This window comes from Malus domestica, chromosome 05 (genome assembly GCF_042453785.1).
Source record: "Malus domestica chromosome 05, GDT2T_hap1".
In the NCBI taxonomy this organism is placed as follows: domain Eukaryota; kingdom Viridiplantae; phylum Streptophyta; class Magnoliopsida; order Rosales; family Rosaceae; genus Malus; species Malus domestica.
The window spans coordinates 42,152,326-42,292,854 of record NC_091665.1 but is presented as its reverse complement, the minus strand read 5'-3'; the positions used below and the strand labels follow the sequence as shown (position 1 = coordinate 42,292,854).

At 36.8% G+C, this 140,529-nt stretch overlaps 15 protein-coding genes, 1 long non-coding RNA gene and 1 other non-coding gene across 22 annotated transcripts in view; 11 read left to right on the top strand and 6 right to left on the bottom strand.

Annotated features, from left to right (window-relative positions):
• The window catches only part of LOC103416453 (uncharacterized protein YNL011C-like), a 9,223-nt gene extending 1,841 nt beyond the window's left edge, over positions 1-7,382 (bottom strand). For 2 of the 4 annotated variants that reach the window (XR_011581625.1, XM_070822792.1), the window contains exons 1-2: positions 6,788-6,925; positions 1-6 (exon numbers count right to left, since the gene is read on the bottom strand). The exon at positions 1-6 is cut by the window's left edge and continues 98 nt beyond it. The gene's annotated coding sequence lies outside the window, so the exon portion shown is untranslated. Of the gene's footprint in view, positions 7-6,787 lie in introns of all 4 variants that reach the window. The other 2 variants (XR_011581626.1, XM_070822791.1) reach the window with 2 other exon arrangements.
• A 14,584-nt stretch (positions 7,383-21,966) lies between these two features.
• On the top strand, positions 21,967-30,940 carry LOC139196567 (uncharacterized). The gene is made up of 7 exons (XR_011581624.1): positions 21,967-22,230; positions 22,406-22,542; positions 23,139-23,197; positions 24,047-28,766; positions 28,942-29,078; positions 29,695-29,753; positions 30,593-30,940. It is a non-coding gene; the product is annotated as an uncharacterized lncRNA (long non-coding RNA).
• Positions 30,941-33,805: 2,865 nt separating this feature from the next.
• LOC103434868 (transcription factor bHLH30-like) lies at positions 33,806-37,272 on the top strand. Its single transcript, XM_008373233.4, has 2 exons — positions 33,806-34,263; positions 36,510-37,272. Exons 1-2 carry the CDS (start codon positions 33,955-33,957, stop codon positions 36,999-37,001), a joined length of 801 nt encoding a protein of 266 aa, XP_008371455.2. The 5' UTR covers positions 33,806-33,954; the 3' UTR covers positions 37,002-37,272.
• Positions 37,273-41,403: 4,131 nt separating this feature from the next.
• LOC103434872 (ubiquitin-like modifier-activating enzyme atg7) lies at positions 41,404-45,410 on the top strand. Its single transcript, NM_001328932.1, has 14 exons — positions 41,404-41,539; positions 41,971-42,188; positions 42,337-42,528; positions 42,619-42,673; positions 42,795-42,895; positions 43,013-43,202; positions 43,314-43,419; positions 43,502-43,646; positions 43,732-43,890; positions 43,989-44,177; positions 44,391-44,591; positions 44,680-44,795; positions 44,948-45,107; positions 45,237-45,410. Exons 1-14 carry the CDS (start codon positions 41,404-41,406, stop codon positions 45,408-45,410), a joined length of 2,142 nt encoding a protein of 713 aa, NP_001315861.1.
• A 5,032-nt stretch (positions 45,411-50,442) lies between these two features.
• On the top strand, positions 50,443-53,888 carry LOC103434871 (U-box domain-containing protein 45-like). Its single transcript, XM_008373237.4, has 2 exons — positions 50,443-51,080; positions 52,627-53,888. Exons 1-2 carry the CDS (start codon positions 50,596-50,598, stop codon positions 53,474-53,476), a joined length of 1,335 nt encoding a protein of 444 aa, XP_008371459.1. The 5' UTR covers positions 50,443-50,595; the 3' UTR covers positions 53,477-53,888.
• Positions 53,889-62,964: 9,076 nt separating this feature from the next.
• Positions 62,965-63,085, bottom strand: LOC114825275 (5S ribosomal RNA). Its single transcript, XR_003773918.1, has one exon. It is a non-coding gene; the product is annotated as a 5S ribosomal RNA (ribosomal RNA).
• A 54-nt stretch (positions 63,086-63,139) lies between these two features.
• Positions 63,140-68,880, bottom strand: LOC103435102 (glycolipid transfer protein 1-like). Of its 2 annotated transcripts, XM_029103586.2 has the most exons (11): positions 68,455-68,880; positions 68,308-68,363; positions 66,496-66,626; positions 66,258-66,381; positions 65,661-65,792; positions 65,242-65,443; positions 64,980-65,035; positions 64,615-64,715; positions 64,349-64,499; positions 63,636-63,767; positions 63,140-63,456 (listed from the first exon to the last, which is right to left on the bottom strand). In XM_029103586.2, exons 1-11 carry the CDS (start codon positions 68,720-68,722, stop codon positions 63,343-63,345), a joined length of 1,467 nt encoding a protein of 488 aa, XP_028959419.2. In that variant the 5' UTR covers positions 68,723-68,880; the 3' UTR covers positions 63,140-63,342. The 2 variants fall into 2 exon arrangements, with proteins under 2 accessions (XP_028959419.2, XP_070677576.1); XM_070821475.1 differs by lacking the exon at positions 68,308-68,363 and having other exon boundaries at positions 68,455-68,578.
• An 8,065-nt stretch (positions 68,881-76,945) lies between these two features.
• On the top strand, positions 76,946-78,896 carry LOC103434870 (plant-specific TFIIB-related protein PTF2). The gene has a single exon (XM_029103157.2). It carries the CDS (start codon positions 77,071-77,073, stop codon positions 78,694-78,696), a length of 1,626 nt encoding a protein of 541 aa, XP_028958990.2. The 5' UTR covers positions 76,946-77,070; the 3' UTR covers positions 78,697-78,896.
• A 913-nt stretch (positions 78,897-79,809) lies between these two features.
• On the bottom strand, positions 79,810-80,217 carry LOC103435101 (uncharacterized protein At5g01610-like). The gene has a single exon (XM_008373493.1). It carries the CDS (start codon positions 80,215-80,217, stop codon positions 79,810-79,812), a length of 408 nt encoding a protein of 135 aa, XP_008371715.1.
• A 522-nt stretch (positions 80,218-80,739) lies between these two features.
• Positions 80,740-81,147, top strand: LOC103435100 (uncharacterized protein At5g01610-like). Its single transcript, XM_029103585.1, has one exon. The coding sequence runs from the start codon at positions 80,740-80,742 to the stop codon at positions 81,145-81,147; it is 408 nt and encodes a 135-aa protein (XP_028959418.1).
• A 2,118-nt stretch (positions 81,148-83,265) lies between these two features.
• On the top strand, positions 83,266-84,848 carry LOC103434869 (heavy metal-associated isoprenylated plant protein 28-like). The gene is made up of 3 exons (XM_008373234.4): positions 83,266-83,418; positions 83,870-83,945; positions 84,286-84,848. Exons 1-3 carry the CDS (start codon positions 83,293-83,295, stop codon positions 84,708-84,710), a joined length of 627 nt encoding a protein of 208 aa, XP_008371456.3. The 5' UTR covers positions 83,266-83,292; the 3' UTR covers positions 84,711-84,848.
• A 4,527-nt stretch (positions 84,849-89,375) lies between these two features.
• Positions 89,376-93,437, top strand: LOC103435105 (uncharacterized). The gene is made up of 11 exons (XM_070822790.1): positions 89,376-89,954; positions 90,103-90,244; positions 90,666-90,733; positions 90,997-91,067; positions 91,173-91,415; positions 91,709-91,872; positions 91,956-92,011; positions 92,117-92,169; positions 92,623-92,791; positions 92,869-92,966; positions 93,053-93,437. The coding sequence occupies exons 1-11, from the start codon at positions 89,630-89,632 to the stop codon at positions 93,158-93,160; spliced, it is 1,497 nt and encodes a 498-aa protein (XP_070678891.1). The 5' UTR covers positions 89,376-89,629; the 3' UTR covers positions 93,161-93,437.
• Positions 93,438-94,209: 772 nt separating this feature from the next.
• LOC103434881 (14-3-3-like protein D) lies at positions 94,210-97,406 on the top strand. Its single transcript, XM_008373248.4, has 7 exons — positions 94,210-94,602; positions 94,971-95,277; positions 95,363-95,450; positions 96,197-96,306; positions 96,419-96,567; positions 96,980-97,035; positions 97,161-97,406. The coding sequence occupies exons 1-7, from the start codon at positions 94,530-94,532 to the stop codon at positions 97,161-97,163; spliced, it is 786 nt and encodes a 261-aa protein (XP_008371470.1). The 5' UTR covers positions 94,210-94,529; the 3' UTR covers positions 97,164-97,406.
• Positions 97,407-98,108: 702 nt separating this feature from the next.
• Positions 98,109-99,105, top strand: LOC103434880 (olee1-like protein). The gene is made up of 2 exons (XM_008373247.4): positions 98,109-98,338; positions 98,496-99,105. Exons 1-2 carry the CDS (start codon positions 98,182-98,184, stop codon positions 98,855-98,857), a joined length of 519 nt encoding a protein of 172 aa, XP_008371469.1. The 5' UTR covers positions 98,109-98,181; the 3' UTR covers positions 98,858-99,105.
• Positions 99,106-101,175: 2,070 nt separating this feature from the next.
• LOC103434879 (dihydroorotate dehydrogenase (quinone), mitochondrial-like) lies at positions 101,176-106,183 on the top strand. The gene is made up of 12 exons (XM_008373245.4): positions 101,176-101,353; positions 101,475-101,612; positions 101,842-101,924; positions 102,774-103,097; positions 103,291-103,543; positions 104,184-104,264; positions 104,352-104,459; positions 104,541-104,570; positions 104,846-104,983; positions 105,483-105,520; positions 105,649-105,748; positions 105,839-106,183. The coding sequence occupies exons 2-12, from the start codon at positions 101,478-101,480 to the stop codon at positions 105,911-105,913; spliced, it is 1,365 nt and encodes a 454-aa protein (XP_008371467.1). The 5' UTR covers positions 101,176-101,353; positions 101,475-101,477; the 3' UTR covers positions 105,914-106,183.
• Positions 106,184-107,568: 1,385 nt separating this feature from the next.
• Positions 107,569-108,060, bottom strand: LOC103434878 (dof zinc finger protein DOF1.5-like). The gene has a single exon (XM_008373244.4). The coding sequence runs from the start codon at positions 108,058-108,060 to the stop codon at positions 107,569-107,571; it is 492 nt and encodes a 163-aa protein (XP_008371466.2).
• Positions 108,061-111,762: 3,702 nt separating this feature from the next.
• Positions 111,763-119,654, bottom strand: LOC103434876 (protein SCAR3). Of its 2 annotated transcripts, none has more exons than XM_070821473.1 (9): positions 119,192-119,654; positions 118,245-118,408; positions 117,473-117,596; positions 117,199-117,331; positions 116,674-116,741; positions 113,245-116,545; positions 113,032-113,130; positions 112,286-112,393; positions 111,763-112,184 (listed from the first exon to the last, which is right to left on the bottom strand). In XM_070821473.1, exons 1-9 carry the CDS (start codon positions 119,344-119,346, stop codon positions 112,134-112,136), a joined length of 4,203 nt encoding a protein of 1,400 aa, XP_070677574.1. In that variant the 5' UTR covers positions 119,347-119,654; the 3' UTR covers positions 111,763-112,133. The 2 variants fall into 2 exon arrangements, with proteins under 2 accessions (XP_070677574.1, XP_070677575.1); XM_070821474.1 differs by having other exon boundaries at positions 113,032-113,127; positions 119,192-119,613.
• Positions 119,655-140,529: the final 20,875 nt, after the last annotated feature.

The following is a 140,529-nucleotide window of genomic DNA, read 5'->3' as shown; positions in this document are numbered from 1 at the left end:
TCATACCTGTCAAATTCTCAACTCAGCAGACTGTTACTCAATACCCAACCACAGTACCACACACCAAGTAAATAAGGATAATTTAGGATAACAGAACAACAAATAACCTAGAAATGACCAACATACAAGAAGGTACAAAACCCATTTGCTAAAAAGATAGGTTTTTTTCTTTGTTTTTCGCCCTTAATAAATCCAACAACAACAACAACAAAGCCTTTTCCCACTAAGTGGGGTCGGCTATATGAATCCTAGAACGCCATTGCGCTCGGTTTTGTGTCATGTCCTCCGTTAGATCCAAGTACTCTAAGTCTTTTCTTAGAGTCTCTTCCAAAGTTGTCCTAGGTCTTCCTCTACCCCTTCGGCCCTGAACCTCTGTCCCGTAGTCACATCTTCGAACCGGAGCGTCAGTCGGCCTTCTTTGCACATGTTCAAAATCACCGGAGCCGATTTTCTCTCATATTTCCTACAATTTCGGCTACTCCTACTTTACCTCGGATATCCTCATTCCCAATCTTATCCTTTCTCGTGTGCCCACACATCCCACGAAGCATCCTCATCTCCGCTACACCCATTTTGTGTACGTGTTGATGCTTCACCACCCAACATTCTGTGCCATACAACATCGCTAGCCTTATTGCCGTCCTATAAAATTTTCCCTTGAGCTTCAGTGGCCTACGACGGTCACACAACACGCCGGATGCACTCTTTCCATCCAGCTCGTATTCTATGGTTGAGATCTCCATCTAATTCTCCGTTCTCTTGCAAGATAGATCCTAGGTAGCGAAAACGATCGCTTTTTGTGATCTTCGCTAGATTGCTCCGGTCATTAGTGTGGATAAGTATATAAATGGATAGAGATAGGAAAGCAAACACAAGATGTACGTGGTTCACCCAGATTGGCTACGTCCACGGAATAGAAGAGTTCTCATTAATTGTGAAGGGTTTACACAAGTACATAGGTTCAAGCTCTCATTTAGTGAGTACAAGTGAATGATTTAGTACAAATGACATTAGGAAATATTGTGGGAGAATGATCTCGTAGTCACGAAACTTCTAAGTATCGGAGTGTGGTGTCGTCTTGACTTGCCTTATCTGTCTCATAGGTAGATGTGGCATCTTCTCTGGAAGTACTCTTCCTCCATCCAGGGGTGGTATCTTTAACTGGTGGAGATGCACAAGGTAATGTATCAATTTCACTTGAAGCTTACTTGTAGTTTCAGGCTTGGTCAAGCGCGATACAAACCATGTAGTAGGAGTCCCCCAAGTCGCCGAGCTAGGGGGTCTGCTGAAAGAGGTGACAGACAAGGTAAGCAATCAGAGCTCCGACTGATTGTTCACCTTCTCCCCATCTTGCAGCAGCATGAAGGATAAAGAGAAGAAAAATGAGAAGAGATGATATGAGATACTTTTGCTTTTGAAGAAGTAACTTTCCACAGGCTTATTCTTGAACTGAGCTGGAGGGTTTTCTGGTTTCCTCCAGAGTATAAGGCCAACTGAAGAATTTGAGGGTCAAAACAAGTCCATCAAATCTAGAGTACGTTCCACCCTGCTGATATGGGAAATACTTTTGCTTTTGACAGAGTAATGAATGTATCGGCACGTGTGCTGTTACGCTTGTCTCCACATGCTTCCTTGTATCCTTCGCACTTGCCCTATCTGTTCCTCAAGCAGATGCGGAATCTTCCCTGGAAACATAAGATGTTGAAGATGAGTACTCGAGAGCAATGCCAGGTAAGTAATCAGGTAAGGGGTTCCAGGCAGTCAGTTCCTGGCTGGGAGCTTGATTCCAAGTGCTGACTGATTGCTCTCTTTCTCCTTGTCTTGCAGGTAAAAACAAGGCCAAAAGAAAAGACAGGGAAAAAGCATGATATGGGATACTCTTGCTTTTAACCCTGATGATATGAGATATTCTTGCTCTAGTATAGCTTGTTTGCAGAGGTATTATCGGGGGGAAAGAAAGCTGAATATTTCGAAAGGCTTCGTTGGGAGTGCCCTCTCAGATATGATGAAGGGTTGAGCATTTTTGCAGGTCTGCCTGTCCGTTGGGGATGGAGGTCGACATATATAGGAGTCTCCCTAACAACAAGTAGTAATGCTATTCCTTTACCCTGCTTGGTCATAGCACGGTAGTGGGAGCTGCCAGTTTCACATGTTTTAACTCTGTCAGAGCACTTTGAAAAAGTGGTCTGTGGTATCTGGCTCTCGAGATTCGGAGAACGATGCCTCTTCGATTTTTGAGAAAGCAATCATGCTGGGGGTATGACTCTCGAGATTCGGAGAGCAGTGTCTCTTCGATTTTTTTAGGAAGTAATCATGTTGGGAGTCTGGCTCTCGAGATTCGGAGGGCGGTGCCTCTTCGATTTTGGAGCAAGCAATCTTGTTGGGAGTGTTGTCTCGAATGTGAGTAAAGGTTGGGCATGTTTGCTAGTCTACCTTGCCACGAAGCACAAAGGTTGACACACAGGGACTTTCCAATTATCCAGCAATGGTACTGTTCCTTTACCCTCTCTTCGATTTTGAGAAAGTAGTCATGTTGGGAGTCTGGCTCTCGAGATTCGGAGGACGGTGCCTCTTCGATTTTGGAGCAAGCAATCTTATTGGGAGTGTTTTCTCGAATGTGAGTAAAGGTTGGGCATGTTTGCTAGTCTACCTTGCCACGAAGCACAGAGGTTGACACACAGGGACTTTCCAATTATCCAGCAGTGGTACTGTTCCTTTACAGTTGTGGGTAATAATATGGTAGCTAGACCTTCAAAATTTATGTGTCTAAAATTTTGTTAGTGCTGTTTCTTTGCTATTCTTTTACCTTTCTTGGTCAGAGCGATGTAGTGGGAGCTGCAAGCTTCACGTGCTCAACTTTGGCAGAGAACTTTGGCAAAGTTATTTGTGGTACCCATGAGCTATTGTTGCGTGTGGGAAGTGGGTGATTGAACAGTAAGATTCATGTGCTTTCTACTTCACCAGAAGTCTTCGACAGAATGCCCATAATTTCTGCAAAGCTGAGTGTGCGTGTGACAGGTGCTGACAAGGCTAGAAAAGTAGGTGCCTCTTCGATTTCTGAGATCGGCCCTCGTGGTCTCTGAGCAGCCCAGCTTTTGAGAAAGCGAGCGCCTCTTCGATTGATTCGGAGAACGATGCCTCATCGATTTTTGAGAAAGCAATCATGCTGGGGGTCTGGCTCTCGAGATTCGAGGAGCAGTGTCTCTTCGATTTTTGAGAAAGTAATCATGTTGGGAGTCTGGCTCTCGAGATTCGGAGGGCGGTGCCTCTTCGATTTTGGAGCAAGCAATCTTGTTGGGAGTGTTTTCTCGAATGTGAGTAAAGGTTGGGCATGTTTGCTAGTCTACCTTGCCACGAAGCACAGAGGTTGACACACAGGGACTTTCCAATTATCCAGCAATGGTACTGTTCCTTTACCCTCTCTTCGATTTTTAAGAAAGTAGTCATGTTGGGAGTCTGGCTCTCGAGATTCGGAGGACGGTGCCTCTTCGATTTTGGAGCAAGCAATCTTATTGGGAGTGTTTTCTCGAATGTGAGTAAAGGTTGGGCATGTTTGCTAGTCTACCTTGCCACGAAGCACAGAGGTTGACACACAGGGACTTTCCAATTATCCAGCAGTGGTACTGTTCCTTTACCCTTGTGGGTAATAATATGGTAGCTAGACCTTCAAAATTTATGGGTCTAAACTTTGTTAGTGCTGTTTCTTTGCTATTCTTTTACCCTTCTTGGTCAGAGCGATGTAGTGGGAGCTGCAAGCTTCACGTGCTCAACTTTGGCAGAGAACTTTGGCAAAGTTATCTGTGGTACCCATGAGCTATTGTTGCGTGTGGGAAGTGGGTGATTGAACAGTAAGATTCATGTGTTTTCTACTTCCCCAGAAGTCTTTGACAGAATGCCCATAATTTCCGCAAAACTGAGTGTGCGTGTGACAGGTGCTGACAAGGCTGGAAAAGGCTGGAAAAGTAGGTGCCTCTTCGATTTCTGAGATCGGCCCTCGTGGTCTCTGGGGAGCCCAGCTTTTGAGAAAGCGAGCGCCTCTTCGATTTTTGAGATCGGCCTTCGTGGTCTTTGAGCAGCCCAACTTTTGAGAAAGCAAACGCCTCTTCGATTTCTGAGATCAACCCTCGTGATCTCTAAGCAGCCCAGCTTTTGAGAAAGCAAACGCCTCTTCGATTTCTGAGCAGGCGCCTCTTCGATTTCTGAAGCTTCGTCGAGTGCAGATTTTTATAGGGGCTGGCATTAAGTTCCAAAGCACACTTGAATCTCCACCAGTAGAAGCTTCATTCTTGCACTTCTAAGATCTTGATTTGTCCGACCTCTTCTCTCTTCAACACCTTTGAAAATGTCTGGCCCCTCCGACCGTCGTTTTGACTTGAACCTTGTTGAAGAGGCAGCCCCGCCTTCTCCAGACAACATATGGCGCCCATCCTTCGTCTCCCCTACTGGTCCTCTTACCGTTGGGGATTCCGTGATAAAGAATGATATGACCGCTGCGGTGGTGGCCAGGAACCTTCTCACTCCCAAAGATAACAGACTACTTTCCAAACGGTCTGATGAGTTAGCTGTTAAGGATTCGCTGGCTCTCAGTGTTCAGTGTGCAGGTTCTGTGTCTAATATGGCCCAACGCCTATTTGCTCGAACCCGCCAAGTTGAATCATTGGCGGCTGAAGTGATGAGTCTCAAACAGGAGATTAGAGGGCTCAAGCATGAGAATAAACAGTTGCACCGGCTCGCACATGACTATGCTACAAACATGAAGAGGAAGCTTGACCAGATGAAGGAAACTGATGGTCAGGTTTTACTTGATCATCAGAGATTTGTGGGTTTGTTCCAAAGGCATTTATTGCCTTCGTCTTCTGGGGCTGTACCGCGTAATGAAGCTCCAAATGATCAACCTCTGATGCCTCCTCCTTCTAGGGTTCTGTCCAGTACTGAGGCTCCAAATGATCCCCCTCCGGTGCCTTCTCTTTCTGGGGCTCTACCGACTGCTGAGACTTCTCCTAAGCAACCTTTGTGAAGGCTCCCTCTTGTGTGCTTATTTTGACTCATGTATATGTACATATTTGTAGCTTATCGGGGATATCAATAAATAAGCTTTCCTTCATTTCAACGTATTGTGTTAAATACACCAAAGCCTTCTTCGCTAAGTTCTTTGAATTTTCTTTTGTTAAAGCTTGTATGTTGAAGCTTTCTGAGTGGAGCATGTAGGTTGGGGTAGTGTTCCCTTAATTTCCCGAGTGAGGAAAACTTCTCAGTTGGAGACTTGGAAAATCCAAGTCACTGAGTGGGATCGGCTATATGAATCTTAGAACGCCATTGTGCTCGATCCTGTGTCATGTCCTTCGTTAGATCTAAGTACTCTAAGTCTTTTCTTAGAGTCTCTTCCAAAGTTTTCCTAGGTCTTCCTCTACCCCTTCGGCCCTGAACCTATGTCCCATAGTCGCATCTTCTAATCGGAACGTCAGTAGGCCTTCTTTGCACATGTCCAAACCACCGTAACCGATTTTCTCTCATCTTTCCTTCAATTTCGGCTACTCCTACTTTACCCCGGATATCCTCATTCCTAATCTTATCCTTTCTCGTGTGCCCACACATCCAACGAAGCATCCTCATCTCCGCTACACCCATTTTGTGTACGTGTTGATGTTTCACCGCCCAACATTCTGTGCCATACAGCATCGCCGGCCTTATTGCCGTCCTATAAAATTTTCCCTTGAGCTTCAGTGGCATACGGCGGTCACACAACACGCCGGATGCACTCTTCCACTTCATCCATCCAGCTTGTATTCTATGGTTGAGATCTCCATCTAATTCTCCGTTCTTTTGCAAGATAGATCCTAGGTAACGAAAACGGTCGCTCTTTGGTATTTCTTGATCTCCGATCCTCACCCCTAACTCGTTTTGACCTCCATTTGCACTGAACTTGCACTCCATATATTCTGTCTTTGATCGGCTTAGGCGAAGACCTTTAGATTCCAACACTTCTCTCCAAAGGTTAAGCTTTGCATTTACCCCTTCCTGAGTTTCATCTATCAACACTATATCGTCTGCGAAAAGTATACATCAAGGAATATCATCTTGAATATGTCGTGTTAACTCATCCATTACCAACGCAAAAAGGTAAGGACTTAAGGATGAGCCTTGATGTAATCCTACAGTTATGGGAAAGCTTTCGGTTTGTCCTTCATGAGTTCTTACGGCAGTCTTTGCTCCTTCATACATATCCTTTATAGCTTGGATATATGCTACTCGTACTCCTTTCTTCTCTAAAATCCTCCAAAGAATGTCTCTTGGGACCCTATCATACGCTTTTTCCAAATCTATAAAGACCATGTGTAAATCCTTTTTCCCATCTCTATATCTTTCCATCAATCTTCGTAAGAGATAGATTGCCTCCATGGTTGAGCGCCCTGGCATGAACCCGAATTGGTTGTCCGAAACCCGTGTCTCTTGCCTCAATCTATGCTCAATGACTCTCTCCCAGAGCTTCATTGTATGACTCATTAGCTTAATACCCCTATAGTTCATGCAATTTTGTACGTCGCCCTTATTCTTGTAGATAGGCACCAAAGTGCTCATTCGCCACTCATTTGGCATCTTCTTCGTTTTCAAAATCCTATTGAAAAGGTCAGTGAGCCATGTTATACCTGTCTCTCCCAAAAGTTTCCACACTTCGATTGGTATATCGTCTGGGCCTATTGCTTTTTTATGCTTTTATAATGGAAAATGGTGCAGTAAAATGTCAACAAATAGCAGTAAAATCACTAGAACGGTAGAAAAACAATACCATTCGGATTTGGCCTGCCGCGAATCCAGCGCTAACCGGTGGCCAAGCAATCTATGGACGGCCACCGCTTCGGAAGTGCTCTTATCAGCCAATCTCAAGCATCTCGACCGTATATCTCCGACAGCGGGACCGCCTAATACATCACAACAACAAAACCTTTTCCCACTAAGTGGGGTCGGCTATATGAATCCTAGACCGCCTAATACATAACCACAACAAATAAGAAAAGCAATTCCCCAAATACAGAACAACCCAATCGAAAACGAAGACTGGAACTACCAAGAACGCGGAAAATCTCCGCCGTGCTTCCGCCGTCGTCGGAAACAGGAAGGACATGGGCGACGCGAGTGGTGAAACTCTTGAGTTCCTCGACGACGCAGTTGAAGGCGGTCCCGCCTGAGAAGACGAGCAATGAGGGCGTGGGAGGGGTAGGGCTGGGGATGGGGGGGGAGAGGAGGAGTAGCGAGGTGGTTAGGGCTTTGGGAGCGGAGGGTAGACATGGTGGAATGAGATCTGAGAGGGAATTGGGGGACAGTGAGAGTGAGACGAAGCAGAGAGGGACAGGGACCCAACCAACTGTTCGCCGTATTTCCCCGTCTTTCCGACCGCACATTTCTTTTCTATTTTTTCTTGAGTAAATTACATATTACCCTCAGATTTCGGTGCAATTACAGGCTTATACATTATTTTTAAAATATTTCAATCTCATACATTTAGTATTATTATTTTTTCAATGTCATACAATTATTAAAAATTCTATTAAGTTAACCGTTAAGTAATGACGTAGTAAATATAAGATCCACATTTGTGCTGACGTGGCTAAAAACTTAATAAAAAATTTTAAATAATTAATTAAAGAAAAGTAAAAAAAAAAAAGGTAAATTACATAGTAGCCCCTCAGGTTTGAGGTTTATTACAACCTCATACAACATCTTTAAAAGCCTAGTTCGCGGGAAAGTCGTCAGAAGGTCCGGGGGGGGGGGGGGGAAGGGAAGTGGGTCGCGGCGGAGCGGGGGGAAGCGAGGTGGGTCGTGGGTCGCGGGTCGCGGCAGGGCCGGGGGGTTTTCTCTCTCGGATCTCTCACTCTTTCACTCTCTATCTCTCTCTCGGACTCTCTCCCCGACAGTACACCCACGCACGCACCCATCTACACAACCACGCACGCACCGACGACACACCACCACCACTGAGCTTCAAAATCCCAGGCGGGAAATCCGACTTGAAGTCGTTGTGGCTGATGCCGAGGATCCTGAAGTTGTAGAGCTCGAAAATGGCGGGCTGGAGATGGCCGTGGAAGGTGTTGCCGATCAAATTGAGGTGGATTAGTGAAGAAAGGTGGCAGATTTGTGGTGAGATTTGGCTGGAGAGGTTGCAGCGGGAGAGGTTGAGGGAAACAGAGGGAAGGAGGAGGAAGAAAGAGAAGGTACATTCATGGTTTTGGGGGTGTGGGGAAGGTGATGGGTGAGAGTGAGAGTGAGAAGGAGAGTGTGTTGGGAAATTTAAGGGAATGGGGGTCTTGATGGCTGCTTATGGGTTTTCTAAAGGGATGGGGTTTCGGTGGCCGGGGGGGGGAAGTGGTGGGATCTGGGTTTTCTAAGGTTTTTTTTTTTTTTTTTTTTTGAAGATTTAGGTTTTTCTAAAAAAAAAAAATTTTAAAAATTTTTTGCCACATGGCAGCCACATCAGCACAAATGTGGCAGCCACGTCAGCATTTAACAGACTAATGGATGGAAAATCTAACGGAGGTGTTATTTTGAAATAAAATAGTACATGAGGTATGAAAGTGAAATGTTTTAAAGATGTTGTATGAGGTTGTAATAAATCTCAAACTTGAGGGGCTACTATGTAATTTACCCAAAAAAAAAACACCCAAAAATCTCCATCGTCTTCCTCACCTGAGCACCCCATTCCCCCATTAATTCTACACCTCCATCTAACCCAAAATTCCAAACTTCCCTTCGTCTTCCCCACCCGAGCCCACCCCCTTCTCTCATAAATTATGAACTCATTCTCAAACCCAATAAAAAAATCCAAAACCCTATCTTCCTCATCAAAACACCAACTTTCCCTAACCTCCTCATTTGTCTGATTTGCCAACGATTCGACCTTCGCATTTGACCACCCTTATCCACCCACCAAGCTCATGTTCGATCGTAACGACATCGAGCCTCCTCGAATCGGGACTTCCAGCATCGACACCAAGCCGAGCCTGATCTGCGCCACTAAATCGCGTCCTACTATCGCTACTACCTGAAATAGGACTGGCCTCATGCAATTCCTTCGTGATAGGCAAAGGGTGGCTGCATCGTGCGACTTGGGGCGGGAAAGATTTGGGGCTATGAGTTGGTGATGGCAGAAGGAAGATGAAGAAGGGGAAAATTTTGGGGGAAGGGGGTGGATCGGCCTGCGACCTAAGGTGGGAAAATTTTGGGGCAAAGGATTGGGTAATAGGAGAAGGAAGATGAAGGGGATTTATGGTTAGATACTGGTGCAAAAGTGATAGGGGAACGAGGTGGAGCCGTGGAGGGGGTGGAGGGGATGGAGGGGTGGCTCGGGTAAAGAAGATGAAGGGGGTTTCTATATTGTTTTTGTTTTTTTTTTAACTTTTCTTTAATTAATTATTTTAAATTTTTAAAATTTTTATTAAGTGTTTAGCCACGTGGCTCAAATGTGGCAGCCACGTCAACATAAATGGGGACCCCATATTTGCCATGTCATCACTTAACGTTTAACTTAACAGATTTTTTAACGGTTGTATAAAATTGAAAAAAAAATACTAAATATATGAGATTTAAATGTTATAAAGAGGTTGTATAAGGTTGTAATTGCACCAAAATCTAAGGGGTAAAATGTAATTTACCTTTTTTTCTTTTTTTTTTTGGAGGTAATCTCCCCATCAATCTTTTTTCTTTTTCATTTTAGTCCCAAAAATAAATAACATAAATAATTTTTTATTTCAAACAAAAAAGCTAATTACAAAATACACCCACGTGAATCATGATATTAAGGGCCACTTTTAAAAGAGACGCAACTTTTTAATTTGTTTTCACTTTACTACGTAGACATATTAAAACGTTACAATTCACGTAAATTTTGAAAGTGTTTATAAATAACTAAAAGTACTTTTGTTGAAATGTTTTTTAAAGCTCTAAGTAGATTCTGGAAAAGTATTTGAAATGTTTCATGTAAGAAACATATATCTGGTACTTCTTCCAAAGAGCACTTGAAGTACTTTTGTGATGTAGGAAAACACCCAGGGTCTCGAGGAGAGGAGGATAAAACCTAGGATTCACTCAACCAGGGGTAACGAAACTCGCTCGACATTGCTAATTGTGGATTTGCTCACACAACCAAGTTGATTTAAGGAGGAAACACTCACTTCAATTGCACAAAGCAAATATATATATATATATATATATATATATATATATATATATATTTTTTTTTTTTTTTTTTTTTTTTTTTTTTATTATATTTTTTTAAATTAATCAAGTCCCCCTTTCTCAAGGGTTTAGTACATCTTGAAATTTGATATCTTCCACTCTAGCATCGTGATCTCTTATATATGCAATGTGGTATTGACCTACTTCCTTCAAATATTCTTGAAATAAGAACCCTTCTCTGCCACCGAAATTTTTGTAAGACACCCATTTAGCATGTCGTGGGTTAAGCTTTTTCTGAGCATTAAGAAAATGAAGTGCCTCATGATCAGAGTTCAATACAAATGCTGCATTTTCTAACACCCTTGCAATAGGCAGCACCGAGGAACTTACACTGGAGCACGACGTTTCATTATCAACATACTCATTGTATATTGGAGGAGAATTCCAATCTACCAAGTTAATCTCTTCACCCATTTGGTTTTCAAAGATAGAAAATATCACCCAAGATCATCTAATGCAGTGGAAAACCTGCTCTGATGCCACTTGATGCAGGAAAGCACCCAGGGGTTCTAGAGGAGATGAGGATAGAATCTGAGATTTAATCAGCCAGGGATAATAAAGCTCGCTCGACTTTGTTAATCATGAATTCGCTCACATGACCAAGTCAAAGAGGAAACACTCATTTCAATTGCACAAAGCAAATATATATATTTTTAATTAATCAAGTCCCCCTTTCTCCAAGGGTTTAGTACATGATATTTTTAAGGAATACAACAAAATGAAACTTTAGTCTGAACTAGACTTCTACTCTCTCCCAAAAATATTTAAAATGTTCTTAAATGACTAATTATTTGTGTTGTTCTAAAACTCAATTAAATATATTTGATGGTTCCAATATGTATGAGAGTCTTGGTAGATTCCAATACATGCATGAGCCTCATTTTGAAATCCAAAATAAATTTCACTAAAAACGTTTTTAGTCATTTTAAAGGCACTTACAAACAAATCTTATAAGATTCATTTATAAAAGGCAATCAAACCATACCCTAGCCTAATATATGTTTTGCTGCCCAATTTTGATCCAATACAATGCTCAAATCTCAAAGTACGCTAACTCTAAAAATAAAAATTCGACGGGGTTAGAGATGTTGGGTTGGCTTATATCAGGGGAAAAGTTGTGAACTCATTATGGATTACACTTTGCCATCAATAATTAAAAAAGAACAATACTTTGCTACTTAAAGATGAGTAAGAACTCCTACTCAAAACTCTTAATGTTTTAATCATAGAGCTTTGTGCTTATGATAACAACTGTTCATATTATGAATTACACTGTAAAGATCATCTCTGCAAAAAAATAAATTAAAACTAAGGTTGTTTAGTCAATCTATTGTAGCAAATACATAGCCGTTTCTTAATGCTTTTACTAATACCGTTAATTTATTTTTGACAGTTTGATGACTAAACGACCTTAGTTTTAATTTATTTTTTTGCAGATGCGATCTTTGTAGGGTAATTTATAATATGAACTGTTATAATTATAAATACGAAGTTCTGTAAATTAACCACAAACAATTTTGAGTAAGAGTTCCTACTCATATTTGAGTAGCCAAATATTGTGTTGGAAAATATTAGTATTTTGATTTATTTGAATGTTTGGTTTTGGGCTTAGCCCGTTAGAATTAGATTTTGTTAGAGATTAGCGTTAGTTTATTATAAATAGGGTGCTTTATTATCCATTAGAGAATAAGTTATTTACAATGTAATCTCTTAGGTTTTTTGTAGCCGTTCCGGCATTCTCGTTTGTTTAATAATATTTCTATTATTCTTGTTAGTCTTGTTCGTTGCGCAGTCTGATATTCAACTTGTTATCAGAGCAGGTTTGATCCTTCGGGATTTAATCTGCTTCGGGTTGGTATCTGTTTGCTCATTTCCGTTGTCATTCATGTTCAGATTGTTAGTTGGTATTGATTGTTTGCAAGAAGAAAAAATTGTTCGTTCGTTTTTTGTCTCGTGACTCTGCTTCTGCACCTTTGAACGCCGCAGCCTGCAAGAGTATCCGCAAGTCTGTATTGTTGCAAAGGAAAAAATGGGGAGTTAAAAAAAAAAAAAAAGGAAGAAACAAGAAAAAATTGGTTGCTTGTTTGAGGCATATGCAGGCAAAGGAAAAAAAAATGGTTGGATTTTTTGTTTGTTTGTTCGAAAGTTGGCATCAGTATTGGTATTGGCATCGGCATCGGCATCGGCATCGGCATTGGCATTGGAATTTTGAGGCTTGCATCTACATCTGCTTGTTGGCAAACTCATGTCGTGTACCGCCATGAGTTTGACGGGGGGTGTTAGAAAATATTAGTATTTTGATTTATTTGAATGTTTGGTTTTATGGGCTTAGCCCGTTAGATTAGATTTTGTTAGAGATTAGGGTTAGTTTATTATAAATAGGGTGTTTTGTTATCCATTAGAGAACAAGTTATTCACAATGTAGTCTCTTAGGTTTTTTGTAGCCGTTCCGGCATTCTCGTTTGTTTAATAATATTTCTATTATTCTTGTTAGTCTTGTTCGTTGCTCGTTGCGCACTCTGATATTCAACTTATTGTTCATTAAAAATTTGAGTACAAATATTAAACTCAATCAGCATTCCGACCACACAAATGGAAGCATACTTTTTACAGCCTTTTGGTCACCTCAGTGTTTTCAACTCTACAACAAATAGGAAGCAGAATGGTAATCCTCTTAAACTTGCATATCAACTATCAAGAAACAAAAATGGTACTCTAATTTAAACTATCTCCCACTCGGACTCAGAAAATTCGTAATCCTGTGAATTAGATTTCTCAATGACTGCGGTGGTTGTGAAATTTTTTCCTTTCTGTTGATCAAATCCTGCATCAAGATTCCCAGACGGATCTGCCGGCTGCATATGGTGTTGCATATTCAATAATCTCATTTTCGAAGCAAACGCTTCATTTTTTTCTGAGAACCAAAAGAAGAATGAAATCAAATCATATCAGTTGCGTAAATGTGAGTAGAGAGCTTGAGTTCAAATTCTTATGATGTATTATCACTTCCGAGATTTATCAAAAGTTCCATCAAAGGGTTTATGTACCTTGTAAGACCTGCATTTTGCCTCTTCACAAGAAATGGATTGAATTCTGGTACCATCTACTTCAATGCAACTTTCGTCAAGCTTTATGTTCAATGATTGCGAAGTCTGTAAACCTGACTTAGCAATGTCATTATCCCACGCTTCTGAAATGGAGCCATGAGATCTTTATGAAGGAATAGTAACATATACTTCCTTAATACTACTGCTAAAACATAATTTGAAGTAATCAAAGAAACTGCCGATATGCATCAAAAGTCTGTAGGTCCTCTATTAAAGGGCCAGATAATGATATGCACGCACGCAAAAACCAGAAAACATTTAGACAATAGTAGAACATGTTAGAACGCAAGGCAACAGAATTGCAACATAGGAAAGAAGACCGATGAAATGATAAATTACCACTTTCAGGAAAAGGCATGGTAGATTGATCCTCAAAACTATTGCACACTGGCAAAGGCACGGCAGACTTTAATTCATCAAAACTATTGTGCAGTTCAATACCATTGGGAGGAGAAACTGTCGCATCCGTGGTCAAGCAGGCTGCACCATTGTCCGAGGCAACACAAAAATCAGTGGAAAAGAACGCATAAATGAAGAAACATACAAATATTGGGAATACTAGATGTGGCTAGACTTACAATTTGATATTGGAAGGGCATCAGCAGGACAAGATCTAATACCCGCAGGGTTTCTCTTACATGGTTCTACCAAGTTAACAAAATCGGAAAATTGTATGTCATCTGAAATATTAGAAGACAAGTCAGTGTGGTTACTACTTCTGTAATCTGTTTCCATAAGAGAATTGCACCCTCCTACATCATCCAGGGCTGGGACTAATACATTGTCTCCACCATCCAATTCAATTTCTTGACTTGCATGATAAATTCCATCGAGCTGAAATTTATTCACCTTGATATCATTAGTTTCTTCCAATGATAACCACATGGTATGGTCTTAACAAATTCCACAGAACCTAAGTGGACTCCGTCATCTGATGACCTTTTATCACGGTTTTCGTAAGTAGCGTTTTGTACAAGAGATGAGTCAGAAGCCGCCCCTTCCTCTATATCCACTGAAGATTGAGAGAGTGCATCTCCTACAAGTTCTGACGAGGAGAGAAGGTTTTCAACATTCTCATAAAATGTCTCCAACTGGCTCATAGCAGGTTCAATTACTTCCTGCAAAACAAAGGAATTTTCCATAAATTAAGTCAAGCAACCGTGAGAGTGGAGCTGATATGGCTGAGCTTGAAAATAACATGTCCACATTGACTTAACAATTCGGAAACTGTAGATGTTAACAGAAACTTGTGGCGTAAGGCAAAACAAGAACTAGATGATTGTACGTACATAACAAGAAACAATACCTGCCGCATTATTTCCTCCACTTCCCGGCACATATCTTCGAACTTCAGGTATATGTTCACAAACCATGATATGCCTTTACAACTAGTATCCAGGTAGACCACAATAATTTATAACTTTCCGATGCAATTGAAGGTGTAACTTCTCAAGCTCCTAAGTCCACGAAGAACTCCATATAGCTGGGGTCATATAGATATAGGATGGATGAGTACAAAATCAAATTTTCTTGATCAAGGGAACGCTAGGGCAACACATACTACCGAAAGTAAACCACACCAACACTTTACACAAGTAACACTAAAGTAACCTCAGATGCTACATCAATTTCAGACCAAACCCTACTATAAAAATATAAGTTTTCATTCCAAAGGCTGTTGGAATTTTTTAGATCGACGGACCGGAAGACCCTACTCTAACAACACTGATAGTGTTCCCAACTTTATCACCTACCCAATCTGTTAGGTGTGGGGTTTTATTACAAAAGACCTTGATATTAGTTAGAGTGGGGTAATCATATTTAAACCCATTATTTTCTTTTGCAACCACTGATGTGGGATTCCAACAAAGGCAACTGGGTTGCGTCCAAATTTACTGAAACAGCGAGAAACGCAACGCAAAATCAACTATGATTTTGTTGATGCTAGTTTGACAATGGTTAGATATATAGTAATGCCAAATTGTATCGCCTAAATTGCTAAACAGAGGGAACAGACAAGGAAAACATTAAGTAAACATAAATTATTATGCTGTATGGGAGCTTAGAAAATCCTACGGAAAAATCTTAATGGCTTTCAAATTATTGGATACCTTAAATTGAAAATTGCCTTCTTCAAATCATTAAAGCTACAGTTCAAATATATATACATATACATAGTACAATTATTCAATATATAGCATCTTTTTCCTGCGTTTTTTCCTTCTTCGAGTTCTCAACAACCAAACACACGATAAGCAGAACAGCATGAAATCCAATAATCGCAGGCAATAAAGACTGAGATAATAAACGCTTAAAAAGACTCTGTTCGTAATTTACTAAAAGCTACATGAAAGTAACCTGCTTTCATTGATCAACAAGCAAGAGGCCTCAAAAGTTCAAACCTTCGAAAAAACAAGCACAGTAAAAAAAACGAGGCAGATAAAAAAGTAAAAACCATGAATTTAATCACTTACAAGCCCTAAGGATGGACGAACCCAAAAGCTAAAACCACGAGAAACCGAATATTCCGTCCACGCCCAGTTGAAATTTAGGCTCAGCAAAGTGCAACAAGGAGGTCTGTTGCCTGCATAATAGAGTTAAAAACTAGGGGGGTGTATCCAATTAGGATTTTAAGAGAGTTTCAGGGAATTAATAATTCTAGGGGTATGGAAAAGACTTTATAAAAGTCTTGGTATATTCAATTGAGATTCTTAAAGACTTCTTAAAATTCCTTATAAATTTAGGTGTATTCAATCGTACCTTTTTGAAAGTCTCTACAAGTTTAGGTGTATTGAAAAAGGAATTGGATTTGAACGGATTTGTGATTTGGTGGATTTTGAAGGATTTCAAGGTGATATGTATAAATACCAAAGAGCTTGACAAATCTCACCTCAACCCTAGAAACTTTGAGAGATTTTGAGCGTGTTGCTCTCTCCTCCAGAGAGTGTCTTCTCCTCTCCAGAAACATCGGGCTCCAAGGTAAAAAATTTCTCACCTTGTACATGTTATCTTTTTTTCTCTCCTTCAAGCTTCATGATTTTTCTTGTTTTGATAGTGTTGTTCTAGGGTTAGGGTTTTTCTGGTTACTTTGGGGTTAAAGTTTTTCTTGTTAGAGTTAAGGTTTTTCTTGTTAGGGTTAAGATTTTTCTTGACGACGATTCGTTAATTTCATACCACGAAACTTTAGTTGAGCACATGATTATGCTTATGGCTTGTTGATATTGCAGTTGATGACTTATGTTTAGGGGCCCTGATGTATTGTTCCAGTATGATCTTTAGAGATATGAATTCACATGGATGTGTTTCTGTAAAGCATACTGTAGCTTTGCAATTTGGTTGCTATTGATTCGACTACGGCTGTATGCCATATTAATCTGGATACGGGACAACCTGACTCTTGCAACCTCATTCTTTATCTTTTCATCTTAAATAATAAAAAATTATTTCATGGCTCAAAAAAAAAAATTTAGTCGAAACATGGTAGGGTGAAGTTGTTTCCTTGATTTTTCAACCTTTGTATCGAAACCAGTGGACTTTCCCCTCCAAAAGATGTTGAGTTTCTGCTTTCTTTATTTTTTTAAAATGTTTCTTGCTCACTTATATGAATTAGCTGTGAATAAAGAATCCATGTGATCATATACATAGACTAATTAATCCTTTTTTATCTTATAGGGAGTTCATTTGGAGTTGCAAGGCATCGATTTCAGAGGTGAGGCATTTTAATTGTATGTTGTATTTTTAATTCCATTGATGTCCAATATTCTTCTAAACTATTGTCCTAATATTCAGAACTCATCTTGATATGTAAAGATCTTATTGGAACGATTTATGAGCTTATTTAGACTTGTAATCCCTATTATCATGTTATGCTTTTATTGTCATGTCTCATTGTTTTATGATAATGCATCATCTAGTAAGATTATAAATGGGAGATTCACAACAAGAAAAGGCAAAAGGAAACTATAATTAGTGGTCCGTGCAAGAGAACAACATGTTGTTACAACTACTTTGTTGAGGCCGTAAACAATGGATGGCGTGATGCTAATGGTATAATAAGCAAGTAGACCATAGAAGCCAAAATTGTTCTTGTGCTCAATGAAAAACTTGGGTGTAAAAAACCTGAAGATCATGTTATTAAGAACTGTAATACCCTGAAAATTTAAATATATGAATTATATATTCATAATTATGAATATGTGGGAAAAATCGAAAATAAATCGATTTATGGTTATGAAGAATTTAATCGAGAACTTTTAAAGTTTTGTTTCCAGAAATTATTAAAATTTACAGGTTTGTATTATTAAGATTTTATGTTATTTTTGGAGAAATTATATTAATTCATTTGAGTTTAGTTTTAAATTAAACTGGTTATGAAGTTTGAAGTTTGGGAATTAATTATTTAAAATCCGTAGACCTTTCGAAGTCACAATTTATATTTTTTTAATAGAGCTCGATCTCACAAACACGTAGGCGCACACCGTTCATGAAACGGAGTTATAACGAAAAAGTTATTAACATTTAAAATAGAGGACAAAATGGTCAATTTATTTTTTAGAAGGCTCCAGATTTCTTTGAGCCAAATATGGGGAAAGCCACGTGTGTGGCTAAGATTTAGGGAAGAAAAGAAGGGACGGTTGTGATGAGAAGGGGAGAAGAAAAATGAGGGAAAGGATGGGAAGAGATGGCCAATGAGAAAAAAAGAGAAAGGAGGGGAAATGAGAGAAAGAAAAGGAAAGGGAAACAAATCCCCTTGAGGAACTGACTCGACCCGGTTCTATCTCCCAACTCCGGCCACCATGGACGGCGAGGTTGGTGTCAAAATGATCCTTACCTTGAGGCCAATCGATACCTCTATCAATTCCACCCAAAAAATTAGAGAATTTGGCCTTAATTTTACAAAACCCACGTCGGCGGGTGCGATGGGTTTATCTTCGAATCACCAAAACCTAAAACAATTTCCTTCAACCACCACCACCAATAGACTCCCCTCAACCCCAGGGACAAAGGCCATGCATTGGTTGGGGCAGTGGAGTTGCTTTGGAGTCAAATCAAGAACACCCAAAAACAAGGGTTTACGGCGGTTCGTGGCAAATTTGAGGTGTTTCCCGGCCAAATTGGACTTGGTTGCAGGTATGAAAGTTGCTCCAATTATTGAGATATACTTTCCTGTAAAATTTGGTAATTTTTTAAAATAGTTTATATTTTCCGGCGATTCGAGGCGGCTAACCGCCACCGATGGCAATGCATGGCTAGTGAGCCGACGCCGTATTTTTTAAGAAAATTTTGATGTTCTGAAACGAAAATTATAAGCACTTGGTGTGATACACTTGTTTGAAGATAGATGGTGGTTGTTAGTTATTTGTAGAAATGTCGAAATTTAATGGAATTAGAATTAGCGAACTATGAATGGCTTAATCCCTGTTTAGGGTATGTAAGTAGTCTAATGAGGAGTTAGATGCAGCCATAAAACAAGTAAGGTTAAATAATCGAGAATAAATTTTTAGTTGGAAAATTGATCTAAGAGAAGAAAATGGAAATTCATGGAAAATGTAATTGTATGTTGATAAGAGAATAATGGTTATGAATCATATGTGGAATGAAGGAATTTATATATAGAATAGTGATTAATGTTAGTGATTAAATTGGTAATGTAATTGTATGTTTTGATATTTAAAAATATGGATAGTTTTATAAGAAAATGAATTATTGAAGTAAAGAAATGTGATTAATGGTAATAAATTAACCACGATTTAAAATTGGGCCGACCAACAGAATTATTCCCGAAAATTAATATTTTGGGGGCGAGGTGTTGCAAGAACTGTATGAAAACATTGAAGGATCGATTTCAATCAATTTGCCAGCTTTTTAGACACAATTCTGGATTTGGATGAGACCCTATCACAAATAAGTTCACAACTAGTGATGAAGTATGGGAAGGTTTCCTTAGGGTGAGTTTTTATTTTTTATTTTTTTTTAAGAATATATTATTTACACGTGATGATCTTTCATATTTATACATTTTGTATTTAACAATTTTATTATGTTTTTGTTTTTTTGCTAGTCTCACCCAAAGAGTCAAGGTGTTCACAAAGAGATATTTGCAAACTATGAAGATTTGATGATTGTTTTTGGTGATGGAACAGCGAAAGGAAATAACTCAATTGGATTGGGCGATGATATTGATGCCACAACATATAGAGTTGAAGAAATTAGGCCAGTCAGTGTTAGCTTGTGCAGGGTTAGTGTTAGCTTGTGCAGAGTTGCACAACTTTCTTCGCAAGGAGTGCCGTTCTGATGAATTTCCAATCGAACCAGAAGACGATGAATCTGAAGATGAAGAAAATGATGATGAACTAGGTAATCAAACTCAAGAGCAACAACGACAAATTGCTAATGCATGGAGAGCTGGCATAGCTACAAATATGTGGACCGATGCTATGAGTGATAGCATTCAAAGATGAGAAATAGATAATTAATTAATTTTACGGATTGGAGTATGCAATTTGCGTTTGAAAAAACTTTGATAGCTAGTTTATTTTGTAAGCCTTAACTTTCAAGATTTTGGATGCCAATGTTAATTTCACTTTGATAGCAACTTGACAACATTGCGATTTGGGTCCTAAGGCCAATTGTTGAGATTAATAGAATAAAACTGATTTTGGCTTGTAAAGGGAAGGAAATTGTTGATCAAATTCTCTGAAATTCTCTAACCCCATGTAAAGAATTCTCTTACAATTCATGTGAATTCTCTGAAAGTTATAATTAATTCACTCAAAATCTCTGGGAATTCTCTATTTTTTTTCTTCTCTCAAACTCTCTCAAATTCCATAGATTTAAATTCTCTGAAACTCTTTCAAAATCCTAATTGAATACAACCCCCCCTAAAAAAAACACATAAAAGTTGGTTGCAGAAGCATACACTCACTAGGTTTCGGACTTGTTTCTGAAAAAGGTTTCCTCTCCTATTATAAAACAGTTTATAAAGATTATTGTTGTAAAAAATTAATAAAATATGACATTATTTAGTAGTCAATCTATATAAAAATAAAAGATTTTAATTTAGACTTAAATCATGTTTATTTAAATATTTTGATCGAAATCCTTAGCATCATGTAAGAGTCACTCCTGCATTTATGAATTCAATATCTCACAAATTATGCAATTTAAACAAATTCAATAATAAAGTAATATGGTTCTTTACATAGTTCTCGCAAAGCAATAACGTACCCATGTAAGTATTAATATTTTTTAAAACAACTATTGAGATATTTTAAAACATAAAATACATGTAATTAGCATGGGTACGTTCAAAATAAAAAATATGGGTACCAATTAAATTAAAAAATAGAGAAAATTAGTGTACATAATTATGGATACAAGTCAAAGTCTTTTTAAAAAATATGGGCACACAAAGTTAAAATATATGGATATAAACTAAAACTCAAAAGAACATTGGTACAAATTTAAAAAAGGAACAAATTAAAATAGAAATATATGAAAAATACGAAAAAGGATATATTTGAAAATGATTAACAAATTTTTAATTTTAAAATTGGAATATGTTGGCATATAACTTATTTAATATTCAAATAATGACAGGGGACGAAGTAAAAGAACCTTAATCAAAATAAAAATAAAAAGATTTTAATTATTAAAAAATAAGAAAGGAGAACCTAATTTATCCTTTAAAATATAACACAATTAAATTAATAATTCACAAGATATGTACATGTGTATATATATACCCAACATATTAACAAAAGAACCACTATGTCAACGACTCAACGACTATGAAGTTTGGTGGGATGCTATTTTTGCATTAGCCAAAAACTCTACTTAAATGGGCACATTTGAAATAATTTTGTTAGCATATATCTGTTCTATTAATTTAGAAATAATAAATAGCTTTTTGACAAAAAAACATGCAAAGCATCTTTCTTGTATTCTAATTAATGATTGATTTTGTCAAAGAAAACAAATAAACTGAAAATATGGGCTCATTTGAAAGTGTTTTTGCACATCTTTAATAACAAATAATCAAAGAACACAAGCACAAAAATGCCAAACCCATAACAACCCAAATATAAAAAACAATAATATGATTCATCACTTGTATGCCAACCTCAAAACAAACAAGGAGAAAGCTCATTAATAAAAATAAAAAAAAGAGGAAGTTATCTCCACATAATTTATCATTTCTCAATATTTTAAATATTCATCCAAAATTAATTTAAATATTTCAAGTTGTATTTAATTTAGAAGTGTGACAGCCCGTCCCTAATTTTAAGAGTTTTTAAAGTTTTAATAAAGGATTTTACAAAAATGCCCTTTGAGGCACGCACATTATTCAAGGTTAATCGTTGTGTCGTGCCATCTAAGATTTGTTTTCTTAACATATCCTCGTAGTACTCGTCGCTACGGACATGTGGGCGCTGACGGTTCGTGATTTGGAGTTATATCGAAAAAGTTATTAACGTTTGAAATTTGGGATTTTAAGGAATTATAATTTTAGTAAAATCCAGAATTTCTTTTATAAAAATGGACGGCCCAGATTTAATGAAGAATGAAATGGATGGCTTGGATGTAAGAGAAAGAAAATAAAAATAAAAAGATGAAAGAAGGTTTTGTGTGTGTGTGTACGTGAAAGGAAGAAGAAGAAGATGGAGGATTGGGCAAAGGTGCCCAATTAGAACAGGAGAGAGGGAGGAGTTGGGCCAACCAGAAAGAAGAGAAAGTGGAGGACCAATCAGAGGGAGAAGAAAGGAGGAAAGGAGAGAGGGCGAGAAGCGGAGGAGAGAAGGAAGGAAACGGGTTTTCCCCCAACCCGTTTACCCGCGCACCCACCTCCATTTTTCCGACGATTTTCACCGGATTTGTCACGAATTGGATCAAGGTACCACTCCCAATCAACACCTAGGCCTTCCCTCTTCATGTTTCAACCCAAAAATCATGAAATTTGATGGTGATTTGGTGAAAACCGCACCCGTGGGTGCCGCGACTTTTTGTTCAAATTGTTCAAATCTTGAAATGTTTTCTTTCAATTACTAACACCATTAGCATTCCCCTAGGACCTGGAACAAAGCCCAAGCATTGGTTGGGATGGCGGAATTGATTTGAAGGTCGAATTGAAAACACCCAATTCTAGGGTTCTTCACGGTTTTGGTGAAATTGGAGCTCTTCCAGGCCAAATTGGCCTTGGCCACAGGTATAAAGTTTGCTCTACTCATTGAGATCTTCAATTCTGTATTTTTTGAGAATTTTTTGAAATAGTTGGATTTTCCGGCGAGCCGCGGCGGCCTGTGTGGCGGCGTGTGGCCAATGGCCCGCCAATGTCATTCTTAGCATGTGTTTAAGGTTCTAGGTTCAGTTTTGATAATTGATGGACGTAAATTGAATAATTGAACCTAAGTTCGTTATGATTCGTGGTTAGGTGAAAATGTGAATTGACGATCCGACTGTTGGATCGTCACCAAACTTTGATACGTTGTAATACGTAATATTTGAGGATTATAGGAACTTATGGATTGGGAATCCGATTTATGGATCTTTCGGAATTGGAGTTGTAAGTTCATAAAATAGAATGTTAACCGTCACTTGGTTTTGGAAATTGACGGAGATCCGACCGTTGGATGGTAATGAAATTTTAGGATGTTGTCCCAGAGGTATATTGTGGACCTCTAGAAGTTATGGATTTGAAATATGAGTTGCAGATCTTCCGGATCGAACTGCGTAGTGATGTGTTTTATATAAGTTATATTCTATCGATATGATTTCTGAGGTTAGATTTGATTATTGTTCTAGGCGCCGATCGTCATGACGCCTTGATGTGTTGTGCTAGGGAGTTGTTGGGCGAACTCCAGGTGAGTGGGCAGTACTTTCTATTTATACCTATATACTATGAATTTTCCCAGAAATTGAGTTTTAATGAAAGTATGTTTCTAAAATGCCATGCATGCATAATATGAATGATATGAATGATATGAGTTATATGAATTGATAATTGATGCATATATATATATATATATGTGTGAATTGGTGCTGTGGACGCACAGGTAAGTATCAGGTGAATTTTATATTATTCATGTGAATCATTGATGATGTATATTATGTTGATAGCTCATAACCTGCAATCATGGTGTTAGTGCTTATATTATTCACCTTGCACCGCACGCTCACCTTGGATCCAAGTAGGTGCATGTCGTACAGACCATGAGAGGGTTCCGACATGTCGTACAGACCATGAGAGGGTTCCGACTGATAGGTGACCTTAGATTATGTGCACAGATGATTGACGAGAGAAGCACTAGAGCGTATTATTACACCATTCATGTCGTATAGACTACTTCAGGTAGTTCCGACTTATATGCAGTGTAGTGCCGCACAGATCACAGAGGTGACTCCGGTTGGATTGGATGTTAAGCTATAGAATTAACCGTACAGGACCAACTGCAGGGTCTCCGGTTAATTCACCATTTCACCTGTTACATTGATGCATCATTCATTCTGTTTTTTGAAATTATAACATGGCATACTTTTTGGTTTTTGAGAAAAATTGATGATTTGAGATTTATGAAAAGTATTATGCTATTATGCTATTTTCTGGGAAAGTATACAGGTTTTACAGCGAGTGGTTAGAAATGTTTTAAATGAAAAGTTTTCGAAAAACTTTGTTTTACTGACCCACTCAATTTTGTTTTGCGCCCCTCCAGGTTCTAGATAGCTGAGCTTTGGTGGCCACGAGGAATCCAACGGTGTTCTGACAGAATTCACAAAAGTATGACTCACCCTCGGGTGTTTCATCTTAGTAATTGTATTTTTAAAGCTTTCGAACTGTGTAAATGGTTACGTCACTCTCAAGTGACGGCCAACATGCCCTTCTTCGGGATGAGGTGTGTCAGTTGGTATCAGAGCCTAGGTTTCAGTCCTGGACATCTTGAGAATTCCCTAGTGTCTTCTGTCAGAACTTTACCGCCTCGTGGATAGCCACTTTGTTTCGATGAGCTTAGCTTCCCCGATTTAACTTAGTTATGGGAACTACCAATGTGATTCAGTCTATTACCCAAAGGATTCCTTTTGAGACTGTGTATAAGTTGAATTTGAATCACCTTATGGAAATGAAAGACCGGAGGGAGTAGATCGATGGCTGAATCATTTGGAAAAGGCGTTTCAGATTCTGCAAGTTAAGGGAATCTTTCTTTTGAAAGGTAGGTCGAGATGACTACCTGGTTTCTGAGTATTGAAATTGCATCCGGGTGGAGATAGGAGTCTTATACGATGTCACCGGAGGGAACAGCTGAATGAGAATTGTTTAAAGAGTTGTTTAAGAAAAGGTTTATTCCTTCGGCATATATGGACGGTAAGAAACAAGAGCTTACAATTTGAGACGAGGAAAAGAATGAAAATCAAAAGAAAGATGACCAAGGTAAAGGTCATGTGTCTCAAGAACCTCACAAGACTTAGAGCTTTAAAAGAAGTGGAGTTAATTCTAGTTCTGCCAGCAGAGATTTTTAATATCATTGGTCAGATGCAGGGTGGTAGATTTACTGGAGATCTTAGATTACAGAGGCGAGGTGACTCTGGTAGAGGGAATGTACCTTTGTGCCGTAAGCGCAATAACATACACTTTGGAGAGTGTAGACGAGAAAGCAGATGATGCTTTACATGTGGACAAATGGGACATAGAGCTACAAGATACTCAGAATCTTTCGAGCTTGATCATGGGCACGTTAAACATTCTTGGTTACTTTGCTAGAGTTTTAATTGATTGTGATGCGGAAATTTGATGTTATTGTCGATGTTGCCCAAGAAAGTAGTGAATGAGCACGATCGAGGAGTGTATATGTATTTCTAATGAAGAGCAAAATGATAATATTGCACCCTTAAGAATTGTTGCTTACTTATCGAGACGACAGTGAGTTATCGTTATTGCGGGCTGCAGACCGTAATATCCATAACTTATTTGTTGGATTCGTTAAGCAAGTAAACAGGTAGGTCATTCTATGTCAGTTATGATTATTCAGGGTGTCCAGTGATGGTGGAAGAAGTAGTTATGCCAACGAATCTTGTCCCGTTAGACATTATGGATTTTGAGGTGATTTTAGGCACAGATTGGTTGCATTATAATCGTGCCAATATGGATTGCTACGGGAAATCAGTTACTTCCCATTGTCTTGGATTATCCGAGGTTACTTTTGTGAGTGAGCAAAGTGGAGTAAGGCGTACCGTTATTTCTGTTGTGACAGCAACGAGATTGTTATCAAAAAGTTGCCAAGGATACCTAGCTCATGTGGTGTTGCAGGATCGTACTCCTAGTATTGTGGATGGCGTACGAGTGGTAGACATTTTCCTAATGTATTTCCAGAATTATTTACATGGATTGCCATCAGACAGAGATGTGGTGTTCACTATTGAATTGTTTGCAAGTACAGACTTTATGATATAGATTGGTTCCTACAGAGTTAAAGGAATTGAAAATTCAGTCACAGGAATTGGTTGATAAAGGTTTCAGTCAACCTAGTACGTTACTTTGGAAAACCCCAGCTTTGTTTATAAGGAAGAAATACGAGACCTTAAGAATATGTATGGATATTAGGTAATTGAATCGGGTAACGAGTAAGAACCGTTATCCATTACCGCACACTGATGATTGTTTGATCAGCTTAGAGGTGCCTATGTGTTTTCAAGGAAAGAGTTAAGGTCTGGTATAATCTTAAGTGAAAGTAAAGCATGCTAGTCAGCTTGAGTTGGTGTTGCAATGTTTGAGGGAACATTGGTAGTATGCAAAGTTTGACAAATGTCAATTTTGAACGAATCAAGTGATATTTTTGGGACTTGTGATATCTGCACAAGGTATTCAAGTAGATCCTCAATGAGTGACAACTGGGGAGAATTGGGAACAACCTCGAACCGTCACTGAGGTACTGAGTTTTTTTTGTCTAGCAGGCTACTATAGACGTTTGTAAAGGATTTTTCAGTCATTGCTTTGCCATTGACGGGATCGACTAGAAAAGATGTTAGGTTTGAGTGGATGAAATTGTGAGCAAGGTTTCAGCAACTGAAGTATTATCTCACTCACACGCCTGTTTTAACGCTTCCAGATTATAACGGTAATTATGAGGTTTATAGTGATGCTACGTTGGATGTTCTTGAATGCGCGTTGATGCAGCATGGTAGGGTGATTACCTATGTTTCACGGTAATTGAAACTTCATGAGACAAATTACCCTAATTATGATTTGGAATTAACAGCTATCATCTTTGCTTTGAAGATTTGGAGACATTGTCTTTATAGGAAGAAAAGTGCAAGATTTTTACGAATCAAAAGAGTATCCAATATCTATTTATTCAGAGGTATCTTAATCTTAGGCAATGAAGGTGGATTGAGTTGCTTAGTGATTATGATTGCACGACCAGGATGATCGTGCAAATGTTGTGGCCAATGCTTTTAGTAGGAAGACCCCAGTGAGAATTAATGCTCGGTACGATTGCCATATTCATCTTCTTGTGGATTTGAGATCTACTGGAGTAAAGTTAGGAATGGAAGATCGAAAAGAAAACGTACTTGCTAATTTTCAAGTTAGGCCTATTTGGTAGGTCGTACTCGAGACTCAAGCGTTTGACGAAGAAATTCAAGAATTTAATTAAAGCAAGGAATAACGGGAAAAAGAAAGACCTCAGAGTTAGAGAATCAGATGGCAAGCTTATGCAAGAGAACAAGGTGTTTATACCTAATGTTATAGAATTAAAGGAAGCAATTTTGGAATTTGCGTACTGTTCAACTTATACAAGGCATCCTGAAAGTATTAAAATGTATCATATCATTCGAACATTTTACTATTGACCGAGTATGAAAAGAGAAATGGTGGAGTATGTAAGTAGGCGTATCATCCGTCAGCAGGTTAAAGCGGAAATGAGAAAATATTAATATAGATTATGTGTGCAAGTTTCCTCGTTCACGAGATGGTTATGATGAAATTGAGGTGATTACTGATTGGCTTACTAAATCAGCGCAGTATTCTTCAATGAAAGAGCAGTAACCTTTCCAGAAGTGCAACGGTTATTTATCTATCTTATGGAAAAGAGATTTGGGCTTACAGATCTGTTGAACTTCTTGGGTATGTTGGTCCTTTCAGTTTGTTCCCTAGAGAAGCTGTGTCTTGTGTTTTGAAATTGTTAGAATTGTGGACGGATGGTATTCAAGGCCCTGAATTAGTGGAGGAGACTACTCGGAATATTCAAGTAATTAAGTCTAACCTGAAAGTGGGCCAGGGTTGATAGAAAAGCTTTGCCGATAGACATGCCACTGATCGAGTGTATAATGTAGGTGATTGAGTATTTCTGAAGCTTTAACCTTGGAAAGGTGGGGTTCGGTTCGAGAAGAAAGGTAAGTTAAGTCCTAGGTACATCAGACCATATGTGACCATCGAGAGAGTCGGTGAAGTTGCTTACAGGCTTGAGTTGCCTCCAGTGTTGTCGAAAGTGCATAATGTGTTCCAGGTTTCCATGCTTCGATATTATGTTTCAAATCCTTCACATATGATTCCTCCTTAATCTTTGGAAGTTAATCCGGATTTGATTTATGATGAGGAACCAATGATTATCTTGGATTGGAAGGACAAGATCTAAGGAATAAAACAGTGAAGTTAGTGAAAGTTTTATGGAGGAATCATTCAGCAGAAGAAACTACTTAGGAGACAAAAGATCGAATGAGAGAGATGTGTTTCAGGTTGTCCTATGGATATTGATGGATTGTAAAGATTGTGTAAATTTCGAGGACGAAATTTTTTAAGGTGGGTAGATTGTGACAGCCCGTCCCTAATTTTAAGAGTTTTTAAAGTTTTAATAAAGGATTTTACAAAAATGCCCTTTGAGGCACGCACATTATTCAAGGTTAATTGTTGTGTCGTGCCATCTAAGATTTGTTTTCTTAACATATCCTCGTAGTACTCGTCGCTACGGACATGTGGGCGCTGACGGTTCGTGATTTGGAGTTATATCGAAAAAGTTATTAACGTTTGAAATTTGGGATTTTAAGGAATTATAATTTTAGTAAAATCCAGAATTTCTTTTATAAAAATGGACGGCCCAGATTTAATGAAGAATGAAATGGATGGCTTGGATGTAAGAGAAAGAAAATAAAAATAAAAAGATGAAAGAAGGTTTTGTGTGTGTGTGTACGTGAAAGGAAGAAGAAGAAGATGGAGGATTAGGCAAAGGTGCCCAATTAGAACAGGAGAGAGGGAGGAGTTGGGTCAACCAGACAGAAGAGAAAGTGGAGGACCAATCAGAGGGAGAAGAAAGGAGGAAAGGAGAGAGGGCGAGAAGCGGAGGAGAGAAGGAAGGAAACGGGTTTTCCCCCAACCCGTTTACCCGCGCACCCACCTCCATTTTTCCGACGATTTTCACCGGATTTGTCACGAATTGGATCAAGGTACCACTCCCAATCAACACCTAGGCCTTCCCTCTTCATGTTTCAACCCAAAAATCATGAAATTTGATGGTGATTTGGTGAAAACCGCACCCGTGGGTGCTGCGACTTTTTGTTCAAATTGTTCAAATCTTGAAATGTTTTCTTTCAATTACTAACACCATTAGCATTCCCCTAGGACCTGGAACAAAGCCCAAGCATTGGTTGGGACGGCGGTATTGATTTGAAGGTCAAATTGAAAACACCCAATTCTAGGGTTCTTCACGGTTTTGGTGAAATTGGAGCTCTTCCAGGCCAAATTGGCCTTGGCCACAGGTATAAAGTTTGCTCTACTCATTGAGATCTTAAATTCTGTATTTTTTGAGAATTTTTGGAAATAGTTGGATTTTCCGGCGAGCCGGGGCGGCCAACCGCCACCCGCGGCGGCCCGTGCGGCGGCGCGTGGCCAATGGCCCGCCAATGTCATTCTTAGCATGTGTTTAAGGTTCTAGGTTCAGTTTTGATAATTGATGGACGTAAATTGAATAATTGAACCTAAGCTCGTTACGATTCGTGGTTAGGTGAAAATATGAATTGACGATCCGACCGTTGGATCGTCACCAAACTTTGATACGTTGTAATACGTAATATTTGAGGATTATAGGAACTTATGGATTGGGAATCCGATTTACGGATCTTCCTGAATTGGAGTTGTAAGTTCATAAAATAGAATGTTAACCGTCACTTGATTTTGGAAATTGACGGAGATCCGACCGTTGGATGGTAATGAAATTTTAGGATGTTGTCCTAGAGGTATATTGTGGACCTCTGGAAGTTATGGATTTGAAATATGAGTTGCAGATCTTCCGGATTGAACTGCGTAGTGATGTGTTTTATATAAGTTATATTCTATCGATATGATTTCTGAGGTTAGATTTGATTATTGTTCTAGGCGCCGATCATCATGACGCCTTGATATGTTGTGCTAGGGAGTTGTTGGGCGAACTCCAGGTGAGTGGGCAGTACTTTCTATTTATACCTATATACTATGAATTTTCCCAGAAATTGAGTTTTAATGAAAGTATGTTTCTAAAATGCCATGCATGCATAATATGAATGATATGAGTTATATGAATTGATAATTGATGCATATATATATATGTGTGTGTGTGAATTGGTGTTGTGGACGCACAGGTAAGTATCAGGTGAGTTTTATATTATTCATGTGAATCATTGATAATGTATATTATGTTGATAGCTCATAACCTGCAATCATGGTGTTAGTGCTTATATTATTCACCTTGCACCGCACGCTCACCTTGGATCCAAATAGGTGCATGTCGTACAGACCATGAGAGGGTTCCGACATGTCATACAGACCATGAGAGGGTTCCGACTGATAGGTGACCTTAGATTATGTGCACAGATGATTGATGAGAGAAGCACTAGAGCGTATTATTACACCATTCATGTCGTACAGACTACTTCAGGTAGTTCCGACTTATATGCAGTGTAGTGCCGCACAGGTCACCGAGGTGACTCCGGTTGGATTGGATGTTGAGCTATAGAATTAACCGTACAGGACCAACTGCAGGGTCTCCGGTTAATTCACCATTTCACCTGTTACATTGATGCATCATTCATTCTGTTTTTGAAATTATAACATGGCATACTTTCTGGTTTTTGAGAAAAATTGATGATTTGAGATTTATGAAAAGTATTATGCTATTATGCTATTTTCTGGGAAAGTATACAGGTTTTACAGCGAGGGGTTAAAAATGTTTTAAATGAAAAGTTTTCGAAAAACTTTGTTTTACTGACCCACTCAATTTTGTTTTGCGCCCCTCCAGGTTCTAGATAGCTGAGCTTTGGTGGCCACGAGGAATCCAACGGTGTTCTGACAAAATTCACAAAAGTAGGACTCACCCTCGGGTGTTTCATCTTAGTAATTGTATTTTTAAAGCTTCCGAACTGTGTAAATGGTTACGTCACTCTCACGTGACGGCCAACATGCCCTCCTTCGAGACGGGGTGTGTCAAGAAGTATCTTGGATAAGTTGATCTGGGCCTTGAAAGTGATAGTGGCCAAAAACTGGTGGAATGCTCTCGAAACCGATTCGACGGCTGAAAATTAAGAAAGTGTATGTGAAGTAAAAAAGGATATGTAGATAGTACAACCTTATATGAAATAATTTATTTTGTGGCTTTTCCTTTTAATTTTTTTGTCTCTATAATTTTTTTTATGCCACATATTAAATAATTAATTACTAAAGATGACAAACACTTTTGTGTGACAAAATTCTGATGTGGAAAGTGAGGACCACTTTGGTGGGCAAAATGTGACAAAGCAAGACTTCGATATGCTCTTAAAGAATTAAGTCTTTCCAATAAATTATTGGCATTTTCTCAAGCAAAGTTTTCTTTTTTCTTTTCTGGCGGGAATCTCATGTATGTCGAAGGGAAGGTTGTAGAAGGCAAATCATTTCTATATATTATTTTCTTTAAATTTTCGACCGACCTTCAAAATTGTACTAATCCCAAACTAAATGCCAAATGAGTTCATCCAAGGGTGGAGCTAGGAATATATTAATGGTGGACTAAGTTATTTTTCTTGTAGTATGGAGTGAATTTAGGTGTTGGGATAGGCTAAATTTTCATTATGTGCAATATTAGACTTAATTTTCCGAAACATACTTATTCTAACACAAAAAGTATTCATCTTCTAAACCTTGAGCCCAAGGTTCCGTCATTGTACACCTACTTATTGGAAAAAGACCGATGATCAATGAGTTTACTAATTAGTTATACTATATTTTCCTCTCGCTTTAACACTCATACAAATACACTTTTCTTAGCGCGTAAATTGCATTAAGATTAAACCTTATTGAACTACTATAGTTGGAGTGAGAGTCATTAAGATTAAACCTTATTGAACCACTATAGTTGGAGTGAGAGTTTAATCTAATTAGGGTTGAGAATTACATGAGAGAGTATGACTATATACTTGAGATAAGGAAAAGATAAGTAATTTTCATTTCATTTTGTTGAATTGACCAACTTCGAATATTTTAAACTTTTCAAAAACAATAATGAGAAACAAAATTCAAATGCGATGTTGTATTTTATGTCTTAACAAAGCATAACCTATTTGACTAAAAAAATGAAACACAAGTAAATAGAACTTTTAGAATAATTAAAATTTGCATTTATTTTTTAATTTGCAAACTATTCATTCTTAATTATTTGTCTAAAATATGCATAATTTTTACGTGTGTTTTTCTTTGATGAAGATAAATAGCCCCACGTGTATCAAATCTCTAAACGGCTAGTTAGTGTGGTTGTCATGATATTTGCTAGGGTTGGATTCGGTTTGCCAATTTTGCTACCAGCCAGTCACATATACATTGTTATCGAAAATTAGTTATTGATGGCGAACTGACTTCTTACGGTTGCCAAAAATCAGTTTAGACGAAATTATTGGCTAGTTCGGTTGGTTAATGGCACAACACGCCGACTAGGAAGAACAACAAACCAGAAAATAAAAATAGAAGCTGTTACAATATTCTTTCAATTGATGGATAGGCCAACATAATAATAACTTAAAAGTTAAAATGGGAATCAAATCATAACTTAATAAGCCAACAACAATGTCATCAAACATAATCCAAATAGTTAATAGTTCACAAACTCAAAAGTCTAAATTATATAATTGTCTAAATCCAATGCAGTAACCAATGCAAAAGCAAAGTGAAAGTCAAAAGTTTGGTTCTGATTATAGGATCCCTTGATCGTGAATTAATTATTCGAAACACAATTTTTATGTATATATGTTGGTACCGTATACTATAGGTATACAAAATTCAATACCAAAGCCATATCATTAATAGTCGATACATTATAGTGCTAATTGATTATGAAAATATGACAAAACTCTCCCTTACCAATACGAGCCGAAGGGTATATGGTTGGGTTGGTACGTCAGTATATAGCAAAATTTCCCCAGCCCAAATGTTTGCCACATGAAAGAGGTATTTAGAATGCACTCTCGACCAGAATATAAGAAGTATTTGTCCTGGAAATTGCTACAATTTCACCCCAACCAGATTAAGCAAATTTGACAAATGTTCAAAGTATTATCAATTTCATTTAATTATTATTATCATCTTACACTGAATAAAAAAAAATGTCCCTTTTAAGATACACAGTGTATCAACACATAAAACAATAAAACATATATTGTTAGTAGTTTGAATACTAACTTTTAGTCTAACATAACTTAATTCTCAATGTTAGAAGAAGAGATGCTCCAATTTCAATCCTCTTTCTCACGTTGATAAAAAAAAATATTAGTAGTTTTTCTCACATGAAAACTATTAAAAAACGATTCAGATTTTGGACACTTCACTCCTACGTGTTCCACAAATATATTTATTCGAAAATTGTCTTAATTTACAGCATGTGATTTGCAGGTAGAACTTGGAAGTAGGTATACATTTTGTCATATACGTATATTACAACAAATCATATTTTTATACAAAATGACAACAAAATTATTTTATTAAACCAAATTTGGCATTTTTTCATACTATATGCTAAAACTATTGCTATCAGTGTGATAATATTTTCCTTATGGATTCGTTATTATATATAGGGGTGGGACTTTTGAGACCTTACCATCTCAAACTCCACAAACCATTTGTTCCCATCCTTTCATCTCCTTCCAAAAACACCTTCTTCCAAAGCTCTCCGTGAACCAGTAACCCTTTGACTCTCTGTCTGCCCTTTTCCTTCTCCATCTCCATAGAAAACCTAACAAAAAAGCTTTCATCTTTCACGTTTCTATATAAACCCCACTTCCCAATACTCTCTATATTTTCACTCTGTATCTTCGAAATCCTCGACTTTGATGACCATGCGGAGGAAAATGTGGATGTTTTCTCATTGATCGCCGCCTCCAACCCCCCAAAGCTTGTCTTTTGCGTGATGGAAGGTATGAAAAAACCTGCAAGAACTGCCACTGCCACCGCCACAGCCACCATTATCAACGCCTTGCTCATCAACAAAGCCTGTTCACAAAGTTTCCCTCTCTCCAAGCTCTCCTTCTGGTTCGCCCCAACAACTCGCCCTCCCGGTCTGCTCTTCTCCACCTTCGGTTCATAGATTTTTGCAAATACAAAGGGCGTAGAAAAATTAAACAAACAAACTAAACCCAGATGGACTTTTACGGTTTTAACTCCAAATCTTCATTTAATCCGAGCTTATTCGACCCTTTTAAGCATGGCGCAAGTGGGTTCGGCGGGGCTTTGCAGGGCGGTGCTGCGGCGGCTCTGCCTCACTCACTGGTTTTGGACAGTGAGAAAGGCGAGCTCGTTAAGGCTCCTGCGAGAGTGGGGAAAAAAGGGGTGTCTGAGGCTAAGGCTTTGGCGGCTTTGAAGAATCACAGTGAGGCCGAAAGGAGGAGGAGAGAGAGAATCAATGCACATCTGTCTACGCTTCGCGGTCTCGTGCCCTGCACTGAAAAGGTAAAGTAATTTTTATGGAGTTTGTTGATAGTTGTCCAACATCGGTGAGGTACAATGTTTGCTACGTGCTTATATGATTTTGGACTACTCTTTATATTCCAATTGGTTTTATGGTGGAACCTCAATTTCGTCAGAGTTTGCTGTCAAATTATATATTAGTTAGTCCTAATCAGTTTCATTTATGTTAGTTAATTTTAATTAGTAATACATGGATTTGTTGGATTGTGTTCATAGCTTGTTAATTTTTTTACTGGTTGTTAGTTAGTTGATATTTGTATCTTACTGAGTTTTCGATTCTTTATCCAATAGTTACACAACGTTTTCTTGTTGATTGGGAAGTGGTAATTTATGATCTGAAGTTTAGGTTCCTTTGAACTTTTAGGATGATAAATAGGTAGTAAACAAAAATAGAATTGAACATCTCAATTTATGATTACCTTCGAAAAGACTTGAGCAAAGATTTTGATTTTGTTTGCGCAAAATTGAAGAAACTGTTACGTTGAGTTTTCTTTACGTAGCTTGGCAGAAAGGGGTTTATCAGAATATGTAGCAAATTAAATGGAACAGGCTTACCGGGAAGAGCTGATAGTTTTTAGCTTTTTATAGTCTAATTTTATGCCAAACATCAAACATTTTTAAGCAAAATTTTCGAATGTTAAGAGTTTCCGTTGAAGATTTATCAAATACATTGATTCTGAACTTGAATAAAATTTTCTGTATACTAATATACTTTTATGTATCATGGATACAATGTATTTTTGGTTCATAAGAAGCAAAAGGCGATCGGTATGAAATAGTCCTTCTGATGTCATACATGATTATTATCAAGTTATGAGATCATGTAAAGAGAAGTTCATTTGCTCGTTCGTGCACATCATTCAAATTAACAAAGCTTTTTGTTACATTATTTGCGCCCTTGTAGAGTCAACTTTGTATGTAGAATTTACAAAGTCAACTCAAAGATACGTTATAAAATTTGAAAAGTAAAATCCATAACGTCTTCCATGCTAAGAACTTCAAGAACTATCTGTAAATTGGATCTGCAGTCGCTGTCTAGGTTACGTTTTGCATTTTAAATTAAATTAAGAATCTAAGCATAACTGCAGCCATGGTTACTATTTTCATATGCAATGAATCTTCCACCTGTTAGGTACAGCACACTATGCATTATGATGGAAGAAAAATTAGAAATTCTTGTTGTCGGCAGAGAACCTTTAGACTTTATATATTTTATAATCTACGAAGTCAAAGGCGTCTATAATAAAATTATAATTAAGTAGGCTGGATATTGTTTCATGCGAACCTCATCTTGCTTAATAATTTTCTAATCCTGTGGTTGTTTAACACTAAGTATATATATGGGATGCTTTGCTGTCAACTGTTACAGTCGATAGCAGACGATTCTATGTGTTTCGGGAAATATTGATGATTCTGATTGGATGATTGGGGTAGAGTGGCTGCTGTGTAGTAGATTGCATCACAAGGTCTGCATCTGGATTTATATTTTATGGCCTTAGATGTATCTTGCTCAACTGTTTAATTATGCAAATTAATTAATCTTAGTTATATCAAATTAGGGGCGCGCGGTAAGCAAGAAACAAATGTCTGGGGCGGTAACCACTAACTTTTTTTAATTTGAAGCTGAAGAGAGTATACGTATTAATTAAATAAATATTTTTAATTGCTTTTGTCGTCGACCACGCCTTCTTGGCTGAAACAGTCGGAAGACTAGCTCTGTAATTTCTGGACATAGTCTATGCTATGATAACTTATAAACATGGTTTTGCTGATGCTACTATAATTAGTAATTAATTATATATTGAGTCTACCTAAGCGAGCTTGGAAGTATGTGGAAAGTTGTATTCGAATCGCTAGCTAGGTGTCTGTTCATGTCTTTGTCAAGATTAAGTAGTTAAGTGGGTTTCTCCAGTTGACAAAGAAGGCGTCTTACTTGCATAAAATGACCGCCAATGGTTACGAATGGACCCTTATATTTGTATTGTACTATTATATATGCATGGATACATCTGCGTATCTAATTTCTTGTGTATGTATGTGTCCATGTATTTTGATCACTGCTTATATTTTCTTTCGGATAGTTATGCAGTTTATGCTGTTGACCAGTACTGCAACATAGCTCTAGTTGCTTGTATGAAAAGTAACAATAAATTTCGGTGTTTAAAAACATGAAAAAAGATTCGATGGCAACAAATTTGTCTTAACCTTGACCTAATTGTTCGTTACAGATGGACAAAGCCGCGTTACTTGCTGCAGTTATCAGCCAAGTGAAGGAACTGAAGAAGGATGCTCTAGAATCCAGTAAGGGGTTTCTCATCCCAGTTGATGACGATGAAGTGAAAGTTGAACCCTATGTCATTGGGGCAGGGGATGGAACCATATCTGTGAAGGCATCCGTCTGCTGTGAATACCGGTCTGAGCATCTCTCTGACCTAAGAGAAGCCCTCGACTCCCTCCACTTAAAAATGGTGAAGGCGGAAATAGCGACTTTGGGAAACCGAGTGAAAAATGTATTCGTTCTCACCAGCTTCAAAAAGGACAGCAACGATGCCAATACTGAAGCATACGAACTTCTTGCAAGTTCGGTTCACCAGGTCCTGAGTTCCGTCCTCGATAAGGCTTCGCCCTCACCAGAATACTCCCCGAGAACAACGCTGCCGAGCAAAAGGCAAAGGCTCTCTTACTTCGATAAAATCGATACCTCGAGCTCATCCTCGTGAGAGCAAGATTTGTGTGCGTTGCCACTTGCCGGCGATAATGAAGATGAAGATGTGCGCATATTGTAATTTCAAATATGGAGTTTGTTAAAAAAAAATTTAAAAAACAAAAATCTCTATTTATATTTTCAGACATGGATGCGTGGATATATCAATTATTTGTGATATCGAGGGAAGACAAAGCTGCTTGGATTGTAATTTAAATTGCAATGGCTAGTTTGATATTTTTATGTGTGTAAGGTACTTAAGTATTTGGTAAACTTTAGTTGTAAAAGTGTTTTTAGCCTTTTAATAATAAAATCAGTGTATGAATGTTTAGTAAAGTTTTATGTGAAAGTGTTATGATTGTGTCAAAATGACTAAAATGGGTAGGTTGATGAATGTGATATTATAATATTTATCTTAATATTTTTTTCATAATCTTGTAACTTCTCAATCTTCACTTAACAATCAAAGAGTTTTCCAAAAAACAAAAACAATCAAATAATCTAATAGAAGATAAACAAAAATTTGATTTATTGAAGAGAAGAAATGAAGAATATTATTGAGGAAAATCGTGATGTAAACAATTGAGATGGAAAAGATAAAAGTTTTGGGTTGCTTGAGTTACCAAACACAAATTAGACTCAACATATATATTTTTTTACCCTTGATTATTAATTAAGGGAGAAATTAGGTTCTCATTCTTATTTTTTCCTATTCCATTGATTAAAAGGAAAACTAATAAAAATGACTTGAAAACTTTGAGTTTTAATGATAAGGACAAAATAAAGGGTAAAGTTGATGAATGTGAAAGTGTTATGATTGTGTCAAAATGACTAAAATGGGTAGGTTGATGAATGTGATATTATAATATTTATCTTAATATTTTTTTCATAATCTTGTAACTTCTCAATCTTCACTTAACAATCAAAGAGTTTTCCAAAAAACAAAAACAATCAAATAATCTAATATAAGATAAACAAAAATTTGATTTATTGAAGAGAAGAAATGAAGAATATTATTGAGGAAAATCGTGATGTAAACAATTGAGATGGAAAAGATAAAAGTTTTGGGTTGCTTGAGTTACCAAACACAAATTAGACTCAACATATATATTTTTTTACCCTTGATTATTAATTAAGGGAGAAATTAGGTTCTCATTCTTATTTTTTCCTATTCCATTGATTAAAAGGAAAACTAATAAAAATGACTTGAAAACTTTGAGTTTTAATGATAAGGACAAAATAAAGGGTAAAGTTGATGAATGTGAAAGTGTTATGATTGTGTCAAAATGACTAAAATGGGTAGGTTGATGAATGTGATATTATAATATTTATCTTAATATTTTTTTCATAATCTTGTAACTTCTCAATCTTCACTTAACAATCAAAGAGTTTTCCAAAAAACAAAAACAATCAAATAATCTAATAGAAGATAAACAAAAATTTGATTTATTGAAGAGAAGAAATGAAGAATATTATTGAGGAAAATCGTGATGTAAACAATTGAGATGGAAAAGATAAAAGTTTTGGGTTGCTTGAGTTACCAAACACAAATTAGACTCAACATATATATTTTTTTACCCTTGATTATTAATTAAGGGAGAAATTAGGTTCTCATTCTTATTTTTTCCTATTCCATTGATTAAAAGGAAAAATAATAAAAATGACTTGAAAACTTTGAGTTTTAATGATAAGGACAAAATAAAGGGTAAAGTGAATAGTACCAGGATTGATTTTTTAATGTAAAAATGTGGTTTTTCGTTAAAGTGAACGGTACTGGAGCTTTTCGTTAAAGTTTCCTTGATTAAAACCTTATTCAATTTCAGCTTTTGATCAAGGTCCTTAGGTTTTAATGAATGTCATTATTTCAATAATAAATTATTTACATGTCAAGATAATTAAATTTTAGGGTAAAAGACTGTTTACTACCCTCATGTTTCGTGGTTTTCAACATTTAGTACATCAAGTTTTTTTCGTCTCAGATTCATACCTAAAGTATAAATTTTGGGACAGTCTCATACATCCGTTAGTCAAACTGTTAAGTCTCCCGTTAACTGTGACATGACGCCCATGTGGACACTGACTAGGTGCCACGTGTCATCCACGTTTTTTTTTCCCTTCTTCTTTCTTCTTCTTCTTCCGACTGCAACTTTTTTTTTTCTTCCTCCTTCTCCTTCTTCCTTCCTCCTTCTTCCTTCCCCTTCTTCCCCTTCTTCCTTCTTCTTCCTTCTCCTTCTCCTTCTTCTTCTTCTTCCTCCGAATCTAGGGAAGGTTTTTTTTTTCTTCTTCTTTCTTCTTCTTCCTCCTTCTTTCTCCTTCTTCTTCCTTCTTCGTCTTCTTCCTTCGACTGCAACTTTTTTTTTTCTTCCCCATTCTCCTTCTTCCTTCCCCTTCTTCCTTCTTCTTCTTCTTCTTCTTCCTTCGAATCTGAGGAAGATGAAGGTATTTTTTTTTTTTTGAGGAAGGTGAAGAAGAAGGAAGAAGGAAGAAGGGAAAGAAGGGGAATGAAGAAGGAGGAAGGAAGAAGGAGAAGAAGGAGGAAGGAAAAAAAATGTTGCAGTCGGAGGAAGAAGAATGAGGAAGAAGGAGGAAGAAGAAAAAAGAAGAAAAAAGAAAAGAAAAAAAACTGAATCTGGGAAGATTCGGAGGAAGAAGAAGAAGAGGAAGGAAGAAGGAGGAAGGAGAAGGAAGAAGGAGGAAGAAGAAAAAAAAAAACTTCCCCAGATTCGGAGGAAGAAGAAGAAGAAGGAGAAGGAGAAGGAAGAAGAAGGAAGGAGGGGAAGAAGAGGAAGGAAGAAGGAGGAAGGAAGAAGGAGAAGGAGGAAGAAAAAAAAAAGAAAAGTTGCAGTCGGAGGAAGAAGAAGAAAGAAGAAGGAAAAAAAGAAAAAAAAATGTGGATGACACATGAAGCCCAGTCAGTGTCCGCATGGCGCCACGTCACAGTTAACGGGAGATTTAACAGTTTGATTAACGGATGTATGAAACTGTCCCAAAATTTACACTTTAAGTATGAATCTGAGATGAAAAAAACTTGATGTACTAAATGTTGAAAACCACGAAACATGAGGGTAGTAAGCAGTCTTTTACCCTAAAATTTATTACTAAATATATTAATGTAGTAATATATTCATTTAGTGTTAGAAACGTTACATTTGTTATATTTATATTTATGTCTAAACTTTGTATTAAATATTTCTATTTTTAGTTTGTACCCATTTTTAATTTGCGACCCTTTTTTTAATTTGTACCAATTTTCTTTACAGTTTTAATTTGTACCCATGTATTAATTTTTTTGTTCCCATATTTTTAAATTTTTTATTAGTACTCATAATTTTTTCCCATTTTATTTGTACCCATAATTTATTTATAATGTACCCATGTATCTTTAAAAATGTACCACTTGTTATATGTGAAATTTCCCATTTTAATGTAAATCTATTTATTTATTTTAATCTAAAATCTATCCATTGTTGTTTATATAAAATGTACTCATTTTTTTAATATAAAACTTTCCCATTTTTTGTATAAAATGAAGGGGTGTGATATCCACTTTCTCATTTTTTGTATAAAATGAAGGGGTGTGATATCCACACACCCCATTTTACTTCTCACACACCCTTCTAATTTTCGACCGTTGGATCGGATGAATTGAAGAAGATCAACGGATAGAAATTAACAAGGGTGTGTGAGAAGTAATTTGGGATGTGTGAAGAAGATCAACGGATAGAAATTAAGAATGGTGTGTGAGAAGTAATTTGGGGTGTGTGGATAGCACACCCCAAAATGAACCCACATTTTTAAATTTATAATTACGTGCACCATTGTACTTTTGTTGTTAAAATTGAAGGAGAGGGGAAAAGGGTGAGAGAGAGAACGTGGAGAGAGGAGAGAGGGAGATATATTATTTTTTTTTTAAATTAGAGATGATAAAATTACATGTAGGTGGGGTTTAAAAAATAGTAAAATTTTGTCGTGTAAAATTACGTTTTTGTTCTTAACATTTTTATTGTGATAGAAGACAAAAAAATATTTTTATTCTCCTTTGATAAATGTAATTTTAGATAATTTTGCAAAACTAAAAGTAACAAAATAAAATACTTATTGCCTTGTCCGTCAGAGGGTCCACCATTTGCTGATTTGGCGATTTTTCATTGGCCAGTATGAGAAAAGGAGGGAAATCAAACCGTAGAGAAAACAATCGGCCTGTCACACTCCAGCCGCAACGAGGTATCTTCTTCTTCTTGTTATCTTCGAACTTGAACTCTTCACTCTGTCTGACAAACATTTTTTAATACTTTTACCCTTTTTTACGCTTCAATTTACGAAATCTTACCCCCCTAAACGGAACAAGTTAAAATATAAAGAACAATAAGAAGAAGAGGGCAAGCTTGCAAGTTGCAGCTAATCGCAGCAGAAAAATCATGGAGGGAGGCAGTGGTAAATCCATACTCCAATTCGCACCGTTTCAGAGCTCCGTCGACGAGGGTTTCTGGCACAGACTTTGTTCCTTGAAGCTCAACAAGTTCGGCGTCGACGACTCGCCTGTTCCCATCACCGGTTCGTTCTTTTTTTTCCTTTTTTTTTGGTTTAATTTCAGTAATTAATTGTGCAATTTCTGGGAAATAAAAAAGATAGAGAATTTCTGGTTTTTGGATTGTGGGTTTTGGAAATTCTTGTGCTTTTGTTGAAGAATTGTTTTAGTTGTGGATTATGAGGAAAAAAAGTTGAATTGTTGACTTTGTTTTGGATGTGGAATTGTTATTTTTCGTATTTTGCTGAGAAAATTTGGAGGAGGAAAAAGCAGCCAGAGTTGTAAATTGGGTTTCGAATTTTGATTAATTGGGACAACAAAGGTTTGATTTTTGTGAATTGTGATGAATGCTAGCGCTATACGATGTTGTTAAATTCTATGATTAGAATGTGAATTTATGTGTGATTTAAATACAGCGCTTTCGTGTAATCTGAGATATGGACTGACACTGTTGCAGGTTTCTACGCACCGTGCTCACATTCTCAAGTGTCTAATCATTTAACTCTAATGGCCGAGTCTTTGCCTTCGGATTCAAGTGAGGAATCATCGGTACAGGCAGTAAGTCGAGGCAATAGGAACAGATGCTCCGTTCCTGGAATCATTTACAACACCAATACGGTTGAAGGGTTTCATGCACTTGATAAACAGGGCTTGCTTAAGGCAGAAGCACAAAAGGTATTGAACGTATCTAGAATGTTTTACTTTTGTGAGTGACAGTAAAATATATTGTTTTCGGTTGAAATATCATGTAGGCGGATTGATAGGGTTGGATGACAATGAATTTAAATGTTGCTTAACACGTCTGCTTCTTGTTCGTAATCAGATTTGGGAGGATGTTCGTAGTGGAAAAGCATTGGAGGATAGTTCAGTGCTTTCGAGATTCCTCCTCATCTCTTTTGCAGACCTGAAAAAATGGAGCTTTCATTACTGGTTTGCATTCCCTGCTTTGGTGCTTGAACCTCCAGCAACCTTGGTTAATTTGAGGCCAGCTTCCCAATGTTTTAGCTCGGAGGAGGTATGTCGGTTGTGTTTTTTATTCGATGCACAGTAGAAAGGTATTTAGATGTTACTTTTATCAACTCTAACACCATTGTTATATCTTTAGGCAGAATCTGTTTCAGCAGCGTTTAACGAGTGGCGTAACTCATACCTAACAGCAGGTATATATATATATGTCTCATATGCTATTTTGTCGATTGTCTACTAAATCTTCTTCCTATGTGTACATATGCTCGGATGTAAAGCTTGAATGTTCCTTCTAACCTATTTTGTCTGATTCAGATGTGCCATTCTTCCTGGTTCATATTGATTCAAATTCACACGCTACTATTAAGCATCTAAAGGATTGGGAAACTTCCCAAAGTGCTGATGATGGTCACAAGGTCTGTTCGCATAACTTTTGATTTTGAACCATTTAGGTGTCAGAAAACGGGAATAATTTTTTAGATTGTAGTATTTCTGGTTCAACTTTCTCATAGTTACTTTGTGTGCCATTGCAGTTACTATTTGGTTTTTATGATCCATGTCATCTTCCAAACCATCCCGGTTGGCCTCTTCGCAACCTCCTTGCACTTGCTGGCTCGAGATGGGATCTAAAGTCTGTTCACTTTTTATGCTATAGAGAGAGTCGTGGTTTTGCAGATCTGGGATTGTCCCTTGTTGGGGAAGCCATGATTACAATTCCGCCAGGTAGTGCTGCAGAAATTGGGTAACAGTTGGGTTTTGCTTTAGTTTCTCTTCTACAATTTGAATATGCTTGCATCTGTAGGTACTCTAACTCGGATTTTTATATGTTTTTAGGATGGAGAAATCATGGTCATGTACTAAATGCAGTCGGGTGGGAACTTAACAAAGGGAGAAAAGTACCCAGGATAATAAGCCTTGCTAAATCTATGGATCCAACTAGGTATGTTGTCTCTATTGGCACTCTATAGTCGATAACATTACTAGTCCATTGTTATCTTAGTGTCTTTTGATAATTTTTACAGGTTGGCCATATCTGCTGCAGATTTGAACTTGAAACTAATGAGGTGGCGTGCTTTGCCTTCTCTGAACTTAAATAGCTTGTCTTCTCTCAAGTGTCTCCTCCTTGGAGCTGGTACACTTGGATGCCAGGTTGCTCGCATGCTTATGGTGAGTGCTCCAAACTCCAAAGTCCAAATAAATTCTGGTTCTTTCTAAGCATCTATTTGGTGACTGAAGGGTACATGTTTTACAGGCTTGGGGTGTCCGGAACATTACGTTGGTTGACAATGGCAGGGTCGCTATGTCTAATCCTCTGAGGCAATCCTTGTATACGTTAGATGACTGCCTAAATGGCGGTGAATATAAAGCAACAGCAGCAGTTAATAGTCTCAAGAGAATCTTTCCAGCTGTGGTAATTAATTTCATCTCTGTCCTCTAAAATACATGGTTTAAACCGATAATTTGTTGATTTTCTTATACTGCCTGTCCATCTCTTTGTTCTTTTACCAGGAAGCAGAGGGTGTCATCATGGCTATACCAATGCCTGGACATCCTGTTCCGAGTCAAGAAGAGCAGAGTGTGCTTGATGATTGTAGACGACTAGATGATTTAATTGATTCTCACAATGTAGTTTTCCTGCTGACTGATACAAGAGAAAGTCGGTGGTTACCATCTCTCCTTTGTGCAAATACTAACAAGGTGTGTTGACTTAGTCTTTTAACATCTTGCACTGCGGTGTGGTGTAATGTGGCTATTTGTCAGATATAATTGTAATTCTGAGTCACGAGTCACGTCTAAATTAAGATGATCTGGTTACCTGATTCAAAAATATTGGATATTTGAATTAGCTATCTTACCAAAATGACATTCATATTTTCTAATGATAAATCTTTATTATTTACTTGTTTGCAGATTACTATAACTGCAGCTTTAGGGTTTGATAGCTTCTTGGTTATGCGCCATGGAGCAGGTCCTTGTAGCTCTAGCCATGACTCAAAAACTGAAGCTGAAAATTCTTTATCTGCGGATATGAGCAACCTTGGCCTTACCAATGGAAACGGAGGGAAAAGATTGGGCTGTTACTTCTGCAATGATGTCGTTGCGCCTATTGATGTAAGTTTTTAGATTGCAATAGCTATGATATTGAGGTGTTCTTCCATGTATGTCGAGTACATAAATAAGCCTTTTGTTCCCTGCGCAGTCAACTTCAAACCGCACGTTGGACCAGCAATGCACTGTTACACGTCCAGGCCTTGCTCTGATTGCCTCAGCTCTTGCAGTTGAGCTCTTAGTGGGGATCCTGCATCACCCTCATGGGTAAATCCTTGGAAATTTTTGAAATTTGTCACTGTTTATTAGCTTTATAAGTTTTTCATATTTTGACTTGTCACGGTTAAGAGCTAAATAGAAGGTCCACATTGGGTTTTCCAACTGTTGACTTGAAATTTTGATGATAACTGCTTGTTCAGGATATTCGCGGAAGGTGAGGTGGTGAACTCCAGCAATAGTGGAAGCAGTGAGCAGCCTCTTGGTATTTTACCCCATCAAATTCGAGGTTCCCTCGCACAGTTTTCACAGATGACACTTGTGGGCCACTCCTCGGACAGTTGCACAGCTTGTTGCGGCACTGTAAGCTTTCCCGTGCTTGGTGTCTTTTTTGTGGTGGTCATGATATTTTGCTAGATGCCTTGTTACGCACTCCTTTCACCAATGTGCATGGCTAATTTCGAATTATTGACCGCAAATGACTGGTTTCAGGTGGTGTCTGAATATCGGAAAAGAGGAATGGAATTTATACTGCAAGCAATCAACCATCCTACATATCTGGAGGACCTAACTGGACTGACAGAGCTCATGAAATCAGCTAGTAAATTCGAGTTGGACTGGGACGATGGGACGGATGAAGACGATGATGATTTGGTTGAAGTTTGATGGAAGGGGTTCTAAATTATCTATGCTGCAATTCATTCTCAATTGTACATATATGCTCAGGAAAGTAATATTCAACCATGTCATATTCGTAGATGCCCTTTACCGTAGTGGCGGAAAACAATCATGCCTATGCACTCTGGTGCAGATTCAATCCCCTCCCTCCAAACAACTTACTATTTAACCCACTAACGCTAGCGTTTGTAAAACAAATCATGTAATATTCAATTTGTTTGTTCTTGACGTGATCAATTCTAAATTGTAAGCTGTACTGCTCTGTGAAAGAATATATTTGAAGTTCAACCCAAGTTGTTGTTTGTAACGATTTTTAACCTACCAAGTTGGGAGATTTTGTTCCCCGTAAACACGACATTGTTCGTGCTATCATAAAATAACAGCATCAAGTGTGTGTCTGAGCATTTTGAAACAAGTACGGTAAAAGTATTGCTTATTGAAACCGACGACTAGAGTACGTAGCGTGACCTGAAAATTTTGGTCACACCACAATGCGTGTTGCGTGTTTGAGCATGTAGCACAAGTTTAAACAGCCTAGGATTTGGCTCAGCTGGTCCTAGTCGTTGCAAGGACTTCTGAAAGTTTGAATGGTGCGGCAACAGTAAACCTGATCTGGCTTTTTCTTGTCCTTGAAGCGCGTTGTGCCGGCGCTGCCTCGGATCACAAACATTAAAAATGCAGACCACATTTGAAACAAGAACTTCAAAGGAGCTTCAAAAGGCAGAAAAAGGCAACAGTTTTTTCTCTCGAAAGAGTAGAGGATGAGGAGAAGTTTCAAAATCAAACTCAAAGTCTACCACTTCAAAGTCTACCTAGACTTTGCCATAAGGTTGAAACTTAGTGGGGTTTGCACTTTTCTTCTTAAAAGCCACTATCAGTTATTTCAATAGCGAATAGGTCGAGAAGAACTTGCTTAAACCTTGATGTAACTGTGGCGATATCTCAAGTAAATCACGTTGTGTTATGTGCAAAAGTTACATATAGCAACGCTTAATTGATTTACGATACTATCACATGGTACGACTAGGGTAAGTTTAACTACAATACGCACTTATTGTGCAGCTGATGTTGGTTATGCATATTGACGTTGTATGACTAATCTTCCACCCGATCTCGTAAGTTAGTGGACTCTCCATTTGGGTTGTTGGCGTGTGTGTATCACGTTTTGAGTTGCTGGCGTTCCACGGGGCAAAAACGAGACGAACTTCGTTGCAACGAGAGAGAATTACATCATCTGGAGACTTCAAACCGTATGGAGTGTCTGCATTTTTGTTATCCTTTCTTTTTTCTGGAACAAGGATATATTATTGTGGTGGTCTCCAAAAATATTGTCACGCATAAAAGCAAAACGCGCAATAGGTTGTGGTTAGCGTGGAATACTGCTATAGTAACATCTTAGTGTAGAGAATTTTTTTTTTTTTTTTGGATGAAAAGACATTGAAATTATGCCCCTTAACACCTTTCCATTAATGTTTTTGGAAGCAAAGCAATGTTAATCTCGACAAGTTAGGGCATGCATCCAACTCAAAACACGTATAAATTGACGAATACGAAAAGGATTTTAAATATTTAACAAACCCTCTTAAAAGGACTGCACTGAAATGATAGCTGAACAGGAGTGTTAACACATCAAAATGTTTACATGATATAATTAATACAAAGTTTGTTATTGTGAGTCGCTAAACTTTGGCTGTTAACGCATTGTGATTTATGCATGTTGGATGAAGGTAGATCTGTAGTGTATATACTTCAAAATTTGCTCACTGTCTCATAAGATGTAGCACAGGGCCGGCCATGAGAATTTGAAGGCCCTAGGCGAGCCTTCAAAGTAGGGCCCTAAAATTCTCTGATCTCCGGTTATTTGTATATTGATTTGTATAAAAAAGAATTCGCTAAATACATAAAAAATTCTATTTTCACATCAAATATCATTAAAAATTAATATCAAAAGAAGATAAATATACAAACATTATTTAAACATTACACGATTTACGTTTTTAGACACAAATGTATTAAATAATTGCAGTCAAGAGTCTAAGATTGAGAGTGAAGAACAATAAAACTAGATGATCAAAAGAGTAAATAACAATAAAACTTGATTGACGAGTATAATAAATTCAACGCCAATTGTTTTTCTTGTGTTTTTTTTTTCTTGTAAAATCAACATCACACTAATGAATTGAATATTAAAATAATCCATTGAATAAAAAGTTATTGAAAAGAAAAATATAAATTCAAAGTTTTGATTACCTTAAAGTACAATCTTCAAGACCATATGATAGTTGATTTAAACATTCAATAGAAATGGAGATAATGGGAAGTTGGTTTAAACATTCGATAGAAATGGAGAGAATGAGAAGTTGAAAGAAAAAGGATTGTAAAGAGACTTGAGTTTAATAATTTTATATGTATTTGGACAGATGGATTGGGAGTTGGACAGATGAATTGGCAGTAAATTTGAAAAACAAGAAAAATCTAGTGACTGAAAGGCAGCTTCGTGTTTTGAACTCAACGCCCCAAAAGAAAAATGAAGCCAACATTTCCACTGCACTAACAAATGAATTATGATATTTTTTACTTTTTTTTGTATTTATATGTTAACTACAAGATATAAATTTTTTTTTGAAAGCCCTTCCAAAATGGAGACCATAAGCGGATGCCTACTTGGACTATCCTTAGGACCGGCCCTGATGTAGCAGCAGCTATATAATTCATAAAGGAAGAACTTTGGATGGTGGTGGGTGGTACACATCAGAAAAGCACTAGTTTCTTGTCATATTTTTAGCTAAACACGAACACAAACACCTCATGATACAATAATCGAACTAAAAAACCGTATTGCGCTTGATGTGACTACTGTTTCACACGTTGGAAAATTCAAAGAATTTGTGGTGGAACTTCCACGCCATCATATATATCATATCTGATGTCTATCTGCGTGCTATTGGGGCCGCAATGCAACTCCACCAAAACGAGGATACTTTGAATGAAATGATCAAATGGTCAATACTGGTGATCGATGCGTGTGTCCAAGTGGTGCGCCAAACTCTTAGATATATGCAGATTGTCCCGAATAGTTCTTGACCAAAGGCTAGGGTTTTAAAGGAAAGAAAAACAAAATAGATTGTTTGGCAGAAGTTTTGGTGGCTGTAAAAGGCCACATATCAGAATAAGAGATAAGGAAGAAAATGTGCGCAGTTTTTATACCAAACTCTTTTCTTCTAATTCGGTAAAAGATGCGTTTTTACTTTCTCACATAACAATGCATGATTGATTTAAGATGCTGTCATAAGAGTATGTGTAGTTTTTAATGCCGAACTCTTTTCCTCTAATCCGGTAGAAAATGCATTTTTACTTTCTCATATAACAATGCATGATTGATGTACGGATACAATCACAAGAGTATCTCTTTCTGTAAAAATTGTCAAAGTGGAGACAACTACCATTAAAATATTTGGCGTGAGTCCGAGAAGAAATATCATTTAACCAATACTTGACTGCCATTATAGACGTGCAAATATCTTAAACAAAGAGTTCACCACCTTTGTTCCCGAATTTGGACGCCAATTGGTCTTTCTCTCAATTCATGGTGGTATGGGATAAAACCTAACTAATTATGGAGTTTAGATCATTTGCACTCTGCAGGAAAATGTAGAAAGCCAACGGTGCAAGATGGCCAAATATTTTGGACTAGACCAACCAAATCTGGACCTAATTATTCAAGCATAGAATCCAACTGGAAGAAAAAGGACACAATTTTGAGTAAATTTACATATCAGCATATCATAATTTAATTTTTCTTTTTAAAATAAGTGTCACAATTTTAAGTCCACTACTAAATTTTTATGTAAGCTTATCGTGTAGCGTACTCTTTCCTACTATTTTAGTATAAATATATCCTTAAATGTAGTAGTCTATAAGCATGTGGGTGAGCAGAATCCCAAGCCAAAATCAACTTCTTTTAACGTAACAAGCTATAGCTTAGCTAGCAAAAGATCAAACATCATTAATTTATGTAACATTGTTATCAAGATTAGATATGAAGATATATTTTTCTTGCTGCAACATACAAATGGGGAGATCAGATCCTTCAAGCAACAGATCCACCAAAACGAAACCATGCATGTGAGAAAATCTCAAACATTGAGATTAAAGAAAAAACAAATGCTAGATCTGATAGGATTAATAGTGCAGCAACCCATTAATTCTCTGCATGAATGGAGGACACCTGTATGAGATCAAAACTTTCTGACCTTGCAGGAAAATCAGTGCAGGTGCCCTCTTTCCCTGATTCCCACATGCCTCAAAGTGTAGCTCTAGCTCACATCTCAGAACAACGATAATTATTAATTAGGATTAGTCTAAAGTTTTAAAGTGCCAACGTGAGTTGAATCAATTTGTTATAATAGTGTATAGTGTATTTGTAATTTTGTATTCGACTTTAAATCTCTTTCTCAGTAAATTAGTGTAACTTAAACCATCATTTTTTCTAAAACTAAAATACGAAGTTATTGATAATAAAAGAAACTTTAGGTCAAAAATAGTCTAAGCCGTCTGAATTTGATCACCTCCAAGTAACTTCCCCACAGTGGAGTAGGTGATGTGTAGGGGACCCTCCTCCCCTCTACACAAGTAACACAACCCCCCATATAATAAACCCTAATCTAGAAAACAGGTTGGTCCACACATGCAAAAATAATTCATTAGATTAACAAAAAAAAGTTTATATATGCATGTATGTTGAATTATAATTTGTCTATAAATAGAAATAACGTATTCTAAATGAAGAGTCAAATTTTCATTAAACACTCATAACGCCGCCGTCCAAAATAACATTCTTGTAATTCGAGATATTAGTCAAGGGCCATACGGGAATACGATTGAAATATAATAATACCAATGTTGAAGATCATATATTATACACAAATATTTCATTTAAATATCTGTCACGGTTTGTGAGCCCCAATAGTCAGCTTATACTGTTTCCTGTGCATGTGCTTTGTGCTCCCTTCAGTTTCTTTCATCTTTCTAAAGTCGTCCTTCTTCGTCCCTCTGATCCCATAAAGCCACCAACACCTCTCTCTCTCGTAAAAGTCTGACTCCCATAGAAATTTGCATAAACAAACCAAAACCCCGCACAGTTTCTCAACCTCTCTCTCTCTCTCACGTAAACATGTCTGATTCTAATTCTACACCTGCTTCTTCTTCTTCTCCTTCTCCTCTATGGGTATATTCTTACATAAAGCTTAGGTTTTTCAACCGAGTCCAACGGTTCCTACGCTCCAAAAGCGCCCGCAAGCGCCCTACGCCGTCCGATCACTTCGACACATCATCAAGACCATCCGAAGTTGTAAGCAATAGTAATGAAGTAACGGTACGACAAGTCGTTATGGAGAAGGAGAGTGGTGGTGATCATGAGGATTCTGTGATGGGATTGCAAAGGGCAGTGAAGAAGCTTCACTTTGGAATTAGTTGGGAAGAGAAGGAGTTGGCGGCTATGGAGATTGGTACGTTGGCTAAAGAAGATGTCAAGGTGAGGAAGCTGGTGGGCGGGCTAGGTATTATACCGGTTTTGGTGTCCATGGCGGCGTCAGAGGTGGTTGCTCGCCGGCGAGTTGCAGTTTGCGCCTTGATTGAGCTTGCTAATGGAACTTACACGTAAGCTTCCATTTTCTTGTCTTATATTTTGTTTAGGAGCATTTAAATTTTCGTCCTTGGATAAGAGTTTATTTTTAATATTCTTCAAAAAAAGAAAAGAAAAAAAAGACAGTTTATTTTTAATAATCGAAGTTGAGTTTTATGAATTCATAACTTGAAAAATAATATTAATATATGTGTATTCATCGCATACGAATATAATGCCAATTTTTTTTGCTCATATCTATAAAAGTATAATATTAAGGGAGCGAAGCATCGAATATAGGACTTTAGGCATAGAGGGAATTATTTTAATTTTTTTTAACTATTAGTTTATCACTAAATAAAATTTTGTTTATTAAGTTCCAGTGGCCACATTTGACTTCAATATAAAGTTGAGTGATTGTCTTTAGGGCAATCAAGAATGAATTAATTATAGAAGGAAGAATGACTCCATTTTCCAAAAGTAGGATTAAGTATGTTAATTTTTCATTTGACTCTTGCCCAACTCAAGTGATACTGATCGTGACATAAAAAAGATATCTTGCTAAAAGGCAATGGCATTTTAATGGTAGGGTAGGGTTTAAGTCGTTTAGTGAGCAGACGCAAGAATATAGAACAACAAATTTGAATTGTTGCTATTTCTCAATCAACCCAATCGAGAAGAACTTATGTCATGAGTAAGTCATGATGTTATCGTAGTGTCATGTGCTAGTAATTATATAATATTGTATTATTAATACGAAATGCTACGATACATTGTGTTTGTCATTTACAAGTTTGAGATCCACCGTGTATAGTTCGTAGATATGTCATCTCAGTGACTGCAGTTATTGTCCAATCGACTTGCCCAATAACTTGGCACATTTTTGCATACTGCAACTTAATTAATTAGTTGTTAAAAGGAGTTTATGGGATTGATGCATTATTTGAAAAAATATGAAACATAATTAGACAACCTGCCACTGAATCAGAGGAGGCCGGCCGCAGGCTGCGGTGGCTGTCGACCATAAAATACATAGTGGTTGGAAGAGTTGGAAGAGTTGGAGGGGGACACAATAAAATGGAAGCTAACATGACCCTGTTTTTCAAACGAGATGACTTTGTTTAGGGTTTGTAGGATTTTATTGTTAGTTGTTCAGATTCCATTTGATTTTTGGACAATAAAAAGCCCCCATTTTGTTGACCTTCACAACACAAAACAGATCTAAACTTTGGAATCTCATGGACTTGAGATGAGATCACTCTTCTAAAATTCTTTATTTTTTTTATTTTTAATTATGTGGGTCATCTTTGTACAGGAGAAGTTATTCTGTACAGCCGGTCTCATGGGACTTTTCTCTCAAGCACCAAACAATAGAATATGTTCTTGTGCATAAGCACTTCTAATTTTCTCTGTATCAGTAACGAATGTTTAATTTAATTTATCAACTGGTCAAATTTCAAAACCATTATTTGACTTGAACTATATAGTTATTCTTCTTGTCATCATTAGGCAAGACATAATAAGTTTGAGATATTTTGAGCTTCTATGTTCTAATTCGCTGCACGTTCTTAATTTCTTCAGGAACAAGGCTCTCATGGTGGATGCAGGAATATTCTCAAAGCTACAAAACGACATCAACATTCTTGATGGGCCAACAAGGCACCAATTTGCAGAGTTGCTCTTGTTGCTGTCCTCACTTGCAAATACCCAATTCCCTCTGTCCTCATCAGAAATTGTCCCGTTTCTTGTTGGCATTATTGAGTCAAGCACTTCGACCATCGAAACCAAAGAGCCATGTTTGGGAGCTTTGTTCAACCTCTCCACAATGTTGGACAGTGCAGCCAGTTTGGTCTCTAACGGGGTGGTCGAGGATCTCCTGAAGCTATCCACGACCAAAGCGCTTTCTGAAAATGCACTTGCGACGCTTGGGAACTTGGTGGTTACCCTAATGGGGAAAAAGGCCATGGAAAATAGCGCGGCGGTGCCGGGGAGCTTGATAGAGATTTTGACATGGGATGAGAAGCCCAAATGCCAGGAGCTCTCTTGCTACATCCTAATGATTTTAGCTCACCAAAGCTCAGACCAAAGGGAAAAAATGGCCAAGTCAGGAATTGTGCCCATACTTCTAGAGGTGGCATTGCTGGGAAGCTCTCTAGCTCAAAAGAGGGCACTAAAACTATTGCAGTGGTTTAAGGATGAGAGGCAAGCAAAGATGGGCCCACACTCAGGGCCCCAGACAGCTAGGGTTCCAATCGGTTCACCTTTAAATCAAAGGGACGCACAACAAGGGAAGAAAATGATGAACAATTTGGTGAAACAAAGTTTGTACAAGAATATGGAAATGATCACAATGAGGGCTAGTGCTATTGGGGACTCATCCAAGCTCAAGGCTTTGATCATTAGCACAAGCTCTAAGAGCTTGCCTTACTAAACGGAGATATACACACTATTCTTAGCATACTTCCTCCTCGGTTGTTGCCGTCAGAGGCAGAATCTCGTATTTCTTCGAGAAATTTTCTCATTTACTCACTGCTCAGGAACAACTGGGAGATTCTCTCGAGGAGGAATAAGCGAAATCCTTGAAACAAAAACAAAAAAATATTGCATTTGTTGTGCACATAGCTTTTTACAATTGTAGATTTGAACAAATCTTATCCAGATGGGTAAATCCTAAACCCTAAACGCTAATCCGGGTAAAGATGAACCCTTGCATGGGATCCAAAGGAATGTAGTGACTAGTTTTTTATTCCTTTGTTTCAATGTGCTAAGCTGTGCCATTCTTTGTGTGAAAAAAAAAAATAATACAATTTTCTCATTTGAATAATAGAATATTTTTCATCCAATATATTATTTTCTTGAAATTTCCACTTTGTCATGAAGCCATTGGTTATAATATATAAGGAAAATTAATGAAAAATGATTGAAAACTTTGAGTTTTAACAATAAGGACAAAATAAAGGGTAAAGTGAATAGTGCCAGAATTGAATTTTTAGTGTAAAACTGTGGTTTTTCGTTAAAGTGAATAATACTGAGAGCTTTTAGTTAAAGTTCCCTAATATATATTGGTCTGAAATTTCCAATTTTTTTTGGGTTAAAAAAGGTTTAGGGGGAGGAGAAGCTACCCAACCCGAGGTCCGAGCATACCTAATTTTCTAACATATTAAAAAGAAATCAATCTCTTTTTTCAGTAAACTAGAAAAAAAATCCTAATAATCATAATTAAAGTGTAATGTCATCTAGTGTTTAAAATATCTACGAAATTTTCTAAAAATCAAGGATCGATATGAGGGGGTGAAATGAAAATTTCACCCTATATCGGCGAGATATAGAAAAATCAATGAATATAGATGATATTTACCGATCACTTACATAAATTTTACTGAAACCAATTGTAGATTGCAAACTTTTGATTTTTTTTTTTTTTTTTTTGAGAAAAATTTTCTCCAGTTCTAAATAAATCTGAAAGAGTTGACATAATTTCTATCAAAGTCAAGCATATCGATATTTCTACCTATATTAATATTTTAAACATTGATGTTATCAAGAATTTACATGTAAAAAGTCGTTTCAATGTTGGATCCAGTTCACCGATTTAATGGTTAAATTACCCATAGGCATACTGGACACCCATAAAGATTATTGGGCCAACTAGATAGCATTCAGTAAGAGGCCCATCATAATTAGGCCGCCAAACGTACTGGGTCAGAATTGGACGACATCATTTATAAAGTCGTACTATTTACCCTACAAATTAGGGATGACAACGATTCGATTTAGAGACGGAAATGCTATATCTATCCTCATAACCACAAAAATTAACCGTATTCATAACCGCAAATTAACCATCGAGAATTATCCATTACCATACCCACCGGATAACGAATTTTCAATCGGTTAATGGTTATATCCATCTTAGTCAAAAACAAAAAATTATATTCATCAAATTGGTGCACAATAATTTAGTAGATACTAATTTCGTCATTAAACAACTACATCTAATAATAAAAAACATAACAATGAATGAATTTTGTATAGTATAAAAATAAGAGTAATAAATAAAACATTGATGATGTGAACTGTTGATTTCTTCCGTAAGCATTATGTTTGTTACATAATAAATATAATATAAGCTTTGATGCATAAGGAATATAGTATAGGGAAATAACGAATATGGTAATAATGGTATAACTTCACTCTGATATATATATATTATTCGGTTTAGATTCGAAGACGGATTCGGATTGGGAACCCCTATAATCATATCCAAAACCATAACCGATTAAATTTCACGGTCTTTCCTCATATCCATTATATATCCAAATTTTTATACCCAAATCCAATTCATTCGGATAATTCTCCACCTTGTACTTGTTCTTGATTGTATCGATTTGGTTCTTGCACTGGTCGTCCGTCCGGTGGGTCTTCTTGGTATGGCAGTGGAAGGCGTTGAATATGTCAGCGACCTCCTGCCAGTCCTTATGGCGGAGGTTCCCGCGGTTGAACTCGAGGTAGTAGCGGCCCCTGTTATGAACTTAGGATTGTGATTATCTTAATCACAAAGTAACAGTCAAGTTAGTTGTGATTGAGGATTTTACTTGTTATTAGAAGTTGTTGTTGTTGTATTAGAAGTGCGAGCTGGCAGTAGTCACTATTTGTGTATAAGAGCGATGCTCTTTGGTTTGTAATCAAATCAGAATTTTACAAAAGAAGTACAAACAGCAAAAAAATATATTGTAGCTCAGCTCATTTTCTTCTTCCCTTTTTTTCCAGTTTCTTGCATTTTGGAAAATGTCTGGTTTTGTAGAAATCGCAGTTATGGTACTGCAATCGCCAGCTTCATCAATGACGGTTGGTGGAGTAGTGTAATAAGTTTGAAATTGTTAACGGGCTGGGTTTTGTCTCCGTTAGGGGCAATTTTGGGAACTTAATTTTGAGAGGTTTCGGGTTTGTACTTATGGTTGATTTTGAAGTGTCTTTAGTTAAATAAAACTATAAGTGGTTTTTGGTTAAAATAGTATTAGCCCAAGCTTTTTTTATTAAAGCTTCCAGAAAAATGCTAGAGGCTTCTGTAAATTCTCGATCAATCAATCAAGATATCCATTCTTGCTCCAAATAGAATTCCTAACATGATGCAAACCCACATTTCAACGTCCTCGCATGCCTTCAGCACAGAAAACGTCGTCATATCCGACACCCCAACCCCCTCGCCACCGGCTGGTGCGACGACAGCATCTCGTGCGATTACGACGATGACTCTACCTTTTCTCTGTGTCTTTATTTCTCGATGCCTCCATCAATTTGTTTGAATAACTTAAGATCACAGGGCTTCTTCTAACATATTTGCTAAATATTAAATAATTTAAATGTTGTTTGAACGGAAAAGTGTTCGTGGTGAGAACAAAATTTACAGACTTTTCATGTGCTAGTGTTCACTAGTGATAGTACTAGTGTTCAATTTTGAGAAATAGTATAGTGCCCATGTTCAGTTTTAGAAATAAAATAGTCAATGTTCAATTTAAGAAGTAGTGATAGTACCAGTGTTTGGTTTAAAAAATAATGATAGTATTCATGTTCAGCTCTAGAAATAGTATAGTACCAACGGTTAGTTTTAAAAAACAATACCTATGTTTAGTTCCAGTAGTGATAACACTCGTGCTTAGTTCTAAAAATAGTGGTAGCAACTTTTTAAACGCACAACAATCTCAAACTGACTCTTTATAAATAGCTTATATGAAATTTATATTAATCTTACTTTGATAAGTTTGATTATATAAATATTTCAATGAGCATTTTCAACACGAGTTTGATTTTGAATCTTCCTCAGTCTAAATCATTGTCAATTCAATTCTTTGCATTTGTAGCGTGTGACACCATGGCGCATGCATGAAAACGTTCTTATAAGTGTACATGGTTGAAATTTGAAAATCCAATCTATTTATAACTTGTAAAGTCTACTCCATGTAGTTTCCAACAATCAATTAATCAATCAAGGGTGCCTCGCAGCCTGCAGACCATGATGATTTGTAGCTACATATAATTTGATACTCAATGGCTTGAAAAATGAAGAAACTCATAGCCTCACAGCCCCACCCCCATCTAATTTTTGCGACCTCCTCTCTTCCTCCTCTCACTTTCAACTCTCAACTCTCAAAGGGTTTTACGTGTTATTAGAAGTGCCAGGTAGTAGTCACTCATTGTGTATAAGAGCGCTTGCTCTTTGGTTCGTAATCAGATCAGAATTTTACAAAAGAAATACAAACACCAAAAAACATATATTGGAGCTCAGTTCCTTTTCTCCTTGCTCTTTGGTTTCATCAATGACAGTTGGTGGAGTACTGTAATTAGTTTGAAATTGTTAACGGGCTGTGTTTTGTCTCCGTTAGGGGCAATTTTGGAAACTTAAATTTGAGAGGTTTTGGCTTCATAATCCAGCCCGTGTAGAATTTTAGGGCATGTACTTATGGTTAATTTTAAGGTATCTTTAGTTAAATAAAATTATAAGGTGGTTTTTGCTTAAAATAGTTTTAGCCCAAGCTCTTTTCTCTGTCCCTCTATTTCTCGGTGCCTCCATCAATTTGTTTGAACAACTTAAGATCACAGGGCTTCTTCTAACATATTTGCTAAATATTAAATAATTTAAATGTTGTTTGAACGGAAGAGTGTATGTGGTGAGAACAAAATTCACTTTTCATGTACTAGTCTTCGTTGGTGATAGTATTAGTGTTCAATTTTGAGAAATAGTGTAATATCCATGTTCAGTTTTAGAAATAAAATAGTCAGTATTCAATTTAAGAAGTAGTGATAGTACCAATTTTTAGTTTATGAAATAGTGATAGTATAGTACCAGTGGTTAGTTTTAAAAAACAGTACCCTTGTTTAGTTCCAGTAGTGATAGCACATGTGCTTAGTTCTAATAATAGTGGTAGCAACTTTTTTAGACGCACATTGACTCTTTATAAATAGCTTATATGATATTTATATTTCAATCTTACTTTGATAAGTTTGATTATAGAAACATTTCAATAAGCATTTTCAACATGAGTTTGATTTTGAATCTTCCTCCGTCTAAATCCTTGTCAATTCAATTCCTTGCATTTGTAGTGCGTGACACCATTGCGCATGCATGGAAACGTTCCTATAAGTGTACATGGTTGAAATTTGAAAATCCAACATATTCATCTTGTAAAGTCTACTCCTTGTAGTTTCAAACAATCAATGAATCAATCAAGGGCGCCTCGCAGCCCGCAGACCATGATGATCTGTAGCTACATATAATTTGATACTCGATTGAAAATTTGGATTGCGAAATCAATGTTTGCTGTCCAATTTTGATAACATGACTCGCTAGGCATGTATGACACTAGACCTCAGAGTAATTACTGGCATCAGTCCCACAGACTCCCACTGATAAAATTCATCCTCGTCTTCTCCGAAGAACCCAAAATGTCGTACTCAGTGCACAAGGCTCCCGCTTTACGCAGGGTCTGAGAGAGGTATATGTCGGCTAGCCTTACCCCCATTTTATGGAGAGGCTGCTCCTAAGTCTCAAACCCAAGTGCGACCTCTTCTCCGAAGAACCCAGAAGCAAAATATTTGGCTTCGTTAATCGTTTGTCTCCCCAAATCTCCAGTGGCCGGCCTCAAACAACAAATTAATCACCATACAACAACAACAACAACAACAACAAAGCCTTTTCCCACTAAGTGGGGTCGGCTATATGAATCCTAGAACGCCATTGCGCTTGGTTTTGTGTCATGTCCTCCGTTAGATCCAAGTACTCTAAGTCTTTTCTTAGGGTATTTTCCAAAATTTTCCTAGGTTTTCCTCTACCCCTTCGACCCTGAACCTCTGTCCCGTAGTCACATCTTCGAACCGGAGCGTCAGTAGGCCTTCTTTGCACATGTCCAAACCACCGTAACCGATTTTCTCTCATCTTTCCTTCAATTTCGGCTACTCCTACTTTACCTCGGATATCCTCATTCCCAATCTTATCCTTTCTCGTGTGCCCACACATCCCACGAAGCATCCTCATCTCCGCTACACCCATTTTGTGTACGTGTTGATGCTTTACTGCCCAACATTCTGTGCCATACAACATCGCTGGTCTTATTGCCGTCCTATAAAATTTTCCCTTGAGCTTCAGTGGCCTACGACGGTCACACAACACGCCGGATGCACTCTTACACTTCATCCATCCAGCTTGTATTCTATGGTTGAGATCTCCATCTAATTCTCCGTTCTCTTGCAAGATAGATCCTAGGTAGCAAAAACGATCGCTTTTTGTGATCTTCGCTAGATTGCTCCGGTCATTAGTGTGGATAAGTATATAAATGGATAGAGATAGGAAAGCAAACACAAGATGTACGTAGTTCACCCAGATTGGCTACGTCCACGGAATAGAGGAGTTCTCATTAATTGTGAAGGGTTTACACAAGTACATAGGTTCAAACTCTCCTTTAGTGAGTACAAGTGAATGATTTAGTACAAATGACATTAGGAAATATTGTGGGAGAATGATCTCGTAGTCACGAAACTTCTAAGTACCAGAGTGTGGTATCGTCTTGACTTGCCTTATCTGTCTCATAGGTAGATGTGACATCTTCTCTGAAAGTACTCTTCCTCCATCCAGGGGTGGTATCTTTAATTGGTGGAAATGCACAAGGTAATGTATCAATTTCACTTGAAGCTTACTTGTAGTTTCAGGCTTGGTCAAGTGCGATACAAATCATGTAGTAGGAGTCCACCAAGTCGCCGAGCTAGGGGATCTGCTGAAAGAGGTGACATACAAGGTAAGTAATCAGAGCTCCAAGCAATCAGTCCCAGATCAGAACTTTGATTTCGAGTTCCGGCTGATTGTTCATATTCTCCCTATCTTGCAGGCATCATGAAGGATAAAGAGAAGAAAAATGAGAAGATATGATATGGGATACTTTTGCTTTTGAAGAAGTAACTTTCCACAGGCTTATTCTTGAACTGGGCTGGAGGGTTTTCTGGTTTCCTCCAGAGTATAAAGCCGACTGAATAATTTGAGGGTCAAAACAAGTCCATCAAATCTAAAGTACGTTCGACCCTGCTGATATGGGATACTTTTGCTTTTGACAGAGTAGTGGATGTATCGGCTTGTGTGCTGTTACGCTTGTCTCCCCATGCTTCCTTGTATCCTTCTCACTTGCCCTATCTGTTTCTCAGGCGGATGCGGTATCTTCCCTGGAAGCATAAGATGTTGAAGATGAGTACTCGAGAGCAATGCCAGGTAAGTAATCAGGTAAGGGGTTCCAGGCAGTCAGTTCCTGACTGGAAGCTTGATTCCAAGTGCTAACTGATTGCTCTCTTTCTCCTTGTCTTACAGGTAAGAACAAGGCCAAAGGAAAAGACAGGGAAAAAGCATGATATGGGATACTCTTGCTTTTAACCCTGATGATATGGGATATTCTTGCTCTAGTATAGCTTGTTTGCAGAGGTATTATCGGGGGGAAAGAAAGCTGAATATTTCGAAAGGCTTCGTTGCGAGTGCCCTCTCAGATATGAGGAAGGGTTGAGCATTTTTGCAGGTTTGCCTGTCCGTTGGGGATGGAAGTCGACATATATAGGAGTCTCCCTAACAACAAGTAGTAATGTTATTCCTCTACCATGCTTGGTCATAGCACGGTAGTGGGAGCTGCTAGTTTCACATGTTTTAACTCTGTCAGAGCACTTTGAAAAAGTGGTCTGTGGTATCTGGAAAGCTGATGTTGCGTGTGAAGATTACAGACAAGCTTTATCCAAGGAGATCCGGCTTTTGAAGTTGGGAAAGTGGTGCCTCTTGGGTTTCGAACAAGCAATCCTGTCGAGGATCTGGCTCTCGAGATTCGGAGGACGATGCCTCTTCGATTTTTGAGAAAGCAATCTTGCTGGGGGTCTGGCTCTCGAGATTCGGAGAGCGGTGTCTCTTCGATTTTTGAGAAAGTAATCATGTTGGGAGTCTGGCTCTCAAGATTCGGAGGGCGGTGCCTCTTCAATTTTGGAGCAAGCAATCTTGTTGGGAGTTTTCTCGAATGTGAGTAAAGGTTGGGCATGTTTACTAGTCTACCTTGCCACGAAGCACATAGGTTGACACACAGGGACTTTCCAATTATCCAGCAGTGGTACTGTTCCTTTACTCTTGTGGGTAATAATATGGTAGCTAGACCTTCAAAATTTATGTGTCTAAACTTTGTTAGTGCTGTTTCTTTGCTATTTTTTTACCCTTCTTGGTCAGAGCGATGTAGTGGGAGCTGCAAGCTTCACGTGTCTCAACTTTGTCAGAGAACTTTGGCAAAGTTATCTGTAGTACCCATGAGCTAATGTTGCGTGTGGGAAGTGGGTGATTGAACAGTAAGATTCATGTGCTTTCTACTTCACCAGAAATCTTCGACAGGATGCCCATAATTTCCGCAAAGCTGAGTGTGCGTGTGACAGGTGCTGACAAGGCTGGAAAAGTAGGTGCCTCTTCGATTTCTGAGATCGGCCCCAGCTTTTGAGAAAGTAAGCGCCTCTTTGATTTCTGAGATCGGCCTTCGTGGTCTTTGAGCAGCCCAGCTTTTGAGAAAGCAAACGCTTCTTCGATTTCTGAGATCGACCCTCGTGGTCTCTGAGCAGCCCAGCTTTTGAGAAAGCAAACGCCTCTTCGATTTCTGAGCAGGCGCCTCTTCGATTTCTGAAGCTCCGTCGAGTGCAGATTTTTATAGAGGCTGGCATTAAGTTCCAAAGCACACTTGAATCTCCACCAGTAGAAGCTCCATTCTTGCACTTCTAAAATCTTGATTTGTCCGACCTCATCTCTCTTCAACACCTTTGAAAATGTCTGGCCCCTCCGACCGTCGTTTTGACTTGAACCTTGTTGAAGAGGCAGCCACGCCTTCTCCAGACAATATATGGCGCCCATCCTTCGTCTCCCCTACTGGTCCTCTTACCGTCGGGGATTCCGTGATGAAGAATGATATGACCGTTGCGGTGGTGGCCAAGAACCTTCTCACTCCCAAAGATAACAGACTACTTTCCAAACGGTCTGATGAGTTGGCTGTTAAGGATTCTCTGGCTCTCAGTGTTCAGTATGCAGGTTCTGTGTCTAATATGGCCCAACACCTATTTGCTCGAACCCGCCAAGTTGAATCATTGGCGGCTGAAGTGATGAGTCTCAAATAGGAGATTAGAGGGCTCAAGCATGAGAATAAACAGTTGCATTGGCTCGCACATGACTATGCTACAAACATGAAGAGGAAGCTTGACCAGATGAAGGAATCTGATGGTCAGTTTTTACTTGATCATCAGAGATTTGTGGGTTTGTTCCAAAGGCATTTATTGCCTTCGTCTTCTGGGGCTGTACCACGTAATGAAGCTCCAAATGATCAACCTCTGATGCCTCCTCCTTCTAGGGTTCTGTCCAGTACTGAGGCTCCGAATGATCCCCCTCCGGTGCCTTCTCTTTCTGGGGCTCTACCGACTGCTGAGACTTCTCCTAAGCAACCTTTGTGAAGGCTCCCTAATGTTTGTTTATTTTGACTCATGTATATGTACATATTTGTAACTTATCGGGGATATCAATAAATAAGATTTCCTTCATTTCAACGTATTGTGTTAAATACACCAAAGCCTTCTTCGCTAAGTTCTTTGAATTTTCTTTTGTTAAAGCTTGTATGTTGAAGCTTTGTGAGTGGAGCATGTAGGTTGAGGTAGTGTTCCCTTAATTTCCCGAGGGAGGAAAACTTCTCAATTGGAGACTTGGAAAATCCAAGTCACTGAGTGGGATCGGCTATATGAATCTTAGAACGCCATTGTGCTCGGTCCTGTGTCATTTCCTCCGTTAGATCCAAGTACTCTAAGTCTTTTCTTAGAGTCTCTTCTAAAGTTTTCCTAGGTCTTCCTCTACCCCTTCGGCCCTGAACCTCAAATAGGTGGGGGGGGATGCAACACAAAGACTTCCCAGGAGGTCACCCATCCTAGTACTACTCTCTCGCCCAAACTCACTTAACTTCGGAGTTTTGATGGGATCCGGTGCATGTGAGTTGGTATGATCGCCCAAACTCGCTTATCAAATTCAATTCCTTGCATTTGTAGCGCATGACACCATTGCGCATGCATGGAAACGTTCCTATAAGTGTACATTAATCACCATGGCCTAAAAAAATCCATATTTGAATATGTCAACGAAAGAATTATCAAAGAATAACAAGGTTGGGAGGGAGGGAGGTGTAAATTCGACATGAGTAGCAAATTAAGTCTATTCTGTTGTTTGGTTGGCCATATGAGGCCTGAAAAAAATGAAACAAAAACAGCAATTCAACAATCCGAAGATCCGCAATAACGGGAGGCAAATGGCAGGCAATGCAACTGAATCAAGAAACCTCCCCCCCCATCAATAAGTAGCTTAGATTTATCCGAGCCCGAACTAGCCTGTGTCAAAACAATGAACAGCCGCGTGTTACTTTGCATTGCAATGGAGTAGGTCAAGCATGACAGTCGGGAAGAAATCTCAAACTCGAGCATTAAAGCTTTTAACAAAACTCACAAGGATGTTTTAAGTTTAACAATAACAACCTCACTAAATTCTGCAACAGAAGAAAATTTCTTACCAAAAACTTGTCAATCTCTTTAATTAGAGGTGTAAAGATAGAGCAAAATTTCTTTATACCACCCATCACATCACCATTGCCTTCGATTGCCTCCATGAACTTTTCTCTGTCCGTAGAAAGCGCCGGGTAGACCTGTCATTATAGTGATTAATAGTTAGATTTCATCACCATAAAAAGTTCCTTTTTGCCATTTCTTTCAGCGAGGAAAAATGTGAGAATAGTAAAACAATCAAGTACTATAATCAAATCATAGAGAACAACCAATGATTAAACCAGTGGATAAGCTAAGCAGACTTTTGCTGCAAGTTTTGACAATTTTCCTCTATCATTCAAAACAGTAACCATATATTAAGGAGGACTTTTCTCTAACATGGGAAAAACACAAATGCTTTCAGATTTAATGAGTGTAATAGCTTCAAGCTTGATCAGATGAGTTCTGTACTTTCTACAGTGCTTAAATTCTTGAACAAGAGAGAAACTTGCATAGAAGAAGTGCTTTCAGTGGATGGAGACATTAAAAATGAGCTCAGCCCCAGTAGTTAAAAAACATATATGCAACTAGGCAGCAGAGGCAACTTGCAGAATATAATTGCCATAGTTGTATTTAACTCGATCGGGCATAGAAATTTGATTCCAGCATAGACATTCAAACGACCAGTTAAGTACGAACAATGTTTGAGCACCAAATATTTTAAGGGTATCAAAGACATTACTTTACTCAATGTATTATTTGGTTCAAACCATTCCTGTCGTTCAAACCATATTTTCAGGGTCTTGCCATAGGCATCTTTACAAGCCTCAATCGTAAACCACTCCGGATGCTCCAGCAAGTTCCGAAACAGTTCTACCACAAAATCCATGTTTCTGATAATGCATCAAGAAATAGTATCATGCATATATCACATTTCAACCAAGTGCAAAGGCATACAACAAAAACAAAACAAAAAAAAACATACGAGTTTATGATTATATTGAGTACCTTGTCAGAATATTAAGAGAAAATGTTTCAATCTCAAATTGCATGAAACCGTACAAGTAGTTGAACTTGGAAGGATCTGATGAGTATCTAGACTGCAATCTCTATGCAAAGCCAAAATTGGATAGAGTGAGAACACTAGCACGCATTCAAACTTAATAAACAAAACATACGACCTGAATTCACATGCATATTAACCATAAGATGTTCTGAGCGTACGGATGCAAAGAGTTTAGATTAGCATTGCCATGTCCAAGTTGAACAATGCAAAGCGTTCTAATTAAGGCAGAATTACAAAAGCAGAAAGTATGAGACTCAAAGCAGAAAATGAAAGGGAAACGGGAAAATACATGAAAATAACATCTTACCGCTACATGAAGACGGATGGTATAATTAACAGAATACACGGCATTTCCAAATTTAGCTGCATCAAGCCCAGAACCAAATCATAAAGCTCATATTGTACAAATAAATAACAAATGGTCATGTAGCTTTATGCTTAACAATCGTTATAAACGCCAAGTGTCAGGTGTGTGCCTTTTTGAAAGCTTAAAAATGGTTCAAAGCTTGGAATCAAACGAATTAAAGCCACTATTCACGGGATGAAATAAATGAGGGAAATGAATGAACCTATAACAGGCAAAATCTTATTGCACGATTCCAAGAAATGCTTCGTCAGAATCTCTTTTGATTTAGACTTCACGCTCTCCAATTCTTCCAAAGCAGGAGCAAACATAGTCTTCCCCATCTTTTCTTTTTTTGGGTATGTACTTGGTACCTTTGCTACAAGGCTAGCACCAGATAACTTCAAATCATCCATTCCAAGACTAGCCTGTCTCAAAAGTGTAAAGTTCATGAGCAAATATTTTAACATTTTACAATAACAAATGATTTAATAATTCATTGCCTCCTTTTTCTATTTTAAACTTCCCTTTTCTTCAGAGAACCTCGACACGGAAGGGAGGATTTATTGGCTCCTACCAGCTGAGAAAGGATTATTAAGAGTAAGGAGCCTAGTAAATTTTGCAACTGAAAAAAAAAAAACTTACCAAAAACTCGTGATTCTGTTTAAGTAGAGGAGTAAAGGAAGTGCAAAATTTCTCCATGTCTCCCATGACATCACCATTGCCTCCGATCACCTTCAACAACAAGTCTTTTTCAGGAGCAAACTTGCGTCCAAGCTATCATTCCAGTGAACAATTAAGTTAAATTTTCTAACCAATAAAATTTCACTTAATCAGTGTAGGAAAACAATAAATCATAGAGTACAGCCAATGATAAGTTGCTGGGAGTTTTCCGAAATTTCCTCTATTGAAGCAGTAAGACTATAATAAGAAGAAGGGCGTCTCTCGAACATGGGAAAACGCAAAAATGCTTTCGTGTTTAATAAATGTAATAGCTTCAAGCTTTCATATGAGTTCTGTACAATATACTGAAAAGAGAGAAAACTAGTTTGAGTATATGGAGAACATGGAAATACATTAAAGTGCTGCCAGGCCAAGTAATTAAAAAGCAACTAGGCAAAGCCGGCAACTTGCAGAATATAATTGTCACTAGTGAAGCATAGAAATAGGACATTCAAAGGGAAAGATTAGTACGAATAATCCTAGGTCACCAAATAAATGAAGGGGAATCAAAGTCAGTACAATTTTTTCATCATGCCATTTTATCAGGGTCTTCGCATAGGCGTTATAAACAGCCCGAATTGTAACCCAATCTGGAGGATGCTCCCGTAAGTTCCGAAACAGCTCTACCAAAAAATCCATGTATCTGAAAATAAATCAAGAGTAGTATGAAAAATGTGATGTATCACATTTTGACACAGTGCAAAGGTGATTCTAAAGCCAAAAGAAGATAATGCGAGTTTATGATTCTATCGTGTACCTTGTGAGCCAAACAAGAGAAACGGTACTCGAGCATTGTTCATCAGAATTATTTGTTTCGACATCAAAGTTCACCAAACTGTACAAGTGTTCGAACTTGGAAGGATTGGATTGATATATTCTTTCCATTTTCTACACACAGGAAAAAGTGCAGAGAGTGAGTATAATAATAACATGCATTTAAACTCAAGAAACTATATATATATATATATATATATATCATATATATGTAGATTACCCACAAGACAAAGACAAAGACAAAGCATGGAGAGTCAATTTGCATTGCCATGTCCATTCTCTATAATGACAAAAGCAGAAGGTAGCAAAAACTTGCAGCGAAAATTAGGGGTGGGCATGGTTTAGTTCGGTGCGATTTTGAGTGAAACTGCAATCGAAACCAAAACGTTTTGCAGTGCGGTATTGAAGCCAAAACCGAAATGAAACCAAACCGATTGGTTCGGTTCGGTGCGGTTTCAAACGATTTCAGTTTGGTTTTTGAGAAAAAATATACAATTTAAAATTTACACCTACGTACGTATAAGACGGTCTCATTTTCCACACAATACATTAATTAATAAACTTGTAGATTGTGTTCGAGCAATTGTCATTATCAAACAATTCCAAACACAGCAAGGGTGAAGGATCTAATCTTACCGAAAACTACGTGCTTATTTCATCCGATCACAAAGTAATTTTCAATGTATACATATTTTAATTCTTTAAATGTTTAGTATAACTCGCAAATATTTCTTGTTCCATGTCATACAAAAGGCTGAGTACATCATTCATTTACATGGTATTTCTTTTTCCATCTTTCAAAATCTGGAGATCAAAATAACAGTGACTATTACATGGATTTTTGTTTTTTTGTTTTTAATCTAGCGAAGATCACAAAAAGCGACCGTTTTCGCTACCTAGGATCTATCTTGCAAGAGAACGGAGAATTAGATGGAGATCTCAACCATAGAATACGAGCTGGATGGATGAAGTGTAAGAGTGCATCCGGCGTGTTGTGTGACCGTCGTAGGCCACTGAAGCTCAAGGGAAAATTTTATAGGACGGCAATAAGGCCAGCGATGTTGTATGGCACAGAATGTTGGACGGTGAAGCATCAACACTTACATAAAATGGGTGTAGCGGAGATGAGGATGCTTCGTGGGATGTGTGGGCACACGAGAAAGGATAAGATTGGGCATGAGGATATCTGAGGTAAAGTAGGAGTAGCCGAAATTGAAGGAAAGATGAGAGAAAATCGGTTCCGGTGATTTGGACATGTGCAAAGAAGGCCGACTGATGCTCCGGTTCGAAGATGTGACTACGGGACAGAGGTTCAGGGCCGAAGGGGTAGAGGAAGACCTAGGAAAACTTTGGAAGAGACACTAAGAAAAGACTTAGAGTACTTGGATCTAACGGAGGACATGACACAAAACCGAGCGCAATGGCGTTCTAGGATTCATATAGCCGACCCCACTTAGTGGGAAAAGGCTTTGTTGTTGTTGTTGTTGTATCTAATGTTGGAGAACGATGGTTTATTCGGAACGAAAGAAGCACCAAAGTTAAAAATTAGGAAACGGATAACATTCTAGTGTGGTTGAGTCCATACTAAATGTATGGACTCTAACAATAACCAATTAAAACATGACATCTAATTGAGGTGCGGCGGTTCGGTTTCAAAATCGCAACCATATCAAAACCGCAAAACCAAACCTTCGGTACGGTCCGATTTGGTTCGTGTTTTGGTTTCGGTTTTTGGTTTCAAGTGGCCACCGCTAGCGAAAATAAAAGGCGAAAATAAATGAAAATAACATCTCACCACTGCACAAGAAAAGATGGACGTCCTAACATGATTCAAAGGGTCTTGAAATTGAACTGGATCAAGGCGAGAACCAAAATCAGGAAGTCGATCGATGTTATACATATAAAAAATCGCATGAATAAAAGCAATGAATAATGAATGTACTTGTAATTGGTGCAGTATGCCTGCACACTACCAAGAAAGGGACGGTCCGAATCTCTCCACTTGGGGACCTGACAAACTCCAACATTTCCAAAACAGGAGCGAAAAGGCACTCCCGATCCGGAGCAGGACCGCCCAACGGCCAGAGAATAGCATAATTTGCCACAATGGATTCCTGTTTCCTTTTCCATGCCGTAAGGGCGTCTGTTTCTTTTACTTTGGTTGTCTGCGAACTCTCTTTTATTGGCCCTGCCGCTTTTCTCTTTGACATTTGGTTGTCTGTAAACCCAAGTGTCGATCTGTGAAGGCGGTCTCTCTATGATGATGATGAGATCTGGCTTTTTTTTCAAGGGAAAATCAAGGAGAAGCAAATTGTGGCTAGGGTTTCAACGAATATGAAGAACCGTGAGACTACGAGAGAGAGAGAGAGCGCGCATCCAATACTATTTTAGGGTATGTATTGAATTGAGATTTTGAGAGATTTTAATTATTTTAATGAATTTATGGATATTCAATTAGAATTTTAAGTGATTATCTGAAATTCAAGGTGTATTCAATTAGAATTTTAAGATAGTTTATTAAAATCCTTAGAAATCCGGGTGTATTCAATTAGAATTTTAAATAAATTTATAACATTACAAGTGTATTCAATTATAAATTGATTTTAAAAATTTTGAGAAAGTTGAGGAATTTGAAGGAATTAGAGAGATTTCCTAGTGTATTTTAAGCATCAACAAATCTCACATCGCCCTATGAGATTTCAAGGGAATTGAATCAAAATTTTATACCGATGTGTATAAAATATTTGTATCAAAATTTTAAAAATCCACAAATCTCACATCTCCCCATTAAATTATGAGCTCATCCACCCTGAAGCCACCAAATGGAAAAATATTTGTACCGATGTGTATTTACTTGAGATTTTTGAAAATTTTGTTAAATTTTCGAAATTTATGGATTTTGATCGAGTTTAATTATTTTGTAGAAACTCCATCTAAAATTTTGATTCAATTTTCTCCAATTCTTCAACTTTTAAAAATTGATAAATTACAGTTTACAGCCCCAATTTTCGGTGCAATTGCAACCTTATACAACATCTTTAAAACATTTCAATCTCATACACAAAATTATGTTTAGTTCAATATCATACATCTGTTAGTCAAATCTGTTAAAATGACCATTAAGTGACGACATTGCAAATATAGGCTCCACATGTTTGCTGACCTATATGCCACATATGTGCCACGTGGAAACAAAATAAATATAAATTTTAAATTCTTTAAAATTCTACAATAATTTTCGAAATGCTATCTTCTTAATATTAAAAAAAAACAAAAAAAAAATCTCTAAAATATCTTCTTTTAAAACATTTCAATCTCATGCACAAAATTATGTTTAGTTGCAATATCATACATCTGTTAGTCAAATCCGTTAAAATGATCGTTAAGTGACGACATTGCAAATATAGGCTCCACATGTTTGCTGACCTATATGCCACATATGTGCTGCGTGGAAACAAAATAAATATAAAATTTAAATTCTTTAAAATTCTAAAATAATTTTCGAAATGCTATCTTCTTAAAATTAAAAAAACAAAACAAAAGAAAAATATCTTCTTCTAAAACAAATTAGATTACCCCAAAAAAATGAAGAAACTCATTGCCTCACAGCCCCACTCCCATCTAATTTTTGCGACCTCCACCATCTCTTTCTCTTCCTCCTCTCACTTTCAACTCTTAAATCTCAAAGGGTTTTACTTGTTATTAGAAGTACCAGGTAGTAGTCACTTTTCGTGTATAAGTGCGCTTGCTCTTTGGTTCGTAATCAGATCAGAATTTTACAAAAGAAATACAAACACCAAAAAACATATATTGGAGCTCAACGCCTTTTCTCCTTGCTCTTTGATTTCATCAATGACGGTTGGTGTAGTGTAATTAGTTTGAAATTGTTAACAGGCTGGGTTTTGTCCCTGTTAGGGGCAATTTTGGAAACTTAATTTTGAGCGGTTTCGACTTCATAATCCAGCCCATTTAGAATTTTGGGACTTGTACTTATGGTTAATTTTGAGGTGTCTTTACTTAAATAAAACTATAGGGTGATTTTTGGTTAAAATAGTATTAGCCCAAGCCTTTTTTATTAAAACTTCCAGAAAAACGTTGGAGGCTTCTGTAAATTCTCGATCAATCAATCAAGATGCCAATTCTTGCTCCAAATAGCACTCCTAACATGATGCAACTTTACACTTCAATCAATCAAGAACGTCTTCCTATCCGACACCTCCGACCCCCTCGCACGACTGCATCTCGTGCATCTACTACGATGACTCTACCTTTTCTCGGTGCCTCCATCAATTTGTTTGAACAACTTAAGGTCACAGGGCTTCTTCCAACATATTTGCAAAATATTAAATAATTTAAATCTTGTTTGAACGGAAGAGTGTTTTCGGTTTCAGTGGCCCATGTCTCTTTGCATCCAACCCAATGTCCAATGCCGGTCCACATTTTAACACCAGGTGCATTCTTTTCTTTTCTTTCTTTATTTATTTATTTGTTTTGTTTTCTTTCCTTTTGTTTTTGATGTTTTATTTTTCTCTTGTGTTTTTTTTTATTTGATATGCTTCAATTAGGTTTCGTTTTAGTATTTCCTTTTATTTTTGTTATCTTTTATATTTTATTTACTTTCCACCCCTTGAGGACAAAGTGTGACATAAGTTTGGGGATGGGAGAGTAAAATTTTAGGATTTTAATTTTTGGGTTAGTTTAAAAAAAATTCATTCTTTTTAAGTTAATATCCATAGTTTATTTTAAACTTAGAACAAATGGACATGTTGAAGATTAATCTCACAATAAAGTCTTTTATATTTATCATTTCTTAGACGCTACTTCATGAGTTATACTTTGAAGATTTGCACATTCACATCAACATGGTTTGTGGGGAGTGAAATTGAAACACTTACTTTTAGTCTGAGTTAATTTTTAATTTTTGTTATAAAGTAAAGTTTAGTTCTTGTTACAAATAAAGTAATAATTGTTCCACTCAAGGCTTTGCTTAGTAACCGAATCAGTCCTGCCTAATTAGTAATGATTATCGCGTCACACGGGGCCTGAAGGGATATTTTCCTCTGATTGTTCGCTCAGTGGCGGGGAGCTGGCATAGGGCCTGGAGGAGGGATATTGGACATTCACTAGTGATTATTATATATAAGTTATGATTTGAGACATTGCACGACATGCTAGGTTTCAGAAAACCTATGTTTATCATTATATATGTGTTTTCATAAAACATGGGGTTAGTATGTTGATAATTGTTTTACTATATATATCAACTTAGTCCACTCCCTCTTCAGGATTTAGAATCGAGACATACAATTTCAGCGTCAAGGCACTTCTGCATCGGCATCTTCGAGTCCTCCCAGTGTAGGACCCATTCTTTTATTCATTCAATTTTATATTAATTCTTTTAGTGTTCTAGATTAGATGTGTGCTCTGAACACATTCCTTAAATACATATTCATTATCTTTACATTTAAGTCTTATTTATCCCTTATTTCTAACATTTGCACTCAATAAATGGATTTCGTTATCCTCGGGTGTCGGCCAGCACGTGTTTATCTTGGTATTTGGGAAATATCGGGATCGAGGTGTGTCACAACTTATTGACTTTGACTTTGACCGATCAACGGTCAACGTTGACTTTTTGACCCTTTTTTTTTTGTTTTCATCCGGGATCCCTCCTAGGCTAATTTCGACGTCATGAACCCATTTATGACGTTCGTTTTTTAAAATTCAATCATTTGAGTATAGTTCTGTTAATTGTACTCTTTATGTGCTTGGATGCAATTAATAACGGCGTTTCCGTTATTCCTATTTTGTACGGCTTTGGACCAACAATGTAAGGTGAATAGACTCATTCTAAAATGCATGTTTTAATAGTATAAATGTATACATGAAAAGTATGATTGAATACTTACGTTTTATGAGATAACATGCTTACTGAGGCTAGTTTGAATTATACTATTTTTCTATATAACCCATGTTCTTTATAGGATATCTGATGAATGACGATATAATATTTAGTACATGTTTTTTAACACTTCTTTATAGTATAGATGATAGATGACTGTATACTATGAAATTGATTTTGAGATATATATTCAATAGTTTTGTACTTAACTAATGGTCCCTATTCCGCCTGTTGGCGAGGTTATGTTGTTGGCATAAAGCCGAGAGAATTAATCTCTAGTTGCGGTGTAAGATCTCACATCGCCTGGGGGGAGGAGGTGATGTGCCTTATATGTACATGTCCACTTTCTATAGTAAGACGCGTTTTGGGTGGAAGCCCAAGAACAAATCTGTGAAGGCGTTGCCCAAAGCAAACAATATCTTACTTTGCAGATTGGGTTTGGGATGTGACAATTTGGTATCAGAGCCACTCCCTGGCCATAAGTGTGCCGACGAGGGGGGTGGATTGTAAGATTCCACATCGCTCGGGGGAGAGGAGGTGATGTTCTTTATATGTACATGCCCACCTCCCTATAGTAAAACGCATTTTGGGTGGAAGCCCAAGAACAAATTCGTGAGGGCGTAGCCCAAAGCGGACAATATCTTACTTTGCGGACTGGGTCTGGGATGTGATATACGAGCTGATAGACACATAATGGCATATGGCCTGAAGAGATTTCCTCTGGCTACATCGCATGGATGGGAAGCTAGCGTAAGGCCTGGAGTGAGACTGGACACTCACTAGTGATTACGATATATACGAGATATGTTTTGAGATGTTGCATGGCACGTTAGGGTTTTCGAAAAACCTACCACATATTATGCTATTAGTTTTCATAAAATTTTGGGGGTTAGTATGTTGATAACTGTTTTATTATATATATAGGGTCGAGGTAAAATGGAGAGGAATGGTCGAGGTGATGAATGGTGGTGGTGAGTGGTCGTAATTCGCCGGAAAAATGGGCCAAAATCGCATCGGAAAACGAAGAGGAAACCAGACTGAAGTCGGGTCAATAATGGGGTCAGGGTTGGGTGGATTTCTCTCCCTCATTTTCCCTTCTTTCTTCCTTTCCTTATTGGCCTAATCCTTCCTCTCTCCTTCCCTTAATGGTTCCCTCTCTTTTTCCCCCCTCTTCTCTAGTTCGTCCCCCTTCCACCTCCTAGCCACTCACGTGGCTTCCTTTCACCAAAACAAGGCTCCCACAAATCTGGATCCTTCTAGATTTATAGCAAAATGACCATTTTACCCCTAACTTCGTTCGTTTTTATTTCATTCCTTATAACTCCGTTTGGCGAACGATTTTCACCTACACGCTCGTGGAATTGTCTTCTATCTAATTATGTCAAGAAAATATGATAAAATATATGAGGAGAAAATACGTCCTTGTATAATCACGTTGAGCCACCTAGGGGCATTTTCGTTTTTTCCACTTATCGATAAATTTTACGACATAAATATAATAAATTTCGGTAATCAAATCTTTAAATGTCTCTATTAAATTTTCATATCCATAAATCGATGTATTTTCGATTTCCTCCATATAATCATAATTAGGAATATCAAATTCATATAATTAAATTTCCGGGATATTACATAAACATTGATGTGCAATAATAGGTAAGTAGCTAGCCATGCATGAACATTTTTCTTAGATCCAATTGATCGATGTTGAGAGAGTACCATATCAGGAGGATGTAATTCATAGTATTAGAGCAAACCTATATTTTGGTATGGAGGCTCTACATGTACATATATATCTTATTTAATTTTTTGCTGAACGTATTAACACAGTTTTATGTCAATGAGAAAGTAAACGTAATAGACCAAAAAAATTAGGGGCAAATTATACATTTCTTGTCACAGTGTCAGTCATGCGCGCGAGAAAAGAGATAGAAAGGAGGATACTCACCATGATAAAAAAAGTTATTCTCCTAAATCACGTGAGGATTGAGTTATTGGAAGAAAAGACTATGATATCTAGGAGTGGGTTCGGTACGGTTACCGTACCAAAATCCTTGTACCAATTACCGTACCAAATTTTCGGTTTGGTAAAATCTATTACCATTACCATACCAAACTTTCGGTATACCGAAGTTCGGTATTGCCAAAAGTTCGGTTGGCATGGTATGGCAATGGTAATTGCCATTTTGTTTTGGGACAAAATCTGTTTTTGTTTTTTTAACCCAATTCAAGGGCAAAACTTTTTTTTTGTACCTTTATCTCATACATTATAGATTAAATTCATCATTCACAATTCACACACATAATAATTCAAATGATGCATCAAGATTCATCATGAAAATTAAGCTTACAATCCAAATAGAAGTTACGAACCAAAACAAATAGAAGTTAACAATCCAAATAGAAATTAAAGTTTCAAACCAAATGAAAATTGGAAGTAAACTTCACAAAGGAGAATTCATTGATCAGTTATTCAAGCTTGAGATGTCAAAGCTTTTGGAGGAGGCATTGAACTTGTAGAAAATTGAGTTTGTGTCAAACCTACATTACAAACAAAGAAAACATATTAATTAGTAGCAAGAAGAATTAAAATTGAAAACCATTTAATAACAAATTTACTGAAAAAATTAAAGCATATCTTTCTTGTTTTCTCTTCTACCATTTCCTTGTAAAATTGAAGCATATCTTCCGTTGGTTCCTTGTAGAAGTTTACTTCATCTACCTTAAGCCAATCACTAGTACGCACTAGTGCCTACATTATTTTAGGAGTCAAGGATACCTTAAAGGGTCCACAACCCTCCTCCCTAGGCTAAATGCATTTTCAATAGCAACAATAGAAGTGGGGGTTACAAAGATATTTTGGCTATTTATGAAAGAATTAGGAACTCTTTTGTGTTTGATTTCCACAATTTCAAGAGATCAAAGTCACCAACAACAATGCTAATATAAGTAGGGTTTTATTTTCAAATTATTGGAATATTATAAATGTGTTATATAATTATCTATTATATAATTTATAAATGATATATTATATTGTATTTTCGGTATGGTATGGTAATACCGTGGTAATGGTATCCATTACCAATACCGTACCATGAAATTTCGGTACGGTACAATACCGTACTATTACCGAATGGTACAAAAAATTTGGCACAAAATCGGTATAGCATGGTTGGCAATTCGGTTGGCACGGCAATTTGGCAAAAAAATCCACCCCTAACCGTGACATGAAAGTTTTTCACCAAAAATATGATGAAATCAGCCAACAATAACGGTCCTCCCTTGTTTATTTTGGGATATTATGATTAGAAGTCTTAATATATTCTCATAGAGTTTAATCGTTCTTCATAGGTACTCTTGTACATTTTAATTCAGTTCATTATATATCCTGATAGGTACTCTTGATGGATGTATGTTAACTTCACATTTCACAATGACAATGGTTTCAAGAAACTTGTACATGCATTAAGATGTGAAATTTCTGTGATTAAATTTGATGTCATTGATCATGTTTATCTACTTACTAATTCGTTTTGAAATTTAACGATTTTTTAACATAATTTTAGAAATGCTTTCTTCTTAATATTTAAAAAAAAAAAAAAACAAGAGAAAAATATCTTCTTCTAAAACAAATCAGATTACCCAGAAAAAAAGAAGAAGAAACCCATTGCCTCACAGCCCCAAATCTAATTTCTGCGACCTCCTCCATCTCTTTCTCTTCCTCCTTCTCTCACTTTCAACTCTCAACTCTCAAAGTGATGTTGATCAAAATCCGGTGGCGCAACCAGCAACGAAATCAAAGGTTAATGATCTCAAATCCGGTTTTGACTGGTCACTTATTACAATCATAGAGAAATAGAGAGACAGAGAAAAGGTAGAGTCATCGTGAGATGTTGTCGCCACACGAGCTGTGGCGAGGGGGCCAGGGTTATATGTGTATTAAAAAGTTTATAACTTAAATATTAAAGTTTTCTACCATTTATATAAAAACACATGGTAAACCACTTATGTTTCGGTCACAATGAAAAATTTCTCTTTGAACAGGACGACATCAGTGCGGAAGGCATGAGAGGACGCTTAAATTTAGGGTTTGCATCATGTTAGGAATGGTATTTGGAGCAAGAATGGGTATCTTGATTGAGTGATCGATAATTTACAAAAGCCTTCAGCGTTTTTCTAGGAGTTTTAATAAAAAAAACTTGAGCTAAGATTATTTTAACAAAAAATCATCCTATAATTTTATTTAACTAAAGACATCTCAAAATTAACCATAATTGGTTAGGTGCGTACAATTTGAAAGTATATATTAAACCATCATCTTAAGGTCATATATATATATATATATATAAAACTCATGTTAATATATGTATTTACATACATACCTAACCATCAAAATGATAATTGTAATCATCGTCTGACCATCAAAAACATTAAAACATAATTGGTTGACCTAATTTTTGTCATTTAATTTTACTCATTCCTCAGGGAAAACAAACATTCTTATACAAATTCTCAAAACATTTTATTAGGGTTTTAGACTCTAAAATTCCGGGAAGAAAAAGAAAAATAAAAAGAAAAATAAAAACTCTCTCGGTATAAATTGGCTGACGAAACACTGAGAGCCTCCACCACCGCCTCAATCGCCGACCCCAAAACATGCCCGTCTGCAGCAATTGCCGCGGCAAAACCTTCGTCCGCGATGACGTCACCGAAAACCTCTCCTGCTCCACCTGCGGCAAGCTCCAAGAGTACGACAACTACGTCCACCAATACGGCGGCGTCTCCGGCCCCACCGGCACCTTCGTCTCCGTCGGCACCACCGGCTCGGGCAACGTTTACAGCTACAAAGAGACGAAAGTTTACGAAGCCCTAAAATTTATCGAATCCATGTCGCTCCGCCTCGGCCTCTCCACCGCCGAGGCCGACGCCGTCAAAGCCATGGCTAGGGAAGTCACGGTAGGTGAGTACGGCCAAGGTAATTGGTTCAATATTTTCGTTGGTGCTTGCGCGTATGTTGCCATGAGAAGGGACAATAAGTCCTTGCCGATCGCCGAGGTCGTTTCGGTGATCGGCGGCACGGATGTTTATGAATTGGGTAGGATGATAATGCGTATAGTTAATTTTTTGGATTTGAAAAAACCCGAGTTTCCGGAATTCGATATTGTCAATTTGTTCGAGCGGACGCTGAGGAATTCGTATAGTTTCGAGGGAATTGAAGGAGATAAGAGGGAGAGAATGAGAAAACAGGGGATATTTCTGCTAAATTGTGCAAAGAAGTGGTTTTTGACAACCGGGCGTAGGCCGCTTCCGATGGTGGCGGCGGTGTTGGCTCTTGTGGCGGAGTTGAATGGTGTTGGGGTTAGGATTGAGGACTTGGCTAAGGAGATTCATGCTGTTGTCCATACTTGTAAATTGCGGTACAGGGAGCTTTTAGAGGCGCTTGTGAAGGTTGCACAGGCCTTGCCTTGGGGGAAGGATGTTACGGTTAAGAATGTAATTAAGAATGCGCCGTTTGTCATTCAGTATATGGAGAGGAAGTTGATGTCGGAGCCGAGTGGGAAAAAGGATTTGGTGGGCGGCATTTGTTTGGATTTGGGAGATGTTAGAGAATATTTGAGGAATGATAGTGGATACGCAAGTGATTTCTGTTTTGAAGATGATTTTGATACAGAAATGGATAAGTTAAAGCTTTCACATGAGTCTCGGTACTTTGAGGTGGAAGATGGTGGGTGCAAATTGGGGGTTGAGGAAATGGATGCGCTGAAGCTTTCACATGAATGCTTATCAATGATTTACTCAAAGTTTTCGGATGAGGTTGACAATGTTAAGTCCTCTAAGGGGTTTGAAGAAGTTCGTGGAACAAAAAAGAGGCGAGGTTTTGCGCTCCATGCTTGTGCTGAGTGGTGGAATGGACAGTCGGAAATGAGCAAGAGGCTTCTGCTTAAGGAGATATTGGAGAAAGATGTAGGATTGGATGCTATACCTCCGTCTTTTGTTAATGGTTGTGTAGCAGTTAAGAGGAGGAAAGAAAAGATAAATGCTGCCAAGCAGCGAATTGATAGAATTATGTGTCCATCAAATGCTCGTTCAGGTGACAGCAGCGACATTTGCATTTCTGAAGAGGTACATACTAGGAAGAAGAGAAAGAGAGGACGAGGCATTGATTGGGAAGATTTAATTATTGAAACCCTCCTCCTTCATAAAGTAAAAGAGGAGGAAATCGAGAAGGGGTGGTACAGTGTACTACTGGAATTATATGTATTTAACTCTGGGGTTGTGTGAGAGCTTCTGCACTTTGGAACTGAAATGTGAGGAATGTGCCTGCATGCCCTTGCAACTCCATGATCGAAGTGACTTTTTTTTAACTGAATTTGCTAGATTTTGTAGATCTTACAACTGATACAATCATACGAGTTACGAAAGTTTTGTTTCCTCTTTTTGAACAGAAGATTGGCAATTATATTGATATACATTTGGCCTAATTCTTTGTCTCAATTATTACTTAGTAAGTAAGGAAATTGTCTCAAAAGGTTTATCTTTTCTATACATGTAGTGGTTTTTATGTTGCCTGGCTCATAGACTAGCGTTTTTCAGTCGTAAAGGATAGAATCGATACCTCATGGGCCATTCTTTAGAGAATGAAAGTAGTGTATACCATCTGGAGTGATAGATATAAAACTGTTTCCTTTTTTCTGGACAATTTAACGCTGCTTGCTTTATCCTTGTATTTTGTTTTTGGCTGCAGTGAAGTGTATTAGTTTCTGCATTTCCGGTATGAGTAGGCTAAACAGCTGAGAAAACTAAAGATGGTTGAATGAAACCATTGAAGCAACAGCTGAGAAAACTAAAGATGGTTGAATGAAACCATGGAAGTAGTGGAATGCAGGTTCCTCTGTACGAGTAAGGCTGATCGTTTAAGTAATTCATTATGCTTTAACTCTTAAATAAACACGGTAAAATCTGTATTTCTTCCAGTCCCCTATTTGTTACTTTTTCTGCTTTAAACTGTTTTTTATGACTTGTTTGATGATTGAAGCTCATTTTATTGCTTACATATCTTGCTTACCAGAGAACAGGAAAAGAAATTGTCTGTTTCGAAATTTAGTATTTTGAAAATTCTGTACTGCCATCTTCATTTTTTATGGTGTGAAACTGGCATTAAGATAAAGCATGAAATTCTTAATCCACTTCGTATAGTATTGACTATCATTGTCTAAATTTTTATTTTTGTAGCAGGATACCACAATCTGAAACGTTATCAAAATAAAGCCATTCTTGGACAGCAATGGAGAGAAAATAAAGAAAGATCGGCTTCCCCAAATAGGAACCGAAGTTGTAAGCTGATGAAATCTAGGCACCTACTGGATCTTGTCCTGCTTGGTGGTCAACATGAGCTTACTGCCCAGCAGCAAATGCCTCAACGGGGAAAGTCTTGGTGATACCAGCAAGACTCTTGAAGTTGATTTTTCCGGCAGGCTGATCAACGATTATTTCACTAACCGGAGGCCAGAGCATAAGCTCCTTAGCCTTCACTCCCTTGAGCTTCTTAATCTTTTGCTTCTCAACATAGCCTTTGATTTCAGTGTCATAACTCACAAGCTTACTGATCAACTTGAAGCTGTGTTCGACCTTCTTCTTCTGGACGATCCACATGTAGCCGGTGGCTCTCACAAAGCCAACTTCGATCACATCAGCAAGAGGCAAAAGCCCTAGCGGAAGTTCAAACTCTTGGAGCAAGGCGGTAGCCAATCTCAGTCCCTCCTCGTGGCCTTTCTTCACGATTCCTCCTTCCTTCTCCGCCATGGTAAACTATTATATATCTTTATTAAAGTTCCAAAGTAGTTTTGTGAAGTTGTAGGCACTTTGGGGTAAATGGGTTTAATTTATATCAAGTTACTACATGCATAGGACAAACAGAATGGAGAAACCAAGGTGTTTTTCTTTGTAGTAATCACCAAAATTTCTCTCTAATCCGGCGTAAAATTTATCCTTATTCTACGAACAACTGTCAAAACCGCCGAAGCTACTATGTGTGTTGTGGTCATCACCCATTTTGCTGCTCTTGTTGTGTCCTATTCTTCTTGTTCGTTGAAGACAGTTGCAACTTACCATTGAGTATTATGTGCAGCTTGGAAAGTACAATTCCACCTGTTTATGTTAGTGAGCTTTGTACTTAAACCAAAACAACGATTACGATATTGTATATCGATTAAAACTAGGAGTCTAATGGCCTTCTTACTTGGATAAATCAACCCTCTTTACCCCAAAGTACTTATAACTTCACTGCTTCATTCGAAAACTTTTAAGGAAATAATTTTTTTTATCATGGCAGAGAAGGAAGGAGGAATCGTGAAGAAGGGCCATGAAGAGGGGCTGGCATTGGCGACCGCCTTGCTCCAAGAGTTCGGACTTCCGCTAGGGCTTTTGCCTCTTGCTGATGTGATCGAAGTTGGCTTTGTGAGAGCCACCGGCTACATGTGGATCGTCCAGAAGAAGAAGGTCGAACACAACTTCAAGTTGATTAGTAAGCTTGTGAGTTATGACACCGAAATCAAGGGCTATATTGAGAAGCAGAAGATTAAGAAGCTCAAGGGAGTGAAGGCTAAGGAGCTCATGCTGTGGCCTCCGGTTAGTGAAATAAACGTTGATCAGCCTGCGGGAAAAATCAACTTCAAGAGCCTTGCCGGTATCACTAAGACTTTCCCGGTCGAGGCATTTTCTGCCGGGCAGTAATGCATGGACTACTAAGGTTCAGTAGGTGCCTCCATTTCATCATTTCACTATTTTGATATGGCTTCTGATTGTGGTCTCCTACTAGAGAAATAAAAATTCACTTCATGATATTTAAAATTTAGAGACTTTCAGAAAAGTTATGTAATATTATTGAAACGAAAAGAATTATTATGCTCAAGCAATACAACTTAGAAAAGCAAGAGGTTTTGGACCAAAAAAAGAAAAGCGAAAGGTTCTCCAACCCAATCGTTAGAGAAATTGCAGTGAAGAGCAAACATGGCGTAAGGGTACATATTCTCTAGTGATCAATTAGAACATAATCTTTGAGATGAATCCTAATGCAAAGCTAACATGATTTGAAAAGAATCGCGCAGAACAAGTGAAGGTATATATTTTTATTTAGCCAATAAAATTATACATGCCACCAATACGGCATAACATTTAGAGACTTCGACATCATTTGATGTTTATGCTAGACTTGACTTGGATAACTCGTAGATTTAATTAATGTTGCATGAAGAGATGAATGTTGTTTGGTTGCATTAAAATGAAGGTAGAAGATCGATTAGCTACAGATAAGGGTTGGACTGGGAAGGGATAAGTTTTATTTAGACTAATTCATCTAATATGTTCAATTAGACAATATACAACTTTTTTATTTAATTTTTATTATTATTAAAGGGAGAGAGAAAGTTCAAAACTATTAAAATAATTTAGGGGTGTGATATTCATACATCCATTTTTACGTCTTCCACACCTTTTTAGTTTTCAGCCATCGGATCGGATGAATTGAAAAATATCAACGGACATAAATTAACAAGGGGTGTGTGAGAAGTAAAAAGAGGTGTGTGGATAGCACACCCCATAATTTAAAGAATGTGGGAGTTTCGAACTCATAACGCATACATGAATAAAAACTCAACATCCTATTCAATAGTACAAGTTGACGTATATTTCTCCAATCGTCATTCATCAAATGTAGTGAGTTATATATGCAAACCAATACTAAACTCCAAACAAGACCTTAAATAATCTCTCTTTCTTGTTCAAAACTTGCTTGCAACCTATGTATCATTGTGTAACTTTCACATGTAGGACGTTATTATCTTCACCAATTAAATACAAAAGTCGTCTACTTGAAAGTCCCCGAATCATATAGAGATCACGGTGCACATGAATTTGGAATCACCTATGGTCCTGCAGGAAGCAACTAGGCCAACTATATTAATATCTCCCTGCATCTTTTCTGGGAGAAGAAACCTTGATGTATGAATCGGGAGACCAAATCAATTCCATCCCCCTTTTTCCTTTTCGAATCCGAGTACGCCAATTGTGATATGATATGATATGATTTCAGTTCTTTTCTTTTGGTAGTTAGAAAGTGATGTTTACACTTTCTGCATTGGAGAATCATTTACATGACGCGAATATATTGTTTTAATGACTTTATGTGCTAATGTATTGTCGTAAAGTACCGTGGAAAAACAAAAATGGAATATCTGATAGATGTAATCAACAGTTGTCAGAATTATGCTAGCATAATACTCCAATGTGTGACATTGGTGATTGTTATATTTTGTGAAATGCATATGCATCGATGGCTGACAGTCACACATATTTATATTCCATGTAGCTTGGGTGTTCATTCGCATATACCTCCGATACAGTTGGATGAACCTTAACTAGTAGACCAACTTGCACATAAGTTATACAGAAGGTGATCTATTATGGTATATCCATGCATACAACGACTATATATACGGATGATGACGATAGTTCAAGAACATTTCAGTGCTGATGACGACGGTAAATGTCGTTGACAACTATTCAGACGACCAAAAGGCTCAATAATTGCAATGAAAATTTAATAAAACTGTTGTTACTTCGTTTCCACACTTAACTACACGTTTGAGTCCTTGATAAATAATAGATAATTAAGAGATTAATATAGAAATTACAAAGATCAGCAGACGAGCCAGGCTGCAATTCAACTTCTGTGCATTTGCTGTGCACTATCAATCAAAGCAACAAGATTAAGAAAACGAAGGATAAAAAAGAAAAGATGGTTGTGGGGACTACTCACTTTTTAAAAATATTCTCACTTATCTTGCCATGGCAGCGTTGAAGAACTCATCAAATATCTATATGACTTCTCTGCAATCTTTTGCTATATATATTGAGTGCAATTGCAGTTTAGTTTCTCATTCCAAAAGAGTTCGAGAGAGAGAGAGAGGTTCACAGATCTATATATCTCAATATTCTAACATGACGGTGAGAAAACCACATAGCTTAGCCTTACCCTCACTCTTTCATTTCTGTTTGCACGTCTAAGTTATTATCATGCATGGTGACATATGTAGCTATAGCCTTTTTTTTTCTTTAGTAAAATAGAAGCCTAGGTGATCTTAGCTCCTTGGAGTTTAACGATGCAGAACGCAAAACGTTCACTCTCATCCCTCTGTTGCCCTATTAGAATGTGTGTGTGTGTGTGCATGTGCCTGTTTTTGAAGTTTCACATATAGTTAACAGCATCCACATATTATAGGGAATGCTAATATGCATGCCATGTATTTTTTTTCAAGTGAATGCTTCAACATATGCAATCTTCTCCACCGATCGATCGCGCATTTTAATTAGCCAAAGCAACATATATGTGTTTCACTCTGGTCTTGTGTCCGTGCATGAACTGTAATTTTTAAAGTTATCTATTGATTTTGTGCAGATAGTAGAGATGATAGTGACCATGGATTGTGCTGGCTGCGAGAATAAGATTAGGAGTTCTCTAAAAAAGCTGAAGGGTATGGTGCAAGTTATTGATCCTTTTACTTTTTTTTTGCGTTCTAAATATCCCTTTTGATTGAAACTTTTTCTAATAAATATCTAGATTGTAAGGATCTGATGAAATGTTTCACATCGGAAGTTTAATTATCTAACTGTAGCTCGATTATAAACCGAGTACTGCAGTTGTTGTTTAAAATTAACTAAAACTAATTACAAAAGACCAAGACCAGGGCTTTTTTCCCATAGTTAAGGTCCCAGATAGCCAGACTGCCAGTATGGTTAATTATAAATAAAATAATTAACAATATTAATTTTGATTACTATTGTGATTCTGACATTATTTTATATATGTACCAGGAGTAGATGCTGTAGATGTGGACTTCAACATGCAAAAGGTAACTGTAACGGGATGGGCTGATCAAGAGAAAGTTCTGAGGGCAGTGAGGAAGACTGGAAAGAGAGCTGAGCTTTGGCCTTACCCTTACAACCCTGAGTACCACAACTTTGGCCTTGACTACTATCAACAACATCAGCCGCTTGATCTGAATCATCATCATAAGCATCATCATAACCGTCAGATTACCACCCACCATCTGCCCATCACTACCTACATTTCAGTACCTAAATCCTCCTCCTCATCATATTCCTACAACTACTATGAACATGGCTCCACTAATCAGGACACTGGCTACTATCAACCCCCTCCTTATTTCACCATGTTTAATGAGCAGGACACTGCTGTGTTCAGTGATGACAATCCTCATGCTTGTTCCATAATGTGAATCAATGTGACGGTGTACCTTAAAATATGTACAATTCTGGTTGTCCCGTGACCCTTTTTTGCGGCACATTTAGTTTGAAGAATATATATGTATGCGCTAATGTTAGTAGCTTATGCACTCGTTCACTTTACAGAGTCATCATTGCGTAGGTTTCGTATGTGTGATGCAACCATGGTATAAAATATCGATGATATCGGAAATATCGGTAGTTCAAAAACATGGAAATTTCGATGAAAATATCGGGATATTATCGATATCGATAAAAATTGAATAAAAACCACGGAAATTGTAAGAAAAACTTGGAAATTTTTATTGAAACTTTGGATAATGTTTATTTAATCAATTATCTATTTGTTTATAAAAAAAAATTAGAAAGAAATGCATTACACGATGGATTTAACTGATTTAAGTTGATTATACAGCGAGCTGACAAACACTGTGAGTGTAGAAAATATGTAGTAATTAATGAAAAAAAGATTAAACACACCATAATCATTTATATATAATGATTTACTATAATATTTTACACTTTATACATTACATGTTAAGATACATGAGTGATTTAGTACCACATAAAGTTCATATGAGGTTCAAAATTTTCACTATCTTCATCATCTCTATATGTAGAGTAAGTTTATTGTGAAGAGTATTCATCAAATGATAAATTCCCAAAATAGTTTTGCATGTAATTGTTAACATGTCACTCATATAAATATAAATATTTTAGCATATTATCACTAAAACATAAGTGATCTATGGTGTTACGGTGTTGGAGGAGTAAAATGGGAGGGGTTCAAATCCTCTTTGTTCCGATATTTTGACAAAATATTGCTGAAGTGTGAGCGAAATTATCGACATCGATATTTTCCGATATTATCGTCGATATTGTCGATATTTGTACGATATGTTCCGAAATATCCGTGATTCGAAAAAATCGAAATATCTTCGATATTTTGTCGATATTATCGATGTTTCAGACTATGGATGCAACCCATCTTATTCTACCGTTCATGACGTGGGCAATGATGTTTGGATTTAATGGATTTAATTTGAAAGTTTTCTTCACTGCCTTTGTAAATAGTATAGAATCATGTATATCATATTAGCGTTGTGTATTATTCGGTTCCTGGCTTTCTTATATGATTTACATGTTATAATATAAAAAGGCTAGTGGTTCTAACTAACACCACTCTTTTAGCCTCATGTGCTGTATTTGTGAGCGCAGAAAATACCTTTAACATAGTCAGTTTACAGTGCTAAATTAAATGGTTATTATAAGACAAGTGTCAAATTCATTGTGCTATATTATATATAATAAAAATTTAGGTATACCAAGCGTATAATCGGTCTCCGATTTGTAAACATGGGGCTTATTTGGCATGCCGGACTACCGGATAGAACCACTTAATATATGAATTCTCTAAATAAAAGAGAAATTGTTGAAGCATAAATTGGTTGGCTCAGAACAAGTAAAACACTTTTCCTCATAAAATTTATTCTTTAAAACAATATCTAACCACGTTTATTAGAAGCACTACAAAATTCTTATCAAAACTAATTTATAAGAAGAAAAAAAACTTGAAATAAAAACAAAAAATTAACATGATCGACTATGAAAGCATCAGGGTAAACCCTAACCCTATCTTTACCTTCTCCTTGAAGGAAAAGATATCTGGGAAAAAGTCTCATATTAGGAAAAAGTTGTTCACATTTTTTCTCATTTATTTATTGTCTCTCAAATGATCATACACACTCCTTTCATCTATTTTTGTTTATTTTGGACGTTGAGTTCAACTAATTAAAGAAGAAATAAGAGACAAAAATAAATAAAGCGGTGCACATGGAAAAAAAAGTGAGAAAATCTTATTCTAAAAACAAATAAAACTTCTATTTTTCAAAGTAAATTGTAGCAATGGTTCTTTAACTTTAACTCAATTGGAAGAATGATCTCTCAACTAAAAATTCATTATTATTGATCCATCAACTCATCAAAATGTGCAGCTTTGGTCCCTCAACTAAAAATTTATTACCATTGGTCCCTCAACTTTAATCCAACTAGAGAAATGATCCCTCAACTTTATTCTAATTGGAGCAAGGATCCCTCAACTTTAACTCAATTGTAGCAATGGTCATTCCAACATAACTCATTTTGACAAAATTATGACGAAGTTGACGAATAGGACCATGGCTACATGTTTTGATGAGTTAAGGGACCCTAATTGTAATAATGGTCCTTTCAACATAACTTATTTTGACAAAATTCTAACGAAGTTGACGAAAAGTACTATAGCTACACATTTTGATGAGTTGATGGACCAATGGTAATGGATTTTTAGTTGAAGGACTATTTTTCAATTTGATTAAAGATGAGGGACTATTGCTACAATTTACTCTATTTTTCAAGTCATTCTTTAAAAACCATATCCCTAAAGTTGTAGTTTTGCAAAAATAATGACTTGAAAAATTGGTGAGATAATTCTATCTTGAAAAAAGACTCAGCCTGATCTTGGAGTTCTCGGAGCCAAAGGTTCTTCGACTTAAACTCTAGTTTAATTTTACAGTGCAACATTGCAGTATCGAAAGAAAAACCAAAAAGAAAGAACTGAGAAGGTTTAAATGATAACTTTGCTAATGACTACAAGTCTACAATCCTCAAAATAGGCATATTGTTAGTGGAGAAACCAAGGAGCAAAATGGTTAGCCATCATCGAGAGATTTTTCAGTGTGACCGGTATACGAGGTGGTACATAACGTGTCACTATACAAATGATGAGATATGTGTACTAAAAAGTTAATTCTTAAAAAATAAAAAATTTCACCGTTTACATAAAAACACGTGATGTACCATATCTATTCTCATTACAATCAAATATTTCTCGCAATCATCAAGGATGGGCATTGCATGTGAGTATCCACGTAGCAGTTGGCCACTACCACGCTCAGTCGCTCACCTCCCAAATAATTGCCTCCGTTTGGCGCCATTCGACATTGAGCAGCTCACCAGATTTGACATCATCTCCCAATTCCTGCCGTTTAATACATGTCTTCATCTCGTCCGTTAGCATATTATTGTGTGTGTTTATTTATCATGTTTATTTATCATTACAGACGGGAGGATAAGATTTGAACACAGAACAGTAACCTTACGCATTTCAGACACAAAATTATACAACTATTGTAATTAAAGTATTTTACATCCCTTTTTATCTTTTTTTTTTCTCGGATAACAAAAGGTTTAGGAAGAGATTGATTACTCTAACTATCAGAGACAAGATCTATCTACAACCTCGAGTTAGAATAATTTATGCATGATATCTAACTGCTAACTATAGCCAGTATGAACTTACATAAGAATTTACAAATTACATACAAATGAGACTTGCTGATAGCGAAACTCAAACTTTGATGGGACGACATACAAAGTAAAGAACTTGCCAACCGAACCAATGTTGAACCTTGCACATTTCAAATACAAAGTTATACACTCATTGCAATCGTCTACTCGGCAGGACCACTAGCTGCTCGGGTCAATGAATCTCCCAAAATCACTGACCAAGAAAAGCTATTTGTAATAAAATAACACGATTTTCTCAGATTATGTTTAGCAATAATACCAATATTTTGTTTAGACCAGATTATTCTACTTCTTTACCACTTATTTTCTTTTCGTTAAGAAACAACACAAAGTGTCAATTACAGTTTTCTATATTTTACGTAAAAAAGAAATGTGATTTTCCTATTAATAGGCCACATTGCAAATAATAATCTTGTATTTTCATTTTTCTTTCCTTTGGTGTTTTTACTTGCATTTAATCAATATGCTTTCAATTTGTTTTTGCGTTCATTTATTTTGTCAATTGAGTTGATTTTCCCGTTTATGTTTTTGCGCACATCTTCCCATTAAAAAAAAAAACGTATATTGACAGAAATTTTGCGTCACATAATTTTATTTTAACGGACTAACTAACAGAATGAAAATACAAAGACGAAAATGCAAGGGTTAAAAATACTACAAGGTCAAATGATAAACTGTAAATTACTGGAACAATTAGCGTAAAGTGTTAAAGTGGGTATTAATCCTTAAACAAAAGTATGTTTAGTTTAGTAGTTAATTAATTAATTAATTAAAGTTGGTAATTATTACCTATAAAATAAAGATCGAAGTGAGTATTTATCAAATATAGCCAAATATTAGCCTCTAGTCTAGTTTCAAAAATGTCAGTTTTTATAAAACCTTTAAATATATTCAAAATATCACTTAAATAGACACAAATACCCTTAACTTATACAAATAACTAGTTGTTAATTAAAAAATTCTTGAGATAATCAAGTGTCCCTTTCACTAATTTTTCTAATATGCACCCGAATAATTTCTATTCCGTAAACCTTAAAAATATGTTTTTTGCACTTTCTAAGAACACAACAAATCTCTCGATTCACTACCACAATCAATGATAACCTTCAAAACAGAATCCTGACACGACAACACCCTTAATAATGCAAAGGTTTGAAAAATTAAATACGAAGCACATATAATCCAAAGGAAATTTCAGATAAATAATGTTACAAAAATTGACAGTTCATTATTCGATAAATATTCAATCCAAGGAAGAAACTATAAAAGCAAAGAGAAAACGTAGATGAGGAAAAATGTAAAAAATTAACCATCTACACTCATCTTTGTTTAGGGGTGCACAATTCTCCACCCAGAGTCAATGCCTTCAATTGCTCTCCATCCATTTGTAAGTTTAGCCATGAGAACTCTTCATCTAATAGGGTTTTGGTTTTTAATTTATTAGGTTTAGTTTAAGAATATTTACGTCTGGTTAAGTGATATTTTGGATATATTTGAAAGTTTCATACAAACTGACATTTTTGAAATTAAATGGTAATATTTGTCTATATTTGATAAATACTCGATGGAATCGCCGGAGAGAGGAAGAAAGAGACATGGGTGCATCGTATTTGGCAGAACAACGCTCAGAAGGATAACAAGAAACATCACTACATTATTGCGTCGATGCCGATTCCATCCCTTTGATTCAACCGAGAAATTAGGATCCCTCTCTCTCTCCTTCTCTCTCTCTCTCTCTATATATATATACACATACATGGCGTCCGCTTCTCTGATTCACGCGCGCTTTGGGTACTTACCGAGTTTCAGCGGCAATCGGCGGAACGACTCCCAGGGACCTCTCGGTTCTTCGTCCTCCTCCTCCTCTTCGTCTTTCAGCTTCGGTTCTGGTAATCAATTCTCTCTCCGTCTCATCCAATTTTCCCGGGAAAATTTTGAGATTTTTGGCTCAAAGGTGTAATATTTGCTTAATTTTCGTCAAATTAACGGCATTCGATGATATTTGAATTACTTTCTAGTCGACATTTTTTGTTGCAGGCATATATAGTAGTTGGAGAAATCAAGGTCTTAGAGCTCAAGCTATGACTAGTCAGGGAAATTTCGGATCCTCCAGGGGTATTGCAAATGCAGAGGAGAAACCCGATCATCTTCTCGTCCTTGTTCATGGCATCATGGCAAGGTATATCTTGTTCCTAGTCTCATGGAGCTCTGCCTGTGATTGTAATTTGCTCTTGTTTCTATAAAGTTTACGCCTTTACAGAAATTTTTTACTTTTGAAGCAAATGTAAATGGTAAAGGAAAATCAGGTAGAGGGTTATGTAATGTGCTTGATTTTGTTTATTTGGCGCAAAACTGAGCGTTCTAGGATTCATACAGCCGACCTTGGACCCCACTTGGTGGAGTAAGGCTTGGGTGGTGTTGTTGGATATCTTTGAGTCTTTTTAGTGGTACTTACTACAATTTTCAGGTTCCACATGTTTGACGCTTCTACTAGCGCTTTCTGTGGTTCATTGCCTTCGAACTTTTGTCTCTGTGGTGCATATCTTTGGCTACGTTTTCCCCCAAATTGATATCAAGTTGACTGATTCTTAGTAATGCAGCCCAAGTGACTGGACATACGTGGAAGCGGAGTTAAAAAGGCGTCTAGGAAGAAATTTCTTAATCTATGGTAAATTTATCTTATTTACTTTCAGGCTTTCAGCTTACTTTGTTGACGGCTTTTAGACTAGGAAGGACAATCAGAAACCTCAACTGAAATGACCTAAATCTTATGCATCTACTGGGAAGAACAGATATTACGGTCATTAAGATGTGACAGATGGTGACTCAACATCAAATTTCTTTTTGCAGTTTCCATGTCTTTGAAATGCATGAATTTGATATTAGGCTGTTGGTCTGTGAGTGTTAACATTGTGGTTAATGAATTTGCAGCAAGTTCATGTAACACGTACACCAAAACGTTTTCTGGTATTGATGGAGCCGGGAAACGATTAGCAGATGAAGTGAGTTCTGACGTTTATGAGCCACTGTTTAAAAGTTTTATGCTTTAAGTTTTGTTCCGAAATAGCAGATTGTAGTTGCATAACCTTGGCATTCATGATAAACAGGTTATGCAACTTGTACAAAAGACAGAGAGCTTGAAGAAGATCTCATTTTTAGCCCATTCTCTTGGGGGCTTATTTGCAAGATATGCAATTTCTGTCCTTTACACACCCAATGATAGTGCCAGTTCAACTACTGCAAATTCACAAACGGCGCACTCTTTGAGAGGAGGAAAGATTGCTGGTTTAGAGCCTATCAATTTTGTAACATTGGCAACTCCACATCTTGGGGTGCGAGGGAAAAATCAGGTCTGTATATCAACTTGATTTCATTGTATCTGTGATTTGATGCCATTTTGGACTCTTACTTCTTTACAAAGTCAAGGTTTACTGTAAAGATAGTCCGAATACTGATACTTTGAATGCGAGAATGGTAAATTGTAACAATGACCGAAGTGAATTGTTGACCATGTGTCTTTGACTCATTGTTGTTGTATGATGAATTAAGATGGCTGTAACAGACTGATATCCAGTATATGGATGTACTTGAACTTTACCTTGAATTAGAAAATTTGAATTCCTTTAATTTTCTTTTTCTCCAGCTTCCATTTTTATTGGGAGTACCTTTTTTAGAAAAGCTGGCTGCGCCAATTGCTCCTATTATTGTTGGTCGAACTGGTAGTCAGCTGTTTCTCACTGATGGTAAGCCCGAAAGACCACCACTTCTTTTGAGAATGGCATCCGATTGCGAAGATGGAAAATTTATGTACGTGGAGCCTTTATATTACTTTGGGCAATTTATTTTTTTTGGCAAGTTGTTTGGTGGTTCTAACATGTTTTATTCTGCAGATCTTCTTTGGGCTCCTTCAAATCTCGGATTATTTATGCCAATGTATCATATGATCGTATCCTACTTTGTTAATCCATTTTGTTCCGCAGTTAGATGACTTTATTAACTTTTAATTCATTTGTCCTCTCTCCAACACATCGATTATCTTAACAATAAACAGATATGGTTGGCTGGCGTACATCATCCATTAGGAGGGAGACGGAAATATTTAAGGTGACAGATCATTCTCTGCTTAATGCATGCCATAATTAATTATTTTACCGTCGAGCAATTTAAAAAGTTGTTTGAGTTTGCAATTTAAATCTCATAAAACTTGTAAGCGGCTGCTGTTAGTAATATGCCATACGCAATATGCATATGCAATTCTCTTTCAAAAGATGCCAAATAATGTTGTTACTATTTGACTGGGCTTAAAGTGGCAGAGCGTTTTTCTAGCCAAGGCAAAGTCAGTTTTTTACGACTGAATGCTCTTTTTCTCATAACTGCAACTATATATTGGTGATAATTAGTCATAAGTTGACAGGGCCAAGGAAATTATGATCAGTTATGATGATGCTTGGAAGTGTCAATATCATGTTGTGGGCAGCCTCCTCGCCGGTGATAATTAGTCATATTGTGATGTAAAATTGTTCACTAATCAGTGGTTATATGTAACTTTATTGGCAGCCTCCTCGCCGGTCTTTGGACGGGTACAAGCATGTTGTAGACGTGGAGTACTGTCCTCCAGTTTCCTCTGATGGTCCCCATTTTCCTCCCAAAGCAGCTAAAGCAAAAGAAGCAGCACAAAGCGAACCTAACATACAGAACACATTAGAATATCACGAAATTGTTGAAGGTACAAAAACGGTAATTGCTAACAGAAATCTAGGACAGGATGATTGCTGATGAAGCCTAACCTTTTCCCGTGAACAGATGAAATGATACGGGGATTACAGCAGTTAGGATGGAGAAAAGTTGATGTCAGCTTTCACTCGGCGTTTTTGCCCTTCTTTGCCCACAATAACATCCATGTACCCCATCAATCGATCTTTCTTTTAACGAGATTTTCCTTCTCTGTTGTCTGGTTTTCTAAATCGATTGCTATTTGTGAATCCAGGTGAAGAATGAATGGCTTCACAATGCTGGCGTCGGGGTGGTTGCTCACGTTGCCGACAGCCTGAAGCAACAAGAATCCTCCTCCTCATTCATCACTGCCAGCTTATAGCTTCAAATCTGTACGTAATATTACGTGCAGTGTAGCTGAAAACATGTAGAATAAGTTAACCTCACCATTTATTGGTCAATTAGTGTAGATCCCTTTCGCCTCTTTGTTGCCTCGTAGAAGCTTTGACATGTCCAAAGATGTATGGGATGTACATTTCACATTTGTACATGTAATCTGCAATGTGATCGATAAATGTAGTCAGCTAAGCTTCGCTCTCGCGAAAAAAGAGATTTATATAAAGTGACTTGCAATGAAAAGTAGCAGCAAATTACACACAGGACCTCAGTTGCAATTTACACTGGATACTATTTTTTTTCTTTCTTTAATTAGGCTCTTTAGCCAAAACGGTTCTTGAGATTAGCTGAATTCCTTATTTTGGTTTCTAAGATTTAAAATCAATAAAACTGATCCCTAAATTTGTTTACCGTCAAACATTTTGGTGCTTTTGTGAAAATCTTGGTAAATTAAGATAAAATAACAAAAATATCCTTAATTTTTGTCAAATCATTTTGGCCTATTGTTTATTAAATTGAGAGTATTTTTGTCGTTTTGGTCTTTGTTTAATAGAGATTTTTTACGGAATAATTGGCGCTGGACAAATTTCACGAGCATTTCTATCAATTTCAAGTTTCAGGGACCAAAATAAAGAATTATGTCAATTTCAAATACTATTCTTGCTAAAATGCCTATTAAATAACCAACACCGTTGTTATGTTTGGATCTGTCTTGGCTTCCTCCCGAATCATTATGTTTTTATTTTGTGCATATATGTCTAGTCATCATGCCCCTTATGCCCTGGATGACACACGTGCTACAATGATCGGGACGCATGCAAATACAACTTATTATTTATTTTTTTGCACGAGTATCAAACTATGATCGACGGGAAAGAAGAAATGTGACTGTTTGAAAAGAAAGAATTTAAGATGCGTCTATCTAGTGTTTATCAGTCTTAAATATATTTAGAGGACGTCAAAAGAAAATTAGAAAATTGGAAAAAAGGTGCATCGTTCAGCTTGCATCCCACGTTCAACTGCTTTCCCCCGCCACAATTATTTTCCCAAGCCCGTCTAATCCACGCGCCCTGCCTAAACCGCAACTTGATATTCTCACGCGAAGCCAACAGCCAAGCAGTGCGTGCGCCCAACGTTTCGATCAGCGCGTGGGTATTGTATGTCGGATTTTGAGCCGGCCCAATCCGGGGGCGTATCCGGGCCCCACCCCCGAACCGGTCCTCACCCACCCAACCACACCAAATGATGCCCGATGCCTTTTTCATAAAACAGTCATTCTAGAGAGAGAAAGGAGAGAACTTGAGAGTTCACAGAGACCAGAGAGAGAGAGAGGAAGTGAGAGAGTGAGATCGGCCATGGCTTCCCCCAAGGAGAGAGAGAACTACGTCTACACTGCTAAGCTCGCCGAGCAAGCCGAGCGTTACGACGGTATCATCTTATTTCCCTCACTCTCTCACTATTTTTTTTTTTGGATGATTTTTTCGCTTCAGATTTCGTGAAATCAAAGCCTTATAATCTGTTTGGCTACTCAGAAAATCAAAGAGACCAGAAAAGATAATTCACTTTCAATTGTCTTTCCCTCTCTTTTTTTTTATTTTTTTATTTATTTTTGTGTAATTTTATTTATTTCTGAGAATCTGAAGTTCTTAACTTGGACACTGTCAGGAAGAACTTCTCGCAGAATTGATTTTGATTTAGTAAAAAGAATGAGATCTGAGCGTTGATTTCTTTATTTTTCATGGAATTAGGGTTTTGACTTGCATTTACTTTATCTTCTGCACTTTTTTTCTTTGCAGAAATGGTGGAGGCGATGGCGAAAGTAGCGAAGCTTGACGTGGAGCTCACCGTAGAGGAGCGGAATCTGCTTTCGGTTGGGTACAAGAACGTGATCGGAGCTCGCAGGGCTTCGTGGAGAATTCTGTCCTCGATTGAGCAGAAGGAGGAGGGGAAAGGGAACGATCAGAATGTGAGCCGTATCAAGGAGTACAGGCAAAAGGTTGAGTCCGAGCTCTCCAGCATTTGCAGCGACATCATGAGGGTTATCGATGAGCATCTCATTCCCTCGTGCACCGCTTTTGAGTCCACTGTGTTTTTCTACAAAATGTGAGTGGTTTTATGTTTTTGATTGAGTGTTTCGGAGTGGATTAAAGTGTTTGGCTTTTGAATGGTTTATTCTGTGTAATTGCAGGAAAGGAGATTACTATCGCTACTTGGCGGAGTTTAAGACTGGTGATGATAGGAAAGAGGTTGCTGATCAGTCAATGAAAGCTTATCAGGTATAGTAAGAGATGGTCTTTAATTTAGAACTCTAATCAATCAATGAAAGCTTTTGGCGCGTTTGTTTGCTAAGTATGGGGGACTCGAAGAGAAAAGAAATCGGCTTTATGAATTTTTTGTTACTCAAACAAGCAAAAAGTAAACCTTTTATCTGCTGTTAATATTGGTACTAACTAAACTGGTATCTTCTTGTGTTGAAAACGACTAGTAATGGTATGATTCATTTGCATTAGGTGGAATTGTGTTTCAGACATGGCAGCAATGCTGATCCTTGCATTGAACTACGTGATTTAATGGTGTGGCCGGCTATATCCAAGTATTAGGTTAAGTTCCTTTTCGTTAGATTAACGAGATGTACGCTTATCGTACTTGTTCACATTTTGAAGCTACTCCTTTCTCCCAGACCCTGCGTAAAGCGGGAGCCTTGTGCACTGGGTACGACCTTTTTTTTTTTTAGCCTATTATTGAAATGAGGCGGCTATGTCCATTTTCTCTCTTTAAACTATTGCTTCTGGCTGTTCTAATTAGGATTTTATATCTGACACTTAACATTAATATGTGTGATCTCATCTATGAGTAATGAGGATTGCGCAGAGGACACTTGAAATGGTTATACTGATTTTGTTCTCCGGGCTCCTGTAATAAACTGTTATTACTGTTCTGTAGAATATTAAGATGATTGTATACGTGTACAAATAATTGATTTGTCACTTTGGGTGGTTTGTTATGTTTTTCAAATTTGCAGGCAGCTTCTAGTAAGGCAGAGAGTGACTTACCCCCCACACACCCCATCAGACTCGGTTTGGCCTTGAACTTCTCTGTCTTTTACTATGAAATATTGAACTCTCCGGAAAGGTATGCGTGCTTATGTGACCAAGATTCATGATATCACTTTTTTTCTTCGTTGGCAAAAGCAAAATTTGAAGGAAATAAATCTTATTAATTGCACATTGGTGCCTTGCTCCAGGGCTTGTCACCTTGCAAAGCAAGCTTTTGATGAAGCTATCTCAGAATTAGATACTTTGAGCGAGGAATCGTACAAGGATAGCACCTTGATCATGCAGCTTTTAAGGGACAACCTTACTTTGTGGACCTCTGACATTCCAGAGGATGGAGGTAATGATTTTATCTTTGTTTCCTTGTGGATTGTGGCTTTCTGGATAATGTTAGGTTATGCGGTTTAATTGTTCCCGACTTGTTATGTAGTTTCATCAAAGTCATGCGATGCTTGTTCTTGACTATTTAACTTTTGGGTTGTCTTTTGAGGAATCAGTATATGTCATTGTGAGATGATTGTCTCACTATTAGTATATTACAATCATCAACACAATGAGAAATATTATAAGTAAAAGTAGAACAGACTTGTGAAAGTAGTTTGATGTTATGTGTCAATGATGTAAACTATGTGTATGTTTCCCTTTTGTTTCCCATCTCGAGTCTGGTTAGATGTTCAATCGCTATTCCGTTTTAAATTGCATTTTGTGAACAATCCAGAAATATCGGGTATTAATATCATTCTTTGCTACAGCCGAGGATATCCAGAAGGTGGATGGCACTGCTAAACCTGGAGGTGAAGATGCAGAGGTATAGCTTATTTGGTCATCCCACTCCCACCCATCATTTTGTTCTTTCATTTTTCGGCCATATCTAGCACGCGTTATAATTATTTGGTTTCCGGGTCTTCAACATCCTTCTTTTCCTTTTCGTAGTGAATGGAAGCGGCCTATGGCTGGCCAGGGCTTGTGTAATTTTATGGATGGAGAAAGTCGATGCAGGGTCTCTTTTCTTGTGGTGTTGTTAATTTTTCTCCGGTGAGATTCTAGTTAAATGTTGTTGTTCTGTTATTGTTGCGGTTGTAGTTCCCTCTACCCCGAAACGCAGAATTCATCTCTCAGTGACTTAATGTAAAAGCTTTCTTCTACATATCTAAATTTCAATCCTCTGTTTGTGGAGAATGTGATTTATTTGCTGAATGTTTAATTTGTTTTCTTCCTAAAATTAGAAACGTTATGGATATGTTTCTACCAACGGAACTTTGTTTAGCCTACGTATGGGTCAATAAATGGGAGTATGATTTTCTCCCCTCTGTTTTTCCCTCCCCTCCTATTTGAACGGTTACTGTTAAGGCATGTTAACATCTTATATTAATTTTTTATAGAAAAAGAAAGACAAAATAGAGAATGAGAGAGGAGGTCCTTACTCCCAATAAATGATAAAGACCGTTTCTAAGTTACTTCTAATACTTCTTTTATTATTGAACTAACAAAAGATTTTATGAAAACTAAACAAGTGCATTTTTTCACATAAAAGAAAAGAGAGACTTATCTCCACTGCTTTTAGTTGGTTTCGTGAAATGGTACAAAAATTATCATAAAATCTATTTTCATGTAACATTCGCTACATCATAAGCCTTGCGTAAAGTTATTTAAAAATGCTCAAGATGACGGAATTTTGCTCTGGCTATTATCTCTTTTATTGGTAAGTAGTAACTAGACGGAGAGAGTTTCAAGGAGCTAAGAGCGAGTCAAAATAATTGTCTTAACCACAAGTAAAGAAGGTAAGAAATGACAACCTCAGAAAAATAACTGCTAACAAGAAAATCAAATAAATCCCGTCCTATTTTCTGTATAAAAAAAAAAAAAAAAGCCATCCCCCTCTAATCTGCACATATATAGTCCTCCTCTGATATCCAAGCAAGCAAAAAAAAAAGGCACGAAATTTAACCTGACGATGGCTAATTCCAATAGTATCGTTCTTGTCTCTGCCCTTTGCTTCTTGTCGCTCGCCGGCGTTGCATACTGCGGCGAGACCCTCAATGTGCACGGCATTGTTTACTGCGACAACTGCCGCATCCAGTTCGTAACCAGAATCAGCGAGACCCTCAAAGGTACGTATGTTCAACCTACTGTACCTGATGCATTGTCTGTATATAGTTAAAACTTAAAAGTTAATATAAAACAAACTAGATTGATACTCGATATCAGACAATTTCTTTTCTCTTCCCTTACATTGCATTGCATGCATGGAATGGTACGTATGTGCAGGTGCAAAGGTGAGATTGGAATGCAGAGAGAATGAAGGGGGAAAAATAACTCTAAGCAAAGAGGCAGACACCGACGACTTAGGAACTTACTCCATTCCGGTGGAAGGAGACCATGAAGAGGAGGTTTGCGAGGTGATCTTGGTGAAGAGTCCCAAGGAGGACTGCAGCGAGATCAGCAACGAGCTTCATGTGAAGCTCAGCGCGAGGATCAGCCTCACGAATCACAACGGCATCACCGGGCCTCATCGCATGGCGAACCCTCTCGGTTTCATGAAGAAGGAGGTTGATCCTAAGTGCGCTGAGGTCCTCAAGGAGCTCGGACTCACCCCCGATGGCGACATTGATGATAGCAGTGCTGAATAAGCCATCAATAATTTTACGTACTTAAACAGTAGGAATCGATATCCCGGCCTTCATTTTTCGATCATGTGTAATCAATAAATGGGTTTTTATTAATTTCCCCTACTAATCCAACGTGATGTATGAGAGATGTAAAGTATACATCGATCGGTCTATCGATCTGCGGTAGTAGTACTTAATTAGGGGTATATTTTTGTTAGGGTTAGCTGCAATATTCTTCAAATCTTGATTAATTAAGTGGCTTGTGATCAGCTGCTACTCCTTTTTTCTACATACACATACACACACACACACACACACACACACACACACACACTTGGTCTGGTTTGGATCATTTGCTTGAATTATTGGTTTCAGTACATATTCATTTTTTTTCCTTTTAATCACGACAAGGTTTCACGCAATCTCCTTAATTAATTATCTGCTTTAGTTTTTCTTCTTGACATAATAGAGGTTAAACCCTTTGATCAAGGACCTTAATGAATCTTGTTTATGTTCTTTGCAAGGCCTAACCATAAAAATTGAGTTTGTGATATATATTACCCAAGTTTCTCCTCCTCAATTGGTAGCTTATACAAAAAGAGTTTGTGATCATAAAGTGCGTATAAACAATAAAGCAAATTCTATTAATCTATGGTTTCTGGCCATGAAAAAAAAGTATATGATTCCTTGGCCATTCACAGCAATGTTATTCTCTTTCTTTGTATATGAATCAGAATATGATACTATGTGCATCGAACTTAAGATGACGGAGGAAAAAGTTTGTGTTATTTTAGACGTGGGAGAGTTAAAAGAATGAATGATTATTTAATTAAGAAAAGTGATTGGAGAATTGGTAATTCATGAGTTAAAAGATTATTTACTGTGGTTATGTCCAGAAAGTGGATGTTTTGCACTTTTCAGGTTGTCCATATGAACACCACTTTCATCATTTGACATGTCAGTTTGGGCCCGTAATTATATAAATTCGAAGAAAATGCAACTTTTGCATAAAAATGCTCTCCCTTCTCCCACAAAAGTGATTTGAGCCATTTTTCATAGAAATCTGCAATTTACTAATAAATGAGGGTTCTTTATTTTTTGTCTTTTGGGGTTTAAAGGGGTTTTATTGCTTGTCTTTTAGTTTTCTCTAGCGAGCTTTTATAATATGTTCTTAGGCCTCGTATTGGGCATCTTTCATTCAATAAAAATTCAGAAAGCGAGAATTTCTCTCACAACTTATAGTATTCCAGAAATTCTTTCCAAGGGTAACTGAGATTTGTAATCCCTAAACCTAAACTTCCGCCAAGTCATAATGGGTGGAGGAATAAATTGTTTTTAAACTCATCATCTTTATTAGTTACAATTACAAGTGAAGAACAGGAAAAATAGATATGTATAAAGACCGCATGCTAGTCAAACATAAAGGTAATATGGTAACTAAATAACCATTTGCCATAAACTTTATCTATCACAACCAATCTACTTTCTCCCCCAACTTAATTGAATAATAAGTGAACAATGTTGCAAATCAGCTAACCAAATGAAGCTACAATCTAGACCTTGAATTGTGTTCTTTTCAATTTCCTCCCCAATAACTTATGCAACATCTAACGGATGATATTGTAGGTGCCCTTATAGGCCACTCTGTTGTTATTAATGATATGTATTAGTTCGTTTGAAATATAAAGGTAATATATAGTAACTGAACAATCATTTGCTATCACAACCATTTTACTTTTCCTCACTCTATTATAATTTGAAGTAACTTTCAACACATCAGAACTTTTGTAGGTATACAAAGCTTGAATACTCTTGCATACGGTTTAATATCTTAGCCAATAAAATATTGGGTATCTACTCATGCTTTTCAAGTTCGAAACTCTTCATTTTTCTAAATTGTTGTAATAGTTTCGAACCATCCCTATCTCCTTAAAAATAATAACAATGTATATATATGTATAAAAACTTGAAAACTCTTCATCACAAAGGCTGTGTTCTATTAATATGATTACATTTTTCCTCATTACATCACAAACCCAAAGAATTTGAGAAGTTGTGAGTGACCATAATATTCTCATGTAAGGTCGATGTCTTAGTTTTAGAGGATATTAATTAAATATAAAAACAAAAACACATTTGTTATAATTTAAGTAAAATAATAACACCACCTAATGTTCTAAGTAAATTCAAAATTCTTCGATCATATAGTTGATATGCTATAATCTAAAGTATAATATTAATAAAAATGTACAAATGTATAAATAAATTAATATCATGTGACAGCGTGACTGTAGTCTAATATATAAAGTGTATACTTCGTGAAGTGGACAGTCCACTAAATGACCCATAAACGAAAAATAACCCGATTAATCTAAGAAACCGGGTGCCCGCTTCCCAAATTATATCACCCGCATACGAGAGAAGAAGCCAAACCCGCTTGTGTCATTTCCTTCAATTAGCCGCCGCAACTCGCCGTCAGTGTGGTTCTCTTTGCCTTCCACCGCTCACTGCTAACAAGTACGTTCCTTTTCTGCTATTCAATTTTCCTTTAGTTTTCTTGTTCGTCAAAATTTAAACTATTGCAAAAGTTTCATTTTTTTTGTTTGATTTCTTTGAGTTTTTAATTTCATCATTGAAGGCCATGGCGGCAAGGGCTTCCAGAAAATTGCTGAGAGACTTTTTGTTCAAAAGGGCATGCGCAGCTCCTGTTGCATGTGCCAGACATTGTTCTTCTGCTGCTCAAACTGCCCCAAAGATTCCTCATTTTTCGAAGAAAGTACGCTCTCTCTCTCTCTCGTTGCAAATAATCACAGTGGAAGAACTGTGAAACTTAGTGTTAATTTTTTTCCAGTAAATTTGCAAACCCATCTTGCCAAATTGCTGTTTTTCACTTTTCCTTGCTTACAGTTTTAATTTTGGTCGATTTTTGTTCAACGTCTTGCATGTTTTAATAGATTTTTGTTTGATTTTCTGAAGTGGTGTGTGTACTTGTTTTGAACCTGTAGGGGAGGTTGTTGACGGCAGCCACCTTAGGCTTAGTTATCGGTGGCGGAGCTTATGTGAGCACTGTGGATGAAGCAACTTTCTGGTACCGAATTTCATTTTTCGAGTCGAAGTTTTGCTCTGTTTGCATTTGAACTTTCTTTCGGTTTACCAGTTGCGGTGTTTACGTTTATTTCCAATGACTGTTATCTTAACCAAGCATTCTATCAATGAGAAGATTATATTCGTAACAGACGTAGAACTCTTTCAAGGCAATCTTGGATGCTTGGATTTTGTATATTCTGGTGCTGCATTGTTTGAACCTGTGTGAGTTTTGTTTTGGAGGAGGGCGAATTTCTGTAGATTTCTTGTAGTCACCTAAAAACTTTGGAATTAATACTCTTTTAACTGTGAAATCATAAATTTCTCTTGCTAAGTTTATAGGCGTCTTGAGGCATTAAAGAATAAACCTTCTGTTTCCTGTGATGCACATTACTTATTGGTCAGAGTGTAAGGGTGAAGCCTTTCACTAGATACTTGTATCTGTTTCTTTACGGGTTTAACTAGGCACCTAAAGGATCAGTTAAAAGCATGAGCACTTAATTCTTAATTCAGTTATCTTCGTATTTTCTTTTGCCAAGATGGTATTCGACCCCATCATGATGTCTGGGTCTTGGTGGATGCAATAAAGACTGAAATTGGAATTTCTTAACTCATTTGTAATTTGATGGTACTCATTAGGTAATAAATTATGAATTGCCATCTCGTTATGTTCTGCATCATTCTTGTCATGACAGTATGTTTTTTCTAGTTTGTACTTATTTCTGTGTATGAAGCAGAAACCACATAAGCCAATTCATTTATCAGTTTATTGAATGGCTTAAGTTTTTGTCAAATATTGAACTTAAAATTTAGTTACATTTATTGCTAATTTTTGGATATCAACTTTTTGAAGTGGCTGGCTATTCTCAGCTACAAAAATTGTGAATCCATTCTTCGCTCTTCTTGATGCTGAGGCTGCTCACAGATTGGCTGTCTCAGCCGCAGCACGTGGTTGGGTTCCTAGAGAGAAGAGATCAGATCCATCAAATTTAGGGCTAGAAGTTTGGGGAAGGAAGTTCTCCAACCCTATAGGTCTTGCTGCTGGCTTTGATAAAAATGCTGAGGCAGTTGATGGTTTGCTTAGTTTAGGGTTTGGATTTGTAGAGATTGGCTCTGTAACCCCTGTTCCGCAAGAGGGCAATCCAAAGCCTCGTATCTTCAGATTGCGTGAGGAAGGGTAAGAGTATATTTTATGTTCTTATTATGTTGTTCTGATTAAGGCCTGAATTTCCTCAAGTATGTTGTGTTGAGTCACTTTTAAAGGTGGTGTAGGTACTTTGGCTCCTGAAAGTTTTCTTTCTGATAAGTTGGCTTGGTTCCATTTATTTTTCTAACTTATGTGTTATCAATCTACCTGATTATGTGTTCAGAGCTATCATCAATCGATGTGGCTTTAATAGTGAAGGAATTGTTGCTGTTGCAAAGCGATTGGGTGCTCAACACGGTAAGAGGAAGTTGGATGAAACTACAAGTTCATCTTCTTCAGGTGAAGAGGTCAAACCTGGAGGCAAAGCTGGCCCTGGCATATTAGGTGTGAATCTTGGGAAGAATAAGACAAGTGAAGATGCTTCTGCTGATTATAGACAAGGGGTTCATACATTGTCGCAGTATGCTGATTACTTGGTAGGTTTTTCTCTACCAACCCAACTTGTATAACAAGAATTCACTTTTTTCCTTGGTACCCACAAATGCATCAACTTCATTGTGATGCCTGTATTAGTTTAGTGGCCAACATCTAATAAGATATGTTGTTATTGAGTTGGTTATCCATGCAGAAAAGCAAGGAGAGATGAATTTTGAATAGGCCTCCTTCTTGTGGTCTTTAAGTTGATTCATTGATTTGAAAGTTGCATACTTTCATACCATCTTTAGGCTAGCCTTTCAGATCTCACAAATTGTACAACAGAATTGGTCAGGTGGCCAGCAATATTCAGGAAGTCCAATTTTATTTACTTGAATAGGATATGAACAATTGAACTTGTATCTGGAAATGATTCAGATTAAATGTTATAAAAAAGTAAAAGTTGTTCAACTTCAGCAGTGAAAGCTGAATTCGTAGTCGGTTGGAATCTGTGATTGCTGAACATCCAATTCCATATCATCATGCATAATCGTCCATGATTCTTTATATTAATCCTCAGAAGTTAAGTTGTCGGTAATAATTTCCAAACTAAAAGCAATCAGGTTTTAGTTTCTGTGTATATGTGTTGAGTTCAATTCCTGTTGTATTAATTCGACCAAACTTATGCTTATCTGCCTGCAGGTGATAAATGTTTCATCACCAAACACCCCTGGGTTGCGTATGCTTCAGGGAAGAAAGCAGTTAAAGGACCTTGTGAAGCAGGTATGGAGCTCAAAGCATGAATTTTCTATTTTTAGTAATCACAATGTCTGCAAACGTTAGCTCCTGTAACACTTTCTTCCTATCAAGGTTCAAGGCGCTCGTGACGAAATGCAATGGGGTGAGGAGGGTCCTCCTCCATTGCTTGTGAAAATTGCTCCAGATTTGTCTAAAGAAGACCTTGAAGATATTGCTGCAGTATGTATCCGTGCTCGTAATTGATTTTCTTATTCACCCCATTAACATGGTTTTCTCATGGTTCTTTGTTTATGGATATAGGTTGCCCTTGCCCTTCGCTTGGATGGATTGGTATGTTTTCTTCCAATCACAAACTTACCTATTATACTAGATTAGCATTTCATATTTCTTAATAAGAAGAACCTCTACTTAGTCCCTTTCGTTCCTAAAGAAAATGGAGAAAGTTAACCTTAGTCAGTTCATGCTGGGTGTGGTGTTCTGCATGTTGATATGTTGATGAGGTTATGATTATACATAACATATATATCTTTCAGTATATTGGTCTATACTTAAATTGACTGCAATTTCTTCTACTCTTTATGATGTTTATTTACCTTTTCTTCTAGATTATATCAAATACAACTGTTTCAAGACCAGAATCTGTTCGTAAACACCCGGTGGCTTCTGAAGCTGGTGGCTTGAGTGGGAAGCCACTTTTCGATATGTCTACCAATGTCTTAAAGGAGATGTACATTTTGACGAGGGTATGTTGTCTCTTCGTAACTCATGTAACCTGTTATCCACAATATTTACAGATTGCACTTCTTTATGATGTTTGATTACTTAAATGTTTGAAGGTGCATGAAGAATTTTGGCCGGATATGTCATTTCTGTACTGATCTTTCATCCTGCTGTGGCTTGACTACAAGAAAAGTTGGACTATTGATAATTCTTCTCTCTTACATTACAAAGTATAGAATTATGAAAGTAAATGACTTAAAATGGATCGTATCCTAGTTTCATGTAGAGTAGCTTGTCATTGTTTTCGGGTCTGATGACTATGTGACATGCACTGTAATTCAACTGATGCCAAATTGATTTTCTTTTATTTACTTGCTATGGAAGGAAGTTTGTTGGCTTGAAACATGTAGTCCTCTTTCGGATCTATGTGAACTATTTGTTTACAGTCAATGTTCTTCCCTTTTGGTTCCATTTATACGTTATATATCAGAGCTTGACCGTGTTAATGTAAATATCATTCAGGGAAAGATTCCTTTAATTGGGTGTGGAGGCGTTAGCAGGTAAGATCAGAATCGTCCCTTGATCTTGTCTTCGTTGACATCTATTTATTCAGAAATAGAGATTCTCATATTTTCAAATCTTGATCATTATTTTGTCAAACCTGATCTTGTTTATGCCATTAAATTAGTGGTGAGGATGCTTACAAGAAAGTACGAGCTGGTGCGACTCTTGTTCAGCTTTATACAGCATTTGCTTACGGGGGACCTGCTCTCATCCCCCAGATAAAGGTATTTTCTGATGCGTTCATTCTGCATAAACCTTTTTTTTTTCGCCTAACCTCAAAGACGTGCAGATAACACTTTTATTATTCTTCCTAGGCTGAATTGTCCGAGTGCTTAGAAAGGGATGGTTACAAGTCCATCAGTGAAGCAGTTGGTGCAGATTGCAGATGAGTTTTGCCCCAGGTATGGCAACGCCGAAAGTATAACAAAATATATATGCAGTGCACTTATTTGCGGAGCAAATTTCTACGTTGCATGGTGTAAATTTTGGTTTTTTTAACCGATTTTATTTATTTTTCGAGAGGGCGGTCGGAGAGGACCCTAAAAAGTGCGAGAAATTTTGGAAAGATGCATTATTTGCAGTTTGTACCGTAACCTTTGAACTGTGAATGCTAAATTTAATTGTAGCAAAATGGAAAAGAAAAATCTGTTGCCTTAGAATTTTTATGTACAAATTCAAAACCTGTGTGTTTTTATTATTAAGTTATTGCAAGGTTATTTTATTTTAATTTTTTTTTTTTTTGAACAAAAGAATGAGAAGTTTTTGAACTCAAAACTTTGGATGCATGGATAAATGCTCTTAACGAATTGACCTATAAAACGCTCTTTCAATTCTTATATTTCTGTGTGCTCCTACCTTGAATAAGCAGCCTCATTTTAATCTTAAGAGAAAATGCTAAGGAGGGTCTCTTAAAGTGAGATTTAATGGACTCTCACAGTTTCTCGTCAAATTTCGTAGTAACATTGTAAAATATTTTGCTAAAAACATGAGGTGACGTTCATGGAGAGTTTCATTTTTAGGAGCTTACTCAGCATTTCTCTAATTTTAGACAAAATGGTTGTACGATGTACATGGTGTAACGGAAAAAGACTTGCAATCATTTGAATGTCCTTGGACCACAATTTATTTATTTATTTATTTATTCTTTACCGAACGATAAACCTTTGTTTACACTAAATGAGACTAGTATGACATCATGTCAAACTAAGTTTTATTAAGTCTCATATTTTTGCGAGTAGTGCCCTATGAATCAGATGGTTCATAGTCATAAACTGATTGAGTTTTCGTCCATGGCCGTTGGATTCGATCGTGCGGTTGAAAATGAATGACCGGATGACTTGCTAGGGACTATTATATTGGCAAGTAATTAAAATTTGAGAAGTTAGGATTTTGGTGCACAAAAATGGTGACAAGTAGGGTGTTTTCCAATAAGACAAAACACCCAACTTGTGAACAGTAATATATATTGCCAAATCTTATGAAAATTAAAATTGTCTTTCAATTTCAAAGATTGAAATTCTCGTGTTTTTTTTAATCAATGACGATTTGATCCGTTTAAAAGAAGAATTCAGTAGAAGAGGGGGAAGAAGAAACCAACCTTCCTGTGTTTGAGTTGTCATTCATAGTTTCTCACTTTCTCTCCTACGTCCTTGATGAGAGATTTTTTAGTGTACCGAATCATATGCTTGACAAATTGAAAAATTTATCCTCTTTAATTTAGGTTTTGTGCTCACTCAGCCAATCTAACCGTCCACTTGGTACATGGTCAACTATTTCAGGCCGCATAAAATATTTATTTATGTGCTCATTTGCATGATTGAGTTCGATTCCACAATAATTTCTGTGATTTTTTTTCTTTTCCGACGATATTAATGCCATCCACACATTAATTATATAGGGATGAAAGATTGCAATACCAATTTGTATACACACACACCAATAATTACCATTAGGCTAATTCACAATACACATATTTTTTCAATTTCTTGAAGTTACTAATATATATGGAATATTGTGGAAGAATAAATTAGGACAATATGATGATTCAGCTGCATGGTTGACCACCTGAGCCGCTCCTCCGCCTCTTCAGCACCGGGAAAACTTGGTGAAAACCGCCTTGTTCTGCCGCCACATGCCACTCTTCCACCACCCCATCCAACTCAAACTGGTGCACCACATCTGAACCCTCATATATACAACCCTCCGGGAACCCGGCCATCCCCTGACAAGGCGGCTTGGTTTTCCGTCGCCCGGCCCCCACAGGCACGTTCCGTAGGGCCCCGCCGGCCGTCCAGTACCTCTGGCAGCCCTTGCAGAAGTATCTAGGCTGCTTAACATTGTAGTTATTGAAGTAACAAAATTTAGTCTCCATACTTTTGCATCTTGGGCATGGTATGATCCTATCTGGCCGCTTCTCCACCATTTGATCATCTTTTATGGGTTCTTCTTTAACTTGTGATGATCTGCTCTGCAGTGTAATCGTTTTCCCGAAAAGCTTAATTCCATGAACATCTTGGCCGTTTTGGACCTGAGCCATGGGATTTTTCTTTTCTTTTTTTTTTTTTTTTTTGAGAGAGAGAGAGAGAGAGATGGTTTATGTTTTGAGAGACATACACTTTGTATGGTTTAAGGAAAGGTGGTGTGCTGCTGCGAATGCTTATGTATTTATAGGGGAAGTGAGAGGATAAAAGTGCTTAAATTAAAAGCGGGATTGTATGTGTAAAATCCATGTGACAGCCGCCAAGAGCTAGGGCAGGTGGTTTGCAAAAGTTGACGGTGAGCTTTTTGTCCACATCATTACTCCACGTCATCATCATGGAGTCTAAAAGTGGATCCCAGTCCAGGTAGGTCGCGTACAAAGTGTTAGTGGTTGATGGATGGGAAGCATAAAGAGACCGATTAAAGCATGTTTTGCTAATGAAAGTTGTCGTTGTGTACATATTATACCCTAAAATCAAAAGTTGTGGAAAAATAAAAAGCAATAAAGTAAAAGTGCTTCTTGTTCTTGCTTTGAGAAATCTCGATGCATTCGGGTTTTTGCTTTTGGTTGATTAAACAAAAGCAATGCTATATCTAATTAGCGACTTTAAACAGTACTAATGAAACAGAAGCCAGAAGCTCTGTATCTGGAAAAACTTTATATATACTTTCTAAGAAAAGAGAAAAAGAAAATATTTTAGTTAGGTGGTCTTAAAGCTAGAGCTTTTTTTACAAAGGAATTTTAACGAAAAGCTCCCGGTACTGTTTACTTTAACGAAAAACCACATTTTTATACTAAAAAGTCAATCTTGGTACTATTCACTTTACCCTTTATTTTGTCCTTATCGTTAAAACTCAAAGTTTTCAAACCTTTTTCTTTAGTTTTCCTAAAAAAGCATGGATGGAGAACAAAGGGGTTTCGATATGGTGCTAGCATGATTTCAAAGGTGCCAATTACAGTATGTTTCATCCAGATATCAGTAATCACTTTAAAGATCTATAATGGGATTATTTAATGGATAAAGAATTGATAGTAAAGATCCAATAAACGAGAAAACATTTTTGTATGGTTATTCAATCACGCTATTAGCATGTATATTTATCTTTTACAAAAGCATCAGATTCTTTGTATTTTAGTCTCATTTGTTTTAGCGCTTGTCTTATTTAGTGTGAGAATTGCTCTAATTAAACGAAATTACTGAAATTTCTATTTAGTTGAGCAAGGCAAGATTATTCAATCTAAAAAAGAAAGGTGAAAAGAGAAAAACTATACGCATCTATACATGCCTTAAATGATTTTTGTTGTCCTATCAGATTCTGCCAGCAGTGAGCCAGCATACATGCCTCCTAGGAGGGGATGCATGTCCTACATATATATTACTTTAACTATGTTTTATAGCAATTAGGCGATGTTTAAGGCATGTTATTGGGTCATTCAAGTGGGATATCACTTGTGCTACTAATATAATGTTATTGCTAAACACTTTGTTTCAAAGCCATCTTTTCAGGTTCCAATAGATTTGATGATTAACTTTGTTGCTTCCTTTTGATCACACTTTGACGCTTGACATTGTAGGGTTTGTGGTCCTGGGCACCTTTCAGTTTGCAATAATAATAATAAAAAGCAATGTGAAAATAATGGGATTTCTTTCTAAAAAATGTTAACGAGACTTTCTCAAAAGTGAAGTGACAGATCGAGAGTCCCTTAGCATGCCCTTTTTCTTTAATAAAGGAATCTTTATTCAATTTAAATTATGCAAAAAAGGAACCTCATTTCCAACACTTTTCCTAACCTGCATAATGCAGACAGACAAAGTAGCACAATTCAAAAGTCCCTTTTAGTCAAAAGATTAAAGGATATGTAAAGAACAAACTGATTTAATTGGGGGCATCTTTTTGATGGTTTGGGGTACCTCTTTTTACCTCTTTTTAGGGGTGAAAATGCCTTTCTAGTGTGCCGGTGAAGAGAATAAAAAAAGCATCACAAGAATAATATTGGCATTTCCTTTCTTATAGCCAATTTTGAAGTTGAAATGTTCAAATTATTCCCTTAATTAGTCCATAATTTTCATTTGACAGTCATTTACTTAGGAACTAAACAAGGTTGGAAGGTTAATCCTGGGTGGCAGATGAATGTATATAACTTGCTTCCCCCGGCCATCTGAGAAAAACTTAGATAGAATTGATTGACCATGTCATACGTAGAACACTTCTCACAAAAGTATAAAATATTAAGTGTGTTTTGTGTCCAACGCAATTTAAAAGAAGTTCTCCCAATTTAAGAGATGCCTTAATCAAGCAATTCTACTCGAGTTTCTGTTCTACACTTCCCATCAAATCACGTTTACTGTTGTTAATTTGTAATATCATATCTCCCACTTTTTAAGAGAAGAGATGTGATATGTCCTCTAATATCTAATCGCATATCCCTTCTTGTTATATCTTTTTTAAATAAAGCCAATCTAGGGTGAGTTGGAAAGATTAGTATTAAGCATTGCTCGTTGCTTTGCTGTTAGGGTTTTTTAATCCGTGGCCAAGTTGCGTTAATCAAATGAAAAAGGAAGTCTTCTTTTCTTGTTTCACTTATAATATACTAAATATTGAATTCAGTGTGCCGGTTGGCTGCAGTGCCAGCCCAACACCAGATTAATTAACAAATCGTGTTCTACAGATATTTTATATAACACACATATATATATATATATATATATATATATATATATTAAGGAAACTGTAGAGATATTATATAGATACGTTTTAGAAGAAAAGAAAGAAGGTAAAAAGAAAAAGGGAAAAGAAGTCGTCTTTTAAAAGTCTGATGAATTGTATAAAATACTCGTACTTTTCACGTTTCTGTTTCTGTTTCATTTTTATTAGTCTGGTTGGTAGTAGTTTAGCTGCACACGTAGCATTAGTTTGGTATTTCTATGCTTTTACTGTAGAAATAATCAATTGTGAAATAATACGTCTGAAAAATCAGGGCTTTGGGTTTTTGGCCGAATATATTGGACATTCTTTGTTCATACGATGTGATCATCAGTTGAGTGACAAGTCTTTTGCGATGTCATGTTAATTTGTGTTCAAGATGGATCGTTAAGAGAAAAACAGTTGCGTCAACCTAAAACATGACAAGTCTTTTGCGATGTCATGTTAATGAGGTATTTTTTCCCAAACCCTAACACGTACAATACGATTATTAAACATAATACATGGTAAGGACACGATTTACCAGTTTAACAAGCATAGGTATAAATTTTACATCAACATGTCATTTCGTTTTCAATTTAAATAGGTTTTATCATATTATACAGTTTCTATGGATCAAATACGGATTAGCAGGTTACACGATTACATAAACAGTTTATTAATCGTGCTAAACAGGTCAAAATTTATGACGCAAACACAATTATGGCCAATGTCGTTTTAAAGTTTCTAAATTTGGCACTCACAAGAAAAAATGGTTTACTTAAACCTGATTAGCATTTGCCTACACACTTTGTGTGTATGAACACATTTTTTTAGAAAATGAGAAAGAGAGGGAGGGAGAGAGAGGGAGGTTTTTGTTTTTTAAAAAAAAATATAAATATTAGAGATATTTTAACATCACATGTGGGTAAGGCTTCAATAAAAAACAGTAAAATTACAATATTGCCCATCATTTTTTTTGTGTGATAGAAGACTAAATTATCTTTTCACTTTCTTTTGGTTGACAAAGAGGATTTCATTAATTAGTAGAAATTAAGAAAGCAATTTCTCGAAATATAATCAAACAGCAACAATTTATATATTTAGGCATTTTATATAGGGTGGTGCTATCCACGCACCTTTTTTACCTTCTACACACTTTTCTCAATTTTCGGTTGTCAGATCAAATGACAAAAATTAATATGAAGTGTGTGAAAGGTAAAAAGGCGTGTGTGGATAGGACCACCCTTTACATAAATGGTTGCCTCAAATATGTAAAGGGATCAATCAAAATTACTGCACTGGATGGATACAAGATTAGCACCTACACCTAATTACAAAAGAAACTCAAGTTATTCACATATATATAACACAGCCTCGGCCAAGTTTGTGAACTCCAACCAACAAGCGGATTGTTTTTCCCGGGATGGAATAGCCACGATCGAATCAAGTGTCACTCCAGGTATCGTCATCGTCACCTTCATCGCTCCCAACAGCCTGATAAGTTTTGATAAATTGTCAATTTGGTTGCTGTGATGCAAATAATGAGAATGGACAAAAGGCAACGGAAAGTAAAGAAACAGCGGGAAATGGGGAACCTGGCGAATGGCGTTTGCTTTCTCTAAAATTGCAGTGACTTTGAAATTGGTGGTGGGTACTGGTGTGTCGGCTGCCTTAGCTGGTACTGTGCGTCTCAGGTTGAATGACTGGAAGGACGTAAGAAGAAACGAGCACAAAGTTAGCAATAGTTTTGTGGGAGTTTTAACGAAAAGCCCACAGTACTATTCACTTTAACGAAAAACCATATTTTTACACTAAAAAGTCAAACTTGGTACTACTCACTTTATCCTTTATTTTGTCCTTATCATTAAAACTCAAAGTTTTCAAGTTTTTTCATTGGTTTTCCTTAGTTTGTTTCTTTGTTAGTTAGTCTACTCTAATGTGGTTTGCAAGGTCACAAAGTTAGCAAAGCTTTACTACAAGATAAAATCAAGGGAACTTTAACGAAAAGCACCCGGTACTGTTCACTTTAACGAAAAACCACATTTTTACACTAAAAAGTCAATCCTGGTACTATTCACTTTACCCTTTATTTTGTTCTTATCATTAAAACTCAAAGTTTTCAAGCCCTTTTCATTAGTTTTCCTTAAAATCAATCTATCAAGATTTAGTACAACCAGGCCTGCTCTAAGTAATAGAGCTTATATGGATCCGCGGCAGTAGAAGAGATGAGAAAAACCTCGATTTGGCATGTTTCACATACGAGTATGAAACGCTCCAGTACAAACACAAAGTGACTTATACTTGGAAAGCAGCCAAATGACAAGAAAAAAAGGTGACTCACCTTTGTTCTGATTTGTTGTAGGAAATCTTCTTTTTCGTCCATCCCTTTGCCATTAAGAGCCTGATCAGCTTCTTTCTGCCCATTCAAGTGCTGGTCCTGCTGTAGTTAGAAGAATTTGATAATCTGTCCTTTAGCAGTTTTCACTCCCCCCTATTTCTATTTGAATACCTTTCATGCCTTAAAATAATAGGATTTAATTAAACAAAATGATACCTTGCGTTTTGGTTTAATGAAATCCTCATTCATTTGTTGTTGCTGTACTGGTGGCTTAGGTTGCTGGAGGGTGATAGACCCCAATAGTTCTGCATTTAATGCATGTCGAAAACCTTCGAATGCATCTTGTTTTTCTTCTGTAACATTCGAGGGAGGTTTTGAAGCACGCCATTCCACTGGAGGGAGAGGTGGTGGTCCTGGTGTATAATCCACTGAACATCTCAAACCGGGGAGATCCTTTGGATCTGAATCATCTTTTGTTTCTTGCTGAAGTACAGGTCCCAAAGCATCGAAACTTGGAAGATCAAGTACAGGATCAGAGAGAGAATGTTCCAGACCATTCTCGGTGTGCACACTTTTACTTCCACCATCATCATAAGTGGCATTATGGGATATTCCGCCCAGTTCCGGGGAGGTGGATATAAGTTCCTCTGATGAGATTCCACATAAACCATCATACAGTCCATGGTTATTTCTTTCTAGAGTTTCACTAGATTCCCATTGTTCAGAATTCGACTCCGAGAGTTGACTATGACAATCATCTGATATATATGGAGATGATCTACAGAATGTGTCATCATCGGAATCAGAACCAAATTCATGCAAGGCAATAGCAGGTTCTGGGATCAACTGAAATGACTGAAACATGTCTCTTACGCTTTCATGGCCTTGATTGCCATCAGATAATTTCAGTTTGAGTATGGAAGTTTCAATGCCATCTACGGGAAGGAAAGATATTTTCATATGTTCAAGTGGTGGTGACGAAGGAGATGAATCAATACCAGTTCCATGCTCAAACTGATCTCTGAAGGATGTCTCCGGAAATGCTTGGTACTCAACTCTGTGCTGCTCATTTTTCTGGTCCAGTACACCAGCATTTGAATAACTAGCTGGCTCAGATCCGTCATCGTGAGCCTGTGCAGCTTTTCTACCAAAACCATTCACAAGTAACATACGACCAAGCCCAAAAACCCGAGAAGAGCTTTCCTCATTCCCCTGAATCGCTTCATTGGAAGTGGATTTTCCATATGGAACAACTGGCAACACAGTCCCAGGTTCCATTGTATCACCAAGATTACGAAGCTTTGGATACAACTCAGTGGGTGAAAATCCGTTAGGTATTTTCTTGAAAGTGATGCCATCATCTTGATTCTCCGAGCATGATATGGAGCATTTAGAACTCAAATCCTTATCATTACAGCCAGCATTCTCAACTAATGGACTATGTTCGCATTCGTGCTCATCAACTATAAGCTTGTAAGCATGATTTGAGAGACCAACTGTCTCACTGTGACTTCTGTTAGCAGAATCTTGACTTATAGAACTTGGCATGGTGAAATCAGGTGGTTTGGATGGCTCAAGTCCTAATAGGCCACCATTAGTCCAGAAATTTATGGAATTATTCCTGGAAATGTCAGCAGGGGATTCTTGAGACTCACATAAACGGCTTGTGATCTCATCCTTCACATTCTTAGTTCCAGAGCCAGAGGGTGTTGAATTATTCCTGGAAATTTCAGCAGGGGATTCTTGAGACTCACATAAACGGCTTGTGATCTCATCCTTCACATTCATAGTTCCAGAGCCAGAGGGTGTTGAATTATTCCTGGAAATGTCAGCAGGGGATTCTTGAGACTCACATAAATGGCTTGTGATCTCATCCTTCACATTTGTAGTTCCAGAGCCAGAGGGTGTTGAATTATTCCTGGAAATGTCAGCAGGGGATTCTTGAGACTCACATAAACGGCTTGTGATCTCATCCTTCACATTCGTAGTTCCAGAGCCAGAGGGTGTTGAATCATTCCTGGAAATGTCAGCGGGGGATTCTTGAGACTCACATAAACAGCTTGTGATCTCATCCTTCACATTCGTAGTTCTAGAGCCAGAGGGTGTTGAATTATTCCTGGAAATGTCAGCGGGGGATTCTTGAGACTCACATAAATGGCTTGTGATCTCATCCTTCACATTCGTAGTTCCAAAGCCAGATGGTGTTGAATTATTCCTGGAAATGTCAGCAGGGGATTCTTGAGACTCACATAAACGGCTTGTGATCTCATCCTTCACATTCGTAGTTCCAGAGCCAGAGGGTGTTGAATTATTCCTGGAAATGTCAGCAGGGGATTCTTGAGACTCACATAAACGGCTTGTGATCTCATCCTTCACATTCGTAGTTCCAGAGCCAGAGGGTGTTGAATTATTCCTGGAAATGTCAGCAGGGGATTCTTGAGCCTCACATAAACTGCTTATGGTCTTGTCCTGCTCGTTAGTAGCTCCAGAGGAAGGAGATGTTGAATTGCTCCTGGAAATGTCAGCAGGAGATTCTTGAGGAATATATAAACTGCTTATGGTCTTATCCTCCAAGTTAGTAGTTCCGGAGCCAGAGGATGTTGAATCACCACTAACAGATTCTAACCATGAACCATAAAAAATGTCAGCACTATTGGTGCCTACAGTGTGGTTTGGATTAGAAGGTTCCATGTCTATCTGAGGCATCTGCTTATGTGTAGGACTCTCTGACAAGGCTGAGTTTGGCAGATCTGTCGGCACTTCTGCTTCGAAGGAAATGTAAGATGTTGAAGTATGAAATTCAAAAGTTGTAGTTTGAAGGCCTGAACAATCGAGGCTAATGTCATGCACCCCGTATGGTTCTTTGTTGCTGACAACAGAGGCGAAATGTTCAACTTCTCGTTTTGTTTGACAATCTAAATCGGTTTCAGATTCTGATTCAATGGTGTTAAGAGCATCCATGAAATTGTCTGGTTCACTTTCAATTTCATCAGTCTGATTCCTGATCAAAATTGATTCCACAATGTTTTCATCAACAAAGAGGGCATCCATTCGCTCAACAATTCTAAAGTTACCAGCTCCGGCTTCATGTGCATCCAAGTCATCTTTTGTTGGATGTATCTCTGTATTTTCATCTATACCATTTTGTTGACATTTTGGATCCACTATCTCTGTTTTCTCATCCCAGTTAACACAAGATGAACCAGAGGTAACTTGATCCTGTAATGAACTTCCAGGAAAGTTATCACCTACAAATCCAGTTTGATCAGCAGGCGAAACAGAATCAATAGTATCATCATGTTGCACCAACTTAGAAGTAGGTGATTCCTTGGATTCATGTTCTTCAGCTTGCATGGAGGAAGTTGGATGGGCAGCATACTCAATATATCCCAACTCAGTTCTTGAATCAAAAGAAATGGAATTGTCTCCCAGGTCAGATTTTAATGCCATGTCTGCTGTAGAGGCAGTTTGAGAAGATGAGCTTCGCCCATTTACAATGGGAGAAATATGTTGCATTCTGCATAGTCAAACATCAAGTATTTTAATTCCAATCGGTCAAAGATGAGAGCCATAAGTCACTTATACATTATGAATTAACTAGAGAATTCCTTTATGTGTGTGTGTCTGTGTAAACATATAGGATACCTGCTACTGCGATTAGATGCTGATGCACCACGCAATACATCTCCATTACGTTGTGATCCTCTTTTCTTCTGTCCATTTCAACATTTTAATTAGACAAATACCAAGTGGCAGAACCATTGAGGTACTTAAGAGATAGAATAATCCATTGCATACAGATAGCAGAAAAACAAGCTCTCTCAAGTAGAAATTGTTAACAATGATAAACTATGCCTGCATCTATCTCTCTTAAGAAAACTTTGGAGTCCTACTCATCCACAATATTGCATATGAAAGCATAAGCAAAGTACGTTGAAATATGAAATACAGATCGTCTAAGAGTGGGCAAAGATTTGGGATGGTTTAGCTCTTCAGTCAGAACTGACCAGGTTGAGGCTTTTCAAACCCAAAAGCAAACCTAAGATGGGTTGGTAATAACTACGTTGCAACTTATGCTTATTTGGGCATTCTTTGATTCACTATCAAATAGACACTCCTGATAACGGTTAACAGTTGCTCATTGTGTTTCCTCAAAACGTAGGTGCATACCTTGCTTCTTTGAGCTTTCCTAGATCTTCGGACTTTTTCAACATTTTCTTCATCAGGGATAGCTGATGCTTTTTTGAAAAAGGTTGGATCTGAATATCTCTTCAAACAAGATCCTGGGCCACCAGTATCATATCTGAACGGTAAAGGAAAGGATTCCATCATGTGACAGTTACTTACACTACTTGTACGCTAATTAAGCTAAATAAAAAAAAATTATCCATGAAATGTAAGCCAATTAAGGTAAAGATAGGTAAATAAAAGATTTCAATCATACTTGTCCAGTAAATCCAAACGTGGAGGATCCCGACATTCTTCGTATGAATCCATAATAAAACGCGGCAAGTCATTGTAGATCAAATGATTTTTCTCATTTCGAATACGAGGATGCCACTCTATACCTGCAAAGCAACTGCTTTCTATTAATGATCAAATTATCAGGATAATGACGTCACACCCATGGAATAAGGACTATAGAGTAAGTATATAACAAAACCATATCCACAATAAAGAATAGATGAAACAACGTCAATCACGAAAGGTTTGTACAGAAGTAATCCCCTCAAAATTATATCCACAATAAATTTGCCGCTATGGTCAGTAAGTAGTGTTCTCCAAGGTTTCCAAGATAATTTAAATGCAACATTGTGTACGGAAAAAATAACCCACTTCTAAGAAAATTGCAGTTCTCTTGTTTACAAAACCATAAAAGAATACTTGCACTAAATATGACTCAACATATAATTCTATCTTCCTAGACTTTCCTTTAAGACCGATTTCGGGCTTCAATAACTGGTTCTTTAATGATTGCCAAAACAAACTTATAATAAAATATGTAATGAAAGAAACCGGTAGCTAAAACTAACCATAGATAATTCCTTTTTCAATCATAAATTAAATTTGAACATCACCAGTATAGAACTGTATGAGAACTTGAAGCTTATTAAACAAATAGCAGTTTGCACAAGAGAGAACAACATCTGTTGATACAAGTAGTTAATATCTGGCATATGATATACAGACATAAAGGTGAGAAACAAAAGCCATACCACCGGTGTAAGCAAAATGTATGTGGCTTGTTTGAGCAAGTACAGCCTTCTCGAGGGAAGGAAGTGCAGCTTCAATGTGTTGCACACGAACAATCAGTTTATGGCTTCTAGAAGCTGTAGTCATCACTTGCTCTTGCAAGCCATGAAAGACCTCTGCTGCAAACCTACATGTTTTAAGTTACTTTAGTACTGTTAACAACAGTTGTTATAAAACAATAATCACTATCTTCAACCTATTGCGTTTTACATTTCGGACTTGATCGCCTATATCAAAGATCCAAAATTTTTGCTTCACAGGAACTGAGTACGGGTCCACTACTCTTAAAAATATGAAACTCACAGCATCTAAATGTCCCCAAACAGGCACAAAATAAAGTTCATTGGCAACTGGCAACTAAGTTTCTTTGACCATGATAAATTGTTACATTTTACCAACAGGAGCTACCACGAAATCTAGTAGCACCCCAAAATGACATTATGCTGAAAGTAGCTGCAACACAAAGCTACCATATTTTGCAATGATTTAAACACCATAACCCCAGAAAACTACAAAGATTCAGGATCCAGAGCTTTTTCAGAAACCGTCAAGTGCCTTGGGAAAGTGATAACTCATGCACCCCAATCCCCATATAGTGCAGTGAGGCATCATACTTAAACAGCAAGGAAAAAACACCTAACATTTAACTTATAATCCCACAACGTTTAATCCAAAAGAAAATGCAATTACCAATGATTTGTCAGCTAATTTCAAAAAATAATAACCACTAAGCAAAACCCAATTTGCCAAATTACAAAGGTTACCAAATTGCATTCACTTCAACCCCAAAAGATGTAAACTTTAGTGTGAATGAGCTGAACCCAGATGGAGAAACAGGCAGAAAACGGAAGAAAATGAAAAAGGGTAGCAAGAAATGAACTGCCTGAGTAAAATTGGAAGGCACACTTACTCGGCAAGATCCCCCAATTGGCGTAAGATCCCAACGAGGCCAGAGACGGCGACGCCGTCGAGCACAGCTTTGGGATCTTCTCTGTTTACCTCCTTGTATAACTGAGGCTGCCCCAAGCTGTACTCGTTCCGCACCTGAAACCTCACCAGCGGCATCTTTTACTTCTTTCTGAGCTGATTTTCTCTTTCTCCTCAGAAAATCAGAGCAAATGGTTTCATAGCAACAAAACAAGCTTCAAGCTTTACAAAGAACAACTTGCAATGAATGAAGGAATGTAATGGAGAGAGAGAGAGTAGGTGGAGAGATTGGAGCAGCTTAACTGCCGAGAGAGAGAGAGAGAGAGAGAGACTGATTTGTGAGTGTGCGAGTGTTTTTGTGTCGTTTGGAAATGAGAAAGGGAGAGGCGACATTGCCAACCCTGCAAGCCATTCTTTGGGCACAGTGGACAAATCATTGTGTTCGCAGAGGGTCGAACTACCTGAACTGCCCTTATATCTTGATATAATTACGCGCTGGCTTGACCTTTGAGAACCAGGATGCGTTTCAAAACAATAAGGGTAAAAGTGGAATTTCGATTGGGTTTTTCTGGTTTTGCATCTTTTTCAATTCTGGCTACAAAAAAAATGTGTGATGGGAGGGTGGCTAGGGATATGAACGTGATATTTCCAAATGTGGATTGAATGGGCGGCAAATTAGGATTAAATGCTAATTATCTAAAAAAATGAATTATAAGTTGTACTGTCCACAAAATTAATGATGAAATGGACCGCTGCACTTTTGCCATATTCACCCTATTGAGTCATTAATATGAACCACAGAGTTGTCAAATTCTAGGTTTGTATTTCACACATTATTTTTTTAGTTCGATTTCTGATACTGGTAAATCACGTGATGGTGATTAGAAGAATGAGGCTGAAATGCCTCTGTTATTCTTTTCGACCTCCAAAAAAATGGAATGTCGTGATGAAGTCATCAACTAATCTTTTTTTTAGAAAAGAAACATTGTGTTTCAAGGGATTCAAATTCACTCGTTAAAAAAGATTATTGCAAATTTGGTGGTTAAATTCAATAATGTATGTGATGAGTCGATTTTATATTATATTTTTTACCCTATTCTTAGTTATAATTTATTAGTTTATTTTGGTGAATTTTGATACTTTGTTATGTATTTTCAATGCAAGACATTCGACTTCCTCTTGTGCATAAATATTCAAACGGATGAATTTTGGAGTGATTCCAATTGGAAATGTTCGTGAGTCTTTCAAGATGATTGTATCAAAATTGCAAATTTTTCTATCAAGCCGTTTGACCATGGCGATGAAATAAAGACCCAGAGCGCAGCTTTCCCAAATTGACATTTCTGTACGTTTTGGGTATTTTGAATGTCAAGATGGTACATTTTGAGGAAGATTCCTTCTAAGGATTTGTAGGAGACATCTTCAGCTTTCAAAAGAAATATTTTGGGACCAAATCGGAGTTTATTTGGTGGTCAAAAGACTAAATTTCTGAGAACTCCGAATTTTAGTTCAAATAGAAAACCTTTTATTTTCTGTTTTATTAATTTAATTTGTTTTCTAATTTTATTCTAAGACATTTTCTAGGTAGGGTTTTATTTTGTAATGGTATAAATAAGGCTTTTTAGCCATTAGGGTTCTCTAGGCAACATAGGAGAGAACGCACACACTAATTTAGAGAGCCTTTGAAGTTTATTTTCAAGATGTTTTCTATCCTTGTTTTTAATAATGTTTTGTTTATGGTTGTTCATAACTAATTTCTGTTTGCTAGGGCGAAGCCTTGAGCCTTAGCATAAATATGTAGTCTTTATTCAATTGCTTATGATATCATGCATGTTTACTTTGAATTATTAATCACTGTGCTTGAACTGTCTCTATGTCTTAATGCTTAGCTACCATTAGGATATTTAGATAAGTAATCGGATGCAATTCGGTCGGAATATCACCGGATGTTTGAGTATTGCTTTTTGTGGTTAATAATTGTAATTTCACCTAAGGTGAATATCACGCTCTTAGGGGTTACATGGTTTTTCAAAAGGTTTTCATAAAATTTAATGAGTCTTGCATGTTCATATTTGATCTGAATATCACAAATAGATTGCATGTTAGATATACGTTCTTGCTTGAATATCACGAGGAGAATATGCATAAGGAAAACCTAACCTTTAAAGTTGCATATGTAATTTATAAGTAATTCATAAAACCACATAGGATTGTTAAGAGGACGGCGGAACCCAAGGCTTTTAACTTTATTTTCAAAACTATTTTCTTTAGTTTTTCTTTGTCAATTTATTTAATCATTTTAAGTAAATTCGTTCTCATTATTTTTAAATTCAAATCAACTTTTTTCCAATCTTTGTTTTTAAATAATTAACCAAGACTTTGGTTTTGCATAAATTGTTTTAATATTCCATGTGGAAACGACCTTGCTTAAGCCGTTTATGCTACAACTACCTTATTTTCTTGCAAGTATTTTTAAGTATTTTTATCCCTACTTTTATAAGTGATAAAAATTCATATCAGTATGTCTTGCATTGATGTACTCTAGAACCTTCTCACTAATTTTCGAGTTTGTTAGCAACAACAGTCGCCGAATCACCCTAAGGCAGTTCTGCATGTGACAACTGCCAATCTGTCACCGGACACTCTCTTTGCAACTTTACAGTGGCTAAAAAACATAGGGTATAATTTTTCATTCAGTGATATTCTAATCCAATCTATTACAATTAGTAGGATTCAAAACTTCTATACAAAGAGAAAAACACACTAACTGAATCAAAGTGAGTACGTTCAATCCTCCAATCACATCCATTCATTGTACATCGTGCGGTCAGAAATCATTGTAAATTGTTTTATTTAAAATTGAATATAAACAGTACCTGACAAAAACTGACCGTACAATGTACGATGAATGAATGTGATTAGAGGATTTCTAGAATCCTCACAAAGAGAATCCGACGAGAATCCTCTCTCCAAATACGCTACACAACTAGATTGGTTGTTTCTCCTTGTTTTTATGCTGATAATCGACCTAACTCTTTGTCCTTGGTACCCTAGAAATCAATTGTGTCTTTAATAATTGCTGATCAAAGATTATATTTTCTTTTTTTTCATGTTCCCTTTAACAAGTGATGAGATGACCTAAGATTCTCATCCAAATAATATATGAACAAACATTTAGGTCCCCATCTTCTGTCTGTCAGTGGGGTTGACTCGCCTCCTCTCAAATTTGGTGTGGTATTGACCTTCAGTCAGCAACCCAAGAATCTTAGTTAGCTTCCACTCCACCCCCAAAATAATGTAACAAATTGAAGACTTTTGTAGGCTTATTTAACCGAAGAATTATAAAGAGAGGGATGCGGCAAGCAAAGGAGAATTTGGTGTAATCTATATTATCTCATCACCTAAAATTTGATGTGGGATTGACCTCCAAACAGCAACCCAGAATCTTAGTTAGCTTCCACTCCACCCCACAAAAAATAATGTAACAAATTGCAGATTTTATATTTCAAAAACCATTATATATATATATATATTTTTATGAGTATTTTAGTATGAAGTTATGATACCGAGTCATAGTACAATGCAGGTCATACCTAACCCAAAATATAAATGAGATCACGAGAGTTATATTATAATTGAAGTGAAATAAATACATATTACTACTACGGCACTGTCATCAAAGATAGTAGTGGCTTCGTGGTGGGGCTTCCACGGCACCGCCATGAATATACCACCATCAACATCGGTCGCCGTTTCAGTGCAATGCTTGTAGGATGAGCAGCGTGGCAGACCGAGTAGATCATTGATTCCAAAACATGCTTGCTATGATGTAGTACTTTAGGCAAGTATTTGCATAATAATTAATTAGGAATAAAAAAAGAGAAAGTAAAGCCGGATATACTGCATGATTAGAGCCGTTGCTAAGAGAGAATTATTTTCTTATTACAAATGATAAAATAAGGTTGATAATTCAATTATATTAAAGAGAAAATTGTAATAATGATTATTTAATTTTAATTTAATTGGAGCAATGATTTATTGACTAAAAATTCGTGACTATGTTCTGTTAACACATCAATACATGCACCTATGATTATTTTCGTCAACTCTGTCAAAATGAGTCATGTTAGAAAAATCATTGTTACAATTGTGTTAAAGTTGTAGGATCATTGCTCAAATTAGGTTAAAGTTGAGGGACCATTTCTCTAATTGGGTTAAAGTTGAGAGACCACTGCTACAAATTTCTTATTTGGTTTTCTATATTTGCCTCTCAATTCAGCCTCACATGCGTGATAGATGACTCATTTTGACATTAATTCTAACAGAGTTATGGAAAAGAATCATAGATGTATGTTTTGATGGGTTAAAAAATCAATGATCACGAATTTTTAATTGAAACACAATTTACACAATTTCCTCGGGATGCCCAAAAACAATTTATGGTGATTTGCAGGTGATTCCTTTTACAAAAAGGAAAAACAGAGGAAGGAAGTGGACTGTTTTGTTTGTATACAATGACCATATGGGACTACAAGCAGGACTGTATGAGGTCTGCTGCAGACCAAAGGGAGTGAAATTTTAAATTTGATGGTCCATACTTCATATGGACCTAGAACTTGCCAACCCCACCATGAATCAAAGAGATTTTTCAGTGTATTCGAAACACAGAGGGGTTTTGAGCTAGCAAGCAAATTTTGTCTTTCAACGAGTGCAAATTGTTCTTGTTGACATGTCGATAACAATATCCTTCTAATTTTTAGCTCGTGAACTCTTCTAATAGTTACTCCCGTCTTTCAATTTAACTTCGAATTATAGTATTGATCTTTCCTAATCGTTTAAAAAAATGCAACTCAAGGTACAATTCAAGAACGGATCCAGTAGTGTTTGTAATATATTGAGGTAGGTAGCAAGGGTTTGTACTTTGTACTGGGACAGCCTGGTGCCGATCCCATCTTTGTTTCAATAAGTTAATCTTGTCAGCATTCAGCTTTGTATGGACTGCAGATTGCAGAGTTGGTGGTATAAATATTTGCAATTAAGGGTTCTGGGTCCTATATCCGTCACACGTGTATGTACACACGTTTATGACCAGTCTAAAGATGCCCTGCTCACATGCATGAATCATGGTCATCGTCAATAAACAAGTTTTTTACTCTAAAGTTCTAAACTCAAAGTTTCAAAATTGTTTAATTTTTTTAACAATCGATACATGTATATGAAAAGATATGGAATAAATTATTATCAAATTTGTCAAATACGAAATTCGAACTTTTGGGACCAGGATCGTTCGGAGGTCGAGAAACAAGCATGTGAAGGTCCTCCAAGGACCCTCTGAATGTATGCTAAGCATATACGGGAAGCACTCAGCAGGTTGCATTGACAACGCTCGATAAATGCTCTCGATAGCACTCATCAAATTGATTCGCCAAATGTCGATATTTGTTGACATATGCGCAACACGGTTAGACTGATGACAACAAGCCTACTCAGTATTTGTTGAAATCCTTCCGTGAATAAACTAAAATTTGTTTGCGCACTTCGCTATGTTTCTAAAAAAAAACTTGGACCTTAACATTGGGACCCCCAAAGTTCAAATCTTGGGTTTAGAGAAAATAAATTTGTATGCCTCTCACTTACAAGTAAAGATGAATATCACTACACCGCAATACTAATCGACATTTTTCTCTTATATGTTGAGAAAAGCTAGAATATATATATTCTTTTAAATAAAGAGTAATATTAACAAGGTAAAGCCCAAAGAAAACATGCAACAAAAAGCAGGTAGAGAGAAACACTCAAAGCACCCACAAACAAAAGGCAAAAGAAACCCAAAACAAAGCCTAACCCACGCATGAGAAGACGACAAGAAAGCTTAAGGAGCAGCAACATTCTAGTTATGGAGAACCATCATGTTAATGGCGGAGGGCTAAGGGCTTAACATGCAAAGTACACAACCAACACCGGATCATATTAGTGATCGACTGAAGAAGAGCAGCAAGAGTTTTTCTACAATTATTGAACATGCGGTTATTTCAGTCACACCATATGCAATAGATAGTTACTACAAGAGAGAGCTTTCTAATCACCACGATAAGGGATTTCCCCCGCCAATGGACTGCCACACGGTCTACAAAAGAAGGCCATGGAGGATGAAGCCAAGGAGCCCCACACCTCATCAACACATGCTTCCCTAGACCTTCGGTAAAGGGGCATTCAAAGAAGAGGTGGGAATGACTATATTTTGAAATTTATTGGGTGCGACAAATTTATAGGATGCAAATAGAATTAACTTTGAACGAGATATGTGTGGGCACACACAGTACTATGTGTGGCTATCCGTTTCATAATTGGGCCGGCAATTACTCTCCTTCCTTTGTTTTACGATCAATTTAGGAAGTTTGGTGGCTCCATATTTATCGGGGACACAAAGCCATATTGCCTCTTTTACTGCGAAACTTAACTAAAACCGAGCCAAACCGTGTTAATGTGATAAGTTTCCGGTTTGACAAAATCATTACCGCCATGATTGATTTAGGCCTCAATTTAAGCTCTAAAACCGACTCCAATAGAGTCATTTCTAATGGAAAATTCTTGCCTACGATCGTTGTGTCACATTACTTATCTACTTAAGACATAAAAAAATCTAAATTTGAGCCACCAAAATGGACCCAATGTGAGATTAGAGCTGAGTTTGGTTCCATTCAATTCAGTTTTTAGCCAAAACCGAAAACCAAATCAAAATTACCATTCGGTTTAGTTTTTAAAATTTACTAAGAGAAACCGAATTATTCGGTTTGATTTTTTTGGTTAGTTCGTTTCCTTTTTTTTTCTTCAGTTTTTTTTTTCTTTATTTTGTTAACGTGGAAATTGGAGAGAATGAAGAAAAAAATATAGGGAATAATGTTTTCAACATATTTGGACCTGAAGTTGGGTTTACCTTATCTTTGGTTGAGTTACCCAAATGTTTGACTTGGAATTGGGCTTGAAAATTGTTAAATCTCATTCAGTTCAATTTGGTTTATGAACCACCAAAACCAAAAACTGAACCAATAATTTTCGATTCAGTTTGGGTTATTTAGTTTCATTTTGATTTTCGGTTGGTTCGGGAATTTTTGGGACGGTGCTATCTCTACACTCCTTTTCATCTCCTAAACATCCCTCTCAATTTTCGGTTGTCGGATCGAATGAATTGAAAAAGATCAAAAGATAAAAATTAACAAAGTGTGTCGATTTTTTTCAATTTTTTTATTTTTCGAGCCCAGCCCTATGTGAGATCCTTGCAGAGAGCCTCCTCATGTGTCCTGTGCCTCCTTGGGATTGAGTGACCAACAAGTGTGACTAAGAAAACAAGGTTATTAATGGGCCTCTAATACCGAGCCTGCTCTCAATCTTAGGGTCGGCCTAAAATCTTTTGGATCGGGTGGCAAGCAATCGGGTAAATAAATTGACAGGTTAAAGTCAAACTTAAATTTTTAGGGTTTTGACCAGGAAGTACAATCATAGAGAAATTGGACAAGGAAATGGGGCCAATCACGTGTCCATGCTTTGAGGAAATTAAAAGCAAAAAAACGGTAATAATTTGTTTGGTCACAACCAAAAGTCACTCTTTTTTACAGGTACATTTTTGCTCATCATACTATTTATTACTTTTAAATGAGTTTAAATTTTGAAATTTGTGTATACTTATTATATAAATTTCGAAATTTAAACTTATTTAACAGTAATAAATTAGATTGTGAGCATTACAATGACTTTTAACTAGTAATATAAGCATTTGAAAAAAAAAAAAACTGGTAATATAAGCAAGCAAGCATCTACCTACCCCTAAGTTGATTTTGTTTGTCTTAAAAAGCAACCGAGATTCAGTGCAAATGCAATACGAGCATAACCCACTTTCCTTCTTTCCATTTAAAGTGACCCTCCTGCGCTGCAATTCACTATGCATCACACAAGTTTGATTATACCACTAATTCTGAAAAAATAGAGAAGAAACATAGCAAGGTTTGATTCTACCAGATGTAAGGTAAGGTAAAGGGTTGTTCTCATTTTGACATTCCCTCCCAATACTAATATGCTTATCATTACAGGACATGTGAGTGAGATTTGCAAATGACTATCTAAAAAGTGTCATGTACACATCCCTTTTATATACATTTGAATGCTCATGTAGATGCATTTTTATTCTTTCCTATCTAACTAATTGCGATCCATTTCTTCATCACTTTGTCTAAATCCGTTGGAATTTGGAAGTTCCTCAACCAAACATACGCTTGTGGTGTGTTCAGAATCTTCAGATAAGGGACTTTAATGTTTCACGGAATTTGGACTAATTTGCTAACAATGCACAACACAAATTAGATAGAGAAGTTTGAAAACAAAACACATTATATATTTTTAGAGAATCTATTATTTAAAAGTTATTTGTTTAGTGCATTAGTAGTGTTTAGTAGTAACTTTGTAATGCTTGAGTATTTACTGCATTTTTAACAATTGAAAGTTCCTTGGTACTTTGAAGTTCTTCATCCAAACTTTGTATTAAGCTCGTCAAATTTACTTTGTATCAAGTTGATCAAGACTCGAAAGTCGAAAGTGTGTTAAAAGGCGAGCATTCAACTCAAAACTAAATAATAGTGGGTGGAGAGGTGCAAAATTGTTTAAACTATTAGGCAAGCAGGCTTTAGTTATTCGATGTAAAATTCACACTCTTAGTCGAGAGGGACTTACTATAATGGTTAATAGCGTGGCCTTAATTAGTGTAACCAATCCTTCATATTAGAGGGAGAAGTACTGTACCAAGCATAAGTTAACTTAGGGTTCGTTTTTTACCGATCTCATTTTTAGTTTTTAGTTTTCATTTTTTAGCTAGCTAAAGTAAAAACATTTTGAAGAAATGAGAGAGAAAAAACTAAAAGAAGAGAATGGAGGATAGACAAATCCGGAAGATGCATGAAACAAAAACTTAAAGTAAAATCATTTCAAGTTGCTTTTAGTTTTTAATTGAGATAGAGCTTGATAGATCTGAGAGAGAGAACACGCGTCTACCTTCACCATCACGCGTCCACCATCACCAACACGCGTACACCAAGGGTGAAATTGTAAATCCACTATGTAACACAAAAAAGAAGTTGGGCATGGCCAGTAATTGAAGGGCAATTCCGTCAAAAATACTGTTCACCAACAATGTTTTTTAATAGTTTATAATTTTCATTATGTATAACATTTCATTACAATAGCTTTTTACTCCATTATCTTTCCTCTTATTATTTTCTCTCTGTAATTTTATCTCATATTTAGTTAAAAGACCGAATCTTAAAAATAAAATGGTTGCTAAACGAAATTTAATTATTTTGTGGTGACTATATTGAAATTTACAGTAGTGGTGATATAATTCATTGATAAGCAAACACTTGGTCCCATTGTCCACGTTGGGTGACGGAATAATATACCACAAAGTTAGACTACGCTGTCCCACACAAAGATCTTCTCATATCTCAGATATCATAGCTAGATAGTTTGTGTGTAATGTCTTTCATTCAATTATTTCAGAAGAACTTAAATAATATCTGTAATGGTTTTTAAGTCAAAATGGTATTTGGATTTGGCATGACACTTCATTTTGGTCATTCGGAATGGAAATTGATAGAAGTGGTCCCTAAGTTAGTCCATTATAAATTATTTTGGTAAACCCATGAAAAATCTGTCAATATTCTTATTAAATTGTCACGTGAACGACCACATAACTACCTTTTAAGGGTACTTTTGTCATACCAACCACCTCCATTTAATGACGATATTGACAAATTTTTCATGGAATGATCAAAATGATTTACGGTAAACAAACTTAGAGACCATGTCTATCGATTTTCAATGTCGGAGACCAAAATAAAGAATTAAGTTAATCTCAAAAACCATTTTAGCTAAAAAAACCTTTAAAATATAGTTATAGCTTGTTTGGAAGTGGGGAGCACACACATATATACATATTTATAAAATGAGCCTCTGCATCAGATTATAAGAATTATGTGTTTTTATTTTTCATGTGTTACTTTTGAATTGATAATCCATGTGAGGATGTGGATCGTCCGACTGAAAATAATTTCAATAATCTTATAAAAAGTTGGATACCTCGCTACATTGATTGTTAGTTGGTTTGTGAATAAAAACCTTTATTAACAACGTTCTTTGTATTAATACAGTAGCTTCACTCACGTGTGTGAAACCATCACTCGGTACCACGTCACTTGATATATATTATTCAGGTATCTACCATGCTTATCACCAATGAAGGTGCATGTTAGGATGTTGAGAGTTACACATGAGAGATTTAAGAGATCTTGTGACTACTTATTGCCAATCTATTGGTAAGGTACCTTAACACCCTTCACTTTCCATATATAATGTTACTAAAGTGATTTTTTCAAAAGTGAAATACCCTATGGACTTTCTACCACTTAATGTTTGTGGCACAATATTTTATTATATTGGCATATGAATTGACATTAAACTATGATGAAAATTAACGTTAAACTATAAAATGACAAAAAATCTATAAAAATCTCGCTTTGAGAGAAAGTCCCCATAGCATTTCTCTGTTGCTAAAAGCCTACAAACTTGACTATTCAACCTTTATATGTTTGGTCACTGGTCAGACTATATATGACAAAACTTGTTTTGTTTGGTTCAATCTACAAGAGAGAGATGCAATAAAATCTTCATTTTCAGAGAAATTACTTTGGCCAGACAAGACAAAAGTGCGAACAATTATTCATTAAAGAAAAAATGAAGATTTGCATGAAAGAATCAAATTTGATGTTTTTACAGCAGATCATCTGTAAATAAAGTTATGTTGGACACAACCTTTCCTCATCTTTGGGTGCCTAAGTATTCATCGTAAGTCTTTTCTCATTTAAAACTTGTCCTTAACTTTATTAAGATTATGCCATCCCTTAAGGTGCTACTAAATGAAAGGATCTTATGAACGTCCATGAATAATAAACTAAAAAAAGAAATGAAAGGATCTTATGAGCGTCCATGAATAATTAACTTAAAAAAAAAATGATAGATTGTCCAGTTTCTCCCTCAAATTTAAAAGAAAAACTTTACCAACTGCACCAATTAGCAACTTCTTAATTAGTATCATAGGATATATATTATATAGAATGATTGTCTCAGTGGATCTCTGTAAAGCGCATTGCTGAAGTAGTCACCGGATATTTTTGTTAGAAAAATATAGGAAGATCGAGTATGTAACCTGTCAAGTGTCAAGGAGACCAGCAAAGGGTACACCAAAATCCCTAAAGATATAAATCCAAAGGATAAACAGTATTTGCATGTACACGTAAAATTTTGGTTGCCGATAAAGTTTTGTTTGCCTTTAGTACATCATCATCTTTGGCAGAAAAAAGTTGAAAGCAGCGTAAAGGTTTTGATCAATAAGTCACACAGGCTCCCAAATGTTGTTTGATCGAATAGAATATATCCACAGGCTCCCAAATTTGTTCTTCGTAGTCACCAGAAAATAATTTTTTACGTCAATCGATTGATAAGTGTCACAAATTTTTTTTAGGTCTGGAGTCCATCCTCGATTGATGGTTTTGATATTCCATCACGGGTTTATATGCCTGTTGTAACTTAGTCACTTTTAATAACGGATCAAAGTTTGATTGTTTAATGCTATTTACCACGAGTTAAACTGGACCATGGTAATTGAATAGTTTTTACCTTGAGCTTTACATGCTCATGATACAATTGATGTGGTAAATATGTTGTTATGTCATAGGTAGCCGATGATAACATAAATGAAGAGTTGCAGAAAATGAACCAATGTTGTAGAGAAAACAAGAAAGAAGAACAATTCTTAGAGAGAGAAAGAAGAGAGAAGGAAGAGAATTCTCAATTGTATTTTCTGTATTGTATTTCCATTATTTGTTTGATGCTATTACATTTGCTTATATAGCCACCCATGGCTTACACTCTAAGCAATTTGTTTTTAACAGAACCAACTACCTAACAACCTTTCTGTTAACCGTTTTAACAGCTACTAACAGTACTAACTGCTACTAACAGTTTTCCTATCAGCCTACATTATTCATCATCCCCCTTCAATCTCAACTCGGCTTCTAAGTTTGAGATTGAATCAATGCTTAACAAAGGTAGGAATATGAAGACCCTTAGTAAGCACATAAGCTGGAACATATGCAACCTCCAAATCTCCTTGTTGTAATCTTTCTCGAATGAAATGATAATCTGTGTCAAGATGTTTAATTCTGGAATGGAACACTGGATTTGCACTTAGTGCAATAGCTGACATATTGTCACAGAAGATCACAGGTGGATTGGGTAGAAAAACATCCAAGTATTTCAAAACATTTTTGACCCAAGCAATATCAGTGGCAGTGTGAGCAAAAGCTTTGTACTCAGCTTCAGTTGAGCTTCTGGAAACTGAGCTTTGCTTCTTAGACTGCCAAGAAATAGGATTGTTTCCAAGGAATACAACATAACCAGTCACTGACCTCTTTGTATTTTAAGTCAGCAGCCCAATCAGAATCAGAGAATGCACTGAGACATGGTTCAGCAATAGCTGAGTAAACAACTCCAGCTTGTATTGTACCCTGAAGATACCTTATAATTCGTTTGACAACTCCAAGATGTATATCAGTAGGCATTGTCATGTATTGACAAACATAATTCACTGCAAAAGCAATATCTGGCCTAGTAAAGGTTAGATATTGCAATGATCCAACCAAGCTTATGTAAACACTAAGATCTGCAAGTGATGTTCCTTCTGTCACTAACATCGAATTATGTGGTTTGCAAGGAGTTGGAGCTGGCTTACATGAATCCATTCCTGCTATGTGAATGAGATTTGTGATATACTTGGCCTGATTTACAAATATGTCCCCATTGGTCTTTTATTGAATTTGCAGCCCTAGGAAATATGTTAGCTTCCCGAGATCTTTCAAGTCAAATACCTCAGAAAGTTCATTCATTACTGATTGAATTACTGCATGATTAGATCCAGTCAAAATAATGTCATCCACATAAAGTAAAAAAATGACAATATCTAAGTGATCTTTCTTTGTAAACAGACTTGTATCAGATGATGAGGCAGTGAATCCCATAGCAAGAAGATAGCATGTGAATTTTGAATTCCAAGCCCTTAGTGCTTGCTTGAGATCATATAAGGGTTTCAAAAGTTTGCACACATGTGTTGGATGTTGTGGATCAACAAATCCCTGAGGTTGTTTCATATAAACCTCTTCATGCAATTCTCTATGCAAAAATGCATTCTTAATGTCCAGTTGTTTTAAATCCCAATGATTCATTGTAGCCAATGTTAAGATAATTCTGACAGTTGTATGTCTCACCACATGGCTGAAAGTTTTAGAATAATCTACTCCATGCTCCTGAGAAAACTCCTAAACAACTAGCCTAGCTTTATATCGAGACATATTGCCATTTGGATTCATTTTCACTTTGTATTAATGGTGGGCACTTAGAACCGAAAATCGAAATCGAAACACGAACCAAATCGAACCGCACCAAATGGTTTGGTTTTGTGGTTTTGGAACGGTTTTGGTTTTGAAACCGAACCGCAACATAGAAAACGGTTTGGTTTCAGTTTTGGCTTTTGAAAACCGCACCGAAACCGAACCGCACCGCAAATATTAATAAACATTTAATTAAATGTCCATATTAAATTTCATGTTTTAATTGGTTGTTTGTTAGAATCCATGCACTTAGTATGAACACAACCACACTAGAATATCATCATTCATCACTTTCTTTCGTTCATTAACTTGAAGGACCTTTGTTATTTTATACCATCACACACACACACACACACACACACACACATATGTACAAGGGTGGACTAATCTTGTTATCAAGAGTCGAACAATGATCTAATGAAGTCCACTCATTTGAAGCATGGTATCACATATTCTAGTATGAAAGTTTCGCTCATGTTTAATGAATTCAAAGTTATTCAACTTGTTTTATGTTATACCTTATACGGGACACCCTTTTGTTGTACAAACATATTTTAACATCAACATGCTAATTGTTTATATAACAAATGTCTTTTTCCTATTGCTACGGGGAAATGCTTATTAATATGTTAAATTGCAAATTGTACATTTTTTTCTTAAAAACCAAACCGAAACCATTTGAAACCGCACCGAACCGAACCAAACGGTTTGGTTTCATTTTGATTTTGGCTTCAAAACTGCACCGAACCAAACCGCAAAAAAATTTGGTTTCGGTTTTGATTTCACTCAAAACCGCACCAAACCAAACCGTGCTCATCCCTACTTTGTATACCCATTTACTGCCCACAATTGATCTATTTGGAGGTGATGGAACAAGACTCCATGTTCCCTGAGCTCGAAGAGAATCATACTCTTCTTGCATGGCTTGTTGCCACTGAGGTATACTATATGCTTTTCTGAATAAAGAAGGTTCTGTGCAAGTATTCACTTCAGTAATAAAAGAGAAACCTCTAGAAAATGGCTCATCTTCAGTAACTTGTAAGGACTGCAATTCTGGAAATGTTGCTAAATAAGCCGCATAATTTTTCTTCATAATAGTTCCACTCTTTAATCTTGTTATCATAAGATGTTGAGTATTTACTCTTGACATTGAAGAATTGGCATTTATATCTGTGGAATTTGAAGATATAGGAAGAATTACCTCAAGTTGTGACTCATGATGGATAGGCAACAAGGGTGATATATCTTTTGTTGTTGTAGAGTAATGGTGATGGGGATGAATATCTAACATAGCCGATGTCTCAGATAGTTCTGTAGTACCAATGCTGCTATGACTAGGTTGCAATGCATCTTTTGATATAGACATTACACCAAATTGCTGACTGTGAACATATTGTGACTGTTGTACTTGTGGAATTGGCATTTGAATCATCACAGGAACTGACTTATCTTGAACTGAAGTACATTTATCACTTTGTCGTGGTTTTACTACAGACTTAAATGGAAAGACATCTTTATCATGTATAACATGCCGTGACACTATTAATCTGCCAATGTGTGGATCAAAGTAAACCATTCCTTTATAACCAATAGAGAATCCCAAAAATACGCATTGACTTGATCTCGGTTGTAACTTGTTACTATTGAATGGTCTCAAGAAATGATACATTGCAGTTCCAAAAATTTTGAAATGTTGAATTTCAGGATTATGACCAAACACCAATTGATATGGACATTTCATCTGTAGCACTTTACATGGCATTCTATTGATTAACAACACAACATATGCACATGCATGGTACCATAATTTTGAAGAAAGATTAGCTTGAGACATTAGTGTGATTGCAGTTTCTACTAAATGCCTATGTTTCTTCTCAGCAAGTCCATTTTGCTGAAGAGTGTGAGGACAAGAAACCATATGAGTGATACCTTTACTTGCCAAGAAATCCACAAATGCTTTGCTTATGTATTCCCCTCCACCATCAGTTTGCAAGCATTCTATAGTAACATTGAATTGATTGAACACAAAAACTTGAAATTTGACAAAAATTGAGAAAGCTTCTGATTTATTTGTCATGGGAAATATCCACATGAACCTTGAATATTCATCTACAAAGTTTATGTAATATCTATAACCTTGTACAGATTGACTTGGAGTTGGACCCCATTTATCACTGTGTATTTTCTCAAACAGATAACTAGCTCTGCGTTCTCTACTAGGAAATGGTTGCCTATTCATTTTCCCTTGATTACAAGAAGAACATACAGTAGGAGTTGTATTTATACTAGGAGATATATTTGCAGATTTTAACATAACTTGTAAAACTTCCTCTGAAGGGTGTCCAAAATGTTGATGCCAAACTGAAACAGTGACTTTCTTGCCAATGAAAGCAGCACATCTACTCAATCTTGCAGCAAATGAATATGAAAATGCATTAACTGGAATTCTGAACAAATTCCCACCATCACTTATTCCTTGATATAAAATCACCCTTGTGGCCTTGTCCTGTATAAAAAACATCACATCATCACATATGAACCAACAACCATTATCCTTACCCAGTTTCTTGACATATAATAGATTGACATTTATCATTGGAACATGTAAAACATTTTTCAATATAAGAGATTTATCGGAGGAAGTAGTAATGGCTGAGGAACCAATATTTTTGACTATCAAACCTTCCCCATTGCCGATGATAATCTTTTCATTTCCATTGAATGGTGCAGCTTGATTAATGTTGGTAGCATTGGCCGTCATGTGGTGTGTTGCACCGATGTCCAGAATCCAAGTTTCAGCAGCATCGAATCCATTGTCATTGACATCATTTGTATTTGGTTGCCTCTTATTGGTTTGTGCAGACAAAGCAGTGAGGGAAGGTGGTGGTGGATTACCTTGGTATGAGAAATTGTTCATGTGATAGCATTCAAGGGCAATGTGACATTTCTTTCCATAGATTTGGCACACAACAAAATTTGAAGGTTGTCCATTGTTATCAGCTCGATAATAACAATTTGGTGCAATGTGTCCTCTCCTTGAACATATTTGACACTCAAGTGAGATAGCATTCTTATAGTTGATATTGCTATTCCAAGATCTTTCTTTGCCCGAATTGTTTCCAAAGAATTGAAAACTTTTTCCATTCCCAGAATATGAATTATTTCCACTGTTCCCAGTACTAGACATTGAGTTATTCCCAAATCTATTTGAGAAATTTCTAGAGAAAGACTTTGAGGTATTGCTTCCAGAGAAATTGCCTCCATTGCCTCCATTACTCCCATTAAATTTTCTATTATTCCCTAAGAAATTGCCCATTTGTTGGAATCTATTCCCATTACTCACAAATCCTGACCCTCCTTGAAAGTTTGAGCTAGTGTCATCCCATTGTGAATTTGAACTTTCTCCCTGCTCATAATTCTGGTTTCCTCCTAGAAATCTGCTAGAACTTGCCCCATCGCCTTGTACATACATTGCAGACATGGAGTTGGAAAGAACCTGCATCCGAGCCTCAATACTAGCTTCTGCACCTAACAATTATGCTCAAAAATCTTTAAGTGACATTATGGAATCCCTTGCAAGAATCACTGTCTTGATTACTTTAAAATCAGCAAGCAGTCCAGATAAAACAACAATGATATAATCATTATCTGATATCTTTTCACTAGCAGAAATTAATTAATCTCGAATCCCCTTAAGTCTAAGCATGAATTTGTCCACAGAGTCTCCTCATTTTTGTGTAGCATGAAATTCCATCTTCAGTTGGTTCACATGAACCATTGATTCAGATGCAAACCTTTCTTGTAGACAGTTCCAAGCTTCTTGTGAAGTTTTGCACCCAATGACATGTTCCATGGCATCATCGGAAAGGGTGGCAATGAGCAGACTTAGCAATGCAAAATCCTTCTTCACCCAATCTTTATATGCCGTAGTAATTTCTGTAGTAACTCCAGTGTCTGTATTGATTACATACTTTGGTGGACATGGCGAATCTTCAGTGAAGAAATCAAACATATCATAACCTCTCAAAACATACTGAAATTGAAAGCTTCATTTCACAAAATTATCATCTTGAAGCCTAACTGTAAGCATTCCCAACAACCCCTCAATCTTCACGGACTCAGACATGATGATATATCAAGAAACTTGTAATGAAAGAACACAGATCATATGCAGTATCCAACAATACACTTCGGCTGTCGGCCTTACAGAAGTGCAAGAATCAAGAAATGGCTATCGGCCTTGTTGAAATTCCCTAGAAATGGCTATTAGCCTTATCAACAACACAATCTTTGGCTATCAACCTTAACAATTCTCTACTGCAAAGACTCAATTTATGGCTATCGGCCTTGAATTTTCAAGTAAAACACCATGCGAAACAATGTTCACTGACGCATTGAAACAAACAGGTGATGTGCATTTCAGAAACCAGGAAAAGAACAAGCTTGATGATAGTCGAAATCGTTACCCAAATCACAGAAAAGCACCATAAATCCTCAATAATGCCAGTGGAAGAACAGCACCAAGAATCGTCTGGCGATTGATACCATGATAACAGAAATGAAGAGTTGCAGAAAATGAACCAATGTTGTAGAGAAAACAATTCTTAGAGAGAGAAAGAAGAGAGAAGGAAGAGAATTCTCAATTGTATTTTCTGTATTGTATTTCCATTATTTGTTTGATGCTATTACATTTGCTTATATAGCCACACATGGCTTACACTCTAAGCAATATGTTTTTAATAGAACCAACTACCTAACAACCTTTCTGTTAACCATTTTAACAGCTACTAATAGTACTAACTGCTACTAACAGTTTTCCTATCAGCCTACATTATTCATCAGCCAATCGATCAAAGGTAACCATAGATCGAGGGTAGCTGATCGATTAAATTAATATTCAATTAGATACTTTTTACACGAGCTTAGATTAATACTCAAGCTAAAATGAGATGAGTAGAGGCAGACATAGATCGAGGTAGCTGATGATCATATGTATTCTTGAGTCGTCTAATAAACAACTTAAACCCTAGCTCACTCTGATCCTAACTCACTCCCTTCACCAAACCAATCAGCCCATCTAAAAATAGAAGAGAAATTATATGAAACAGCTTAACTCTAGCTCTCACTCCAACCCTAACTTAAGTGGCTCGTCCCCTAGCTAGGGCCTATGATCTATAATAAGGAATGTAAAATAACGTTTTTAAAATGTCAATAGCAGCTTCTGTGTATAAAACCTAGAATGCCAAACAAGTTGTATCTAGAAAGCCGGTGTCCATACTCCAAGCAGCATTATTTATTTGGAACATAAACTTAGGGTTGGACCCATCTCTCAAAGTTGTCTTTGCTTCATCCCCTCTTTTTAGTGTCTCGTATTCTTTACTCTTAATATGCATATAATCATTGTAAAAGAATTCTCCCTTTCTCTTTCTCATAATTTTCCCAAAAGAATTAACTTAGATTTAAGGTATACATTTTTTTCTAAATTTTTTTAATATAAAGGAGGGTTTTGAATAATCGACCTCTAATTTACTCATATCCATTACCTTACCCATCTCTCAAAGATGTCTCCAAAATCTAGAGTTTCAAACCCTAGATTTAAGTATACCAAGTCCACACTTCCTTTGTATATTCTTCATATACGTAATCCATTTACTGTGATTTATTTAATCATCTTCTCCATATCCACAAACACTTATCTCAACTCTAATATAGAAAACAACATAATTCACTTTTAGGTAATTAGACATAGGAGTGCAAGTAGAAATAGTGTTTCCGACTCTCATAGTACAATTTTCAAATCCAAACCTAAAAATTCCGAATTCGAATTTTTTTCAAAAAACTGGAATGCATTTATAGATTTCAAGAATTCCAAATTTCCAATCTTATTTTTTCTGAAGTGTTCCGTACTTATTTTGATAAAAAAAACTTCCGATATATTCCGGATTTTTATAGTTATTTACTCCAATTATATATTTTAATTTTTGTATTTTATTGTTAGTTTTGGATATATTTTTTTCATTATTTTTATATTAAACATAGATTTATATATTTAAAAGGATAAGTATACTAGTAACCACAAAATTAATTGAATTTACACATAACAATATACCAAATACTAAAAAAGAAAAAAAGTTAGAGAATATTAAAAAACTTATAAAATATATGAATTTTTCTTTTTTCTTTTTTCTTTTTTAAAAAAAAAAAGGACAACTGGTGGCAAGCCACGGTTATCCACCCCTTTCGGAGGCTGGAAAGATTCTCAGATGCATTTCAGCCTCCCATTGGCCACAATCAAGCAGACTCACCAGGTTGGAGCCTCGAACCCAAATATGCTAAAACTTCTGAATATGAAAATTGTGATCCAATCCAATCTGAATCCAAAACTTTAGAACAAAAATTGAGAACGTTGTTACCAATCCGATCCTTTCGAAAAACACCCTAATTAGACGCATTACTTATGAGCTAAACAGTTTAATCGCGCTCTTTATCCACCCTATTCTTGCTAGGTTAATTTCAAAATTATGGGCATAAGACTCATGATTTGTAATATGAAAAGTACCCGTATTTAGTATTAGGTTGGGATCAAGTACTACACGGGTTTAGTTAGAAGTTAGTGAGTAAAACTTTGGAGCCATGCATGTTCTTAACTGCAGCGAAAGCAGAAAGTCGTAGTGTTCTCTGGTATTTACCTTCAGTCTTGAGAGAGGATTAAGACAACCATTTTTCAAACAGAACCGGTAAAAAAAAAAAAGTTATCTTAATTTACTTTCCGAGCGTGTATGCATGATCGTCAGGACAATTTGTCATTACTCAAGCACCCGATATGCAATGCTTAATTTTGCAACGCAGGATTTGAGCATGTCTCTGATTTCCATTGGCCATTTTATTATGCCCATTCGAGTAAAATCTTGAAAAAAGAAGCAAAGCTAGAGACAGCTGAAACTAAATTGCCGAGAAATTTTTTATTGTGACAGGAATATGAGTGGTACACCACGTGTTTTTATGTAAGTGATGAAAAATTTTACATTTTTAAGTTATTAATCTTTTAACACACATATATCACAATTTGTATAGTAACACGTTGTATAACGGTCACATTAAAAAATCTCTCAACGTTGCCAAACAACGATGTCAAAAGGACACAAATTTCAAGGTAAAAAAAACAGTGTCCAAAATAAAATAAGGATACGTACGTACATTATTGGTCACAATAGGATAACTTTATTAGTGGGGGTGAACATATAAATCATGGACCACGTTGGTAATAATTTTCACAATGCTAAACTATCTCTATCTCTAGCTCTTTAATAATTCTATAAACTTTTACTTGTGTTTGCTTAGTGCATTTACTGCTCATTAAAGATGGTAAATCTAGTCATATTATGTCATATCGTGTCTAAATCATGTTATCTAGTGTTTGTGTCGAATATTACTCAATTCTAATTAGTATTAACTATATGTGATATGACGGTAACTAATTTTCATCTTTTGGTAAGTATGGGTGCCTAATGGATTGGAGGGACATTCTATTGCCCAAAGTGAGGGAAGGGTAGATTGTTGTAGCATTTAAATGATTTAGTTCTTATGTGTAGTTCTACTTGCCTGATTTTTTTTATCATTACTGTGCTAGATTATACAAAATGAAAAAAGAGCAAATTATATCTACAGTACTAGCATGAATGATTATTATATGTAATTAACCGGAGTCCATAAATATGCTATGTGATTAGTGATTACAATGTGAATTCATATAACAATTAAATATTTTGTGTTTGCGTTAGCATTACTATAGGATGATACTATTCACACATCCATTTTTACCTTCAACAGA

What these genes read in the sequence shown, in the direction of transcription:
- LOC103434872 (NM_001328932.1), top strand. Translation starts at nt 41,404, where the DNA reads ATGGAGGGAGGCAGTGGTAAATCCATACTCCAATTCGCACCGTTTCAG. An exon ending in AATGTTTTAGCTCGGAGGAG is followed by an intron (nt 42,529 to 42,618) that starts GTATGTCGGTTG and finishes TTATATCTTTAG; the next exon opens with GCAGAATCTGTTTCAGCAGC. An exon ending in GTGCTGATGATGGTCACAAG is followed by an intron (nt 42,896 to 43,012) that starts GTCTGTTCGCAT and finishes GTGCCATTGCAG; the next exon opens with TTACTATTTGGTTTTTATGA.
- LOC103434876 (XM_070821473.1), bottom strand. Translation starts at nt 119,346, where the DNA reads ATGCCGCTGGTGAGGTTTCAGGTGCGGAACGAGTACAGCTTGGGGCAG. An exon ending in GCATCTAATCGCAGTAGCAG is followed by an intron (nt 116,546 to 116,673) that starts GTATCCTATATG and finishes TTGACTATGCAG; the next exon opens with AATGCAACATATTTCTCCCA. An exon ending in AAGCAAACGCCATTCGCCAG is followed by an intron (nt 112,185 to 112,285) that starts GTTCCCCATTTC and finishes AAAACTTATCAG; the next exon opens with GCTGTTGGGAGCGATGAAGG.
- LOC103434869 (XM_008373234.4), top strand. Translation starts at nt 83,293, where the DNA reads ATGACTTCTCTGCAATCTTTTGCTATATATATTGAGTGCAATTGCAGT. An exon ending in CTCAATATTCTAACATGACG is followed by an intron (nt 83,419 to 83,869) that starts GTGAGAAAACCA and finishes GATTTTGTGCAG; the next exon opens with ATAGTAGAGATGATAGTGAC. An exon ending in TTCTCTAAAAAAGCTGAAGG is followed by an intron (nt 83,946 to 84,285) that starts GTATGGTGCAAG and finishes TATATGTACCAG; the next exon opens with GAGTAGATGCTGTAGATGTG.
- LOC103434871 (XM_008373237.4), top strand. Translation starts at nt 50,596, where the DNA reads ATGTCTGATTCTAATTCTACACCTGCTTCTTCTTCTTCTCCTTCTCCT. An exon ending in CTTGCTAATGGAACTTACAC is followed by an intron (nt 51,081 to 52,626) that starts GTAAGCTTCCAT and finishes TAATTTCTTCAG; the next exon opens with GAACAAGGCTCTCATGGTGG.
- LOC103434881 (XM_008373248.4), top strand. Translation starts at nt 94,530, where the DNA reads ATGGCTTCCCCCAAGGAGAGAGAGAACTACGTCTACACTGCTAAGCTC. An exon ending in GCAAGCCGAGCGTTACGACG is followed by an intron (nt 94,603 to 94,970) that starts GTATCATCTTAT and finishes TTTTCTTTGCAG; the next exon opens with AAATGGTGGAGGCGATGGCG. An exon ending in TGACATTCCAGAGGATGGAG is followed by an intron (nt 96,568 to 96,979) that starts GTAATGATTTTA and finishes TCTTTGCTACAG; the next exon opens with CCGAGGATATCCAGAAGGTG.
- LOC103434878 (XM_008373244.4), bottom strand. Translation starts at nt 108,060, where the DNA reads ATGGCTCAGGTCCAAAACGGCCAAGATGTTCATGGAATTAAGCTTTTC.
- LOC103435105 (XM_070822790.1), top strand. Translation starts at nt 89,630, where the DNA reads ATGGAATCGCCGGAGAGAGGAAGAAAGAGACATGGGTGCATCGTATTT. An exon ending in ATATCACGAAATTGTTGAAG is followed by an intron (nt 92,792 to 92,868) that starts GTACAAAAACGG and finishes TCCCGTGAACAG; the next exon opens with ATGAAATGATACGGGGATTA. An exon ending in TTGCCCACAATAACATCCAT is followed by an intron (nt 92,967 to 93,052) that starts GTACCCCATCAA and finishes TTGTGAATCCAG; the next exon opens with GTGAAGAATGAATGGCTTCA.
- LOC103434868 (XM_008373233.4), top strand. Translation starts at nt 33,955, where the DNA reads ATGGACTTTTACGGTTTTAACTCCAAATCTTCATTTAATCCGAGCTTA. An exon ending in TCGTGCCCTGCACTGAAAAG is followed by an intron (nt 34,264 to 36,509) that starts GTAAAGTAATTT and finishes TGTTCGTTACAG; the next exon opens with ATGGACAAAGCCGCGTTACT.
- LOC103435102 (XM_029103586.2), bottom strand. Translation starts at nt 68,722, where the DNA reads ATGTCAAAGAGAAAAGCGGCAGGGCCAATAAAAGAGAGTTCGCAGACA. An exon ending in AATGGCATGATGAAAAAATT is followed by an intron (nt 65,793 to 66,257) that starts GTACTGACTTTG and finishes CTGGAATGATAG; the next exon opens with CTTGGACGCAAGTTTGCTCC. An exon ending in AAGAGATTGACAAGTTTTTG is followed by an intron (nt 63,457 to 63,635) that starts GTAAGAAATTTT and finishes GTTTTGACACAG; the next exon opens with GCTAGTTCGGGCTCGGATAA.
- LOC103434880 (XM_008373247.4), top strand. Translation starts at nt 98,182, where the DNA reads ATGGCTAATTCCAATAGTATCGTTCTTGTCTCTGCCCTTTGCTTCTTG. An exon ending in AATCAGCGAGACCCTCAAAG is followed by an intron (nt 98,339 to 98,495) that starts GTACGTATGTTC and finishes ACGTATGTGCAG; the next exon opens with GTGCAAAGGTGAGATTGGAA.
- LOC103435101 (XM_008373493.1), bottom strand. Translation starts at nt 80,217, where the DNA reads ATGGCGGAGAAGGAAGGAGGAATCGTGAAGAAAGGCCACGAGGAGGGA.
- LOC103435100 (XM_029103585.1), top strand. Translation starts at nt 80,740, where the DNA reads ATGGCAGAGAAGGAAGGAGGAATCGTGAAGAAGGGCCATGAAGAGGGG.
- LOC103434870 (XM_029103157.2), top strand. Translation starts at nt 77,071, where the DNA reads ATGCCCGTCTGCAGCAATTGCCGCGGCAAAACCTTCGTCCGCGATGAC.
- LOC103434879 (XM_008373245.4), top strand. Translation starts at nt 101,478, where the DNA reads ATGGCGGCAAGGGCTTCCAGAAAATTGCTGAGAGACTTTTTGTTCAAA. An exon ending in CCCTTCGCTTGGATGGATTG is followed by an intron (nt 104,571 to 104,845) that starts GTATGTTTTCTT and finishes CTTTTCTTCTAG; the next exon opens with ATTATATCAAATACAACTGT. An exon ending in AGATGTACATTTTGACGAGG is followed by an intron (nt 104,984 to 105,482) that starts GTATGTTGTCTC and finishes AATATCATTCAG; the next exon opens with GGAAAGATTCCTTTAATTGG.